This window comes from Ctenopharyngodon idella, chromosome 2, assembly GCF_019924925.1.
Source record: "Ctenopharyngodon idella isolate HZGC_01 chromosome 2, HZGC01, whole genome shotgun sequence".
NCBI classification, from domain to species: domain Eukaryota; kingdom Metazoa; phylum Chordata; class Actinopteri; order Cypriniformes; family Xenocyprididae; genus Ctenopharyngodon; species Ctenopharyngodon idella.
The window spans coordinates 11,393,588-11,515,356 of record NC_067221.1 but is presented as its reverse complement, the minus strand read 5'-3'; the positions used below and the strand labels follow the sequence as shown (position 1 = coordinate 11,515,356).

Here is a 121,769-nt window from a genome sequence, read left to right as displayed (position 1 = left end):
AGGCCAGACACTGTTCTATCTGTTTGCACACTGTCAGTCTCAAAAGCAAGTGGCCCTCTCCTTCTCCTTCTGGGCAAGTCCCTCCTGAGAGGCGGCCATTCCTGCCTGCTGGGATACTGACAGTTAACCTTTCGCTCAGAGATTTCTGGGAGCTCTGCCAGATTTCCCCACCCTGAATAGCTTTTTAAGAAAAAGCTGCAAACTTAACAGATCACACATCCCGAGCTGTGTACTACCTCTGCTACATTAGCTTACCTACAGAGCCTGTTATAAACCTCTGCTGGAGTGAACCAAACTGACGACCTCTCCGTGTGCAGTGTATTGTAGTTCTTTAAACTTCTAAATACCCCATGCAAGGTATTCCATATGTTTGAGGTCATCACAGTTGGCATTACTGGCAAATTAGAAACTAACAAGACTGTAACACACTATCCTGAAGCTCATACTTCCCCTTTCCTCCTCCACACAGCATCAGTACAATAGCGTTAGTATGTCAATGGACACATGAATGAATATCCTGTCATATATGGCATACATCTTAAGACATCTCTGAACTTTTGATCCCCTCCAAGTCTTGATAGATCCATTGTTGAACCCAAAGACCTTGTGAACAATGGTGTTTGACACAGGGAATCTGGGGTACAGTACGGGTGCCTCTCATCCAATCTGGTAATTAAGTGGGGTGAGAGCCAGGAGGGGCTCAGCGGGGGCGATGCCTGGATGGTAGGGGTGCTTAAGTCACTGCAGGGTATGTAGGAGATCACAGAGAGCCAGAGACAGACACCCCACCAGGAGACCAGGCTGCCTTTTGACATGCCAGGAGTGCGGAGGTGTCACCATGCTTGTGTGCAGATTTAGGATTGTGTCGCTAATTCATTGGGCTGAATGAAATGAGTTCCACCACAATATAATATAATATCATATCATATAATATTTATAATATGAGCTGTCAATTACACGAGATTAATCACACCTAACATTACATTTTTTTTATTGTAATAATTTCACATTCAATCTCCAAATTAATGTAGAAACAACATAGTGTATTTTAAATATTTGATCTAACAAGTATACGGAATATACATAAACTGAATAAAGTTATCAAACACTTCACAGTCTTCACTGCATAAATTATAAATTAAATATAGATTAATCCTTATTAAAACTATAAAAGTTATTCAGTCAAGAGCAGTGAGTGATTTTCTCTCTCTTTTGTTGTTTGATTAACATTAATGACAGACATCACAGCAGCAGGTTTATTAGGCTGCTGTCACTTTAACATCTGACGCACAGGAAGTTGATGTCCTTACAAAGCTTTATGGAAAAAGTCCCATTCAAGGAAAGTCTGTTCACTCTGCAGCCATATTTGCAAGACCTCTGGGCAGCTATTTCGGCCATCCAAGACCAAGTCCTAGCTATTTGAATGGGGGAATCCTGAAATCTCAAAAACTGCTTGCCGAATTCACAATTAAATAACATATTTCAAATCAGCAACAAAATTTGACATGATAAATGCCATAAATGTTGTCTTATGCTCAAATAGTCAATGCGCATGTGCAGTCCTAAGCGCTAGTCTAAGGTTTCTATGGGAACCCGAGCTTACCAATCAGTGATTTGCTCTTTTACTTAGAAGGCGGGACGTATTCTGCCATATTGCTCGTTGCAGTTTCTCCCATTCATAAGTAATAGGAGTGAACCGTCTTTCTATTTCTATAGGCCCTAGTCTTTGTTTATGGTCATTTAAGACTTTATTGACTTATTTAATACAAGGCTTACAGGATACTGGACATTTTGACATACTTTTGTGTGTTTTTTGTCCCTTCAAGCGCGAAAGGCAACTCTTTCTGTGCACGTGAGTCGTGTGTCTCTCTCACAAAGATGGATGATTCACAGATGCGCGCCAGCACAGTTTTAAGTTCTTTTTTGAAGAGTCTTATCTCGCTTGCGGTTTAATAGACCTTATGCGCCAGAGAAACAAGCGCGCCGCCATCTTTATAATATTGTCTTTGAACTTCCGTTTTCTCTGTATTTTTCTATGGCATAGCTGTCAAAGAATAATTAGCTGGTGAAGTGGATTTACTTGTTGTAGAGTTAATGAAAGTTATCGTGAGCATTGTAATGTTTAAAGCAGATGTCTTAACAAATGTCAGTCGACCGGGAAGATTTTAAAACGAGCAGTTCATTCATAAATACGTAAGTTCGCTGTGGAAATACAAACCGGAAGACAAAAGACAACGAGAGCAGCGCTGAAAAGGGGCGGGGCTTCAGCACTTGAATAAATGATAGCGCTAATGTAATGCTAGCTAAAGGATGACGAAAAAATGGATGCTACATTGATTGCGTTAAATATTTTTAACGCTTTAAAATGGAAAAATTAATGGCACGCGTTAACGCGTTAATTTTGACAGCTATAATATAATATAATATAATATAATAATGGGCCAAAGAGAGTGAGTTTGGCATTACCGTTGTAACATTCTCAAATTTTGTTATATATTGTTAGCTGAAAAGCTCTTCCATAGCAAAACATGATGATCTGAACTAATTACCAATGCTTGCAGAGTTGTTTTAACTTTCTCACAACACAGCTGTGAAAAAAAACATGAGCTACAAAATAATTAATTAAAATAAATTACAGAGATTACTATCCATAGCAATTATGAGCCATTAGGTCAGTTTAGCAATGTTGTCCTGAAATTCTCAGTCTGCCCTAATGATAACTAACAAACCATTAAATCCATTGTTCATAGGCCACTACAGACAATGTATAATTTATATTAAAAAAATACATTAATCATACAGAGCCTCTTTCTCTTTCTTTGTAAGACACTCCGTAACTTATAGTGCATAATGTAAGTTGCCACAGTACAAAGAGCTTATACAAATCTGATGGCATACTATACTCTTTTTTTATTAATCCTATTCCTGCACACACACACAAAACATTTAATCTCCCCTTGTATAAAATGAAAACGAATTTATCAGACATCATAAGGAAAATTTATACAGGGTTTTTAGGTTCAACAGTTTTTGAAAATTAAATTAAGGGCTTGCTCCCCAAAGAAATTGAGATCATATCATTAGGACTATTATACTTTAATAATATGACATTAATTGAAAACCAAAGAGTGACCTGCTGGAACACACTTTTTCTCAGCAGTGCCTCTTACAAAAATGCCCCTTGGGTTGATTTACAGTAGTACTTACATTGGGAGCTAATAAGTAGAGTTAAATGAAAAAACGGGGCAACGTTTTTAATTAGGGCAGTCATCCCTAAGAACAACATACTTCAAGTTGATGAGTGAGATTACCATACCCAGAGTGCAAGGTATTATGCTAGTTTTGACCTACAAAAATGACTCAATGTAAGGTCAAGGTCGAGAATCATCATGTCCTGCTGAGTGTCAAAATTAGAATGGTTTGGAAAAGCATCACACAGAAAAGGAAATCACTGTCACATCTGGAGCAAGTTGTCCTAATTTGATACACAATTACAATCAAAAGCTATTTAATCAATCTAAAACTATTTTAAACAGCATTTTGCTAATTATTATGCGTGTAAGCTTTAATTAGTTCATATTAATTGAGAGGCTATGGAATAGCTGTACTTGTAAAGATTCATTGACCACAATGAAGGATAATTTAAAATGAACAATTGAAAGAAAAAAAAGTGAGGAATGCATGGTAAAAGGACCTAAAATATAGATATACTTTCATTGACACGAATTTTAACTTAAAAAAAAAAAAAAAAAAAAAAAAATCAAACACAGTATACAAATACAACAGCCATTTCTACACTAAGATAATAAGAACAGCGGGCAACTTTTTGTCACTAAAACATTTGCAGAGGGCCATTACCCAAATCCTCAATTGAGAGGGTTCTTAAAGAGCTTAAGGGCCTTGAGTCTCATAAGAGAGCAGTCTAAAGAGCGCGTTCAGCTCCGCTGAGCCTTTAATAAGTAAGATACATCCCTGTCCCCATGTGCACCTCTTCTTAGCTCACATTTCAGTCATGACTTGCGCGGATGGCACTACTGAAAGTAGGGTGAAAAGGTCTCCTTTTCTTTGTACACTCATGAATTTTTGGTCAGTTCAGTTTTATTCCAAAATGGATAAATGTAGTTGCTCTACACACAACTGAGGTCACTGATCTCAAACGAGAAAGACGAATTCGAATATTAGAGTATTGTTTACGTTTAAACTTTACTTGGTTCAGAACATTCTAGTTCGTATTGACACTATAACTGAATGCAACTAATATAGCAGCATTTTATCAAAGTTTGACATGTTTTGACATCATCTAACAGGTGAAATTAATAGAAATTAGTCTTTATAATTTCACGAGGATTACAGGCAAAGAATTTACATTAATTGCCTATTAGTGCTCTCACAAGTTTCGTTTTTTTTTTTTTTTTTCCCGGACGGCAAAAACATTGACACGCACAAACTCGGATTCAGAACACGGCGTAATTTGAGATTTGGGGTTTACAGATGAGAACATCGACACATATGGTCGTGAACCACCAATGAACATGGCTACATCCCTAAATGCATAATGTCATTTTACAACAAAGGAAAATGAAGCCGACGCACCGCTGATGCGTTTCCCTGCAGCTGGCAAATATCATGCTCAAGTCACTGAAGTTACGGTGTCTAATCACGCTAATTAGGCTGAAAAGCAAACTTTAAAATCTTTCCTTTTTTGAAGCTAAATGAAACTTTAGATCAAAAGTTAAAATGTATAAACATTCAATAAAATGAATGAAAATGTGGAGTATCTAGCTATTGAAATATAGCTAACAAATGACTTACGGAAGAACAGAAGGAATGATGTGGATAAAGACTTTAGTTGAAGATTTTCATTTAACTTAGTGTTTTAAAAATAAAGATTAGCCTACAAATAGAACCAACAAAAAAAGAAGATGCTTTTAAAGTCTGATTCCATATGAGAACATTTTTATATGGAATAAAAAAGTTCTCTGCGAAATTTTAAAATATATTTATCAAACAAAAACATCCATTATGTTCTGGTTCTTTTAAGAACACGGAATTCGATAAGTTGATAGAAAGAAACGTAACATTAAGTAAGAACATTTTAAATCTCTGAAGGACCCGGAAAATCAAGAACTCAAAATAGTTCTTGGTTTGAATGGTTTCTTGAACACAAAGCGCAAGAAAAATCACTGAAAAACTTTACATAAAATAAAGTTTTGTTGATATAGTTAGACGATCTAACAGTTCACTAAAAAGAGAGAGAGAGGGGGAAAAAAAAGAAAGTCCGTTCCACAAGTAGGACATTCTCTTATAAATTTCCACCATAAAAACAAACATAACAGAGTGTAGCTGTCACCTTTTGGATGAATAAATCAGTGATGTGGAACTTTTGCTATACAATCCCTGTCATCAACATTGTTTTACAGGGTTATTTTACATCTGAGTGATAAGTTTAATTTATTCGCAAGCTTAATATCCAATTTAAATGCATATGGTATTACAAGTGACACCGTTTTGCATACAATTTAAACATTAGGTGTAATGAGGTTTGGTGATCTCGGAAAAATTGATAAAAGTTTAAATAAAGATTAATCGTGAAGGAAATGAAAATGTATTTTCTTGTAATTTTGGCACGTTGGCGACAGGTAATCAAACGGCTTCATATCTTTGAGGAATTATTTAAAGGAAAGATCAGAAGTAATTATAAAACTCAGCCAGAAAACAAATGACACAAATATTACAATTATTGCCGTGTGTTGCTCTTTGTTTTGCCTATTGCTGGTGTTTCCCAAGAGATGCCCAATGAGGAGATGTTTTTGTTTTTTTAATTAAAACTTAATTAAAACAGACTCAAAAAGACATAACTTAGGACAAGGCCAGCGTAATCTTAACGCAAAGTACAACCAGATAGCATATTTAAAATGATTTCATCCTCTACAGCTCTATCCTGACTACTTATGTTTGTTTGTTGGTTTGTTAGCCTCAGCTCAGACTTTTGTATTACTTCACTGGTAGCACAAGAGTCTTTTACAGTACAGCAGACATGCTTTATCTGTCAAAGTTTAAACTTTTCAGACTAAAACGGCTGAATAGAGCTCTTTCAGCCATGCAGCAGAGTTTTACGGAGACATGGTAGACCACTGGGATTACTTTAATGGTGGTTTGTGATGTCACAGTGCAACGTCCAATTAAAGGCTCGTCCCCAATGACATTCTGACAGTGTTTGGCACTTCCTTGCATCCTATACACTCAGGTAAATTAGGTGAAATGTGGATAATTTACCATTGTTAGGCTATTTTATTGTGTAAATGGGTTCATTGACGGTATAAATAATCATATAGGCCTCTTTATAGCCTACAACACATTATTTTGCTCGAAATGATTATTATGTGGGTTCTGTCAGCAACATTGCAAAGACGAGCAAAAGAGATTTATATTGATCATTATCAAAAAGGATTGAATAACTACCAAACTTGCATCAAAAGTTTAACAGATGAAAAGCCAGAGCAGGGAGCATTCTGCCACATCTGTTTAAATGGCGTTAGTTAATTTTGCTAACAGCAGAAGTATATTATTATCAAACATTTAGTGAAGAGATGTATCCTACTGAGAGAAGACATCATGAATAATGTAATCTATACAGTTCAAGTACTGAACCCTGCATGACCTATTTCTGTTCTCTAACAGTTTCTCTTGCTGTAATGACAGTTTAGTTCAGAAATTAGAAAACTTTTTTTCCCCCTTTTTATATGGGTTGTATAAATTTTTTTGTTTTGTTTTTTTCTAACAACCAAGTAAAAACATGAAAAATAGAATATAAAAACTTAGGAACTTACTCGGTTTGTTCCGGTGGTCTCAGATGAAATCGAAATGTTTGTCAGAGGCTTCGTGTCATAGAATGACACTGGTGTGATGTTGTATGAATGACATGACCATGTCATTTCCTCCCCATTGAGACTCGCTGAGTCCTTTCACCGATATTATTAGCATCTGGGTCAGTCATTATTGTAGTCTATACAGAACAAAACGAACGAGGGGGTGAAGGAGACAGAGCATTTCCTCTCCTTGTGAGCTTTTCTGAATATTGATCTGAAATACATTAATATAGATGTTCGAGTTGTTGGAGTCTATAGCATAAGATGCATCACGCTTGGCAGTCATGAGCAGTGGCTTTTATGAGATCAAATGACTGTCAAGAAGAAAAGTGAAAATCCGAAAAAGTCTGTAATAATAGAGCTTCATGTAAATGTCACATATTTTTATGACTTTAAACTTGGGTAATAGAGAACGTAACAAAAACACAGCTTTTGACTGGCTGGAACTTTCTATTTTATGTGCTCACAAAGCGTTACCGCTATTGTGCAGCAGTCGGTTATGCCTGACCTCAGATTCACAATGACAAACTTTTACAAAACAATAATGAGAAAGGATTTCGGGGCGCCCAGTTTTACTCTTACGGTCTTTTCACTCTGCCCTTTCTCTCCGTCGTGCTCTTTATTTCTCCAAAATACATGCACACGAGAAAAAAAATCGAAAAGATTTTGAGGGGAAACAAAGAGCAATACTTGCACGGATAATGGTGAAGTGGGGGAAAAACATTTCAGTTTCGAAAACAATATTATTTTACGTTTGTTACGTTTCGTTATCCCTTATTCGTTATTAAGTTTTAATAAATTCAAAGGGGTGCGCAAGTCTTTAAACTTTTAGGAAAAACTAAAATATTGATCACAAGATAGAATAAAAAAACTCATATATATATATATATATATATATATATATATATATAGGCAGGCTACACACACACACCCTGTGTAATATCCCATACAAAGCACTGCCATTGGACACAAAACATTGGACCGGAGGTCTATAAATTGTATTTATGTTTTTGTATTTTTGTAAACGTATTTTATTGCAGACCTACTTTTGACAAATGATTACAATTTATGGATGCTGTTAATTAAACGAAACCGTGCTAAAGAAGTTCGAAAAAAAAGTTAATTTTGAAATTATAATATTTTATTTTTTTCTTCAGCCTAATTTTCTTGACGTACATCTAATGTCATAAACCCCTATATGAAATTCTTTCTCTAAAAGAATTAATGTAAATCATTCTCAGCTGGTTTTAACTGACCTCTTGATGAACAATTTTCAAAAAATCTTTTAATTTCATCTGTGTTTGGCGACCCTGCAACAAACAGCATACTGAAGAGATTTTAGTTCATTTTCATGTCTATATTGCAAATGGTCCTACAGTTTCGGCCAACCTGAAATTGTGATTCTATAAAATCTCAAAATCTGGATCTTTAAGGCATGCAGATGTTCAGTTCTTTAGGCCACTTGAGGATGAGGAATAAATGTTATATATCATATTATAGATTATTAGGTTAAATTAGTTTGACATGGTGACAATATGATGTTTTTGTTTAGGCTATTTATTTCAAGCAAAGACAGTTTCTTTGCTAAAAATAAATAGCCTAAACCAAAACTTTATATTGAGAACTTTGCGCAAAGAGACCGTTTTCGACATTAGTGATGTAGAGTGAGATTTGGAGGACTGAATGAACAGCATCCGATGTACACCTGTTGCACAGACTAGTCGCTTATATCTGAGGATCCCTAACAGCTGTCCCTTTCCACTTCATCCCGCGAGGCTTAAAACATCTGAAGTTGGCCAGCTAACTGAGAATCGACTGTGGCTTACATTTGGGATTTGTTATTTAATGTGAGTTGCCTAAAGTGTTTTGTAAGTTATTTGTTTACCACAACGAATGTAGTCGCTTTTCATGAATGCAAACTTATCCCAAGGACCCGGAACAAGTGAAACAAACTAGTTCATTTGTTTGTTTGGACTGATTTATATCTGACAGGGCAGCTAACGAAACCACTTATAACGTCATATGGAACATCCTTCCATACTGGATGTGCTATTAATTAATCATCCACATTCTAGAAAACGCCAAGGATTCGGTAATACTTCAAAACACAAAGTTATTCACATGAAAATAACCAATCACTAGTTTGTAACTAGATTAATTTGATGAGCCACCTTTTGCTTTGAAATGGGGATTTTAGAACGTCTTTACCCAAAAAGTTACTGGTTTTAACCTGATTATTAAAACCAGCAGAAATACCGGAACACAATAAAATTATATGAATATATGTATCAGATCTCCACAGTATGAAACAGGAAATGGTCAGTAACCTTTATCTTCATCCTCTGAGTCCCTCAAGGTTTTTCCCCCTATTTCTTCAGTTTGTTTTCAAAAGGGCAACAGGAAGCTGGGGGATCCCGTGTGACCCCAGCATTGTTCTAGGCCCGATATCACATCCATTGACTGGGTCACATCTGTGCTGATCTGAGCTCTATGATCTGTGAGCTGGCAAAAGCCCTTGCACGCATTCACAAATCCCTCTTTGCTTCTGCGCGCGACCTTTTGTAATTGGGAAAACAGAAACTAGACTTGCGTAAATGTTTCGGAAACCCACAAACTGACCGCATTCTAAATAGATAACACTCATCAAAGCTAAAATTAAACCAAAGCTTACTATCTATTCTACTTGCTTTTCTACCTTAGAAAGTATACTAGAACATATTTGTTCGACTTTGAATAGGTCGAGGGCCATTATTAATTTAGATTACACTAAAGACACATAGGTAGCCTAGGTATAATGATAGTTCATGTTAAAGTCACGAGGACTCAAACCTTATCCTGAACTGGAGGCGTTTCATTTAATAGTCTACGCACAAGCTTTTGTTTTCCGTTTTATTAGGCTAAATGGTTGATTTTTAGCGGGCTATATACCACAAAGACAACGTGATTCAAGAGTGTTAATCCTCAAGGATTTCTCTAGGATAAAAAAGGTGCATCAAATTACTTAAGTCGCAATATGACAGCTTTTAAAAGTTTTGTGTTTCTGTTATGACTGGCCTGGGAAAGTGACAAATGTCACATGTCACATTTTAGGCTTATCATTTTACTTTAAAAATGGACTTAAAACCTCCTAATTTATTCTTAATTTATCATCTTTTCCCTGTCTTTAGAAAACAAACAGTTTTTTAAACGTTATAAACATCCTATTAAACTCGTATATTGTCAGTAAATAAAAAATAAAAAAAATAAAAACGTGGAAAACTACATTTTAATGCACATACAACCTAACGTAAATCACAAGTTAACAGGAAAGAAACCGAGATCATAAACTGTTCACCTTTATTGTTTTTCATATGGTTTTATATTACCTACTTTATATGCATGCCAAAATTTGAAAATATTTTGAAACAACATTGGAGGGGGTATTGCACTACTTGGAGAAGAAATTTGAGAAGGTGTTTGATTGCAATAACAGCTATTATTGCCATTTATAACACGCCTGCACATAACATGTATGATGTTATTATCATAACTGAAAAAAGCAACAAAAATAAAATATTTTATTCCAAACATGCCTTATAGGTAGAATATAGCCTATAGTCTGTGTGTACAGAAACAATGGCGAGATGACCTAATTTAAACAGAACATAGGTACTCAATGCACTTAGCCTATACAGCAAATACATGTTTTTGCAAGCGCCCTAACAGGTCTCTGCATAACTTAAAATAGGTTTAAAAAGTTGAATAAGATTAATCAAATACTTGACACTAATTGAAGATCCTGTTATAGACTGTATAGAATGGGCAAAGGAAAACTAGCGCAATATCAAGTTATTCATTCATCCCAGGTACACAGAAATTAAAGGCTATACACTTTGGCTCTTTAAGTGCATCAACTAGGCCTATATACAAAGTCACTATTATTCTAACCCCTGCTCTTTTGTGGCCAATGATGATCTTACAGATAATGCTCACCGTGATACACCTAACATTCAGACGTCACACCAACAAGTTCTTCTGATGCACAAACGATTCTAAACAATAAGTATTCTGTCAGTATTCCATTCAAAGACTGCGTGTTGCATAGCTGTTTTCATAAATGTATCTGTTATAAGCATAAGAATGACTGTGACCTGTAAACTGTCTATCTACATTAAACAGCGTAGACCTAGATTTGACATAGATTTATCTAAACTTACTGTCATTAAATGAGGGTCCGAGTGTCCCTCAGTAAAGTCGAAAAGGAAAAGCTTACTAGTCCACAATTTTCCAGGGACGAAAAGAATAAGTGAGCACGAGAGTGAATTACGTTAGCTCTGCTAATAGCCTACTCTCTAAATACCACAATACGGGCCATGCGTCCCCTTTTAGTAAGCCCATTTGATTTTCAACAAGGCCAACAAAACCGGTACTGGAACTTCCCAATAAGCTCACTTCTAATGTGGTCGTTTGTTTCATTTTGACGCTCCAGGACGTCACGTACGCTCCAAAGATCACTGTTGGTTTGCTTCGCTGGTTTCTTTTAAAGCGCCACAGCTACGTAATTTACTCCTATTTAAAACTACTGGAGTGAATTGCTATTCGTCGTTATGTTCCATGAAACAGATGAAATAAAGCGATTGGTTTAACGAAATATTTTGGATACGAATACCCTATTCATAAGAACATTAACAGACGACCTTATAAGCCAGACCACATCGCTAACATTTCAAATAATGGCGGTTTGTTTTAGGCTATAGCCTATTGATAACGAGAAACGTAAAGCATAATGTAAAACATTAAATCTGGCAAATTAAATGGACGGTAAATCAAAATAGTTGTTTTGAGTGTTGCTGCAGAGTGTTACCGTGCATAATTAGTTTTTCATTATCGTACGAGGGCCTAAAAACACTGTTATAAGCCTACTTATATAGACATAGGCTACTGACTTTACCGTAATAGCACAGCAATTCATACTGTAGAATAAGGTGTCTACGAAATTATGAAATTGGACCGATTGTGACCTACTACCGAATTGAGAGTAAAAATGAACACACCCCTCCCCCAGTGCGATTTATGAACGATAGTTTCACGAGACTGCTAAAAAGATAGCGATTCCACACACAGACAAATAAACAAATGTGTTTGTCAAATAATTCGTTTTTCATGAGTTAGTGATTTGAAAACGCAAAATATTGGAATGCTGATCACTTCTGAGCAATAGAGTAGCTACTATCGCTTTAAGTATTGAGAATAAGGCGAGGTTGGATGCTGTCATTTACTCCAGAGTCACTGGGTCATGTGATAAAATTTCGCTCCATTTATTGGCCAAAGGCACGTGTCTAGGATACCGGACTGCGACGTCACCCGGGGGACTCGTATTAAAAATAAGAACAAAAATCCGTAGTGAAAGTATTCTAGAGCCAGTTTGCGTTTCCTTGTTTACTAGAGCAGGTCTACTGCTTTGATACTGCATAGATTAAATTTGCCTGTATGTTTTATAAAGTAGATATAAAGACAATTGCAAGGGCACACTGTGGAATTAATTTTTAAAACTATGTTTTTTCTTTCTACGCACACAAGGCGGTTTCGTCGTATTTAACCGACAAAAGAATCAGAAAAAAGGATTTGTCCTTTTTTCCCTGTTTGTTTCTCTTTGCAGTGAGACTTAAAAAATAAGGAAAATATAGGCTACAACAAAAACTGGAACACAAACATACGTGTGTGTGCGCGCGCGAGAGAGAAAGGGGTTAAAAAGAACATTTGGAGAGTTTCACTATGGAAGAAAATGATCATAGCAACAGAGATGTGGAGCGTCAGGATTCAGGCGATGAGTCCAACAGGGCTATTTTACCCCTGTTGCAGGCTCCTGGAAACCTACTCCCTCACAGAATCACCAACTTTTACATCGACAACATTTTGAGACCAGACTTTGGGCGCAGGAAAGAAGGGACCAGACGCGACGAAATTAATATAGTTGAAAGAGAGAACCGCTGTCCATCGGCTCCCGGATCGGGACAGGTAGGAGCTCCAGTGTCAGGGGAAGGAACCTCGAGCCCTCACCCAGTAAGCGCGTCTAAAAAAACTGATATTACTGCAGACGCACCTCTGAAAGCCCGAGCAGAGACTGGAGATCAATGTTTAAGCTCAGATTCGGATTGCTCGCAAAGTAACGCTGCGCAGACGAACCAACAAATGCTTTGGCCTGCTTGGGTATATTGCACAAGATATTCAGACAGACCTTCATCAGGTAAGAATTTATTTATTTTTTGTTTACAGTTAGGCTATATTTATGTACACTACGTACTCACGAAAGGCGCACCTGTTTTGGCTTGAAATTGAACAAATAATAATAATAATAATAATAATAAAGTTTTATTTGTAAACTATTACAGAAATTGTCGATGAAAATGGGGCACGAAAACGAAGAGCAAATGTTCGTTATGTAGCCTATCTGAAACGGCCCGCCAAGAGTCAGGGAGTTCTCTTTTGTGGAGTCTATCCTCTTAAATTAACATGAATAACTACAATTTTTATCATGATTTGAAATCTAATATTTACAAACATTAAAATAGGCTAGATATAAAAAATAGGCTATTTGCTGCAGTAGGCTATATGCTTACAATTATTTTACTTTATTACTAATATTAGTAGCCTGTCCTATTATTTTCACCATAATTGGCCTACCATCAGAATTATAATGTTTATTAGGCTCTTTATTATTTTACGTGTGTAGTATTATGTAATCAGTTGAAAACCTTAAAAAACAACAATTAGTTTCATGGTGCAATATAGCTTTTCGTTTATGTTCGACTTCACATTTCTCAAGTTGTTAAATAAAAGAGAGAAATAATAAAATAATACAATTTTAGGATTGGTATAGCTATGGTAAATTTTTGCCTTTATTATTATTATTATTATTTTTAAAGTAACGGGTAGTTTTGCGCCATTGTTACTTCGAAGTCTTTGTTGATATTTAATTAGCATATTTTTGACAATGGAGTTGGACGCACCACGGAAGCTAAATGCTAAACCAGATCTCTTCAAAAATAGCTCCTGAAATAAAATTATTATTACCGCACTAACCGATATAAGACAACCAAATTTCGTACGATTTTAGACTATAATAAATTTTTAAACAATCGAATTATCAACCAATTTCAAATGAAGTTCAAATGGCGCACAACACGGCCTTCCGAAAAAGTGGCTATGCAAGTTTTTGTCACGTTGAAACTTCTCTGATTAATACGTTCTAGAATAATTTGGCAAATAATCGTAACCCCATTTCTAATATAAAGTCCGTGAAAACAATTTCACCAAAGTTTTTACACAATGAAACCGACTACACATACTTAGGCTACTAATGAATATTAGGACAGGTCACACTAACTTAAAAGGTGTAGTCGATAACCCCCTTGTCATGTTGCGAGTACGCTACGTGTAATGCTTAGGGTACTTAAATTGATTTTTCGATTATACGACATGAAAAGATTAATATTATATCATAAGAGTCGCTATAGAAACCAGCTTAAGCTAAATAAAAGGTGCAAAAATAGGGTGCGAGCGAGGGCTCATCTCATAGGCTGCAGATCAATCTATTGTCAGCATTCATGCCACGCGGAACCTTTGGGTGTATTGGAGTAGTAACCTATCTAAGAATGAACTAAAAATAGAATATGGAGTGGGAAAGCTATACTTCCATTAAACGACAGGTGCTACTCTTAGAGCAAGTTAAAAAAAACGTTATCTTATAAATGTAGTTCCTATGGTAACAGAGAGAGGGAAAAGCCTCTTTCACCCCTCCCTTTCTGGCAGTCACCCCACCCCCACCCCCACCCACACCACTACACCATGCTTCCATAGTAAAAACTAGAACAGACTCCTTGAAACATTCGATGTGAAAGAACAGGCTATACTTGCTCCAATTAGGCTAGAGTAACTTTAAAGAAACAACACTTTATTATTAGACGACATTGTTGTATTGTTATTATTACCAGGCAAATACTATTAATAATAGCTACTAAATACAACATTAATAGCCTATGTGCATTTTACGGCACGAGCAAAACGTAGGCCTAATCTCTTTCATTATATTCTGAAATGCAGGACCAAGATCCCGCAAACCAAAGAAGAAAAATCCAACCAAGGAAGACAAGCGGCCAAGAACAGCCTTCACAGCGGAGCAACTCCAGAGACTCAAGAATGAATTCCAGAATAACCGTTACCTGACGGAGCAAAGGAGGCAAGCTTTGGCCCAAGAACTCGGCCTCAACGAGTCTCAAATCAAAATCTGGTTTCAGAACAAAAGAGCGAAGATTAAAAAAGCTTCGGGGAGCAAAAACACACTTGCATTACACCTGATGGCACAGGGACTATACAATCACGCCACAACAACAAAGGACGACAAATCAGACAGTGATTAACGTGAAGGACAGGACATCTAAAATGCAATAATTTTAAAAAAGGGCCAGTGTACAAAATACCAGCATTAAACGGATGAAAACTATATGTATGAGATATGTTTCTGCAATATTATATGTATATATACTTTATGTGTACGGTGGTGTAAAACCTTTTCAATTAATATCACTGCTGTACACTGACTGAAACTTCAGATATAGTGCGCGAGGAAAAGGACGCTTCTTTATTTAAAAAGGGGGAGCGATTTGATTGACACTTGACGTTGAGCCACATGTGAACGTGTTTAATCCATGCTGAAGTCCAAAGATTTTTCCTGCTGCATTCAGGCAACTGTGATTTAAAATAAATGTTTTATCTGATCTAGATGGATGTTTGTTTCCATGCATAATTTTATTATTCCTACTGGAGAAATGTTTTACTTTATTGACTTGAGTTGTTAGAGACATGGTATTTAAAAAAAAAAAAAAAAAAAAAAAAAAAAAAAAAAAAAAAGGACAACATCGCATATCATGTTTAAAATAATTCAGTATATTGTATTTAAAAGATCTATGGTCTAAAATCAAATGTCCTCACATTTTCAGGAAGTAGATCAGACATCTGAATGCATATGAGTCAGCAAACCTCAAAACTTCTATTCCAAGTACTTGACTTAATTTACTGTCTGTTAATTTAGCTGGGAATGTACAATAAAAGTTTCCTCATATTCTTTTTCCAAATGGATATTCGGCAAGTTTTTACAAAAGCATTTCGTTTGATGTTTTTTTTTTTTTTTTTTTAGATTTTATTTTATGCTTCGCATGAAATCAATCTACTTGGCAGTCTAGGACATTTTCTTTTTTTCAGCCAAGTAAAATGGTTATTAGTTAAATATTACCATTTAAAATGTTGACAGCATTGTTGGCTATTTTAAGAAAGTCTGCAATGGTCGCGTTTTTTTTTTCTCTCATTTTCGTTCCTTTTACTTAAAGAAAAACTTAATTTACATATTGTGAAAACGAAGGAGCATCACCAGCATTGTCTGCCCCCACAATACTTTCTAATATCGTTTTGTAAATTAAACTCAGATTTAGAAAAAAAGTTACAAGATATGCCCAGAATAGTTGTAACACAATAAGTAAAAAAGAAAAAAAGTAGCTTATAAAGATCTGAACTTTAGCAAGACGAAAAATGTGAAGTCATATCTAAAGATAAATAATCTGCATGAAATGTAAACAGATCATTTAATTTCTCTTTTTACCCCCATTTTTATTTTATATCAGTTTCAATATTTAGTGTGGCATTAAACAGAGGTAGTTCAGCGTTTATTTGTGTAACAGTGTCAAAGAAGATCTGGGACGCACTAACATTTATTGTAGCCACTTTGAGAAGCTTATAAATAATGTTTTCAAACGGACAAAAATATCTGAAGCGAAGGCAAGTAGCACATTGCATTAATGACCAAAAAACTTAACTTTAAATGGTGATTTGTGCTTTTCACTAAATCAAACTCAGCTGCTAAAAGTAGGCGGGGCATAAAGAGCACGAGGTTCTTACGAGGATCTAAACATGTCTAAAGCAGACTTAAACTGGGATGCAACAATGATTATGCAGCCAAATAATAATAAATAAAATTCACTTTGGCACAACTTAACTGTGTAGCTACACACTGATGCTATCGGTACAACATTTGAGAAAAGGTACAACATTTGAGAAACCCATTGAAAACTTTTAGCAACTATAAAAAGTTCACAAAATTATAGTCTACAGAAAAACAAAAATGAAAAATTCGTATTATGGTACTAAAGTTTGCGTATGACTTCGAAAATAGACAAGGTACTGCTTAAGCCGCAAAACGTTAGATATTTTAGTGAAAAAGTTTAATAACTAGCTATAGATTATTATGGGACATGCTACCCATTTGGTTTCGTCTCAAGGTTTATTTGGCGTCAAAATGAACAAAATGAATAAACATCTGAACTATACTGTCTAAAGCCAACTTTAGACCAAATGTCAACACTTGGGGGAGTCCAAATTCTGCTAATAGATGTAGCCTAACTTCACTCATAAAACTCCGAGTATTAAAATAAATAAAAACGTCACTATTAAGACAGAAAAACACATACTCTTATAACAGTTTAACACTTTAAAACTTGTGACACGTTTTGGTTCAACAACGTCTAATTTACACCTAAGTAGGCTAGGCTAATAACTAGACATTCAATTAGCACCTCTTATGATAAAGTTACCTAAAGCGTCCAAAAAGTAAATCCATGCATAATTTTGTGCAAATAGCCTACTCAAAAGTAAAAATAATTGGGAATGCTATCGATATTGAGTTAATCTTTGTGAATCACGCTCTAGACGGGGTTTCGTTGGTATGGTTGAGGTTGTAAACCTTACCATAAACTTTACTTAAGTGTTGGGCTACCTGATGCCACGAAAACATGTCAAGAAAAGTCGTATTACTGAAAAGGTCCTACACAAAAGGCGAGCTATCTCTGAGAACCATTCCCAGCATTGACCTGTTCATCAATGCCAAAGAATCTCATCTGCATTTCTATTCTTGCCAAGCTTGTATGTGGAAGTAACGCCCAACGGTCACTGACTTGATGAGCTTCACTGGGAAGAAAAAGGCAGTTGCCGCTCAGACGCGCAGCGAGGCTCCTGAATAAAGTCTGTGGCCGGGAGACCCCGTTGAAGGTCAAAGCCTCCTGTCACAGCTGCAGGTGGCTCGTTTTAACTTCGCCTACATTTCATCACCTCTGAATTCAGCACGGATCTTAAAGGCATCGCATTAATTGGTTTCATTTCAAACACTAACAGAACGTTTCTACAGCCCAAGTTGAGATGAAATGACCCGAGGAGATTAGAACTCACATCCAGCTCTGCATCTGATGCAAAAAAAAAAAAAAAAAAAAAAAGTCTCAGGATCTCACTCTTCCTCAAGCTATATTGGCCAAAAAGTCAACTTTTGGCTTCGAAGGATAAAATATGAAGCTCAACACACCAGCTTGAAAGTTTGATATCTGCCCCAGTTCCCCATAGATAACACTATGGCTACCTCAGAGGACCTACTATGAATTCTTCAATGATTTATCTTTGATAACACTCACACAGATCATACTTTCCTCTCCCTAAACAGGTCTTTCCAAAGTCTTAATGGCTGGGGTTCCTGAGGCCAGTCACACTTAAAAAAAACCATACAAACAAACAAACAAACATCAGATCGGTGTTGATCTCCCTTGTCTGCGTATCACAGAAAGGCCTATCTTGTCCCCATTCCAAAGGAGTAATTTATCTATATAGTTTTTGAATGCATTCTAGTCAAACTTGAATATGCAATGAAGAGCTGGGCTTTGTGGCGGAAATATAATTAAGGCAGTGAAAGATGTAGAGGGTGAAGAATGGGGATGACATCAGGCCAATTTCACACTTGGCACTCGGATGGCCAAGCCAAAGCCAGGCTCTTGCCACGCAACACAGATCAAAGCACACTGCCAGTTCAGAAAAAGCAAAAAAGGATTTAAGTATGCTAATCTCCAGGACAAATATATTTTAATCTTGTTAGAATACAAGTTAACGCCACAGCTCAGCGGTTGAACTTTATAGCGAATTTAAGGGAGAGATCAAATTTCACTTACATTTTTTTCAATGTGTAGAACTTCTGGTCCATCCTGACTGACTTGGGTAATTTTACAAAATGGTTAATCATCCAGTTGATGTGATCAGCAAAAAAAGCATCACATTCAGTGAGGATGTCTCCACTCTAGGGCAGGAAAGTTACTCAAGCTAGCATGAAAGCATTTTGTATGCATGGGAAATTGATGTTTAGCTGTCCAGTTCCCTTTGTTTGGAGTCATAGCCCACTGCACCTTAGTAACACTTGATCTGTCAAACTTAAGCTCAAAGCACATACACAGAACTGGGTAAACACAATAGAAATAAGCTACTTTGTAAGGTCACAACCAACTTTTTAAACAGAAAGCAGTTTCCTGAAGGGAGACAGTTACATACACAACAAATTTAAGTTTAGCATGAAAAAAAGAAAAGCAAAACAAATTATCTGAAAACTTAAAATCTTCCAAGAGCGGCAAAATTCATCTGAAGGTTAACAGTCTTCAACCATTATAACTTTGAACTCATGATGGCGTTCTTCACATATTTCATTAGCTGATCTAGCATTTTTTGGGACCAAAAACCTTGCAAAGGCAGCCATTTAATCCCAAGGTTACTAGCAATAATAATAATAAAAAAAAAAATAAAAAAAATAAATAAAAAAAAACTGAAAGAAATATAAATTTATAAATTATATTCTTTGGTTTTCAAAATAAAAAGTTTTCAAAGTTCTTTTAAGATTATTAAATTTAGGCACAAACGGACTGATTTTGCAAAAAATTAAATAAATAATAAAATAAAAAAAAAACAGAATTACAGATTTGTTTTTAAATAAATACAATTATTACATTATTCATTTACATCAACTAATTAAAATACACAACGCCCAAGTATTATATTTCCCAAAAGAAACTGGGATCATTGTAGATTCCTAAATATAGCCTTGTGATATCTAACATTTTCCCACTGTGCACAGTCAGCAGACTTCTGTTAAACAATGCAATATTATTAGAGAAAGCAGTGAGTATTGTCATTTTCCCCCTCAGTGATTTGGCTGACACCCATATCCACACCAACTCGCAGAGCTAAGCAATCATGGCGTCTCTTGCTCCTTTACTCTCCCAAAACAGGACCTGCCCCTGTGCTGCTGCCACAGCGGCGCATGCGTAGTTCTGCATGGAGGGAGCTGTGAGGGAAGGGTGCGAAAGGCATGCCATCATGCTTACCCAGCGGCCATGTTCAAAAGCCCGACTTGGACAGACATGGGACATCAGAACGAAACAAGCAGACTGTGCTGTGAAACGATTTGGGACGACAAAGCCTATCTGTTTGTCGTCGCACCTAACCTGTCAGTTAACCGTTCTTCAAATTATTCTAAATTAGGAAAGATTTGCCAAGTATAAAAACAAATGACGCGTTTAACCACTATATTTGAAATATTTTATTTTCTTTTCATCAAGGGTGAACCCATCATAAATTACACCATAATACCATAGTTATTGCCATGTCAAGTTCACTGAAACTAAATAGAGGTTAAAAAGAATTGACAATGGAATTAAACATGTAAATTACATGCCACTGGAATGCAATCAATTTCTCATATATATCCCATGTTATAATTTTATATATATATATATATATATATATATATATATATAAAAAAATGTAATATGATAATTTCCAAGTAAAAATCAAAATGGAAGAGTGTGTCCACTACTCAGTAGTGGAAACTCATTCTTCTTTTTTTTTTTTTTTTTAAATACACTTTTCATTTCAGTATCCATTTGTAATACTATCATCAAATCATTTTAATCATCAGTTTGTATCATTTAGTTTGTAGTAACTTTAAAAAAAAAAAAAAAAAAACAGCATACTTTTGGAAAATATTTGATGTCTCCAATTTTGGTCCAGGTTTTTGGGTGTTCTTCAGCAGACACTGATGTGAAACTAAAGTTCACTGTGCTGAAAAACAGAGCTCTTACAGTGACCTGCATGTAAAGAAAACAACAAGGCATAAAATTACTGAAAATTACACATAAACACTACATAAAGCAAAGAAAAAAAAATCTTGTTAGAATATATATATATATATATATATATATTTATTTTTTTTTTTTTCTCATAGGATTTTTTTTTTTTTTTTTAGTAGTTACTTTTATTATCCCCTTGGGGAAATTTTGTTCAGATTTCATAAGTCTATTAAAAATGCCTATTTCAGAGTGACTTCTTATTCTTATAAAACTACTTGCATTACCAGATCATCATTACTCTCTAGGATTTAAATTGGCAGGTGCAAGGATGAAAAAAATCTTTGTAACAGCATCTAAAAAAAAATGTGCATAACATTTAAATTTACTAAGTGCATTGAAGAAAGAAATTAATAATAGATACATATTAGCCTAACTAAGAAAATGCAATTTCAGCATAACACTTAATAATTTAACATTCATTTCTGTACACTTTAGCCAGCAATAATAGTGATATTTCAGATAGTTACACACTTTAAAATCACTTTCTAAATTTAGCAAAATGTCTTTTTAACACTATTCCACTTAGATTCTCAGTGCTTGCAGATTTTAGTTTCATGAAACTAAAATGCAATGCTCAAAGTTTGTGAATTGCAGATTTTACAGGAAATAAGTGAATATTTTCTGAGGCATAATGTGAAAAGGGCTACATTTAGATCATATATCTCATAGGGTTAGAAGTCTACAATCTGATTTAAAAAGAAGAAAAAAACAAAAAACAAAAAAACCAATTGTTAAATAACCATTTAAACAAAAACAAAAAAAAGTCATGTTCAATGTCAAGCAAACTGAAAAAAAAAAAAAAAAACTTCATAAACTGCATTGATATTTGCATGTACTAAAAGTGTAAAGAAAAAAAAAAAATCTGGAACACAATGCAAATCAAATCAACACTATGGTTCAGGTTTTCTGCATCAACATGCTTACTTAATAGTGAATGAAAGATGGTATATCACATAATACGCAAATACCTGATACTTCACTGCACAACGTCTTAGCCACATGGTCTGTCTCACTGGCGAAGAGAGAGATGATATCATCTTCCAACTCTTCCACAATGCTTTCACACTGCAATATATACATTTTAAAAAATATTTAGTTAGCATTCTATAAGCATTTTGAAAAATAAGCAGAAATCATTCACAAAAGTAAAAATACATTTACACAGTAATGGGCAGCCATCTTTAGTGCTATAGTGTTAGCAAGTCTGCCATCTTGGATGGTTCACAAGGCAACTTGCAGGCAAATGGCATGAAGTCAATTTACTGTGGTCTATCATTATAGTCATCTTGTATATAAAAAAATTAAAATCCAAAATGAAACACTGAGTCCAATATGAAAGCTTATAGCATGTTCTAGAGACCTTAAACATTTGTATTTGTATTTAAAGAAAATAATTAACAGCAAGTATAACAAAAAATAAATAAATAAAATAATCATTTATTGTAGAGCCATGTCATTTTGTTTAGGAAAAAAAAAAGCACTGATTAACTATCGATTAACAGAGTTTAGGTTTCAAAGACTTTCGGAAAAAAAACCCTGTTTAGTAAAATATGATTTGTAGTGTATTATATTACACAACTGTCACACAGTATGATTAAAAAAAAAAAAAAAAAAAAAAAAAAAGGATATTAATGTAATTTTACTTAATTTAATTTTAATGTAATGTAATGGAAATTGGATGATGATCTGGGAGAATTATTTTTTTGTCATTATATCAAAATAAATACAAATCTATTCAATGACAAAGATATAAAATTGATACTCACAGCAAACTTCAAGGCACTGGAACTCTCTGGTCCATCAAACTTAAAATTTTTGAAATCCGGAAAATTCATTCCATCATTTCCTCTTGGTGCAAATCTCTTGTAGCTCTTTTCTTTGGTGTCCGGGTCCTCATAGAGCGCATAATCGCTCATGCTATTGCAAACTTCTTCCAGCAGTTCAGTTAAGTGAGTTTCGGACCTAGCAAGAGGAACCTATCGGAAAAAGAATTCAGAACAGAATTATAGAAAAACTAGTTGGAAAAAGTTATCAAATCTCCCCCTCTTCTTTTTAAAACAACACCAAAAAAATTATTTCTTAAAAAAAAAAAAAAAAAAAGCAGGACACTGAGGTCACGTAGATGACCTTTTCCTTCCGTTCCTATTTAAACGCTTCCCCTGTGCCACAACGCTGACTTTTAACCTGCATCTCCAAAGTTGCAAAAGTAGATCCCCTTGCCTTGGCAACAGAACAAAAACACACTGTGGTGTCTAGACAGGTCAAGGTGCACCCTACTCCCGCCCCTTTGGCCTCCCCCGGAAGGAGAAAGGGGAAAGGGTGACGGGGGGCGGAGAGAGTGAAAAGGCTGGAGAGCGGGGGGTAAGCAGTGGGGAGGGGAGTTGTCAACAGCAGCCAAGTGCAGGGTAAACAGTGGAGTCCCATCCTTTGGTTCTCTTGGGCAGCTCATCTCTTCCACCCTCCAATGATCAAAGCAGGAAGTCTTCCTTGTCAGGCCAGTCAAAGGCTAGCGGGGTTGGGGGTGAGGGGGTTATTGGAAAGAGGACAGGTTGCAGATGAGCTGGATTTTCTTGCGATGTAGATATATCCCTGACCCCATTGTCCCCTTTCAGACACAGTATGGACCCTTCCGGTCTCACTGATTACATTATGAGGGCGACTCTACCCCCTCCACTCTTGTGAGGCTCGGTGACATAAAGAGGCTTCCGTGGCTCGCTGCCATCTGGTCACAAATAAGATAAAAGGTCCCATGGAAGGACAGCAACCTATCCACACATCCCCCATCTTTTTAATTAAAAAGCTGAATGCGGATGGATGGACCGCAAGATAAGACAATTTATGAACATCTATGGGTGCGAAAACGAAAGAGCCGATCGCTTGACTATCGATGCGGGATCGTGATACAATTAAAAATTCTGCACCAGGACTTTTAACCTGAACAGTATTCAACAATGTGGGTGTATAATGTCATCCTCAGCATAAAAATTGATTATCATATTTGAGATCTACACCAATTACACTTTTAAATTCAACTCATTAAACTTTAGGACACTTTAGGCTAACCATCAGAGAACAGTAAGAGAGATTCTTTCATGCACAAAAGTCCAAAAGCAATAAAAATCTCGCCTTTGGATCTAGCAGAGGATGGCTTGTGTGCCGCATCCTCTGCCGAGTCCTTATCATGCAATCCTGAAAATGGTGGGGAATTAAATTCCTCCCCGTAACAGTCTGAAGGGTTTGAATAGAAGCTGTCAATAAAGAATTTCTGTAGGAATAAAGAGAAGGGGGGCTAGGCGGCCCAGGCAGAGAAAAGGCTTCTCAGGGATGCCATCCTTCACTGAATTCCCATTGGAGAGCCAGGCATCATTGTAGTGTTGGGACACTGGGTATTTAATTTTTGCTGCCTTAATTCCCTAAAAAATGGTTTAAAAGTCTGAAACATGCACACAAAAAAGCATATAGATTAGATACAGGACCCGATCAAAAGTTTTCGTTATTATTTATACATAAATTGACCTTTCAGCAAAAGCCGTTGAAGGTTATCTTTGGTGAATCTGCTAAAAACATGGGGGCGCATCGCAGGGGTTCACCTACAGCTTCTGGGCAAGTGAACCAAGCCAAGTATGAAAAGAGAAACAGGGAGGGATTTGGGGAGCTTTAATTAGCATTTATTTTTAAGTGAAGTCACTCTCAGGGAACAGCGAGTGAGTTCTGCTACACTGCTTCTGCTTTGCTTCCTTATTATTGAAGAGAGATGGGATACTCAGGAACCAAAGACCAAAGCAGTCAGATGGAAGAAGTCGACAAATGGATCGTGCTTCATTTTCCGGCACCACTCTTATGGTGCTTATGTGTGACAGAAGTAAATATGCTAGACGTATAACTTGGTGTGGACATGTAGAGTGCAAAACTGTTTCACTCTTTACATTCATATCACTTGTTTGCAGCGGCAGCTTTACTGTCGGCCACGGCTCTACAATCTCACTCTTAGCTTTCCACAGCCTGTAATCAAAGATAAAAACTTGATATTGACCAAAATCATGATGTTACAGCTCCCTGAGCCGCAATTTAAAGCATAATATGCAATTAAAACCCAAATTCCTGATTTCACCTCAATGAGCTGATAAATGACAAATTAAGAAAAAAGACAGATGCATGAAACAAAAAAATTAAGTACTTCATTAATCAACTGTTTCAACTGCAATGAAGCAAGACACACAAGATTTAACAGGTTTTCTTTCTCATCCCTAACAATACCTGTAATGTTAGTTTTTTTTGTTTTTACCCAGTAAGTGTGCAAAAATCAATATTAAAATTCAGGCTTAAGTCCCATCATCAATTAGGGCAGAGCATTACTCGCGTTACATTTCGCATCAAAGAGGCTGACAAACATATTTTACTCACAGTTGAAACAGCCTGAGAGGGGAGGGGAAAAGTCAGAACTGAACAAACACTTGTTATTAGGCAGCAGTTACAATCAAAAAGGGATTAACCCCTAATCAATAGTGGAGTCAGGGACCTAATGACAGTCCCTGGATACCAGGGGTCAGGGCTTAGAGTTCATTGGGTCTGACCTTTACACATTGACACCACTGTTGAGAAGGAAACAGTGAAAATGGCTCCCTTTACTCAAGTAAACAGAAGAGAACAAGCTCATAAACACCAGGAAATATTAAAGAGCTAAGAAAAGGCAACTAAGCACTAAATAAATACACAAATCTCAAAGGAAAATAAAACATTCAATATACAATTAAGTATTTATAAAAATATAAAAAGTAAAACTTTATAGGCATAGAAGCGTAGAATATTTTCTAACATTGATTCATCAGTGTCTTAGTAATTAAACTAATAGCTCATAATAAATGTAGCGATGGTGAAGACTGCAAAATTGGGGCACTAACAGGAAGGATACAAGCTCTATCCTAGCGACAGTTAAATCGTTATCACTAGTATCAATGTTGTGCTCTTGAACAAGACAAACCCCAGGTTGCCTGTCTTTATCACTCTGAACGAAGGGCAAACAAAGTTGGGGGTTAAAAAAAAAAAAAAAAAAAATTAAGCATTGCACTTCTGCAACTGATTCACTCTATTAAAAGTTGTTTTGTTGATAATTGTAACTTTTTTTGTTTGTTTTGGATTTAATCTAAACTTTATACTTGAGTTAAGAAAAATCTCATCGATTTTAAAATGTCTCCGGCATCATTATATTTACATACAGACAAGGTCGCCTTCTTAAATCTATTTGCATGCTGAATTACCACTGGCCTTGTCTCTTTAATTTGTGCCTTCATCCGGCACAGTGATTGATTCTTATGTGCAGAGCCTAACGCAAAACCCAAGTGTAAAACCTAAATGTTTCAACAACTTTAACACTTTTCTCTTGTTGCCTTGCAAGCATAGAAAATGCAAATCTAGTTTGCTTCGAAACTGCATGCAGCATTTAGCACCTTTGGGTACATTGCACCTAACTGGTTGCATTAACTGTAAATGCATTGGTAATGACAAACGAAGTGATTGTGGAGCAATTAACACTGACTGAATCATACCTTTTTGTCTGTAAGACTTCCGTCGGGTTTAAGTCTGAATCCACCAACATGAATCGTCTTTTTTGGATCAGTTTGACTGATTGAATAGTTTAGTTCCTCTGCAATCGCCACACAGGCTAGAAAGGAAAGAAAAAAAAATCGTTACAATCGATTTAATCATTTAAATATTCAATGGTAGGCAAAAAGATGCAGGCTTAATTTTTTTTATTAACACAACGGCTCGTCTAGTATCTTGGCAATATACTCAAATCAAGTCAAAATATTTCCAGCAGGAATGAACCTCAACTTCGTATAATAAAAACTTTGTACATGCGCTCAAAAAATACGGCTAAATCACATTTCCTATAAGCAGTATTTATAGCTGTAAATATAGCAACATTATTATTTTTTTTAAATGTTGGATGCTTACTTGTACAATTAATGAACAGGCTTAGTTTTTAACCATGGCTCGTATTCAAATCATCTGAACTAGAATCAAATTTGTATCAAGGTATACATTTTTTTTTACCTGCATGTACTTTTTTTAATGGAAAAAATGTCAATGCTAAAAAATGCACTAGCTATGGTATGCTTCTGGTAAAATCTTGAGTTTGCTGGTGCTTAGTCATGCTTGCTATATTTCCATGGCAACTGTCAAACCTGGGCGGAGCTTGAAGTAGGCTTTATCTGAGCCAAGCTTTGCACCCCTTGACTCTCCAAAAAAGCTTGGTCCTAGCACTAGTTTTACCAAGTTTTATTATTTCGCAATATGAGTAATATCATTTCATATTATAAACCAACAGGGCTTTTTTGAAAGAAGCTTAGTCCTGCAATGTGACCAGAATGGAATACACATCTAAATTGTACATTTACCATACAAATTAACTTCGGAATCCTCTGAAAGTAAGAAATGAAATCTATTCACATACAAGATAGTAGAAATAGATTGTTTCAGTGTTGGTTTAATGTTGGCCTTTCAAAAGAATTCTACATGACATTTATATTTATGATTCATCAGAAAAATTTGTCAACAAAATTAATAACCAATGAGACATATTTGCTTGACTAAATTTAGAATAACAGTTTAGGGTGGAAGATACATTTATAATTGGAGGCAAGGAAAAAAAAAAGAAAAAAAAAAAAAGTTTAATATACCCATATACATATTTCAAATTAATATATGGGAATTACAGTAAAAGAACATCCACTGACTAAAGAACTGTACTGAAGATAATACTCATACTTTCAAGTAATTGCTTTAAACAAACATCTGAAACTTGCACAAACTGTATTTGTACAAACTGCAATATAGCAGTTAAATATATGATGGCTCTTATGTGGAGTTTTATTGCTTTAAAAAACTGCAAGTAATTTGTAAACCATTTAATACAGTAAATGAAGTAAATAATGTTGTAAGTTATGATGTAATTAAAACATACATAAATTTTGTAATTAAAACATTTTCGAATAGTCCATACTTTGGACTTTTCCATAGCATGGACTATTCGAAAAGATTCGAAAAAAAAGAAAAAAAGAACTTGATCTGCTATGTCCAATTTAAAACAACATGAAAATATTAATATATTATTTAGAGCTCACTCCAAGTACTTTGATTATATCAAACTCAAGCTGACACTGCTCAAATTCACTGAAAGCATTAGACAATTTTAAACTTATTTTTCCAAGATAAGAGATAAAAGGAAATCAATAGTACTCTTAATTATAGTAACACACATAACTTCATGCAGCAGATATTATAAGCATTTAAACAAGTGGTCTAATGTAGGTTTTTGAATCCAAACTGCTCTGCTTACTAAACTTTTTAACTCAGCAGGCTTAACTACAATTCATCTCAAAATGGAGGCTATTTTTTTGCAGCAATTCTTTTTAAACAAGCGTAATCCGTTGGCATTGAGCATGTGGTTGTTCGCGGTTAAATATTTTTTTTAAATAAAAAACATACGTAAGGGATTTGGATTTTTTACAGGGCATTTTAGTCAGTGAAAAAAACGTAATCCTGAATGAAACAACATTGTTGTACATGTTGCAGTAGGAGAAATACAAAATAAAATCTCACCTTGTTCAAATTCAATCAGTTCAGTTTATGTCCTGACTCTGAAATTATTATTATTATTTTTAATCCCAGTAGAAAGATTTAGTAAATTTGGTATTTAGCAAGCCAATGTTTGTCTTTCCAAAAGGTCAAAGGTTTCACAGATAAATTAAGTGAAAAATTACTCAGTTAGAATCATGGGGGGTTAGACAGAACAGAACCATTTAGAAAAACAAAAAAAACAAATCCCTCAAAAGTGACTGCTACATATTGCTTAATAATTCTGAATATAATTATGTGAATTAAGTCATTATAAAAAAAATAAATAAAATAAAAAAACACTAAGAAAAAATAGATTGATATACAGCTAACCATTAAAGCTTGATAAAACTACTTCATGATTCTGAATAAATTAGCATTTATTGCGCATGCTCCCTTTTATCTGCTCTGATGTCACAAAATGCATAAAAACATGGTGGTGACAAGCTAAAAAGAGTAGAAATTAAATTTAAATTTAATAAAAGTCTAATAGAAAAATTAAACAACTAGGAAAGTGTGCTGTAGTGATCATCTCACTCATCACCTGATATAGCATTACAAGTCATCTCAGTGTGTGTGTGTGTGTGTGTGTGTGTGTGTGTGTGTGTGTGTGTGTGTGTGTGTGTATAGAAAGGCCACATAACATCAACTCACCTGAACAGTACAGTGCCTTATCTTTCTTTGATTCTGTTGTACTGGGCAACATGAACACTGCCACAAGAACAAGGCAAACCTGTTTAATCCATGGTGACATGGTGGTCTCCTAAATAAGGAAAACAGTTTATCACAACAGTCTTACAATAACCAATAGAAAAAGCCCACTGTGTAATTGTGAAAATATCTAACTTTTAAACGAACACTCAGCTATTATACAAATATATCCAAATTGGCTATCCAACGGTTTGAGTGTTATCAGCTTTGCATATATTAAAAAGAGTGTCTTAAGTTCAGATAGCCCAGTGTGGACAAAAATATGGGATATATTACATGGTGTAAAACATCAGTGGTGTACCAAGGATAACAAATCTATGAAACGCCACAATTAGAATGAGTACACATTTGGCATACCTTTTTAAACAAACAAGAAGCTTCTCTAACACAACAATGGGGGGTGTCAACATTACTAAATTTTTTGAATGGGAATAACAATGGTCTGAAAGAGTGTGGTATCTCGCTCAAGTGAGAATTCAAAAATACACAAGCCTTTTTAGTAACAGTTGGAATAGTGAAGACCGAGAAAACGTATAATGCTATAGGCTAACACACCTAACAGATATTATTTAAAATTTCAGGTTTTCAAGCTACAGCCTTAAAAAGTGGGTTTCTATTATTATATACAATCTGGGACTTTTTTTTGATTATTTTTAAAAAAAAAGTTCTGAATGAACTAGCGCCCCCAACTGATCTACGTAGTTTCCTTTCTAACACTATTGTGCTGCTAACCAAAACACTGACTCATCGCAATGTATGCACATCTGTCATTTAAAAGAGTTAGGATATCTTTTAAACCATTTACTAGTCTAAATGTATGTATGAGGTCGAGTGTCCCCTTAATAGTGCGCTCTGAATACTCTTGAGTAAAACTTGGTGCACACAGGTGTATGTGTTCTGCCAGCTGCACCTGTTTTATGTGCGTGAGTAAATGAGCAGCTCCTCCTAAACATCTAAAATAAAGAACTAATATAGCTTACATATTTAGGACTGGAGAGGGTAGTGGCCAACCTGTCGTTTTACATTCATTAAACTAAGACATCATGAACAGTCGATTAAGTGTTTACTGTCTTACCTGAGACGTTACGTGAAAACAACAAGAGGTGAGTGAGGCACGGGTAAAAGTTTTCGTTGCTACAAAAAAATTAAAAAATGAAACCGAGGCAAATTGCAAGTTCGATCCCAGGAAGCTTACACAGAAGCTCAACAATCCGTATGAAAATGAATTACAAATGCTCTTCCTATACAAAAAGCAAAGACTATCTACGTGCCGGTCTGTCGTGCTGCCACGACCAGCAACCTTGCTGGCCACACTGAGAATTGACAGCCGCGGCATCCAATGAAATCACAGAATTCTGACTTTTATCCAATGAGAGCAAAAAATGCCTAGACATCAAATACCCGGATGAGAAAGTTCCCAGACAGACGCCACTCGACCAGATATCTTTACAGTAAAGTGTCAATCAAGTATTGGTAGGAATCATCTGTTGTAGTACCTGCTGTTATGTGAATAATCATTCCATGAACGAAACACTTCAAAAATAATACTGGGTTTCCAGTGGAAAAAATGAATACATGAAAAAAATACTTTGTTTTTGTAACAGAACTACCTGTTAAGGCTTAAAAATACTTTGTCGCAGTTAATTAAAATTTGGAGCGTGCTAAAATAGTAACAGAAGATAATACTGTTTCTTACTAGGTAAACAGACAAGATCATGGTTTAGCTGTATGAGAGGACGTAAATAAGACAACAGATTTTACATTTTTATAAATTAATAAAGTATAAATATTGTTGTAACTTATACCTTTTATTTTGTGAAAACTACTATGAAAAGTTTGTTGTCTGTAAATTTGCATGGCCTAAATCCCTCTTTGGTATTGATGAACAAAGTCACAGAATAATTAAAGTACATCATGTAACGTCTTGGATCCTTATAAGATCATTTGCAGTTTCGAAATTTTATACTTTATACTTTTTTTTTTTTTTTTATTAATTATCAAATACGTGTAAGGGAAATTGGATAAAGAATATCAAATGTGTGCACGTAACAAAAGTTTGTAGTTTAATTTTTTTTTACCCACAATGCCTTGCAATTGCATATCTCCCTTTTTCATAACTGTCAGGCAGACTGTGTATCACCTATTATGGAAAACTACTATGGAAAATATTAAAGGTATGGGGTTCCTCGTCAAAAGTCACACTGTATTATTATTACCGTACAAGGTTTTTGCTTAAATAGCAGTACCTTTGTAGGAGGTTCACGGTGCTCCTTAGTCACGGAAGTGCTGAACATCGCTCTTCCATAACGTTAATTTTGTGTTTCTTGACACTTTCAACTGACACTTAAAAATATAAAGTGTAACGCTCTGAACATTAACTAGAACGAAAACGGGATTTACAAAACCTGTACGCTGTTCTCCATATAAGTAAGTTACTGCGCATGCGCAACGAGAGGTTTTCTTGTGACGCATGTATCATTTTACTGGTTTCAGAGCATTGCAATACAAGTTTATATTTTCTTAAGCACTTAGGGCTTATATCTTTCTGAAAGAGAAAGGCATTATTAGTTGGCATATTCCTGCAGTGCACTTTCTCTGGTATATTTTTATTGTATTAAAACAACCCTTGGTGTACCCTAAATGCAGCACGCACGTTAATTTGAATTCAAACACGTACAAACTGTAATTTATTCTCTTCACAGAGAACAATGAGGGTTATGACAAACCGGGTAAAGAGAGGACCTTCAGAGGGAAGTATCAAATTCAAGAAATGAACAGGTAATACTGCTATGAATTCATTTTGGGTTAAACGGGCCTTCCGAAGCTGTAATAAATAACATAATGACTATCCAGAAATAAAAATGTCTAGTATTTACCATCTATTTATATTCATTGCCATATAGACATGAGCATGGTAGAGTAAGCATGTACACATTTGATGTCTGTATAACGTTCAAAGTTTTAAATAAATCTCTTATTTCTGTGAATATGACTGGTGTTGCTAGCAAGTTTCTAAATGGCTCAGTGGTCTTGCTGTATCTTCTTTCCTTTTAAAGTAATTCAGAGGAAGACATTCTTGTGGATGACTGGCTGACATCCAAACAAGTGAGTGCTTGCGCTACATCCAGAACACTGCTTATATATTTGAATAAATTTAAGTCTGCTGTCTCACTAGATCTCTGAATCTTGTCTTGAAGATCATGTGAAGTGATTGCATTCTCAGTGCACAGTATGATATGCTGATAAACAGCAGTAAATATCTGTTAAGATGCCAGGTCTCAGGTGATGGTGTCACATTCTGCCTCAGGATTGTGACAGGTGGTTTCTTCACAGGGCCAGCTGTCCTATTTTTTGCAGCTAATGGTATATTATCTGCTAAATGTGTCCTACGGCACAAATACAAGGTGTTCTGCAGATAAAGGGACCTTACTACTAGAAATAGCCTTAACTTTGATAGGTTTGAGGTCTCTTGAGGATTGGCCAGATTTTAAGTGAAGGAAATTAAAGTCTTCACATTGCTTTAATAACTGAGAAGACTAGCTGAATTATAGCAAAAAGATTTTTTTTAGTCCAACTGAATCGATTATTTGGCATTTATCTTCTGTGCTAAGTTCTGAGCATGCTGTATTCAACAGATGCATGGTATATTTAATCAGACAACAGCAGTCTGAAGAAAAAAAGTCTTATTTAATATTTATAGATGTGAAATATTACCACAAAATTGAATGGTGAACCAATAAGATATCCATTAGTACAGAAGCATAGGTTCTTGTTCAAATTTCATTGTGTTGAAAAGTTCAAAAGCTTCTATTTTCAAATGAATGACTCATTAAGTGTTGGTTGGAACGTGCTTAAATCGAGGGTGTATTTCTCAGGATCTCTTGGACACATCAGATGAAGAGCTGAACGATGACCTTTTGCGTAGTGATGATGAGAACGAAACTATGAGGTAGGATGAACTTTTCCTCTTTCTGTAGCAGCCTGGTCTATAGGTGAACTGTTGGATAAAGGTTGATTTTTGATGCCCCCCAGAGCCTTTGTTTCGAGTAAGCTCTGCTCAGTCAGAGCAAACACTGCCGAAGCACATTGCACATAATGGGAATGTTGTTTCAGAATGCCCTTATCTTGCTCTTTATCCCATCTGGCAAATCTCCAAACAAGAATTATGATGCTGTGCTTGGAGACTACTGATTTCCTGTCATGGCCAGTAATTTTAGTACTACTTTAAAATGGACATGTATCAATCAGTTCCTCAGTTTTGCCTTTTTTTTGAACACTGTTGTATTTGCATTGTGGTACATTTGACAGGTTGTGTTTTTTTTTTTTTCAGATGTCAAGATGAAAGTGTTTCTAAACCAAAAGTTCAGGCGATTGCAAAGCCATACCTTGTGTGCAAAACTCCACACCTTGCTGAAGACCAAGCCAGATGTCCTAAAGAAGAGCAGACAGAGGTGGACCCTGGTGAAGTTTTAGACATCGAAATCAATGCTCCCTCTGGAGATGAATTTCAAGTGAGTTACCCCTTTATCTCTTTAGATAGCATTGGTTTTGTCGTTTTATTTTTTTTCCCTTCCCCTCCTTAAGCTCTTTCGGTGCTTTGGAATCGGCTCCCTTGAGGGAGGGAGTGACAGGGAGGTGAAATTAGATCTATTATCACTCTCTAGCAGTTTATTTGTCTGTGCCCTGACAAAGTTAGTGCTGACAGCTTGTTTGGTGGAAGGTAATGCCCCCCTGTTGTCTCCATGGCAGAACTGAGCTCTGACCTTGAGGCCCGCATCCCTGCGGAAAAGAACTCTTTGTGTTGTAGGAGAGACTCCCCGCCAATTATCAGCCTCAGATAATGCATAGGCTTCTATCAAGCCGTAAACCAAATCTGATAACGTCCTGTGTAGGTGAAAAGATTATTGACCCTTTAAAAGATATCTGTGTGACTTAAATATGGAGGATATAACTGATGCTCTTCTCTTGTTTTCCTGTCCACCAGAGAAAGAGATTATCCCTAATAATGGAGTGATATGTGTTGTGAAGTCAATGTATCATTATTTCAAGGACATCTAAGACATTGTTGAATGAAGGCTTGCCTTTCGTTGTACGATGAGACACAATCTTTTCATACGTGATTGAGAGCAATACAAAATAAGGTCAAGTAAGCTGTCACTGGACTGAGTAATTCAATGGTAATGCTATTGAATATGTTAATCAGATACAGGGACAGCTCTATCCAAATGTCAGCTGATTAGATGTTTAGATGATTAATCAATAAAACATAAAGCCTGTAATGAAACACTGTTATGTGTATTTAGCAGAAAGTTGGTGAATACAGTGACCATCAGCAGGCCAACATAAAGATGGAAGTTAAGGATGATATTAAGGTTTTGTCCAGTTTACACGCAGGAGTAAATAGTTATTTTATTTAATTGACTTGGTATTTCAAAAGAGAAGGTGCATTTAAAGTACGCAGGCCTACTGATTCCAAAATTGATAATTTGATGGAAGAAAAGAGATATGTATCCAAAGTTTGTGGTCTGGTCAGTAAGATTTAAAAAAAAAAAAAATAAATAAATTAAAGAAATTGTATTCAACAAGCATGCATTAATTTTATCAAAAGAGACAGTAAAGACTTTTACATTGTTACAAACGATTTCTTTTTAAAATAATAAATGCTGTTTTGAACTTTGTATTCATTAAAAAAATCTTGGAAAAAATGCATTGCAGTTTCCACAAAAAAATTAAGCAGCACAGCTGTTTTCAACATTGCTAATAATAAGAAATGTTTCTTGAGTGCCGAATCAGCGTATTTGAATGATTTCGGAAGGATCATGTGACACTGAAGACTGGAGTAATGATGCTGAAAATACAGTTTACCATCACAGGAATACATTAGATTTTAAAATATATTAAAATACAAACAGACAATTTAAATTATAATCTTATTTCACAATATTTACTAATTTTACTGTATTTTTTGTTCAAATGAATGCAGCATTGTTGACCTTGATGAGCCTTGAAAGAGGATTTAATAGATTTTCAGCAGTTCATTTATAGTGCTCAGCGTAAATGAGTACACCCCCTTTGAAAAGTAACATCTTAAACAATATCTCAATGAACACAAAAACAATTTCCAAAATGTTGACAAGACTAAGTTTTATATAACATCTGTTTAACTTATAACATGAAAGTAGGGTTAATAATATAACTTAGAGAACAAAATTTTCAGTTTTACTCAAATTCGGGTGATGCAAAAATGAGTACACCCCACTGAAAGTCTCTGGAGCAAAGCTAAATTTTAGACTACAAATTCAACCACAGGTGATTCTAATTATTCATTACACAGGTGTCCAGCAGACAGTTGACTATAAAAGGGTGTTAAAACCCCTTCCCATTTCATGCTGTCAGCAATGGCACCACATGGAAGAGAAATGTCACAAGACCTGAGAAAGAAAATCATTTCTTTACACCAGAAAGATGAAGGCTACAAGAAGATCCAAAAAGCTTTACTTATCAGTCAGAATACTGTAGCAAAAATGGTACAAAAATTTAAAAAAGATGGAACTGCAACCATCTCACAGAGACGTCCAGGTCGTCCACAGAAGTTAACACCTTGACAGGAGCGTCTTCTGATCAGAAGGGTTGAAGAAAATCGGCATGCAAGATCACTGCAGTTATCTAAAGTAGTAAAAGCCAAACTGGGGTGACTATTTCCCGTAACACAATACGGCATACACTGCAGAGGAATGGCATGCATGGGTGCCGTCCATGAAAGAAGCCTTTCCTAAAGCCCAGGCACAAAAAAGCCCACCTAGAGTTTGCCAGGGCCCATGCTACCAAAGATGAAGACTACTGGGACTCTAAACTCTGGAGTGATGAGACCAAGATAAATGTTTTTTGAACCGATGGCTTCAAATCTGTATGGCGTCGCAAAGGTGAGGAATACAAAGAAAAATGCATGGTGCCTACAGTGAAACATGGTGGTGGCGGTGTCCTTATGTGGGGCTGCATGAGTGCTGCTGGTGTCGGGGAGCTGCATTTCATTGATGGCATCATGAATTCACAGATGTACTGCTCTATACTGAAAGAGAAGATGCTACTATCACTCCGTGCCCTTGGTCGTCGTGCACTTTTCCAACATGACAATGATCCTAAACACACACCTAAGGCCACTGCTGGATTTCTGAAGAAGAACAGGGTGAAAGTGATTCAGTGGCTCCTGATCTGAACCCAATCGAACACCTATGGGGAATTCTGAAGAGACAAGTTCAGCATCACTCTCCATCCAGCATCCAGTCTCTAAAAGAGGTCATTCTTGAAGAACGGAAAAAGATAGATGTTGCAAAATGTCGCCAACTTGTTCATTCCATGCCTAGAAGACTTGGTGCTGTCATTAAAAATCATGGAGGCCATACAAAGTACTAGATGTAGTAGTTTTTGTTGTGGGGTGTACTCATTTTTGCATCACCCTAATTTGAGTAAAACTGAAAAATGTGTAATCTAAGTTATATTATTAACCTTACTTTCATGTTATAAGTTAAACAGATGTTATATTAAACTTAGTCTTGTCAACATTTTGGAAATTGTTTTTGTGTTCATTGAGATATTGTTTAAAATGTTACTTTTCAAAGGGGGTGTACTCATTTATGCTGAGCACTGTACACTTGAGATCAAAGTAATTTCTTCACATAATAAAGTTTAAACCTAATGAAATGAACCTACCTTGTGGTGGCCGCCATATTGAGCATCACATGACAAGCCACTGCTAACTTTATCTTTGTAGCCACATATTAGCTGACACTTTTATTAATAATGGGTGTCAAGTACACCTGTGGGTAAATAAGGTATTTCTGTTATGATATTGAGAACCAAAAACTCTTGTGCTTTTGCCAGTATAAAGTCCAAGTCCACTGTTGTAAGAAACCAAAAATGGTATCCTTGTCATCTGCCAGCCTAACTATATAGTTTGCTAAATAGATGCTTATATCTTAAATCTTCAGCTAATTGGATCCATCTGTCACCTTTGACCTACCTCTCTATGTAATAGCAAGAGGCTGTTAGCCTAGAATGTAAACATAAACATACACCTGCAGTACAGATGGTGTCTGCTGTTAGGTTTACAGTCTCTGTGCTCAGAGTGTTAGCCTCCAATTGTGGCACCGAGCCGCATTGTTTGTGTCAGGAGTAGAGACACAAAAGGGACGGGGGGCTTTTTTTTAAGTTAAGAAGGGGTGGTGCTTGTGGGGGCTGGGATTCCCATCGGCACTCTGGTCACTTCTCAGTTTTGATATGCAAGCTGACATAATTTCAGCTCTGGAGCCTATTCAGCAGTTTTTCTTTAATGCTTGGTCATGCAATATTCTAGATTTCTCCAAAGATAATCCAAAGGAATTGCTTCCTGTTAATTTTTGTTATTTCTCTGTTGGAGTGGAGTACTTTGTTGGCCAAAACTGTAAAAAACTAATGTTGAACACTAAAAACAGTGTTGTTGTTTGGGAAGTGACGAAGAGATCCTAACCATTACAACTTTCAGATTTAGGAAACAGAAAATGAGACAACCATTTCACTCACACCATTAGACTCTTGATCTAGTGCACACCATGCACTGTAAATTTCCAAGTATAAAAACCTTAGGAGCAGCTCTAGCAAAGCTCAATTGACATTTCAGTTTATGTTACAAATGTAATTTGCATTTTGTCAGAAGTTATGACCCTGTGCAGCACCCTATTTCCATTAAAGGGATGTGCTCCCTACCTACTGATTGGAGATGTCACCCGAAACCATTCTGTTACGCAGAGCAGTGAAATTGATTGTGACACATAGTGTGAAGGAAATAATTGCTGATTCATAGCCTGTTGAGAGGAAGACAGGTTAAAATGGAGGATTCGATATGATGCTTGATGTATAGATTTCACAACCGCCATTGCTTACCGTTAGTGTGGCAGTGGCTCAGGTTTTCAGTGCTGGTCAAGTTCTTCAGCAGTTTATGTAGTTTTGTCACTGTTTATTTTATTGCAGCATTTTTAAAGGATTAGTTCACTCCAGAATTACAATTTCCTGATCATTTACTCAACCCCATGTCATCCAAGTCTTGTCTTGTTCATGTCTTTCTCAAGTCGAAAAGAAATGAAGGGTTTTGAGGAAAACATTCCAGGATTTTTCTCCATATAGTGGACTTCAACGGTTACCAACGGGTTGAAGGTCCAAATTGCAGTTTCAATTCAACTTCAAAGGGCTCTACACGATCCCAGCTGAGGAATAAGGGTCTTATCTAGCGAAACAATCGGTCACTTTCTAAAAAAATAAAAATTTACATACTTTTTAACCACAAATGCTAGTCTTGCACTAGTGTCCACGACTTCACACATTTCATTGTCACATTGGAAAGGTCACGTGTGGAGAAAGTCCACTATGGAGAAAAATCCCGGAATGTTTCCCTCAAAAACCTAATTTCTTTTCGACTGAAGAAAGAAAGACATGAACATCTTGGATGACATGGGGGTGAGTAAATTATCAGGAAATTTTAATTCTGGATTGAACTAGTCCTTTAACAAAGGTGATTGTGGGCACATCAGGATGTTTTATATAGTTTCCTCTTTGTGTTTTGTGGAATTGAAGGACTTGAAGAAGGGCTGCTTTGGTAAACAGGGATCTTCTGCTTTGGAATGAAAGACCTTGGGGTTTATAGACAGACAAGAGTATAGGGGATTGATACAAACTCCATACTAACATAATCAACACATCCCCCAGCCCCAGCAGACCAGCACTCAGTGGGAATTTATGAATTTATTAAACGTAAAATGCTTATCCTGCCAACTATTTGCATGTATTAACTTTAGTACATGTAATTGTGCATTTTTCATTGGCAACTGCAAGAATGAGTGTGTGTATAGATTTAGAAAAGGTTTTTGTCCTTTTGTCATGTGAGTATGTGAGCTTGGTGAGTTTGCTTTACGAAATTATTTCAATTATCAAGGGTTATTGCTCCTCTTACTGTTGTTGACATTTGGATTATGCAAAATAACTTGGCAGTTTTCCACTTTGAGTCAATCATGCGAAATTAGCTTTGTGTTTTGCTTTGGATTTAGCATCTCTCATGTGGTAAAAAACATCTTTTGCATTGGACGATTACTGTAAAGCCCTAAATAATATTTAATTAATGCAAAAGACAGTGGTTGCACATCCTGATAGCGCTGCAGTATTGTTCTAAACGTGTCCCTCTGATTTGTTTAATTGATGATGAAGAGAACCCTCTCCCTCTTCCTCTTGACTCCATGACGAATGCTGAATGAAGCGTTGCTGGTGTAGTATTGGCTGAAACTGCTGATTTAACATGTCTGGAGCGAGTAGAGTGAGTGTAAATTATGCATAGCTCCACATTAGCATTATGTCATGTGCAAAAAGCTGACTGGAGTTGCAGATGTCTTCATTCGCTCTAACGTAAACTCCTCTATAGTATCTCAAAATGGCCTGATGAAAAGGCACACCTGATGCTGATGTTTGCCTTTTGAGATTGCCTCATAAATATTGCTACATTAACATCAAGCATATTAAATCGACAGATATTTATCTCTAAATTTCTTTCATGTAAAATGTAGTAGTACAATATCTTCAAATAAACATTCGTTTTTAATATTTTGTATTTGTTATTATTTTTCTTTGTTTGTTCATTTATACAATGTTAAAGGGATAGTTCACCCAAAAATGAAAATTATCCTATGATAAACTCATCTTAAGCCATCCTAGGTGTATATGCACAATTGGATATTTATGTAAAAATATCCTTGCTCCTCTAAGCTTTATAATGATTGTGAAGGGGGGGAAAACATTCATCCATCCATTATATAAAAAAAAGATCCATACTGCTCCAGGGGGTTAATAAAGGCCTTCTGAAGCGAAGCGATGTTAAAAAAAAAAAAAAAAAAAAAAAAGGTTTTTGTAAGAAAAATGTTCATATTTAAAACCTTATAAATTCAAATAACTAGCTTCCGGTGGACGACCTTATGCAGAATGCTCAAGTCGAATTGTGCCAAATGAGTAACCCCCTGACACGATGTATGACGGAGGATGTAGAAGTAGCATAAGCTTAGACACCTCTCGCGGTTTAAACAAATAGGGCTAGGCAACAAACTCAAGCTCCTCTTCTCCTATATCAAAATCCTCCGACATTTGTCTTTAAAAATTCTCATTTTAGACTTCTAATTTGCAACCGGTGTTTTGTTTTGCTCTATCCTCTGCACTTCCATGTTCGTCATTTCGCCATGCGTCAGGTCAGAGGTTACTCTTCCACCACAAATCGACGCGTACGGCCGTCTGCTGGAAGCTAGTTATTATAGTTAATAAAGCTTTAAATATGGATATTTTTCTTCCAAAACCCATCGCTTTGCTTCAGAAGGCCTTTATTAACCCCCTGGAGCCATATGGATTATATTTATGATGGATGAATGCATTTTTTTGGGCTTCAAAATGTGGCCTTCCCTTCACTACCATTATTAAGCTTGGAGGAGCATATTTTTAAATATATCTCCGATTGTGTTCGTCTGTAAGAAGATAGTCATATACACCTATGGCTTGAGGGTGAGTAAATTAGGGGATCATTTTTATTTTTGGGTCACAGAAAGTTATGAAATATAAAAAATATAATAAATAATATAAATATTAAAATGTATAAAATATGTCTTTCTAATTATGCCCTGTTCATTTTTTTTGGCTGTTGCTCTTTGAGCAGTTTCCCTCTGACACATTTGTATTTGAGCGTAAAAATGTGTCAGGTGGCTACTCACACCAGAGGAAATTGTTCAGTTTTAAGTGTTAATGACCTCTCTTTGTCTTTCCCTTTCTTTACCTTTCTGTCTCTCTTTCCATGTTCCTCTCAGCCCCTGTCTCTTTCTATCCTGAAGTCACGGTAATCTGTGATCATGGCATTAATAGGCACAGACAGGCGGAGGCGAGGTATCACAGCCCCTCCTTCCTCTCTCTGCAGCTCGAGTGGCAGCCCTATTGTCTGCTGGCGTCGTTGGAGTAAAGTGCTGAATTGCCCGGCTTTATTCAAATGATATCACATTTGATAAAGTCATCTCTCAATGAGGAGCATCATATAGTTCTGACCCTATTGTTGCAGATATACAGTATCATTAAACACTGCTTTTAGAAGATGTGATCAAACGTGGCCTTTTTGCTCCAGCTTGCACCCTTCGGGCAAGTACGTTCCACCCACAGAAACCCTCCAGAGTCCTGAGTAACACCGTAAGTCTCTCTCTCTTTCTGAGCACCCACAACACTTCAAGCCAATCTGCACCTTCCTCAGGACCAGAAGAGCCTTCTTTCGGCAAGGTCAGTCTCAGGCCTGCTGCAGCTTTTTTGCCTGAGGGCTTCGCAAATTTACTTTCATTTCATCAAGCTGTTATTGCTGTGAATGGAATAATGAGCTGATAAATATTGCTGTGGGTTTAGATTTTTGGTTTGCCATTTCATCTCAACATTTATTGAATTTTCTTAAATTAGGGGTATTAATAATGCAGTTTAATAAATTAATTGACATTATTATTATTAAGAATATAAATAAAATATAATGTATGTTGTAATTGTATTATCAATATTGATGATGATGATAATAATAATAATAATTCTATTTTTAATAATTTAAGTTTTTGTGATTTGTCAGCAATAATATTTCAGAATACATTATACTTTCATAATAATAATAATAATAATAATAATAATTATTATTATTTTTTATTTATTAATGTTGTTGTTTTTGTCAATAATACAATTTCCAGAATACATTAATAATAATAAGAATATTATTATTATTATTGTATTAAATTATTTATTACTTTTGTTATTATTGCCAATAATAACGCAATTCCAGATTACATTATATTTTAATATTAGTAATAATTATTATAATTGTTAGTAATTAATTTATTAAATTATAAATAAATAAATAAATTATAAATAATAATTTATTCTTAAACATTCTAGTCATTACAGTAAATAACTGATAAACTATTAAACTGCAAAGCTCTTTATTCATTGGAATGTTCTTTAATAGCTAAGGAATAGTTTCATTTCTTGTCTTGGAAATGGAAGTTAAGGTGTCTGTACCGAAGTAAGTGTCAAATAGGTGTTATCCTTTTCTATTGCAGTGCCCTTGATGTCTATACAAAGCCTGGCCCGGCCTGCTGTGGTTCCCTTGAGCATCCAAGAGAGTAGCAGCTGCTCGCTCAGTGTGTGTGTGTGTGTGTGTGTGTGTGTGTGTGTGTGTGTGTGTGTGTGCACTCACAGACAGTGCTGTGTGTATATGTTTTCTACTGCTATTAATCATGAGTGCCCTGGCTAAACACTGTTTGAGTTGAATCTGTAAACATTGATAGGCGTCCTTGTGCAACTGGAAAGGTTTGATATGGGCTTTAGGCACATGTTTATTTCATTTCTAGGGAGGAGGGGGACTTAATGCTCAATAGGATGTGAGGTCACGGGCTAGGTACATATGCCCCAACATCAACATTTCTATTCAGTCAGTCTAATTCATTATAAAATGTCAAAATATCATTCTTAAATATCTTTTCCTTAAATTAGTTCTGCTGTACACATGTGATGTCAAGAAATTCGTTTTTATCACGTAACCTGAACCTAAGGTCCAATCTGTTTTCTTTCCATGAAGTCAAAAACTCATCAGTCGTTGCCTCTTTTAAAATGGCTTCATAAATCTGTACATGCACATTTGACATGATTACACAGGCTGATTTTTTGGAAAAGGAGAAAATTATCGTCCGTTTCTAGCTGCAAGGTCTGGGTGTTTGACCAAGCACACTTCACAAATTGTTTTCCAAGCCGGTTATGTTCATGTGCTCTGGATGCCCATGATGTGATGTGTATTTTTCCACTCTCAAATGTGAATCTCAATCGACTGCCACACTTCAGAGAGCAACTCAGCCTAAACCAATCAGCAGTGTCTTCGGGCCAAGGCTTGGTATGATGCCGTTTAGAATGCAGGTGACAAAATGCCCCCCGGAAACTTCCATTTGCCAGTGGGCATCTGATTAATCACGATTATCATACCATTATCATACAATCACACCCTAATCGTACATGCAGGGTCCCATCTGTGGGGTGTGTGTGTGTGTGTGTGTGTGTGTGTGTGTGTGTGTGTGTGTGTGTGTGTGCATGAGTGTGTACGGAATATTTTCTATGAAGAAAGGTGCTTAAATATTAATCCTGTCTATCATTTTAAACTTCATTTTACAACTGCATTGAGTATTCCATTGAATTGAAATGGATGAATTGCCTCCAGTGAAAGATCTCATTAATTCCATTAATTGCAGCAGAGAATGGGTTGGCTGCTGTTTGTTTGCACTGGCTGAATGACAGCTCTGATAGTGAGTGAGGCAGATAAAGGCTCTTTGCTATGGATCAGTGGATTGCCCGCAAGTTTTTAATTCAGTGATGTCAGAAGTCACTTAAATGGCTGTTTGTGAAAAGAAAAATATCTAACCGCTGTCTTGTTAAAACCCATAACAAATAATCCAGGTCATTTGACTGATAGAGGTTCACTTTTCGAAAATTATGCACTTTATCTTCAGCTCCGTTTAGATTTTGGCTACAGATGTATATCTTTTTTGCACATTATAATATTTAGATGATTAAAAAGTTACCTATCCTGCAATAAATTATGTAGAAACCTCCGAAATTAATTTTAAGTGAATAATTTTGCCCTCATTTGACCTTCTTCAACGATAGCCCTACAGCACTTTTTAATTTAGAGTGCACTGAATATAAACATCCCTCTGATTCCACAACAGCATCTCTCCTTCAGGAAAGAGGCCCAGCGGCGTGAGCGTCTTCCCTCTCTATCGGTGCAGTTTCAATGGTAATTCTAATACTGAGAGTGGAAGACAACAGGCAGAGCATGATTCTAATGAAACATCCTCCCATTGTCCTCTAAATCATCTCCGTTATTGAATGCGTTGCAATCCACACCTGGCTCCAACCCTGGAGAGATTCGGCTGCCTCTATCTCTCCCTCTCCCTCCTGCTTCATTGCTCTCTCTTTCTCTTTCTCTCTCTCTCTCTCTGTAAATGCAGGATTAGCTATTGAAAGAGCATGCTTGGTTATCAAATTCATACAAACGGCTTTTGCTTTTGTGTAGTGCTTTTAATTAAATCCTACTGGGGGGCTGGAACTGACCTTTTGAGTGGAGAACTGATTAAGTGCACAATGGCCAGTTATTTCTGAACCACAGTCTGTTGCATAGAGCTGCTGATTAACTTTCTGTTTAGGATGACTTGGCTTGAATCTCATTCACACACAGGCCAAGGAGAGGAGAAAAAAAGGAGTAATCAATTCTGGTTAAGAATGTAGATTAGGAACGATAGCATCAGGTAATTAACAGGGGTAAGGGTGGCATTTTTGTATGTGAAGTACAGTGAAAAGGGGCTTATTTGAGAACCGAGATGGATATTTAAGAGGATAAAGGTGAAATCAGGGTGGTTAGCTTTTCTTTGAAAGGATTAGTGGATTGTTATCATATGCCCCCAAAAAGCTCAGTGCAATTATGTCAGATGTGCGTGATCATAATGGCAAGAGTGCCAGCAAAGTTTCCTCTAACATTTGAAATCTCTCCTTAAATGTGAGCATACTAAAGACAATCATTGTATGTTATTTTGCCTAAAAAGAAAGAAAGAAAGAAAAATTAATGTAAAAGGAATATTATTATTATTTCAGTCTTCAGTGTCACATGATGTTTCAGAAATCAGTCTAATATGCTGATTTGGTGCTAAAGAAACATTTCTTATCATTATGTTGAAAACTGTTATGCTGCTTAATATTTTTGTAGAAAGAGTGAATTTTTTTAGAATTCTTTGATAAATAGAAAGTTCAAAAGGACAGTGTTTATTTGAAATAGAAATATTTTGTAACATTATAAATGTCTTTACTGTCACTTTTCAACAATTTATTTAAAAAAAATCTTACTGATCCCAAACTTCAGTAGTGTACATATACTATTTAAAAAATAAATACATAACAATACTTATTAAAAATATTTTTCTACTTTTATTTTCTACCTTTTTCTCTTTTATTTATTTATATTTTAAAATATTTAATTTAAATATAAATTATTATTTTATCCTTTGCTTTCCTCCTCCTAAATTTGCTTCAGAGATTGAAAGTCTGCAGAATAATTTTGTTTTATTTTCTTAGTGTTTTAAAGTATTTTAAAAGAAGATGATGTATTTTTATGTATGTGATTTATTTATTTTTTTAATGAACTGCGGTCTACATATATTGTTTATTTGAATGTCAGCATAAGTGTTTTTTGGTGCTCATTTGTTGGTGTTTGTCTGTATTAGGTTGGATCTGAGTTGCGAGAGGGTCTCTCTCCTCAACCCTCTGGACGTCATCTCGTACACTCCTGCAAGGGACAGCCTGCCCCAGAGGAGACCCGCACCGGACCTTGCCGCAGTCCTGGTGAGACCACATATCCCAAATGCATACAGTGCTCCAGACGGTTGAGCAAACAAGGCTGCAAACACATCCGGTCTCGGAAGGTGTATGTTTAGTTGCACACACTCGTTTTTTTTTCTCTCTCTTTTCTTTTTTTCTAACCGAACCATCTGTTACCGTGATTCTCTTACAGTTAGGACACTTTAGAACCCTGTAACCTAAATATATACACTAACGTTAAAAGTTTGGATCTTTTTTTTTTTTTTTTTTATTAATTTATTTAGCAAGGGCACATTCAATTGATCAAAAGTAACAAAAAAGACATTTATAATATTACGAAAAGATTTCTATTTCAAATAAATGTTGTTCTTTTAAACTTACTATTAATCAAAGAATCTTAAAAAATAAAAATGTATCATGGTTTCTACAAAAATACTAAGCAGCACAGCTGTGTTCAACTTCGATAATAATAAGAAATGTTTCTTAAACAGCAAATTAGAATGATTTGTGAAAGATCATGTGGCTTGAGTAATGATGCTGAAAATTCAGCTTTGCCATCCCAGAAATAAATAAAATTTTAAAATGATTAAAATAGCAAACAGTTATTTTAAATTGTAATAATATTTTACAGTGTTGCTGTTTTATTGTATTTTTTTTCACATAAATGCATAAGAGACTTTTATAAAAATCATTAAAAATCTCGTTCCGATTTTAGTGTATATCATTCACAGAGTATGAATTTACAATGTTTTGAATTACACAGAAATGCCCATTTGCCTCTTTGACCTTTGCTCCATCCTCAACACCTGCTGTATGCAGAGACACCCAAGGTGGAAACAGAAGTAGAGATGTCACATTAGATCAGCGGAAATATGGCAATATGGCACCCGCATGTTCACTTCCCCTCTTTTTTTGTCTTTGTTTCACCCCTCCTTTAAAGAGCCAGTGTTCCCAGGACAGCATATGTTTGATCAACAACACTCTGCTTCAGTCTTGGACACTAATCCGCTCCTCGCTGGACCTGCTCCCATGGGCTCCATTCATCCTCCAGGATATGAGAGTGACCCCTTGAGGCCCAGTCCAGCTTTGCAGGGGCCCACTCATCTGTCAAAGCCTGGGTCTTCCCACCGTGGGCACTGCTCTCTCCAGAAAAATCCATCAGCTCAGTCTGGCTGTCCCTTCACAGCTCCCTCTAGACCACAGGCACAGGTAATATTAAAGGACGTAGCATAATGACCACTCCAATCTATGAGATGACTCTGGCAATTGTGATTTGATAGATTAATGTGCGCCTTATAGGGGCTATTAACCTCTTCTGATGCTCAAGGTATTTTGCCCCATAAATACTCTTCAGATCCTTTATTTTATCTCTAGGTGTAGTGTACTTCCCATACTTAAATACCAAGTGCGTATTTGCCCTGTTTATAAAATTTGTTGGAGTGCATGTATGCACTTCAAAGTATAAATTTGTATATAAATTTGAATAATGGTAGGCCTGTTTGTTCTCATGGACAGATGGAGCCATAGGCTACGCTGCCCTCTAGTGTTTATAGGCAGTTTTGGGCAATTACTCTGTTTCCAGTTTGGCTTCAGTTGGCTGGGGCTGAGCTGGATCATATATAATATTTTCTTTCTATGTGTTGATGCTCACATTGAGTCTCATAGCTAATTTTACTGATTTTATTTACATTTTTCCTAGCACATATTGTGTAATTAGCGATCAGTTTGCATTTTTATTTTAATCCTCAAAGTATGTCATATTTCAATTGAAATGTCATCAAACAACAGAGTCAGCTCTTAGATTGGACACACTATACCCTTTGAGTTAAACTTTACCTCTGCCTGTCAATCAAAGAGAAAAACATCCCCAGTGTGGCCAATCACAAAGCAAATCAATCTACTTTCATTAGGCAGGGAATTTTGTTGCGTAAAGCTGCAACTTATTTAGTTTAGGTTTTAGTTAGATGTATAACGCATTAAATAACTACCAATTTGAGATTTTTTAATGCAGAACTGTTAGAAAGAGATTCTGGAAAGGAATATAGTTTTTTTTTTATCTTTTTTGACACTACTGTTCAAAAGTTTGGGGTCGGTAAGGTTTTTCCTCTTGTTTTTGGTAGAAGGCTCACCAAGGCTGCATTTATTTGATCAAAAATACAGTAAAAACAGCAAAATTGTGAAATATTATTACAACTTAAAATAACCTTTTTGTAATTATATTTTAAAATGTAATCTATTCATGTGATAGCAAAGCACAGCAATTATTTCAGTCTTCTGAGTCACATGATCCTTCACAAATCATTTTAATATGCTGATTTGATGCAATGTTAAAATTATTTTTTACGGCTTAAGAAACATATCTTCTTATTATCAATGTTAAAAACATTTGTACTGCTTAATTTCTTTGTGGAAACAGTGATGTATTTTTTTCAGGATGCTTAGAACATTCAAAAGAACATTTATTTGAGATTATAAATGTCACTTTTGATCAGTTTAATACATTCTGACCCCAAACTTTTGAACGATAGTGTTGCCAGATTTTACACAATTTTTAGTAAAGGTCCTTTTCCCATTTCTTCACTCATCGTTTTACTACATGTAAAATGTTGATATAACTTTACTGATCCAGGAAGCCTCAGTGGCCTTTTAGTGTAGCTGATCTCTTATTACCAACTGCGGCACATATCCATCTTTAATAACAGCCTCCATCCCACTCAGAAACCTGCTGTGCTGGTAAGAGCTGTTGCCAGGACGGTGCAGAGTGCCAAGCCAATGGCTGTTGCCAGGGGGATGCCCATTCCTGCAAGGCAGCCAGCAAGTGCCAAGTCTAAGATATCTGCCAAAACTCCACCAGCACCACGGATGGTGGGAAGAAATGTGGGTCAGAGGGTCAAGGTGAAGCCCCATACTCCTCCAGCTACTCAAAAACTTCCTGCAAAGTCCCTAAACATGACAAACAACAAAGAGGTCAGTGTGATGTCTGTGACAGTCACAACTTTATTAAATGAAGTCTTAGATATTAGCTGTGTTGTACTGTTTAGTTTTTGAATCGCGTGTTTGAAGGCTTTTGAGTGTCTCTCGTTTTCTCTGGACGTTGATATAAAAGTGTGTGGTAATAGAGCCTTTCACCCCCATGCTCAAGGTCAGGCAATCTGTGTGAAAGCTGTTCATTAGACCAATTATTACCTCTAACAATGCAGTCAGGAGGAAATCAATAGCCACTGTCAGGGCTGTTTCAAAGCCTTGCTCTGAAAATCAATCAGTCCAGCTCCTATCTGCATTCTCCTCCTTCAGTCATGTTCAGACAGCAGACATTTGCCGATATCAGAAAGGATTTTTGTTTGAAAAAATGCTTTAATTATATTTAGCAGAATGTCTGTGCCTAAAGCAATAACAGAACACAAGAGTAGTTGCACCTTATAATGATTTTCTTTTTAATGAAGTGTTCATTAAAAAATGTACTAATAAATGTCCAAGCTTGCTGTGATTATAGCATTAAATTGTTTATTAGCATAACTGGTCTGTTTTGTTATCCTCAGCGTGAGGAGGAGGAGGAGGAGGTGATCTACAGGCAGAGGCTGCAGGAGCAGATGCGACTAAGGGAGCAGGTTATCAAACATAAGGAACGGATGCGATCTATGCGGACCGTAAACAAGAAGCATCTGCTTCTGGAGCGCTTCCAAACTGATAGCTCCACTGGACACTGGAACAACCAAAATCAACAGAAACAGCCGTGCATCCTGAGTTCTTGCCCTCAGAAGGTTACGCACCAGCAGCCCTTCAATAATCCCCCTCGTTGTCTCATTCTGGAGCGCCAGCCAGAATTCCATTCGCTGCCTCCACAGCAGCACCAATACCAGCTTTTAGTACCCACACTTCAGCCGCCATGGCAACGAGCTCCACTGGCTGGAGGAAATCCATCAGGCCTTGCAGCAGAGATGCAGCATAATCAGCCTCATCAGTGGGGCACAGACAGGGTGGTGTTACAGGGGATGGAGCAAATCCCAAACCAGATGAACCAACAGTACAGTAATGACAAGGCCCATGCAGCAGATCGGCAGGCAGTTCGGCAAGGAGGCAAGAGGATGTTAGAGCAGAGAACTTCTGAGGGGCCTGTTCCCAACAAAATGACAATGGTCAGACACTTCAGCCCAGGTGTAAGTACTGTACTTTCCCATGAATACCACCTATAATAGTTTTTGCCTTTATTATGATAGGACAGTAAGCAGATAGGAAGTGAAGTGGGAGAGAGAGAGGCGGATGGGATCAGGAAAGATCGGTGAGCCGGGACTCGAACTCAGGTTGCCCGAAGTGCAACGGCGCTATATGTCGGTGCGCTGCCCACGAGGCTACCGGCACCCACTATAACTGCTACTCTGGAATTCATTTGTCAAAATCTTAAATAACTCCCACAAGTGCTGTGACATGATTCAAGATTCATTGGTTTTATTATAGGCTGTTACAATACAGTTTATTTTGAAGTGTCTGATTACTGATTATTATTGTTTTTATACATTTTATTTATAGGCGCTTTACGTGACATTCAAGGACGCCTTACAAACATGATAAAACAATCAACATTAAAAAAACAGATGATCCTCATTATAGCCTGGACAGACCTGATACAAATACAATCACATAAAAGCTTGCCTAAAAAAGACAAGATTTAAAAACAAGAAGACTTTCACTATTTCGCACATCCAGTGGAAGCAAGTTCCATAAATAGGGAGCTGCATGAGTAAATGCTCGGGACCCCATAGAAGTTGTGCGAGTTCGAGGGAGAGCAAGAGTGAGTGCAGTACGGGTACAAGTAGGGGTGTAGATGTGAAGATGTTCAGATAAGTATGAAGAGGCAAGATTACTGAGTGCCTTGTAAGTAAGGAGTAGGATTTTAAAATCAATACAGTATTTAACTGGGAGCCTATGCAAGTGTTGTAATATATGAGTAATATGTTCAGTTACTGGAGTTCTGCAAATAATTCATGCAGCTGAATTTTGTACTAACTGAAGATTGTTTAGAAGCTTTGAAGGAAGGCCGTTGAAAAGAGCGTTACAATAATCAGTATGTGAAGTCACTAAAGGTTGCACAAGAATAGCAGTGCTCCTCACTGAGAGAGCAGGACGAAGTCGACTAATATTACGTATGTGAAAATATGCAGATCAAGTGACAATGTTTGTATGAACTTCAAATGATAAGAGGTAGAGGTAGAAGATAAATAACAAGTCATTGGAGATCTTAACTAATTCAGCCTCAACACTATGTTATGAATGGAAACCAGATTGAAATTGTTCATGTAAACTATTATCAGAAAGATGATCCTGGACCTGGGCTGCAACAATTCTATCCATTATTTTAGAAAGAAATGGTTGATTTGAAATGGGGCGAAAATGATCAGTTACTTGAATCGGTCCCCGGTTTCTTAAGTATAAGAGTTATCACAGCAGTTTTGAGTGAAGAAGAAACCGTACCAGAGACAAGAGTGAATAATATCAGTAAATAGAGAAGTTGAACAGGCTGTAACTAAGTACGTTGGAATAGGACAATTGCCAGATTTTAGATTACAGACTATTTCTTCTGTGTTTTGAAGTTTGAAAGTGGAAAGAAATTAGAGGTTGATCAGAACTAGAATTAAAAGGACGAGAGTCTAGATTTGATACAGACATTTGCTGATGAAGGTTTTCTATTTTTCTATTAAAAAAGGATATAAAAGCTTCACAAAGAGCAGTAGAGTACAGATGACAAGGAAAATAATCAGTTGGCTTTAAAGGGATGACCCAAAAATTTAAATTCTGTCATCATTTACTCACCCTCAGGTGGTTTCAAAACTGTGTACATTTCTTTGTTCTGTTGAACACAAAGGAAGATATTTTGAATTTAGAGATTTCCCTTTTATTATTCCTCATTACAAAACAATCCCCTTAATTCACCCCATAATATGAATTCCATCTTCTCAATGCAACATCACACAATGTTACACACAACACTCTTCCCTTTCTTTTCCATAACCCGTCCTAAGCGACGAGAGGCACGCGAGCTTTGCGGGCCGATGAAGATAACAGGGTGTCAGTCTTAATAGAGGTTGTGGTGGGGGGGATGTCTTTGCGGAGAAATGTCTGCAGACAGCTGAATCGATGAGGTTGCATTTGACAGAGTGGTGCGGGCCTGCTGAAAGACAGATCAGCAAGATGCTACCCAGGGACATTGTTTTGCTGTCAGTCTCATCCACGCTGACAATGTTATCTCTCTCCCTCTCTCCAGTATCAAGTATCTTTCAGGTGTTCAGAATTGGATGTCACCCCCTGAAGACGTTCAATTAATCTTTGGTGTGTGTTTGCAGGCAAAAAGTGTGTGTGTGTGTGGGCACGTTCTCTTAATACCTGTAAATAGAGAGTTGCTAGTATGGCGGATTTGGATTGAAGAGCTTAGCCACAGATAAGGGAAATTAATTTTTCATCAGGAATAATAGCAGGCGTGCCAACAGGGAACACAAAGCAGGAGTGAAGGCGAGCGGGGAATTTGTCAAGTGTTGTCACCCCGGGATAATACTGCTTAGTCTGTGATTGGTGTAATGGAGGGCTGTGATTTCTGTGGAGGGGATTAATCACTTTACACTGTGCTGAGAGCAGCGGAATACAGATAGCGCTGTTTCACTGCGTAAGGTTGTGCTGCTTTGATTCGGGATGTCCTTGGGACATGTTTATAGCATCAAATGGTCTAAAGTCGTATTCACACTCAATACATCAAAACGGGAGTATCTTCCAGAGTAGTAAACCCCTTTATAGAAGTATCAGTGAGTTTACTGGCTGGTAATGTCTAATTTCCCTGGTCCTTGTACATTCGTAATTTTACCTATTTTGGATTAAAACCTCCATACAATGGAACCTCTAACCATTTGCATTTCTCACCGATGTGCCACTCTGCTCTTCTCTATTGGTCAACTCAAATTGGGCCCTTAAACTTAAGCTTTAAACTTACAACTTTGTCAATGGCTAAAAGGGTTAGTTGTCAGTGGTTAAAGGGTTAGTTCACCCAAAAATTTAAATTCTGTCATTAATTACTCACCCTCATGTCGTTCCACACCCATAAGACCTTCGTTCATCTTCGGAACACAAATTAAGATATTTTTGATAAAATCCGATGGCTCAGTGAGGCCTCTATTGCCAGCAAGATAATTAACACTTTCAGATGTCCATAAAGGTACTAAAAACATATTTAAAACAGTTCATGTGACTTCAGTGGTTCAACCTTAATATTATAAAGTGACGAGAATACTTTTTGTGCATCAAAGAAACAAAATAACGACTTTTCAACAATATCTAGTGATGGCCGATTTCACACTTTATGAATCTTTTGTTTCGAAACAGCTTTATGAATCTTTTGTTTCGAATCAGTGGTTCGGATCACGTATCAAACTGCCAAAGTCACATAAACTATTGAAATTGCGAAACACTTATGACGTAACGAAGGTTCGTTTACTGAAATCATGTGTCTTTGGCGCTCCAAACCACTGATTCCAAACAAGAGATTCGTAAAGCTTTGAAGCTTCATAAAGCAGTGTTTTGAAATCGGCCATCACTAGATATTGTTGAAAAGTCGTTATTTTGTTTTTTTGTGCACAAAAAGTATTCTCGTCTTTATAATATTAAGGTTGAACCACTGTAGTCACATGAACTGTTTTAAATATGTTTTTAGTACCTTTTTGGACATCTGAAAGTGTTTATTATCTTGCTGTCAATGGAGGTCTCACTGAGCCATCGGATTTTATCAAAAATATCTTAATTTGTGTTCCGAAGATGAACGAAGGTCTTACGGGTGTGAAACGACATGAGGGTGTGTAATTAATGACATAATTTTCATTTTTGGGTGAACTAACCCTTTAATGTATCCCACCCAAATCAACTAAATAAATATAAAGCAAAGTTTTTTAATGGAAACTATGTGTTTGTATGGATTCACACGGGGGACGAAAATTCATACGGCAACAAGTTTTTCCTTTGGTTCATATGCAGCTGTTGGCATTTGGTGGCACTAACATGCTTAAACTGTTTTGCATTTAACACCATTGCATGAATAATTCTAATTGGTCGAACACATACACTACCGTTCAGGAGTTTGGGGTCAGTAAGAATTTTTTTTTAAAGAAATGAATACTTTTTTTTTCAGCAAAGATGCATTAAATTAATCAAAAGTGATGGTAAATACATTTCTTAATGTTACAAAAGAAATAAATGATGCTGAAAATTCAGTTTTGTCATCAGGAATAAATTATATCTTTAAATGTATTTTATTTTTATTTTTTTTGATCAATTAAATGCAGCCTTAGTGAGCATAACAGGCTTTCAAAAACACTAAAACTTTTTACTGACCCCAAACTTTTGAATGGTATTCTACTAATTTTTGTAATCAAATTAATTGCATGATATGCCGATTAATTAAATTTGCTATGGAAAAAAGATTCATCCCCAAATTAAATTAATTCAAAGACATTACATTATAGTGGCAGTAAAGTTAAAGTTAATAGTTCATAGTTAATTACTAGTACCTTGCATTTTGTCCCATTCTGTTGCACTCCATGTGTTTTTAAATGTGTCTTGTGTAGGCGGTTGTTTACACATTTTGTATTGACTGCTCTCAGTAGGTGTTGTTTGGCAGTAGTAGAAGCTGAAGAAGAAATTGAAGGCGGTTAATTGCTGTAATTATTTGCAATTTTTTTTTTGTTTTTTTTTTTGTATTTTTATTTTCTGTTCGTGTTTTTTAATTGCACTAAATGAATGCGTTGACAACCCTAATACATTGCCTGATAATACCACAGACCATGGACCATGTGGGAAAAATCAATTATGTCCATGTCTGTACTCCTGCAGGAAATGTTGTGATGCTGTCTAACATCATAACATAGTCTGTGGGAGTTCCATTGTTGTACATCACTGTAGGCCAGTTGTTTTGACTGTAGGCCTGGGGATGCCCACGGCTTTCACAGCAGTGTAGTGGTCAGGTGTGACATTGAGCCCCAGCAGCTGAGAGAGGTGTGGAACTTGAAGCAGAGAGAGTCGCAGGGACTCCTGATTTGTTTATGCTCATTAAGCTCTGAGGTGGGAGGTGGGACACTCGGCAGGGCGACAGGAAGGTGGATGTAGCATGGGAAGGTCAGGAAGACACATGGAAGTGGACTAAAAATACACTGAGAGTTCAGGTCCATCCTTAGGCCTGCATGCCAACATTTGTGAGGAAAAGAGGTTCATAAGAGAGAAAGAGATTAATATGTGCATTTATGTAATTGTTTATTTTAGAAATGTTGAATTTCCTCTTAAATGCGTTTTTAAATAGTTTTAGTCAAGTGGAATGTTCAGTTCACATGATGTAATTTGGTCTTTTTGTTGGGGGTTTTCTCTCTCACAATTGAACTTTGGATAAGAACAGAATGGGACAAGCATAATAATATTGGCATACATTATCATAAACTCGTTTTGTGTGAAATGTTAAAGACACTATTTTAAGAATATTTTATAGGTACAGATATGTTTGATTCATTTGATGCATGTGATCTTTTTTAACATTTCTATTTTTGTTGTTGTTGTTGTTTTTGCTACAGACTAGAAATGAGAGTACAAGCTCTGATCTCACGTCACAGATGAGTGAAGAAACCAAAGCAGTGACTGAAAGAAAGGCCAGAATTGTCACCTTCTCAATGCCTGATTCATCTACACCTTCTTTTCTACATCACAGTCTTAAGCTAAACTGTCCGAAACAGGAGAGAGGATCTGGCCCAAACCAGGCCCAGGAAAAGGTAAATCAGGAAAAGTCTTTGTTCTTATCCTGTTGTAAACGTTGGTGAGTGCTGCACTTTATTATTGGTCCTTATTACTTATTTTCCTTAATTCTCTTCAGTATGCCTGTGGAACTTGTTAATCATGTTAATCACTCTGGGAGTTTTAAAGGGGGGGTATAATGCTATTTCATGCATTCTGACTTATTTACACTGTGAAAGAGTTGCATTCTCATGCTAAACATGGCCAAAGTTTCAAAACACGAGTTGGACATACAGTATGACGGAGTATTTCTGTGCCAAATACACTACTTCTGGTTTCGGACCAAGTTTCATAGAGATTTTTTAGATTATGGCACTTTATCAAGTAATAATGGGTGGAATTCCTTGTATGGGCACTTCTCCCTGATAAGCGTGCACGCACACATCACCCAGAGCAAGAGCAAGAGCAAGAGCACGCCCATCAACGCGCTTTGTTCAGGATACGGAAGCCGAGAGATTTTTCAACAATGGCTGTGTCCCAATTCAGGGGCTGGACCCTTCGAAGGCTGCATACATCATCGAGGCAGTTTCATTTAAGAAAAATAACCATTAGATTGCAAAGTAAGAAAGAAATGACAGTATTTTACAACTCACAATGAATACCAGTAAATTTTATTATAGTTACTTTTCTTAAATATGACATCCGTGATGACGTATGCAGCCTTCAAATGCGACCTGCGGAGGACGCAGACTCTGAAATGAGACGCAGCTCCTGTCACCAAAGGAGTGTTTTTGGTTGTGAGGGAAAGATTACCTTTTTCAGCTTCCCAAAGAACCCAGCGTAAAGGGAACAGAGGATGAAGTTTGTTTTTCTGGGGCAGCAACGGAGTTGTGCATGTATGTTTGTTTGTTCCCGGGATTTCAGTGATGAATGCTTTGTAAACAAGTCCCAGTTCGGCGCTGGATGTGCTGATCGTGGGCAGTGAGTAACTGTATCAAATGTCTGTGTTTTGTTGGCAATCGGCGCGCAAGTGCATATAATGTAAACAACACGAAAGTTTTTGTTCCCTTTTTATTTATAATGATGTCACAGCTTGCAGACCATCTCTACGCAAAAGCTGCGTGCGCTCGTGACTCTTTAGCTTTGCCCACATCAGGCACACCTTCAGGAGCTCGGCTTAAGTACATGCTGTGACATTACTCCATGCAAACATCACGTATCTAAATATATTAGTAATATTATTATTATTATTATTATTGTTGTTATTATTATTACAATATAAATTTGAACATAGGTTTTTATTCTTATTTTACTCTGTATACATAGACTTTCATGTAACATTAGATCATGAATTTTTGCCTCAAAAGTCATGGAAATAAGTGGCAAAACTGTGTTTGAACCCTGTTTATATATTTCATGCCATTGTAAAAACACAGCCTCGTTTTCATCCTCATAAAATTCAATAAGGCGCCTACCCCGACTATGGTCTTTGATCACACTGTATGTCCGTCACCTAACAGCCTCAGTGTAAAATTAAATATGGCGTCTAACCTCACAAAGGTCTGTTCTTTTGTTAGTCAATAGAGTAAAAAAAACATTGAGGCATCTTGTCCGTATTGAAACATCAGCAGACGCCAGAAGGGCAAACTAAATTGGTCGTCTCGGCGTGCGCCTGGCGCTCGCTGCAGGTTGTTGTTCAGGGGCGAGGTAGAGTCGGAGAGGGCCAGATGGGCAGTGCCCACTTGGTGCCAGGCAAACAGACGAGCAGTAGAGCGGGAAGAGGGGGGAGAGGATGGGCAAGGCTGCAGACCTGGTGTCAGTTGAAGGGCTTTCTTCATCAACCGCTGGGGTCCATCTGAAAAACCTGCTGATGTCAGTAAGACCCATTCAGGTAGGTCAAATCCCCGCTCCCCTCCCAACTCCACCACTCACTGTCAGGCCCGTCTACTCACCCTGGAAAGCTGATACGATCAGTGCAATTTACTGTGAAACAGCTTAACCCCTTTGTGAAAGTTAGTGTGGTAATGACACGATGTCCTGGTGCAGACATTTCAAATAAAACGATCTTAAATTAACAGGCGGTATCATAAGATTGACACTGCTTTCTTCCACCTGCCCTTGGTGTTTGTCTTCTTGGAAACATCTTCTAGTTCTCATATTTTGAATTGTCTTCTAAAATCTTTCCAGTGATGTTGTCGCAAGTATGTCTGCTGGATATAAATGCTCTTTCATCTCTACCTTAATTTATGTAATTTGTTAAAACTTTAAGTTCAGTTTGTAATACATTAGGTATCATGCACTAACTATTTAATACAGCATTTAATAATCTTGGTTATTGTTGATCTCTGCATACTAAGTATATTAGTTATTATCAGTGTTGGGGGTAACTCGTTACAAGTAACTTGAGTTACATAATCAGATTTTCAAGTAACTAGTAAAGTAACTCATTACTTTTAAATTTACAGTAAAATATCTGAGTTACTTTTTCAAATAAGTAACGCAAGTTACTTTGTTTTCCCATGTATTGACTGACGCCTCTCCTGTCACCATGTTGAGAGAAATCGTGAATAAGTGCAGAGGCGTTGTGTGTAAACATGTCGGTTATTGTAGCACCAGACTAAATGTGAGCATTTACTCATCCCACTTGCACAAAAAGTCAGTATTCCTCAAGATGAATAAAAACAATGAAATGCAATCTCAGAATATTGCACAAACCTGCAATAATTAAATATATTAAATTAAACCAATATACTTTATGTATTTAATCTCACTTTGCCGCTGACTTTCGATGATCTAATTCTATCATACTAATAAGCAAAAATTGCTTTGTAATAAACATCACGTTTGTGATCAGCCTGAAGCTTATTCATTTCACTTTTGGTGTGAAAGGGCCTTTACATTTGCCAAAAATATAACTTTTTTTGTTGTTATTAAAAAACAGCTCAGCCCAGGTGAGAAAAGGTAATGCAAAAGTAACAAAGCACATTACTTTCCATAAAAAGTAACTAAGTAACGCAATTAGTTACTTTTTTTTGGAGTAGTTCAATATTGTAATGCATTACTTTTAAAAGTAGATTTCCCCAACACTAGTTATTATGTGATCAAACATGCATCAACAATGAACAATAGTACACCATCATTCAAAAGTATAGGGTCGGTAAGCTTATAATAATTTTTTTTTTTTTAATTCTCCAATGCAAATAATACAGTACAAACAGTACAATTGTGAAATATTATTACAATTTAAAATATTTCTATTTTAAAATGTCATTTATTCCTATGATGGCAAAGCTGTTTTTTCAGCATAGTGTCATGATCCTTCAGAAATTATTCTTATATGCGAATTATATATTGAGCATTTCCTATTATTATTAATGTTGAAAACAAGTGTACTGTTTTTGTGGAAACAGTTTTGTGGATTCTTTGATTAGAAAGTTCAAAAGAAAAACATTTATTCAAAATAAAAATCTTTTGCGACATTATGAACGTCTGATAATTTGATTAATTTCATGCATCCTTGCTGAATAACTATTCATTTGTAAAAACAAAAAAACAAAACAAACAAAAAAAAAAAACTTACAGGCCCCAAACTTTTGAATGGTGGTGTATATTTATACATTTTAATTACCCTTTATTAATAAATGCTGATATTATTGTTCATTGTTATTTCATGATGCCTAATGTATTAGCTAATGTTAACGAATTTAACCTTAATATAGTGTTACTGTTAAGTGTTTTTTGTCCATGCCTTAATTTAAAACCATCATTTAAATCATGAACTATTAAATTAATCATTATTACTTCCAATTATCATACAAGAAACCTAAATGAAGCAGTGAGTTACAGCAGGCGAGGAAAGACAGAGGTACTTTGAAGAGGCGGTCAATGTGGCCACACATCAGATTAACAGAAACTCGAAAGACGCAGCGACAGAAACAATGCCACTATCAGAAAGAAACAATAATACATTTTTAAAAAGAAAGTTAATTTGAAGAATGTCTGATAAAGTCTCTCGTTTGACCTAACAGTATGTGGTATCTTCTCTGTTGGTTCTCATTACTGACATCTACTTTATCTGCTTTGAGAGTAGAATATGTTTTTGGCTTTGATATGTAATTACTTGTAATGCACAAGCCCCTCAGATGACTGAGCAGGAAGTAGGAAGCTCTGAGGATGAAGTATTCCCCCATAGTTCCCATCCTTACTGCAGCCAATCACCTGCTGTTGCCTGGTCTGTTGATGTGCCTGTCTGCACAGTATGACTCTATCCCTGGTGTACGCGGATCTAAAGGCTTGACGGGGTTGAGAGGCGTTCGGCTGTCATGTCGTGCATTACTGCACAGAGAGTGAGAGGTGATTGTTCATTCGCTGACACAGAGGCATCATAGCACTGCCTTGAGCAACACTTGCATGGCAGTCATCTGAATCACGGCTTTTATGTGTTTTGCTCCGTGTGTATTTGAGTAGGTGTGTTTTCTTCTTACAGATTAAAATTTTTTTCCTTGTGGCTGTCACAATGCATTATATTTGGTTAGCTGATAAACTAATTGGCTGTTAATTTAATTCAATAAAAATATAATTATAAATTGAGGATTAAGAAATTAGTTTTGAATAAAAGTAGAAATTGCATGATCATTTATTATCGTGGTGTTATTACGTAAGATGTTAATCCTTTCATTACTAGGATTAGTGTTCATTGTGTTCTTTTTCACTTATCTTAACATTTTGTGATTGGAATAGTCTTGGTGAGATATGAAGGCATATTTTAAGCATCTTAAATCTGAATTCCTGAGGCTGCTCATCCTAGTTAATTTGATAATTTCATAAAAGTCCACTAGAGGGCAGTCTTAGTCGACTTGTTGAGCTTTAGGTAAGGCTCAGAAAGGTCAGGAGGGACAATTTGCTATGCTAGTTATACTTTTGAAATTTTATGGGTGTGGATATTTGATGGATTACTTTAAAACAATTATGTCCTTTTCATAAAGTCAGTTTTGAATCTGCTCAAAAAAGCAATGATTGTATTTTAAATTATTTGTTCATTGTAAAATGTTTAAGTGATTAAATCAATTTTAAAGATTTTTTTTACAGTGTTGGGCTCGTTACTCAAAAAAAAAAAAAGAATTTATTGTTACTAGTTGCTCCTTTCAAAAGTAATATATTACTTATTACTTTCTGGCGGCAGTAATTAGTTACACTACTAGTTATATTACTTTTCCTTCATGCCCCACAGAAGTTGTAATTGTGTATCTTCCCCATAAAATTCTTCTAAAATGTTACTAACAACATATTTATGCCTCATCATTTGACAACAATCCACACTGGATCGCAGTCAGAATTTATTACAAACCCTCAATGGTGATTGATAGTGACTCTTAAAGGATTAGTTCACTTTCAAATTAAAATTTCCTGATAAAGTGCTTTAAATGATACAAGATGAGGAATAAGAGTCTTATCTAGCAAAACGATCTGTCATTTTCTAAAAAAAAAAAAAAAAAAAAATGTATATGCTTTATAAACACACATGATCGCCTTGCAAGTGCTTCCGCCAGACCGCCTTCTGTATTCTTCAAAAAACGTATGCTGTATGTCCTACACCTTCCCTATTCTACTTACGGAACTAACACGGCACCAAATTCGTTTTTGCGTAATTTGAATACGGAAGGTGGTCTGGCGGAAGCTAGATATTTGACTTCATAACTTGTTTAAATATGGATTTTTTTTTTATTTTTTATACAAGCTTTAGAAGGCCTTTATTAACCCTCTGGAGCCGTGTGGAGTATGTTTATGATGGATGGATGTGGATGGAAGCTTTCTTCAGCTCATACTCATGGGTCCCATTCACTGCCATTATAAAGCACAGATGCGTCAGGATATTTATTAATATTTCTTCGATTATGTTCATCAGAAAGAAGAAAGTCATATACACCTAGGATGGCTTGAGGGTGAGAAAATCTTGGGCTAATTTTCATTTGAAAGTGAACTAACCCTTTAAGTAAAAGTGTTGTATTAATCTCATTAATTGTCATGTGAATGTTTGTAAGAAAATGTTTCATTTTCCAAAAACATTTTTAATTTTAGTAATATAATCTATATCAGGATCAGGGATATGAGTGGGCGAGCCATGTAATACCAGAAAAGTAATGCCACAATTTGCATGATGCCACAACTTACACAACGGTGTTCAGATCATCTTTTGTCCTGACAAAATATGAAATGGCAATATTTCCATACTCTGAATGTAAGCTTTTCCATATTCCAAGCTTGCCTGCTGCACTGGCGACTTAATGTGCCTGTGTGAGTCGTGAAAATTATGAAAATAAATCTAGGAATTATTGGATTGTTTGATTTCAAATCAGTAGGGGTCGAGGCATCAAACGTAACTAAGTAATGAGCTGTTTTATGGATGGTAACTGTAATATTATTACTGAAATCTTATTCGTTACACTACTAGTTACCGCAAAAAGTAATATTATTACTGTAACTAGTTACTTCCCAACACTGCTTACACACTATAGGAAAGCAAGCGACTGAAAATTTCAGAATGGCGATTTGAGCAAATGGTCAACTGTACTCCAATCAAAAGAGTAATATCCAATATAATAAATGTGATTTAAATTACCACACATATACAGTAGTAGAATTCATCATGCACAAAATTTTAGTGAAGAATTACTATCTTAGCCATTATTTTTGGTAAATGTACAGCAGCATATACACTATTCAAAGGTTTAAGGTCGGTAAGATGTTTTAAGTTTTTGAAGTAAGTCTTTTGTGTTCCAAGGCGGCATTTATTTGATCGAAATTACAGTAAAAACAGCATTACTGTGAAATATTAGTTTAAAAATAACTGTTTCTATTTTAATACATTTCTAATATGCTGATTTGGTGCTCAAGAAACATTTCTTATTATTATCAATGTTGAAAACAGTTGTGCTGCTTAATAATTTTGTGGAAAACATGATATATATTTTCATTCTTTGATGAATAGAAAGTTCAAAGAACAGCATTTATTTGAAATAGAAATCTTTCTACTGTGTCTTGATAAATTTAATCCTACCTTGCTGAAATTAAAGTATTAATTTCTTTTTACATTAATTCTTAGAGATTCTCAGATACTCTGTGCTTTGAGAGTTTGAGGTTTGGAGTAGCCTATGTATTTAGCATTCACTTGGTGTTGAATCCATTGTAGATGAGATCAATGAAACAATCCGTGCGTGATTCATTTAGCAACATCCGTGGTGACAGGATGGGATCTAGTCATTTCCAAGTATTTGCTAGATGTCAAGATCTATACCACCCACAGCGTTCTGCAGTGACCAAACAGCTACCTGGAATGTTAAAATGAGCGGCTATTACATGCAACATTGCTTCTCAGTGGCTTCTAATGAGCTGGCGGTTTTATGATGTCACGAGCATTACAACAACACCACTGACTCTGACAAGCAGCAGGCCCACTGTCACCCTATAAAAATGGACCGAGTACACTACTGGAACGTGATAATGGGCGCCAGCCCGACATCATTTCTTTTTAATGAGTGTCCCACAGGGGTCATACCTTTGATCTGACCTTTATAACCTTCTTTTGACACAGGTGGCTGTCAGGGGAAATGAACGCAGTGCTTTCATGTAAGTAGACTCCATAGTTTCCCAGCATGTTCTCGTTTCATTCATATTTGTTTATGTGGTATTAGGTACCATATACCATGATGCTCTTTTTTTTTTTTTTTTTTTTTTCTCCTTCTTTTGTCTTGGCTATTATAGACCCTTCAGTTCCGGTGTAAGAACAGAGTCTGTTTCTGCTCAAACCTGTGTCAACTTCATAGTAAGACTGAACCACTGAACCTTTCGGAGATCAACCCTGTCCAACAGCATGCTGAGTATAGAATATTTTCAGTGTTCTCACAGTTTTGCCAACATTTTTGTTAGAATGCAATATTTGCCTTTTTTGTGATTGTTGAAGACAGTGGTTTAACAGTTGTTTACAGTTTGCTCCTTGGTTTCCATTAAACGTACACTACTTGCATGGTCCTGGGTGGCTGTTCATGGCTGTTCATCTGATTTATCAGAAAATATAAGAAACACTTATATTAAGTCAGTTTTATGCACTCTTTTTAGTGCATTATTCCTCGTAAATGTTTTTAAATTTAGTGAAGCTGTGTGTCTGTGGAAATAGCACATAAAAATGAAAACAAAGGCGCAATCTGATGACGATAATGGCCTGTTGAAAACTGCCAGTAATTACAAAACAGCCCGACAATATTAGGCAAAGCATTGCATTTGAGACAAGCACACACATCCTTACTTTGAATATCCAATGTTTTCCCTGATCTTTCTGATTAAAGCCTGCCTGGGCCACATGGTTTTACTCATGCAGCTGTCTAGCCCCATCTAGCGGACAATTTGCTTGATCTTTTTTCAGTCTATTAATCAATTGTGTATTTCAAGATATTTTAAGCAGTTTAAAATGTGAAATTAAAGTTAAAATTTTGGTTATAACTTTTCTAAATATATTCAAGCAGGCCATTAATAATTAGTTTAGATTTTTTTTTAATGGTTATGTTTGATGGGCTTTATGCTCTGTACACTCTTAAAAAAAAAAAAAAAAAAATGCTGGGTTAAAAATAAACCAAGTTGGGTAAAATATGGACAAACCCAGCGGTTAAGTTAAATGTTTGACACCACCTGCTGGGTAGGTTTATTGAACTCAACTATTGTTTAAAATTTACTGTATTGCTCGCCTAAAATGAACCCAAATAGTTGAAAAATGAACATGTATTAATAAGATTAATAAATAATAATTAGATAATAAACATTTATTAAATTTCTTATTAATGTTCACATTTTGATTATTACTGTTGCCTCTAGTAATTAAGTGTCTGATTTTTAAATTCCGACCTATTTTGGGTTCATTTTAAGCCATATAGTAATTTTTAATCAACACTCTTTAAAAATAAAGGTTCCATAAGAGGGTTTTTGAAGTGATGCCATAGAAGAATTTTTGGTTTCCCAAAGAACCTTTTACTTAACAGTTCTTTAAAGAACCAGTGTGAAGAACATTTTATAATCTAAAGAACCTTTTGTCCAAAGGAAAAGTTCCATGGATGTTAAAGGTTCTTCATGGAACCATTGATGCCAATAAAGAACCTTTATTTTTAAGAGTGAATAGTTGAGTTAAATAAAACTACCCAGCAGGCTGGGAAATCATTTAACCCAACTGCTGGGTCAAAACAACCCAATTGCTGGGTTTGTCCATATTTACCCCAACTTGGGTTGTTTTTAACCCAGCATCTTTTAGAGTGTATCAATTTAAAATCATATATTATTTCTTAGGCGATTGTGGTTAATTTAAAAATGCACAGTTTTGAACAAATTCAAAGTTGTTTTCAAACACTGATGCAGCTGTTGATTTAACTTCACCAAAAAAACGAATACCTTCCATCTGAAATCACACAGACCACCGAAAGAATACGTGGTTCACTGCTTCTTAGATACAACAAGACCGCCTCATCTATTGTGCTCCGTCTTTTGCTTGCAACAGATGTTGCATTCTGAAATATTTTCCAAGACTCTAACGTCTTGTCTTAGGGAATGTCAACATTTGCAGAGAGTGGCCCTGCTCTAATCCGGCAGACTGTGGGATAGAGGGAGGATTAGGGGCTAGTTTGTTTTCCTGGTCCCCTGGAATGTTCCTTTAGCAGTGCTTTTGTACCTGGGCCGGGCCCAAGGTCATCCCTCTGTCTCCACGCAGCTCCTTTTGTGTCTTCCAGCAAGTCTCAACCACACAGAGTCAACACCGCTCCCTCCTCAAAAGCAGAATGTGAGTGGAATTTCAATCCTTGTCGCAACACTCTTTAAATGTTACTTACTTTTCTCATTAAGCAATTTGAGTCCCCCTCCCCACCACCACCACCAATGTTGTGTTTGACTAAAATGTTGAGGGGGAAAAAGATCAGCATACCAGTGTATCTCCCAGCCTGTCTGCATCATTCATCACAGGTTTTGTGCCTGGTGTCTGATTGAAGTCTGATGGATTAACTGACTCAGGTGGGCAGTGTTATTGAGCTAGTCACTGCTTGAACTTGTGCCAGAGTTGAGCTTCATTGCTTTCAATTATTTTGGAGCTTTACGTGAATGAGCCTTTCTACATCTCTACATAAGCTCTCATATAATGAGTTGAATGGCCTTTGAATCATCTCCATTTCCATCTATGTTATGCCTTGCATGTTATCAGTACTTTACCAATAAGTGCAGTTGAAACTCGTGTTTTTTCTTCACTTTTTGTGGCTGTTTTCTTGACTAAACATGTCCTCCTTGATATTTCTTCCAAGACTGTTCAGGAATATGTCTTGGTCATGTTGAACTTGATTTTACTACAGGGGAGCCTGCAAAGTTATTGATGGGGGAAGGCATATATTCAGTGCTGCCCTAACTTGCACTAACAATCATGTTTTTAATTTCAATTAACTGCTTTATTCTTGTAATGCACAAGTTTTTTTTCTCTCTTTCTTTTAGCTACAGATCTGCTGTATGAGTGTCAACACTCTTAAAAATAATGGTGTTTTATTGGCATTGATGGTTCCATGAAGAACCTTTAACATCCACTCAACCCTTCCGTTCCACAAAAGGTTCTATATAGTGGAGGTTATTTAGATTATAAAGGTTCTTTAGATTATTAAAATGTTTTTACACAGAGAAAAAAATAGTTCTTTTAGGAACTGTTCACTGTAAGGCTCTCAGAGAAACCAAAAATGTTTCTTCTGTGGCATCCCTGCGGAAACGCGCTTTTGGAACCTTTATTTTTAAGAGTGATAGTAGTAGGCTATGTGAGTATTATTATTAAAGGTCCACTTCATGTTTACAGGGTGGTGGATTTAAATATGAAAGATTCAAATACAGTGTCGCAAAATATTTCAAACCTAAGAATAAACTTACTCTGTTTAAGAAAAGATGCGCTGATGTTCTTGTCGTCAACCTGGAGCACACAGTGTGACAGAGCCGTAAAGACCCAGTAGATGTCGCACTAAATACGCCTTACACGCCATCAGCTGTCATTCTCTTACTGTGGACATTACAAGCGTCATAATCGTGCAAAATGCATATTTTGTTGGGATATCAAATTTATGTTATGGTGCAACGAAGTATTGGTTATCAGAATGGTGACACTAATGGTAACGCTTTGAAATTGGTAATCTGGGTTTTTACTTTATTAGCTAATATACATTATGAATAGACATTTAATGCGTCAAAAATTTGGTCAAAAGTCTTACTGAAACGTAAGCCAACATGTGAAACATCTTAAACGTGATTTCAAGGGTCGAAGCCAGATGCTCATGCTAACAAATATGCTATTTGTGAAATTAGTCTCGAGAAGTAGGCCTGTGCAGCAACCTTACAATAGGCCTAGATTTTATATAATTTTTTTTAAAAATGTGAGCCTAACACGTACTTAATGCTCTTGTTTATTGAACCGTTAAACCGATTCAGTCGGTGTAAAAAAACAAAACAAAACAAAAAACAGCCTAGGTCTAATCCAAATTCTGAAACGTCGTTTCAATTCCTAAAGCACTTGAAAAGGGAAAAATACGTTGTGGAGACGCTGGTGGAGGGAGGGGGTCTTATTATTATTTTTTTTACATACAAATAAACTGCGTTTTCAAGCGATTTAGTAAAGTGAGATTACAAGTAGACGGCAGCGAACAAAAGTCGCTTTACCCCCAGAGGTAACCATAGCAACAGAAGGCTGCTCGAGCGGTTTCCGTTATTACTTTTTTAAATATGTAGCCTACTTAGGCAATTTCAAGAAAATAACAACAATATTAGCATTTGTTTTAGTTGTTTTAGACGTCTTTAAAATAGTTGATGGAACGCTAACTGATGCGCAAAGACATTTTGAACCATAAATTAGGCAGAATTTCCTTTAAAAGTCAACTCCTGAAGGTCATCGAATAATTTGCACACTTCGTACCATGAATTTATTTTGAGTACTCTTGTCAACAAATGTACATTTAAACAAAAACTGTTGGTGTAGTGAATACACAAACGTTGAAACAGTGGTCAAAACAATGACACTTGACATACTCGACATAATGACATGAACAGTTCGTTGATACATCGCAACTGTTTAAATAAATTTACCACGCTTCCGTACATTTCACTATTTCAAATAACGAAATATGATTCTGTAAATACTTTTAGATCCGTCAAAAATCTAATATACAAATCTGTGTATAAAAATATAATTTTTGAGCGCCATCCTATGCTTATCCAATAAAATAGAACAGTCGGTTTCACTCTGTACAGCCCTGTAAGTTCAATCCTTTCTCTTATTTCCTATAATCTCTTGTAGGTTTCACAAAATGCGCAAAACAAAACAAAAAAACGGTCACATCATGCTTGAATCGGTGTGTAGGTATTCAGAAACAGATGATCCAATACAAATAAATTATTGAGTGAACACTTTAAGGCTTTTCTTACAGAAAATAAAGATACATTTGAGTCTGATGCCCACATAGTGATACAGTCTCAACTTAAGTGTGAAATCCCGAGTGGATGGAAAGAGTCTCTGTCCAGCAGCCAAGAGCCGATGTGAAACAGCACATTTGAGTACCAGTGGATGCCGTCCTCCTGAAAAGTGACGTTTGAATCACGAGCCGGAGAAAGCCACGTCATCAGCTTGTGACTTAACCTGACCGGTGCAAAAGCCCAGTGTGCCCATTTGTGGTTCTCAATAACCGCGTAGCACGAAGCCAGCACCTGATCCACTATTATGGTTCCGTGAGCTGTGACTGGCGCGTAAGAGCCCTCGTGCTCTTCAGTGTAAATCCTCTTCACTGTAACGCTCTTGAGGGTCTTGCCTGTGCCATCCGACACCAAAACCTTATCTCCAGGCTTCACGTTGCTGGCAAATGTTGCTGTTACACCTAAACCATCTGAAGCGTTTCCAATGAAGACTAGGTGCGCGGCTGTGAGGGTGAGCTTTGTTAAAGGCTCTGACGTCTCGATGACGATGAATTGCCTTCTCGTTTTCGGATCGTGGTCCATAAACATAATGAAGTCGCTTAATAAGACATTTCCTCTCTCGTCGGCAGCTAAAACCCGGTCGCCCACTTTAAGATCTCTGATACGTTTCCTCCTCCCGTCTGCAAGTGTCACTGTACCAGATCCAGGAAAGCATCCCCCTGATTTAGCTGCGACCGAATTTTCTGCGATAAAAGTAAAAATAGACATTTTAGGAATGTATTTATGAAGCACTTTACAAAAATCGATGCATTGACAAGGGTTTTGACATGGTGGCGCTGATATGGAAATAATCCAAACTCGTGTAGACTGTCAAGGAAGCAAGTGTTGAAAGGCTTGTCTGGCGATTCTGGCTTCTGAATTAACACAAAGTGATCAGACATTGTCATTTAAATTGAGCCTGCAGACTTTGCTTTTCCCTGATCCCTTTAGTTTTGTGTAACTGTTTGAACAGGTGCAGAAACCCCAACGTGCCAACTCGCGCACGTTTGTCATTAGATTTCAATGCTGGCTGCTTTTGGTTAGAAGACCTTTCATTTTTTTGTGTTAACGATAATTATTTTCCTCTTAGGATCTTTTTTTTTTTTTTCATATTCACAAATGATTACCCTTTAAAAATGAAAAGATTTATGAGGCACCATTTGGGGTTTTCGATAACCTATAAGATCTCAAAATAACCCAAAATAACTTGGAAATATCAAGTTCCTTAAGTACACAAGGATGTTTGAGGTGACAAATAGTGCCAAGAGGTTCTCCAATATGGCAAGCTGAAGAACCAACGCTATCTCACGAACAATTCGTACGTATTTTACGAGGTGGCTAATTCATACGATTTGTCTAAACCCGAGTGACGGGTAGGTTTAGGGGCGGGGTTAGGGTACGAATTCATACGAATTTGGCAACTCGTAAAATACGCACGATTTAGCAAAAAAAAAGTGACGTCGTACGAATTAGCCACCTCGTATACGCACGGAAGAACCCTAAATGACGCCTCAAGCCTTGGTTCTTGGATATGTTTCTCAGATTATGCACAGAAATGGAATTAAATATTTAAATTATGCATCTATATAGCATATAAGCCGTATCATGAATGCATATGCAGCTATAATAGTGCCATCGCTCACCTGCTTTGACGGAGCAGTGAATGTGGGCTTTAGACTCGTAATAGACCCAGTCGAATCCTGCCTCCACTGCAAGCCTAGATAGCATCCCATACTTGCTTTTATCCCTGTCTGAGGTAGTTATGTCCACCGCCCGTCCCTCGTAGTGCAAAGATTCGTCGGAATGGTGACCATCCTCATCCCAGCCTTCAGTGACGCGCAGTTTCACGCCCGGCCACTGGTTCATGACGGATATCGCCAATGAATTTAACTTGTCCTTACAGCGCTGAATGAGTGAGAGAGGCAGGTGGTCAATATTTACAATACATACCTTTTCAGAAGATTTAGGCTACTGAATGTTAAGAGGTTAAAAATAAAATAAATAATAAAAGTGCGCTCAAAAGGTCTTTCGGTTGTCTTCAAGTCATCTCTGCAACTTATCCAACAAAGATATGAGTTCTTTGTATGCACACAGCTACTGGAGTGACGTTTATGTTGTTTCTGTGTTTTTAAGTCAATTGATGTCATCATTTCAGAATTAGGTTGATTTTAAATATCTGCCGTATCGCAATATGACTACAGAGTGCAGTTAGAGTCACAGTTAACAGACATATACATCAGTAAGCACATTGTCGCTCTTAGTTTGTGCATAAAAAATGTGCGATGAGGAAATCGTTTATTGCCATAGGTCAAGAGCGCAGACTCCAGACCGACCGATCGATAACCGAGAGTAAATAGAGCTGAAAATTCAAGTTCTTTCTCTCAGACTGTGCAGCAGCAATCAATTACAGAGACGTTGCCACCAATGATTCGCTTAACTGCAGATGCTGCTTTAATTAAATGCCATGGCACTGTGGACATGCGTATTTTTGTACAGGGGCAAGTTGCTTACTTTGATGCGGGAGATTGTGCGAGAAAACGTTTTATAATTGGCATCAAATAATTACTCTAAAGTAAGAGAACGCAGTCGAGCAGCTGAGTGGAATGCAACAAAACGCGCTCACCACGGGAGCCGGTATTATCCAATACTAGACATCAGTGGCATAGATCACTTCTGACCCACATTTTCTATTAAGTAGACAACAAAAGCAGGTCATGAGATTAATTCATATACAGAAACGCAGAAGTGATCTGGAGGGAACGTATTAATTGATCGGGCAAACCAGAAAAAAATATTACGCAATGCTTACGATGTGTGGAGGCGGGGTGTTTCGTGTATTTAATTATGTTATTAACTGTCAGAAGCCTGTTTGGTGAGAGAGAAAAAAAACTTATGCTCAGCACATGCTTTCAACCACTAACACTTAATTATCCATCGGTGCATATTTTGCACCAATGTCAAAGATATTAGATCTTTCTAATTTCCAGGGCAACGAATGGTCATTTTGATTTAAATTATATTGAATAAATCAAAATACAACGCTCGCGCGTTCTATGTAAAGTCTTAAGTATGCATACGTTCATATTGAGAATATCACTTTAGCCCAACTACCTGATGTTATACACTGCTGTGCCGGATTGCCAACAGTTCAAGTTTTAGTTTTACCGCGCGCTGTCAAAGTGCCTGGAAACCTAAATAAAGGTTCTGTTACAGGTTTAACAGCCTAATGCAATATGAGTACTATTAGAGTTACACCAATAACTTTTTATTCTCTAGTTATGTAATAAAACATCCATGCTCTGTTCTGGTGCGTTAAAGAACACATAAACCAATGTACTGATCTAAAGAACCCATAATGCAACATCAGTGTTTTTTTTTTTTTTTTTTTTTTTTTTATAATCTCCAAAAAGCCATATCGGAAACTCAAAAAAAAAAAAATTTACAGCCAAAAATTGAGATCCATTATTTATGATAGTGTAAGTCTGGGCAATTACGCACGCATGAGTCCATACCTTGGTCATCAGTCTGTCAGCGTTTGTGTTTTCCTCGTCTTTAAAGATGATATCGGGATTATAATTCGGAATCAGCTCTTTATATCTCTCTGAATTCTTTGTGATTTTGCCTTCGTATTTGCCGCTGGCCCCAAGCGTTTTCTCGGCAACGTTGGGAATGAATTGCTTGTAAGCCAGCGGGGTTAATTTCTTTGGGTGTCTTCGGTTTCCATACCCTCTACCAGGACCACAGGCTAATCCACAAGGCGTCAAAAGCAGGCTGATAAAACACAGAAAAGCAGTTTGCTTCAGATGCAGCCTTACGTCCATGACGTTAAATGATCTCTTCGGATCTTTAAAGTTTAGTCACTCACAGGGTCTTGTCGCGCGTACCGGATGGATGCTACCCAACGACCACTACCGAAGCAGGTGCAATAACGACCGCTCTCGATAGCCACTGACTGAGCACATTGGAGGTTGGCTGTCACAGCTAAGTGGGAGACGAAAGAGCGACTTAGTTTGACGGGAGGTAGGGTCAGACGCTTATGAGTAGAGGCAGTCTACCCATATGAATTACAGAGCAAATCTATGGCAGGGGGAGGGAGTCTATTGACTCGACGGAGTGCCGTCCAACTATGATGCCATCCGAGCAAAGACCGTCTCCATACCTCCCTCATTTCTGCAGAAACGACACAAACGTATTCTCACGTTGCCATGGTAAAGTTTTACAGGGTTTAATGTGAACAAAGTTAGAAGCAGTTTCAAATGAGCAGAAATAACAAATGGTTATGAAAATGATATGTTAAAGAAACAAAAACACCATCAGAATTTCACTGTTTCAAATCAGCCCTTTAAAATACCTTTTCAAAACAACATGTGTCATAAATCAAGGTCAGATTGCATCCTGCTTCTTAACAGATTAATATTATTATTGTTTTATTATAGGTTAATGTGCAAAAATGGACTATACTTGGACATGGTTTACTTTTGAAGAAGATTTTAAGAAGATTTTTTTAGATCTGAAAAAAAAAAAAAAAAAAATCAGGGCATCCAAAGTCTAATCATTCATTCCTGTCCTAAAGTTTAGATCCTGCATGCATGACATCTGAGATTGTAGGCTAAATTACCTACTCCTCATATTTACTCTTTTGCCTTTATAAACTATGTCTGCCTCATAATGCTACACTGTAAACCCGAATAAGTTGGGCTAACACAAAACAATTGAGATAATCAGTTACATCAATTTTTTTGAGTTATGATGTTCCCAATTTTAAGTAAGCAGAACTATCAAGTTTTGAGTTTGTAGTACTCATGCATGTTAATTGCTCCTAACTTGAAGTACTGAGTTAGCTAACTCATACATTTTGATAGCAATTTACATAAAATATTTGGTAATTAACTTTTTTTATTTTGAGTTCTTGCAAATCAAATGAGTTATTTACTTCACTGTGAACCCTAGAAAAATACAAAAACTGCCAACTTGCTAATTTGCTAACATGTTAACAATAGCATGGTATAGCACTTACTGAATGAGTACAGCAACTTAAAATATGTAACTTAGCTGCTCTCATACCAAGCACATGCGCCACATGTCATGATGTTAGTAACTCTCCGAAAACACACATTAACAGAAACTCTTCTAAATTAGCATAAAAAAATATTAATCACTACTAAATCTCCCTTTCCATTTAATCTTGTGCAAAAAAAAACATCATATAACAATTTTAGCATTTACTCTCCCTTTCGAGTGCCATGGGCAAAGCATGCTGGGAAATAGAAATCCCAGTCCAGTTTCAGTTAAACTTAAGGTAGTCTAAATTAAAAGAAATGAGTTCATACAACTCAAAACAATGAAACAGTTCAGTTTACTTGAAATATGTCAGTGCTGTGAACTCAAAAGAAAAAGAAAGTTCTAAATACTCATAGTAGTTAATTTAACTGAACTAATTTGTTCAATTTATGTTTGTCCTACTCAAACCAATTAAGTATTTTGAGCATTAGGGTTTACAGTGTAATAGAAAGTCTCATTATAAAGTAAACGTTGGCATCATCAAGATGATCGTAAAGCACTTTTGACTGCTGAAAACTTTCTTGTGCGTTGAGTTTGTTGATTGTTAATGTGCGCTGTTGTTTGTGCTGCTTTAGTAAAAATATCAGCATCTTATCTGATTATCTGCCTTTTTTATACCCTCGTTGAAGGGCTTTTGTTTTATGGAGGGGGTTTGTTTTCTCTGTAAGTAAAAATGAATGGTGCACCTCTGAATTTATAACACCTACCTGGTTTGGTCTTTCAAGAGCTTCTGAAAATTGGCATGTGAGTGAGCAAAAACTCACCCTCTTGCCAGTCTGTGGTTTGACCCACAGATGACTCAGTTATGCTTATAAACACTAAACTGTCATTCGCTAATACAAATTTATGTATGTGATCTGAATATGTAGCTATACACAATTATTTTACATGCAAAATAAGGATTTGTTAACAAGATATCTCAGACTGAGATCAGTTCTGCAACAGGTGTCCCATGATAGATTAAAGGGACCATTTAATCTCTTCAATCAGACATCAAAATTATATTAAAGCTTTAGTAACTCATCTTAAAAGATAAGACAATATATTTGTTTAGTATCCAGTGTTACACAGCCAAACGCATTTGTACTCTTCATTAACCTCTTCACAAAATATATAGACCTGCAATCACTCTTAAAAGGATGAGGTGACCTTAACTCAAAAAAAGTTCAATTTGTGAGATGAAACCATTCTTGTTTTTGATTTAGATGGGATGATGGTGGAACAGGACGTCCTTGCATCATTTGGCTGTCCTGGCAAAAAGCGCTGTCAATCCTGAGAGCTCTGAGTGAGACATGCTTTAATGAACAGACACAACCGTTATACTTTTCAAAGTTAGGACTGAATTCTCAGCCCCCTCGAATAAAGACAAACTTTTTCACATGAAAGTAGGAACAGACATTCACATTAACATGTGATAAGTAGGCCAGTCCATTAAATATCGCAATATTTTGTTCCATGTGGCCAATTAACAGTAGTGTTAGTTCTGTTAGTTAGTCCCTTGTCAGAATTGAGTAAATATTGGATTAAATTGGATTAATTAAATTTCTCAATTTATATATATATATATATATATATATATATAAATATACACACACACACACACACACACACTGTCCGGCCAAAAAAAAAAAAAGTTGCTGTTTGGATTTTAATAGGCAAATACTTAAGAGTCTATGGATGGATCATTATTACAGTGATTATTATGTTTCTAGCATGTTATATGTTTGGCAACGGTTCTTTTAACCCTAAAAGATGGAGTTTGTAGCTTTTTATTGACAAGAGGTGAGCACTCTGTAAAGTCTCCTCCAGCACATCCCTAAGACCTACACTGAGGTTAAGGTCTGGACTCAGAGGTGCCAATTCATGTGCGAACATGATTCTTCATGCTTTTCTGAACAATTCTTTCACAATTTTAACCCTGATGAATATTGGCATTGTCAGCCTGTAATATGGCCATGATACATCTTCCGACATGGTTGTTTAAGAAATGAAAAGTTACACACTCCATCTGGTTTAAAAGAACTGTTGTCAAAAAAAAAAAAAAAAAACATGCTAGAAACATAATAATCACTGTAATAATGATCCATTCATAGATTCATATCCTATTAAAATCCAAAAAGTGACTTTTACATTATTTATATATATATATTATATATATATTCTGCCCTGCAGAATGTATTAAAGGGATAGTTCACCCAGAAATGAAAATTCTGTCATCATTTACTCACCCTCACCCAGTTGTTTCAGACCTGTATGTATATTTTTTTTTTACTGCTGAACACAAGAAGATATTTTGAAGAATGTCAGAAACCAAACAGTTGACTTCCATACTTTTCAATTTTTAGTTAATAGGGCCCATCAACTGTTTGGTTATATTCTTAAAAATATCTTTTTTTGTGTTCAGCGGAAAAAAAGAAATCCATACAGGTTTGAAACAACTTGAGCATGAGTAAATGACAGAATTTTCATTTTTGGATGAACTACCCCTTTAAGAGCCAGTGGGTGTAAACTATTTGAATTGGATGATCTGTGTAAATTGTACTTATTTTGTCTTTGGGTAAACATGTAAATATCTCATGTAGCTTCTAAAGGGCAGTGCTAAATGAAAAATTATGATCTTTAAACAAAATAAGAAAATTTACAACTCTTAATTACTTAATCCATCTTGAGCATCTGTGAATGTTTTTACCTTCAGCTAATAGTTGTCTACGAGTCCCTCAGTTGTCCTCAGTGTGAAAGGATGGATCTCAAAATCATACAGTCACTGTTGAAAATGGTTTAAATATGCAGAAGATGCTAGAAGAATGTTAGAAGAAACCAAAGAATGTGAGAAATTTTCTGAAATACAATGCTCAGTTTAACTGCTCAGGACGAATAAAGAAACTATCACAACACATAAAAACAGTCGTTGACCATCCAGTTAACAATACACAGTATGAAGATTTAAAGGGTATGCAAACTTTTGAGCTGGTTCATTTGTGTAAATTCTGTTATTTTGCCTTGTGGACTATATGTCAACTGTATCTGAAACCATATTGCATTGCACTGTATAGTATTGTACTTTTTACATCACAACATGCATACACATGATCGAGATTTAGCAGTTTGCTATAATAACTGTTGAAATCACTGTTACTCAGTATTCAACCCACTAGCCTTTGAAAGTGCAGGAATACAAAGGAAAACTTTAGCCGTGCCGCAGTTGTAGTTGTTTCATGCTTTATGTGAATTCTCAGTGCCGACCATCCATCTGGTCAGGTCTGAAAGGCATACTTGAACCATTCTTTTTAGTCCTTTAAAATACCTGTGGACAGATGGGTCACTGGACCAGTTAAGCTGTTTCAGATAGGTATGGTTTGTTCTAGTCAGCCACAAAGCCAAAAGGCCATTCGCATCCACAGGAAATACCTGGCTTTACTAATGGGAGGCCTCCTTTTTAAGTTTTGACGGACCCTTGTAAATGTTATGGCCTTCCAGTATCTGGTGGGGAGACTTGTAGTAGTTTCTGACAGTGGTTACAGAGTTATACAGGGACCTCTTGAATGTTGCAGAGCAATGCAACAAAGCAATGTCATTCTCATAGTAATGCTCTGAGATTTTCATCCTCATTTTCATCCAAAGTTGCATGCGTGATTTCGTCCCATGAATGATTTCTTCTTAAAGGGTTAGTTCACCCAAAAATGAAAATTCTGTCATTAATTACTCACCCTCATGTCGTTCCACACCCTTAAGACCTTCATTCATCTTCAGAACACAAATGATGATCTTTTTGATGAAACCTGAGAGCTTTCTGTCCCTCCATAGACAGCTACATAACTACCACTTTGATGCTTCAAAAGGTTCATAAAGAGATCGTAAAACTAATCCATATGAATTGAGTGGTTTAGTCCAAATTTCCTAAAGAGACTCAATCACTTTTATATGATGAACAGATTGAATTTAGTTTTTTATTTACTATGGAGGGACAGAAAGCTCTCAGATTTCATAATTGTAACTAATAATTTAATAATTTAATGTCTCTTAAATGTAATCTTTAGCAAATCTCAAAGTTAATATCCATATTTCATACCGTACAATAAAATTCTATATTATTTTGGTTAAATAAGTTAAAAGTGGTGCCTAAATTAACTTTTAGCATTCAAAATGATTTATTAATTATTTAGTTTTTAGTGTTTAGATGTTTGGAATCATCATAATAAGTTGGAAATAGTAAAAACTTTCAGTAATGATTTGCATTGTATGGCATTGTATTCCAGCAAAATGTGTATGAATGTCTGAAAGTTACATAAGTTATGTAAAAATCTGAATAACTGACATAACTAGCATAAAATTCCTTACTGTTGATTCCTACGAGTATAACTAGCTGTCTGAGATTAACTAATGAGTGATTTCCTCTAGAATGGCAGTATGTTTGTGAAATGAAAGCACTGAAGCTGAAGTTCTGTTGGTGAATCAGCATACATACAGTACAATATCAATTCATTTATTCACCTGGCACACAGGCTCGCTGTTCTCCCTGCCAAAGCGGGTCTCACCACTAATGAACGCTCTGATGCCAATAAAGCGCTCTAATTCACTCATCTTTCCACCAGCATTGCTCGGGTGACTCAGTAACATAAAGTATGGACAGAGATGCCCTGGAACTGCTGAATTATCCTGCCATTTGCTTAGTCCTAAATTAGATTTGCTTTGTCTCACTTTATTTGCATGTTTTCAAAAGAACACAAGAATGATGAGATACGAGTTACATTTTTGTACGTGTGCTTTTATATGATTGACACAATACTAAAAAAATGATAAGGTCGTCTTTATACGTCAGTATTTTTGCATAATATAATGTTTCTTCTTGAGGGAAAAAAAAACATATTCCACGCCTCCTCCTGTTTCTATCCTTTCATGGTTTATTAAATGAGGAATACAATCAAATACTAATAGGATTGAGGTGCTATCTGAGAATTTCCTCTCCCACCCCTCAGGCCTGAGCTTCCTGGAGTTGAGGTTTGTACAGGAAAGCAGTTACCATATTCACGTGTCTTAGTAATTGAGAACACTGCTTGGCAGCCCATAGTGGCCTTTTAGACAAATGTGTCCAATACTCCCTAATTAGTTGGTGAGACATTGGGCAGTCTATACTTAGAATGTGAACCGAATGAAACCATCAAGAAACAGTAGGCCTCTCTGCCGCAAATTTTGTCTTATTTTACGCTCAACAATGAATGAACAGAGGTTTTGTTCCACTGGATATGCTGTCGCTTCCTTCCTGCAATAATTATCAGGACCTTTTGATAAATAAACTTGACCACAGTGTCCTTCACATTCAGCGCTTGCTTTCAGACATTCCTTTGCTATATGAAATGGAGATGAGCTTGCTAGAATCGGTCTGTGGTAAAGTCAGAGAAGTTTCATTGAATCGACTTTTGCTTCCTTGTATTAAATTTGACAATCATCTTAATTTTGAGTGTTTTTACGACCTCGTCTTCCATGGTATTCTAATAATTCACAGAGCAGATAGGATGGATGGGCAAGTAAATACGGTTGTCGGTTTCATTTATAGAAGAGTAGACTTTCCATTAGCTGCAATTTTTATCAATCAGTACCTCGGGTGTGGAGTGGATCAATGGTCTGTCGCTATGGCAACCGGCACAAAGTAATGGGTAATTCCACAAGGTGAGGGGAAGGATCCTGTGAGGTGGCAAAGACAGACAGGATCGATAAGGCCCAAGATAATGAGTGTGAATGCTCAATCCTGCCAGACCTGAATCCTGTCTCTCTCAGGATAGCTGCTTCAAATTGTGACAGTAGACAAATAAACGCAAATTATCTAGCATTTTAGTATATTCTGATATTGATGATCCTTCAGAAATCATTCTAATATGCTGATTTGATGCTCAAGAATCATTATTATTATTAGCAATGTTGAAAACAGATGTGAATGTACCATTCTGTTCACAGTTTTTTGATGAATAGAAAGTTCAAAAGAGCAGTACTTATTTGAAATAGAATTGAGGTACAAAGTGTGTTGAATCCCAATTGCTAGAATTACAAGGATGCATGTTCATGTTTTTGGTTGAAAAATTTTTTTTTGTTGTACTCTTTTACTTTTGGCAAAGAAAATGAGCCACAGATCTCCTGACCTCTCCAGATTAATACTGTTTTCAGTCTAATTACAAGCAACTATGAAAGAAGATTACAACTGGAGGAGGAATGCTAGAAATTCTCTCGTTTGAGGTTAAACCAATGCGTTAAGCTTTTGCGGTGTGATGCTTTTTGCTTTTTTTACCCCAATAGTGAATTCAGTAGAGGTTTGCTACCAAAGATGTTTTGCTATATATGTTTCTATAGCCCTGTGCAGTTTGATTGAAAATGACCTGCCTCGTACTGTTACTGTATATCAAACTTAGTTTAAGTTTTTAACAAGTTAATACTGTAAATAAATCAACAGTCACAGAAACTTTCATTTAAAGATTTTAAGGCTCTCACATATAGTCATCCACCACAACTTGGAGCCATGTTGAGTCTTGCCTTTGTCTATCTGGGTCAGACGCCAGAATTGTAACCTTTTGAAATTACAATCAAACTATCTTAAGAAAGCAAGAGAGAAAGTTAAAAAGTCAAGGGACGTGGTTTTCTCCTCCATGATTGAATTTACTAGCTGTTGTGTTTGTTTGATTTATTTAATTATGATCATTTTATTGTTAAAAAATGATTATTATGCACGCTTGTGTATTTAAAGTAGTGTATTTTAAAATAAGCTTAATTTGTGTTCTCCACTTGTAACATTGGTTCTCAACATGAAATTTCTGTCATTAATTACTCACCCTCATGTCGTTCCAAACCCATAAGACCTTTGTACGTCTTTGGAACACAATTTAAGATATTTTTGATGAAATCCGAGTGCTTTCTAACCTCCCTAATGACAGCAAAGTCATAACCAATTTCAAGGCCCAGAAAGGTAGTAAAGACAATAAAATAGCCCATGCGACTACAGTGGTTCAACCTTGTTATGAAGCGACAAGAATACTTTTTGAGCACAAAAACAAAACAGTATTGGCCGACGCTGTACACGTGAGCACCACAATGCATGTGTGTGCTGCTGACGCAGGAGCTGGCCAATAATGAGCCGGCATTCTGACGTAGAACCTAGAAGCAGAGTCCTGCACGGGTCCTGTTTGATAAACCCGCACCCGCAGTTATTAACAGCACACCCGACCCGATATCCGACAGAAACACTAATTTTAGCCCGCACCCGACCCGACCCGTTTGACATAAAAACCGCGACCTGACCCGCACCCGCATTAAATCTTCTACATCAGGTAGACAAAACTATTTTTCTCATGTAGCCTAACACAAGCAATAAAACCAACATTAGGCATTATATGTCGCTGCATCTAATTAAACATTGCATTAAACAACACAAGTAAAATAATAGAACAAAGAATGTTTTAGTAGGGCTATTTAACTGTAAGCTTAAAACTAAGCAGTGTTTATCTGGCCACTGGTCCTCTTTGTGGCAGCATGAAAAAATTCTAAAACTTTTATTCAATTTGTAAATAGCCTATATTAAATACATAAAGCGAGCAAAGCGCGCTCCCTTTAATAATCACTAGCTTTCAATCAGTTGCAGCGCGATTGGCTACAATGCTCAGCGCTGCAAATCCTGCTGTAATTAGAAGCCTTTAAAGGTCTTCAGACAGCGCGTGAACACCAATAAGCACGGGACCATTTGAAAGCAGCTGTCAAATGCACCGAATTGAGTTGGAAATCTTGGCTATTGGACCTGCAGTCTACCCGTGCCTACCGCGCGTCCGACCCGCACCCGCACCGCACCCGACACGTAAATATCATTCCACCCGTTACATAATATTTGGCGGGTCACCCGTCGGGTACCCGCCCGCGTGCAGGACTTTGCCCAGAAGTGCTGCACTGTCTATACAACATAAACAGCGTAGGAGACTCACAGGGAAGAGAAGAAATTGTTAAATAAAGTCATTATTTTTGTTTTATTTATGCACACAAAAAGCATTCTTGTCGCTTCACAATGTTAAGATTGAACCACTGTAGTCACTTGGACTATTTTAACGATGTCTTTACTACTTTTCTGGGTCTTGAAATTGGTTATGACGTTGCTGTGTATTGAGAGGTCAGGCTCTCGGACTTCATCAAAAATATCTTAATTTGTGTTCCAAAGATGAAGGAAGGTCTTACGGGTTTTGGAACGAGTAATTAATGACAGAAATTTCATTTTTGGGTCAACTAACCCTTTAAGAGTATTTAAATTAATATATTATTATTAATATATTAAAATAACATTTAGTTTTCCCCCCACCTTCCTAACTTTTTGTTATAATGTTCTTATTGAGGGACATTTATTTGGACACAACAGCCTTGTCATGATTATAGCAAAAATATCTAATATATCCTATAATTTGGGTTGGTTGTGTTGGACAACGGGTGATCTTCAGGTCAAGAAGATTGAGAATCTGGCTTAAGAGGTTATGTAAGGTAGTAATATTTGCATAGTGAGATGTCTGCACAGAGATCGCTTTTCCTTGGAATAATTTCATGTGGTAGTGAGCTACTTACTGTTTTGCAGAGAGAAGCCAACAAAAACAACAGCAATGCAAAATTTGCAAAGTAAATGTAATTATTTTGTGGGTTCAGGAGGAAAACATAAGGGACTGTGCATGTTTAAAGATTTGTCAGCGATGTTTCATTCCAAAAAGCTCCCGGTAAACAGCTACACAGAGTGAAACATTTCCTTGATATATTGGATTGCGGTCTAAGTCATGTGCTGCCGCAGCGGATGCAATCCATGCTAATAATATGGAACAACTGTGAAAAATCATTTAGGACCAAACAATGTAGTTCCTAAAGGGTGTGTCTAATGTTTAGACTGCCGAACAAAATGTGTTACAGAAAGGATGTTTTCAATGTTCGAGAGGGAATCTCAGGTCATTGATGGTTGTGGTTTTCAGAGATGTGACCTCAGGGCTACAAAACATGAATGTAGTAAACGATAAAGAATGTAGGTAAAAGCTTCTGTCTTATAAGCTACATAAATGAGCCTGCCTCCAAAATGATTGCTGAATTAGTCAGAATCACGATCACGTCCCCTATTTATTGTTTCAATGCATGTCTTTATAAGGATGCCAAAGAGAAGTGATAAAGCAGCCTGAGCAACATGATTTACAACTGCACAATGAACAAAGTCAACATGAGTTGGATAGGACCTCATTGATGTTTTGTAATATTTGCATGATTTGTCTCAGCCTGTTAGAAAAGGGACTATGCATGACATTAAAACATGTTACAATGGCGAATTGTTAAAGGGAAATGCTTAGTTGGGATCACATTTTGCACAAAGCTACTTAAAACGTGATTAGACAAGAAGGCCTCATTCACAGACGCAGTTATAATTGCAACATGCTCACAATAGCTTGGCTAAAGTGGTGAGCCGTTCTTTAAATACATTGCGTTTTGAGCACACAATGGCTAATTAGCTCTGCTTTAGACTTTAAAATGACATTTTCAGCTGATCTTGATGTGACTTTTTGATCTTGTTATCGAAAATATATGCGATTATATGTCTACTCATTTTGATTTTTGTGGTTTTGACTGTGTGAAAACAGCTCAGTGAGGCTCAACGCTAAAATACGTGCTCTGACATCAGCAGGAATTTAAAGTCATTAAAATGACTTGTAAAAAAAGGAACGGTGCGAAGCCCATGAACTGAACAACTGACAAAAGAGGATTTTAAGGGAAATGTGTACAAGAATTAGTCCTAATTCTTGCTTACTGATCACTAATAAGATTTATTTCTATTTCATAATCTTTTTTGCCAGCCATATTTGCATGGATCAGAGTGCAGGACAAAATACTCTAAACTGGATGACCTCTCACCTCCACAGAGGAATGGATGTTAAGCGCTAACAGCTGAAGACCATCAGGTACACTACTAGTCTGACAGAATTTTCATTTTTGGGTGAACTAACCCTTTAAAATATCTGTGGAAACTGTGATAGTTTTTTCAGGATTGTTTGACAAAACTCTTTAGTAACATAAAAGTCTTTATTGTCACTTTTGATCAATTTAATTAATTTTTGTTGAATAAAAGTATCCTATTGACCCTAAACTTTTGAACGGTTGTGTATATTTAAAAATACAACTTTTTTCTTTTTTCACAATTATTGTACTGTTAAAGCATACTTACTTTGCTAAGACAACATCCGCTTCTTTCTTCAAGACTGTTGATTCTTTTAGGGAGTCAGTAGTCAAAATCAATAATTCTCTGTTGATAAGTAACTGAAAGTGTATTATCTCCTGCTTGTGATGTCAAAAGTACCGTCCTATAAAAAAGTTGTCATCTTGAGTGAGTTTAAGAGAGGGGTGTATAATATAGTCTCATGCAGTCTCAAAAGCTGCGGCCCATCGGTGCTAAACGACTGGCAACTTTGCCCAATCCTCACCACTGTCTCTGGGCACCAAAGCTACAGAAGGCCGTAAAATATTAATCAAAACTGTCCGATCAATAACTTCTCAAAGGCTAATAAGTGCTGTCATATTTTTGTGATATGTGGAGCCCTCCATCATTTAGAGCGTGCCGAGATTTATCGAAAATCCATTGTGAGGACGAGAGCATGAGGTAATGCAGCACTTAGTAAATGAAGTAAAACCAAAGTCTACTATTAAAATTTATGATTTGTATTTAATTCACAGAAGTCGCATCACGTCTGTTCATTTGAACTCTTTCAACCTGGTCTGCTTACCTCCGTACGGTCGCCGGCATCCATCTGATTTGAATTGCGCATGTTTTATTCACTTGCGGTGTATTTCACTCTCGGCCCTGTCATCATGAAACAAACTGTGAATGCAGTTATGTCATTTTCTGTCCATTAGTGTCATATACCATATCATATGGAACAGAAATGGAGGCCTAACTTTGGCTCAGAGCCTGGCCTCGCTGTCCATTATAAAGCTTATGAATATCACAAAAGCACTGATGCTAACTTCATAATATCTTATCAATATTAAATACAGTATAAAATTACATGTTTTAGAATTTGGACCAGTTTTTAAGCATTCCAGTTTAATCTGTTATTTTATTAGTCTTACCAGTTATTGTGGTATTTCACAAGAGAATGATACGTCAGTATTGATTTTATTTTACTCTGTTCTGAAGAATCATAGTGAACTTGATTAATATCTCCAGACAGATGTAATATTTAACTTTTTATGGATCTTGATAATTACCCACAATACCCTGCTCTAGTCTCTCAGTCACTCGACTTGATCCATCAGTCATTTGAAGTGCCTCATAACACTCGCTCATGGTTCATTTGCACCCGTATCACAGGGCCATTCAGGTGTCAGGCTTTTTTTGGGTCGCCTTGTGGATGGGAACCAATTCGGATCAGTAAAAGTAATAAAAAAAATAACAGCCTATAAAGGATAGGAGTTTTATAGCAAGGGTGGTGTTACCTTCAAAAGCAGTGGAAGCTGTGGAACACTACTGTTCGAAAGTTTGGGGTCAGTATGATGTTCTGTTTGTTTGTGTTTTGAAAGAAAGAGAGAAAATAATACTTTCATTCAGCAAGAACACATCAAATTGATCAAAATTGACGGTAAAAACTTTCCATATACGTAAGACATTTTTGATGAAATCCGAGAGGTTTTTTTTAATCCCCATAGAAAGCAATGTAATTACCACATTCAAGGTCCAGAAAAGTAGTAAAGAAATCGTTAAAATAGTCAACGTGACTACAGTGGTTCAACCTTAATGTTATTCTCGTGGCTTCATAATATTAAGGTCGAACCACTGTAGTCACATTGACTATTTTAACAATGTCTTTACTACCTTTCTGGGCCTTGAAATTTGTTACGACATTGCCGTGTATAGGGAGATCAGAAATCTCTTGGATTTCATCAAAAATATCTTAATTTGTGATCCGAAGATGAACAAAGGTCTTACGGGTTTGGAACGACAGAATTTTCATTTTTGGGTGAACTAACCATTTAATTTTAGGCAGATCTCTTATTTTAATCTCGTTAAGCAATTATTACAAGTTGTGATCATAATGTATGTAGCTTAGCTGCTGTACATAATGTTTCAAGCAAAAACTATTCATGTGCATTTGATCCGATATAAGATTGTTTAAATAAACATTTAAACAATCTTACCAACCCCAGGCTTTTGAATGACAGTGTAAACCTATTAATTTAGTCAGTATAAAACTTTAAATTATTTTTTTTTTAAATATTAATTGCATGTGTTCTTCTAGATTTTGATCTGCATAGTGTTTCTTTGACATACTTTGTGATTTTTATTAGTCTGGCAATGGTAATAAGAACAGACAGAAAAAAGAATGTAAGGATTAGGTGTCTCTCTCTTAGATCTGCTATCTGTCATCGCCAGGTTAACGTCTTTATGAATCAGTCTCCCTGGGCTGTTTTCAGAGCAGAGAGGAGTGCATGTATATTTAAGCTCGTACCGCTCTTTAAAGGAAACTTTTGCCGTGTTAACAAGGTCATTTTCATTACTTTGTATTTTTGGAATATCTAGCCAACAGAAACAACTTTGCAAATAGCAGGTGGCACAATGCGGCAGCCGTTGTTTTGTAAATGTTGGTTTTCAATGCTTCCGAATTCCCACCACTGGGAATGCTAGCATAGCATTGAGCATGACAGATTAATAAATATCTGACAATATGTTATTTTTTTCTCTGTCATGCCAATAACTATTTGTCATCAATGAGGCAGAAGAAACCAGGTCACAAGCAGTAGTAAAGATGATTTATGACTAAGTAACAGTCAGTCCTGTTTTAATGGTTCCTTGGCCTCATGCAAGACAAGAAAGCATTGATCTGGCTTTTACGACAAGTTAACCTCTCAGGAATGAGTGTTAATAGATTTTGAAACAACTATTAATAGCAAATAAAACATTTATGGCCACAGTATTTTACGCAGAGAGCAAAAATCAATAGATCTTTAATGAAATAAGCTTGTGCAACTATTAACGGCAGTTTCAGAGATGGATTATTGTGGATTTGCCTGAGTGATTACTGACTCATATGTAAAAAAAAAAAAAAAAAAAAGGTTGCAATGCCGTTTAGGAAAATTAATGGTGTAAGAAACAAAAATTACCCTGGTATAAGAGAGAAAGAGGGAGCAAGAGAACTGAGAATAGTCAGTAGCAGATTCTTGTATCTTGTGTTTGCCTCTCTTGTGTGTCTGTCACTAAAATGCCAGTCCTCACGGTTGCTATGCCGCTGTATCAAAGTGGAGGATGGCGCATGGGAAGGATTGTGGGAATGTAAAGCTGCACAGCAAACAGAGGGTCACCCAGCCGGATTCAAACAAACTCGTCTAGCACTCCTATTCAGTCAAAAGTTCAATCAGTCACCATGGAAACTTTCTCTTCTAATGAGTTACAAATGTTTCAGTTGATGTTGACTGAATTGTTTTACCAGCCAAAGATGTTTATTGGAGTCACCGGGGATTTGAACTGACTGTGATGGATCAGCTTTTTCCATTGTTGTTGGGCTTTTAGCATATGTAATATTAGAGAATTTGCAGTGTAATTCGTTAAAGCTTTCTTTCTTTCTTTCTTTACAGAAAGATCCTAGTTTAAACAATGCATTTTGTTAATCAAAATAAGAACATAATCAAAAGAATAAACACGTCAAATAAATTGATCATATGTGCTGTACTTTTTCAAGTGGTGCATTAAAAGTACACTGTAAAATTTTATTTTAATTTGGAGTATACGTTTTACAAGAAAATAGTATTTCAGTCTTTCTAAATGCCACACTGTAACTGATTTCTGTAATTTGAACAGTATTTTACTGTAATATGTATAGTAAGATTCTGTAAAATGTGTATACAGTATGTTATTGTAAACAGCAAAGGATTGTGGGAAAATATATGGTCACTATTGTAATTCTTATCTACTGTAAATCCATTTACAGTAGTGAACTTGTCTGCGAAAAACTGACCAATGGCATTTTTTTGTTGTTTTTTTTTTTAACTGTATGGTGGAAGTGGTGGTAAATGGACAAAAGATGTACCTGTAACTCACCAAAATGGTTAGTATATTATTTATACTTTATGTAAAACAAACATTTTCAAATGTTTTAACAGCAAACTAACATGATTCATCAAGTCGTTTTTCATGTTGGAAGAGTTTTTTCTGTCGGCCCGATCGGTGTCATACCGGTGATAACATTAACTGGTGAGTAAGTTAAGTTCACCTATATTAGCCGAAATTATGTTTAGTTTTAGTAGGAGTATATTTTACAAGAAAATACTCTTTCAGTCTTTCTAAATGCCTTGTTTCATTTAGTGTACTACTTGCTTCTTTGTAATTATTTGTGAAATTTAAGTGATTTCTGAGAAAACGATTTTTGTTTTTTCAAGTAAATCCTGTTTTTAGTGTGTTTGAAATGTGTATGTTGTTTAAGCTCATATCTTGACAAATAAGGCATGTGAAACCCCATTTAAGGACTTCCAGTTTGTGTTGACATCTACGTTTTGGTTCCATCTTGGTTCACCTTCAAACCTTTCTGTTATCGAACATTTTGTCAGATTTAGCCCTGTCAAAAACTGTTAAAAAATCACTCTGCTCATTTAACCTAGAATTCCTTCCTTGGTGGCTTGTCTGTCACCAATTATATCTCTCTGTTTATCCTTTGACAAGTTAATTCACATGCATGTGGACCAACGGTGAAGGCTTGTGGATCTTTCCCATCACACTTAAAACGCAGCCGACCACCCTCTCCTCTCTCAAGTAGGCTTTTCACAGAGGCTTTAGGAAACTGTTTAAGGTATTTGCCCTTTTTTCATCTATTCAACTGCAGCAGGCAAATCCTGGGAGGCAGAACCTGTTGATATCCCATAAGGGGCTTATATGACTCATCGTAGCCTAGATGCAACATGCTTGTTATTTGAACAGCTGCATCTCCACTCCACACTTTTATCATGCCCATTGTGGTCCTGCCATCCTGCGCTTTTCCTCCTTGTTCGGAAAGCTCTTGACAAATCAACCAAAAATTGGTCATAGAACAGACATCTAGACAGTTTTTTGGGTGGAGGCTTGGTACAGTTGATTGCGGTTCTCCAGCTTTCAGAGATGGTCTGTATGAGCTGGTGTAGGTGGTCTTCATTCAGCATTATTCCACTGAAAATCACTTTCCCTAAGCTATTATTAAAGACAATGGTGTAGTGTTTTTACATAAACATTTCAGATGTGTACATTTGAAAATTATAATGTTGAATTTCCCACAAAGAACAGCCTTTTTCCCTCTTTTTCTTTTCACAGGGGCAGCTTGATGGATGGAGCGCACACATAAGCGCACACACGTACCTCCTCACACCTCATCTGGCCGAATGCATTCCTCATGCAATTAGTCCTTCTGAAGTTGCTTATTAGTTGGATCTCTTCTTTGTGGATAAATCCTTTCACTGAACTGTCACAGCTCCTGGACAAGCCTCTCCAATCCACAGCCATTTACAAATGAATGGGGCACCATGCAAACCAAACAGAGCACATCCTTTTCCTGCTCTTTCACATCTTTGGTGAAAAGGAGGGGGGAAAAACTCAATTTGTATTTGCGCAGACCATAAACAAACATCGGTCAGATCAAATGAGGCATTCAGAGCCTGAAGAAAGGTCAGAGTGAAAGGGGAGGGAGAGATAGAGGAGGGATTGAAGGAGGTACAGAATGGAGCACTAGCAGTGCCAATTCACAAGCTCAGGGCTTTTATGAGGGTGTCAGTTCTGTTGTCAGACTGACGATGTGGAGAAACAAGTCAATGTGAGGGTGGAGGACAGCACACCTTCCACAGGTACATGCAATGTGACTATAAACTAACCAACACCTTTAGTGACAGCCGAGGCCACAGCGAAATCACCTTTCCCATGAAACCATGAGTGGCAATGATACTGGAAAGCTTTTTATGACAAACAGAAAGTTTCTTCAAAGAGAAGCCAATAAAAGTCCTTCAGATAACCTGAAGTTCTTCAAACGATCATTAAATGTTCAGAAGTGACTATGGATGTATAAAATTTAGTACAATTTAAAGTTTGGGAAAAAATAAAAATAAAAAAATCATGCTTGGGGAAGTCTTTATTATGAGATAAAAAGTCTTAAAGGTGCAGTAGGTGATCTGGGAAACACTAACGTTAGCACTGAAAGCATACAATCCCTGCAAATCGGCGTCCAAAGCCACGCCTCTTCCAAAACACATGAACGCCCACAAACACACAACTGTTCTCGGCAAAGCGTCACAAGAGACTGCGTTAAACTACCTCATGTCTCACAGCACATAACATTGCAATAATAATGAACATAAACAACTTAGATAGCTTGTACCTGACTGCTGCAGATTCATTACGATGTTGATACTGTTGACATGGTTACGAGTCTGAGGACGTGAGCCGCTCCGGTTAGAACATCACAGGTTGCCATCTCTTAATTACGGTAGTAATGGCTTGAACACAGCATAATCTTGTTGTTTTTATTCGGTAGGAACTGTAAAAGGTGGCTGATGTTTGTTTGCGGTGCTCTGTGACTGACGTCTGTCTACTCATAAACTCTGCATAGCATGAAATGCGCTGTTGGCGTATGATGTCTGCGTGAACGGTGCGCGAGGGTATGTAAAAACATAGGTTTACAGGCAGATAGGACATCGTATTATTTAATTCGGACCGATTATAATAATTGGATGAACATTTTATGGTCCTATGCCTTCCACAGACAATATATAAAAATACATTTAGACTGTTTAACATAGTGATTGCCATCAGGAAATGAGGAGACTTTCAACCAGTATAACAAAAAATGTTTATGTAGAATCACCTATTGCACATTTAATGACGTTGAAATTATGACGTAAAAAGTCTAAATTGAGATAATTATGAGATCTAGTCTAAATTATTATTTAAAAAGTTATGACACAAAAAGTCAATTATTACAAAAGAATTTGTATACATTTTCTATCTATCTATCTCTGTCTCTTGCTGTCATCTATTATTTTATATATCCATATCTATATATTCGTATAGAACATTTTGATTATATAAATGTTAATAAAGAACATTTTTGGTTTTAATATTTATTAAATTATTAATATATCTAAAATGAAAGATATATTAATCTCTTTTTCTATCTGTAGCTTTTTTTGGTTTGACTTTCATTTTAAATGCAGGATCATTTTATTTTTGGCTTCAGATCAATAGTAATTTCATGGCCGACTAAAAACTACTTTTCCCAAAACTCTCAGCAGTGCGTTGCTTGGATGACATCACTCTGTGTGTTTGTCTAAGTGCTTCGGTTGAAGCAGTCAGTCCAGCAGCCGATGGCTGTCACAGTCTCCTGCCAAACACACTCCATATTCACAATGCAGTTTAATTAATGACATCACTAAAAGGTTTGGTGCAATGAAGTTTGCATAGTTCAATTTCCTAAGTGCCTCTGTATCCCTCTCTAAGCAACTGCAACACAGAGTGAGACAGAGCCATCAATAATGCACCTCCAAAATAAGAGGCCTGCTACAGTGAGCGGCACCAGGTCCACCAAGTCCAGAGAGAAGATTGTCAAAGTTTGGAGATCCCTAATTGTGTACAGGATCCAGGTAACTGTTTGCACTTTTGATGATTTTACAGGCAACATATATTTTTACACACAAATAAAACCTTTTTACAGATTCGCATTGAAATCACTTCATAGATCACTTGATTTTTGACTCCAAATGACTAATGGAGAACTGTGAGCTGAGTCTTGTAAGGTCTCTGCAAGGAACATGCTTGTAGTGACTTGTCAAGTGAAGATAAAAGGGGATTCCTGTGGAACACCACAAGATCTTGTGTATAGTTGATTAATCCATTTCATTCAGTCACAGCTGCAGCCTTTTCATGAATTCTATCTCATTCTGTGTGCAAAGTTCATACGTTAGTATGTTGATGTATAGCCGCAGTGTAATTAACCGATAAAATACACATAAAGATATGGTTTGTGCACATAAACTGTATTATCCTTGTCCTACTTGGTAAAATGTTGAGTTGGGGCACAAATCAGAACAAATCTCGGCTATTTGTTTGTGTGAACCTGAAAAGTAAAGATATGTTTTGATGAACATGACTAAATTAACAAAACTGAATCCAATTCCTTCCGTTTCCTCGCTGGAATAAAAAGCAACCACTAGTCCTCATTAGTCCTTCGCAGGTCAGAGTTTGATTGGGACTCTCAGAGATGCGAGTCCCATAAATGTGAATGTGACTACAGTTAATTTAATGCATGTATCTGAGGCTGTCTATTAACAGCAAGACTTACAGTCTTCTCTTATCATTTCCTCCTTCAGCTCGACTGCTTCAGACTGAGTGTATGAGCACAAAATCATGAATAAGGACAAAGAGAATCATTGATAAAGCAAGTTCATGTTAATACAGGCTTAGCGTACAATTTGGATTGTCAACACTTTGAATTAAAAGAATATTTTTGAACTCTCGTTCAGATGTTTGGGTTCAGTAACATTTTTTTTTTAAGGAAATTAATACTTTTTTTATTCAGCAAGGATGCATTAAATTGATCAAAAGTGATGGTAAAACATTTATAATGTTACAAAATGTTTCTACTTTAAATAAATGCAGTTATTTAAACTTTCCATTCATCAAAGAATTCTGATGTTTGCACAAATATTAAGCAGCACAACTATTTTCAACATCGATAATAAATGTTTCTTGAACAGTAAATCAGCATATTAAAATCATTTCTGAGGGATCATGTGACACTGAAGACTGAAATAATGGCTGCTGAAAATTCAGCTTTGCCCTCAGAAATAAATTATATTTTAAAATATATTCAAATAGAAAACAGTTATTTTAAATTGTAATAATATTTCACAATATTGCTGTTTTTACTGTATTTCTGATCAAATAAATGCAGCCTTGGTAAGATACCTCTTTAAACGTTCAACTTATTAACCCCAAACTTTGGAACAGTTAGTGTAAATGCATCTGAAACTTACAGATTACTGACAAGTGAAGACAAAGATATCGGTAGCACTTTATTTTAGTCTTGTTTCCCATGCACATAATATTTGCTTATTGTAGTTATTACAATAACTGGGTAAAAACTAGGTACCAACCCTGAACCCACTAACCATAACCCGTTATATTAACCAGTACTTTCTTAGTATGCTGTAAGTGCACGTACTGTAAAATAAAGTGCAACCAAGATGCCAATCATCATCCATTTAATTTGTTCAGATTGCCACTTGATTTTCAAGGGCATTTTTACTTTTATATGGGCTTTTTTTTTTACTAACAGTATAAAAAAATATAATCTTTTTATGTCAACATTTATCAACTTGTAACAATTATGAATCCACAGATGCGTAATCCTCTCTGGTGATATTGTACATCAGAATGTGCTGGAAAAGGAGACCAGCCAAGCTTGGGTGTGCAGTGATTTATAACCATGATTGTTGTCTGCCAAACTGATGTCTGAGGTGTTGTGAAGCCCTCAAGTGGTGAGGTGAAGTAGTGTAGGTGTTAAGTTGCAAATTACTTTAAAGCCAGTGAACCTCACCACTCACCTCTGCCATGCAATAAACACTTAAGATTAAATAGACTTCGCTTCTTTAGAGCCACTGAATCTATGTGTGATGATATTCTTTCAAATAATCTTTAATGTAAATATATCTCTCATCAATCAACAAATTTGACTTATGACCCTTATCTCTTGAAGGCACTGAACCTTGTTCGCAGCGAAGTCTTTTTCACAGGCCTCTCCATCCCTCTGATGAGGCACTTAGCCCACTTCTATTTATAGCGGCAAGAGTGGCACGATCGATTATTCAACCTGACTCTGATTCTGCCTTCTCATGAACTGTTATTCAATAACCATGGATAAAATTAGACATCACCATCCTGAAGGGACAAATGGGACAGAGAGAGAAGGGAGAGAGAGAGATGGAAGTATGGCTGTGATTTAGCAGGTCAAGGTTTCTTCCTAGGGTTGTCTCAACAGGCTGAACTTCACAAACTTAAAGCTTCTTCATATTGCACAGCAGGGCACCATCATTTACCTCAGTGCCTGAATGTGTAGCTAACATGAAGCAGCACTTCCTTTTTTCACCCCCTCATTGCAGAAACAGCTACAAGAACAGAAGAAGAAAAAAAAAAAAGTTAAGCTTCCCCTGCTGCACCCATGTATAATCATACTGAAATATCAGCATCAAGTCTATAAAATAAATTCTCATTGTCAAAATGACAACTGCATTGTCACCTAGCCAGTTTGGCTTAAAGGAAAACATCAATGCAATAAATTATATTCAAACACTGAATGGGATGATTAACTACCAAAGTATTTTCGGAAAGTATTCTAATAGTAGGCCTATCTCTCTGGCACCGGATTAATGCCAAGAGGAACATCATCTGTATTTGAAGTGGCATTGCTACTGACATGCAAGCTACATCTGGACTCTAATTGATGGGTCTGGTCAAGGCACTTGCTGTTGAACTACGACCAGGCTTAGCTTAATGAGAAACAGATGAATGTCAGTGAAAAGGTTTAAGACCAGCACCTGCTTCTATCAAAGTTATCCCTCATGCTACAAACTACAAATCTAATTTTTTAATCTGGCACAAATAATCTTCAACTTATGTTTTATTTACACATTTATGTTTGTCTTATTCTTATCATCATTACGACTTTGTTGTTATTATTGACACTGTGAAGTAGCCTATCATTAGCCTATATCTCATCAAAATCTGAAACATTTGGACATTTTGCAATAAAATATTTGTATTTTATATTTTAAAATAATTTTATTTTAGGAAATATTAATATTTTTTATTATTTATTTTATTGTCTCTTGATGTCTATAGAGTACCTCAGAGATGACTTGTTTTTGTGCGCAAAACCCGGAAGCGAGTTAGCATTTTAGAACTTCCGGTTCCATCGCCCTAAAGTCTATGGGTTTTTTGAATGGGTTTTTGCTAAATCACCTGAAATAAGGTCTGTGGTTAACAAAGCCTCTAAATATTTTCACGTTTTGATCTATGACATAAAACACACCAGTTATAACCCGCTTGTGATTTTTTTAAACCTTTATTGTGTCTTAAAAACGGCGGTTGCTAACAAGTTGCTAAAAGGGACTACTTCCAGACGTCATCATGACAAACAGGACATTTGGACAGCATTTCTCATGAAAAAGTGGATAAGTATTCATACACAGCGCAGATCATAATCAGCGAGCATGTTTTTAAATATAGTTGTTTTCTAAATAAAGTTTGAGGAAGCTTGGTGGTGGTGACATTGATCCGCGATCATGGTGTGCTGTAGTCCGTTTATAGCCTACTGTTAGCTTTTTATATCTGACGACTTTATTTAGGCTTCAAAATGTATAAATGTTGTGTTAACTTGTAAAGATTATCTTGATAGAAAAAAAGTGTAAGTGTCATAACCCTTTGTTAAACACAGAACTTATTTTTTGCGATTTTCCAAAAGTCTATGGGAAAAATGCATAGGCTTTCAATCGAGGGAACCCGTGTGCCGCTAACTTCCGGGTTGGCCTACAAAAACACATAATCTCTGAGGTACTCTATTGTCTCTTAAAGGCACAATATGTAAATTTCGCTGCTAGAGGTCACTTAGGGTGTGTTTCAATCAGCTCCCGAGCTAGTGAATCAGTATATCGTGTACATGAATTCAGGCACTGGTAAGGACGGTAAAGGAGTTGGTTCACTACACATTGGGACACTTATGACTCTATTTCCGGCGACGTGACAACGTCCTCATTGTACAACATCACTACTGGTATTTATGAACAACAGCAGAGCTGATATTTTCTGATATTGTAATGTTATTTAAAGTACTTTATGATAAATTATTTGCTTGTTACATAAACGTGCAACATTTCAGCCCTAAATAAATTATAAATGTTAGCTAGATTATGTTCATTACCTGTCTAGCGATGTATGTTTATGCTGAAATATAATAAAAATAATGGTTTGTATTTTTTTTTAAAAACTATCGTGCGTCGTTATGTGGAAACGTTGGCTCACGTGATTCTAGTTTCGCGCTTCAGAACTTCCGTTAAGGGAGCATAGTGAGAATCGATGCTCCCTGGTTTTCACAGTGCATTGTGGGACTTTTTAGGGAGCGAACCTTTCAGTGCCCTGGAAGGATTCTGCGATTGAGACAGCCCTTAAAATGGCCGACTCCATGATCAGTGCCCTGACTACTGAACTAGGGAGCTGATTGAGACACACCCTTATTCAAAACAAAGGCACAGCTTGATGACACCTTGATTTTGTGGAATCATGGGAGGTGTTGTCTTCACGCCTACAGCCGGTGGAAAAGAATCCGACGGGGCTAGGGCAGAAATCATATTCATGGATGAGCGAATGTATTAAACAGTTATTAACATTACTGTAATATGAAGCAGGGTGTGGCTAAAAGCCGTTGGAGCGGAACTGAGCCGCTGGAGCGATTTCCAACCAGCGCGACATGTGGCTCGAGAGCAGTGGAGCTTTTATTATGCCGCAGACGAGCGTTTCCGCTTCTTCCAGTCATGCCTATGTGGAGTAACGCAGCGCTGTTTTATCATATTAGATATATTTGTGTGTTGAAAGTTGTTAAAATGCTACTCTGTGCATTCACTCTGCGGCTACTATGAGACACTTGTTGCACACTGCAGTAAGCTAGATCGATATTATTAGTCATGGTAAAACATGGTAGCGGAAAATCAAGAAATCGAGATTTAAACAAAAAGACTTGATGTTTTGAGCTATATAACAATTCTTCATTTTCTGTCGATGAATTTAGCCTATCTAAACAGCTGCTCACCTGTCTAATAAATCACATAATATATTAAAGCGTCTTTAGTGTTTCCATGGTTTCTACAAAATAAAACCAGAAATCGAGGGTAATGCGCGTATGATGCTTATTTCTCTGGAAACATTTGGGATAATGCAAGTACACAAGTCAAGAAAATATATAGCCCTAAATTGTTCTGGTGGTTTTTGGATATTTCAATCCAAAAATCGTACATATTGTGCCTTTAATTGAACTGCGAAGCTCAAAGCAATAATCCAGAGGGACCCAGTAAACCGCCAAGGAATCGCTGGATTAAAATAATAATAATAATAATAATAATATATATATTTTAAATTAAAGAAATATGTGTTTGAGTTGTCATCAAAAGCATTTTATATCAGCTCTCCATGAGTTCAAGTAGGCTAATTTATCGTTTATGGGTGTGTAGCCACTCTCTGGTTTGTTGTTTGCGGAAATTGCTTGTTAAATCCACTTTTTTAATGTTATAGTAGTTTCAGACATACAGTAATTTGTAGTGTATTTTCATTATGTGTATTTCTGTGTGTGTTTATTACAGAATGTTGCGGAACAACTCTACGATAGAATATGAAATACAGCAACAATAATCACCAGTATTTTTCATACAGCGGACGAAAAAGAAAAAGCCATCTTCCGCTATATGACTTACCTATTTGTGTTTCGTTTTCCTCCGAAAAGCTGGAAGCCAAAAGCGCGAATGCTTTGAATATCTCAAACAGGACGTGACGTCAAATCCTCGCAAAAAAACCAGAAGATTCGTGTTGTTTCCGGATGCTTCGTTGCTTGTCACATCAGCTCGATACAGCGTCCCACAGGCTGAGGTTAGTCGACCAAAAACAGAGCAGCTGCCTCTGGCAGTTAAAACACAAGGTAGGTTAAGCGTTCAATGTGTTTTCCAGGCTTACGTGAGAGCTTTTCTTTATGAGATAAATATGAATATTTACTGCTCGCGAGCTCGTAGCATTGTTGCTAGCTGGCTAGCTCATCTAAAAGATGACAAGGTTGCCAAGTCGAAATATGAATAACAGCAAGATATATCGTTGTTCAGACGTTTTGTTCTGCTGAAAGTGTGGGTAAAAAAACACAGTAACCTTTAAATTAGTCATAAAGAGAGCATTAATAGGATGTATTAATAGTATTGTCCGTTGTTGGCTAGCTTGTTGACATAGCGTAGCTTTAAAGAGATAGTTCACACAAACATGAACAGTCTTTTTTAAAAAAAATTTTATTTACTCACTTTCATTTTGTTCCGAACCTGGATGATGTTCTTTCATATGTGAAACATAAAAGAAGATACTTTTCAGAATGACAGCCTCAGTCATTGTTCACTTGCATTGCATCTTTTGTCCATGAAATGAAATTGAATGATCATCTTTTGTGTTCCACATAAGAAAGTAAGTCGTACAGTGTTGGAACAATATGAAGGCGAGTAAATTTTTATTTATATACTCAAGGTGAACTATCCCTCTACTGCATTTATTCCATGCATTTTAGTGGCTATTTGCACCGCACCAAAATACATTGCTTATTTTCATAAATGTATGTTTTATAATTTTGTTAGCAGCTCTCTCTTACTTTGCATCCTTACCAACACCCAAAACAGTTTCCATGTTGGTTTAGTTGTGAGAAAACAAACCCATCTAACATGCCCCAAGGTGTTTGTCATACATGAATGAGTCCTGAGTTTGATTCTGGGTCATTGAGGGACAAATAGAGGCATCACATGCTGCTGTCTGGGATTTGCAATGAAAACAGCCTGGTAGTATCAGGCGCTGCTGCTGCTGCTGTGAGGAAATGTGACCGGCCTACAGGGTGATTTCAATTAGGCGCACATCAAAATCAGTTTGAGTACTACTTTATTATTAGCATAGACTCATGCAGACACCAGATTTGTTCACCAAGTATAAATTCAGTTATTTTTTAATGTTTTTTTTTATATATTACTAAGAGATAAAATAATAATAATAATTTAGCATTATAGAAATCTATTGTAACAGGCAGGTTGTCAAATTGCAGTTAACATTCAAAACCTATAATACAATGTAATACAATGCAACACATTCTTATAATTATGGTAAATTGCCAAAAAAAGTACATAAAGTGCTAATTCATACAAGGGCTTGACATTTTTTGCTCACCAGCCACTGTGGCTAGTGGTTTTCCAAAGTTACCTAGCCACTCAGCATTTTCACTGGCCACAGTTTTGACATCAGTACCATGGGGGAAAAACTGCCATAAAGATATTTTTAATATTATCTCATAATTTGGCAGCAGGTATATTAGGTCACTGCTGTCGCTTTAAGACCTGACGGACGGATCCATTATACTGTTACACTTTGCGTTTTCTTTCTCAACTGTTTGTTTACTTAAAACATAACTGACTGTGTTTATGTGAATACTCGCCAAGACCAGCATTTCAACATTATTTTGTGTGTATTTGACTCTTAAGCGCGATAAGCAGTGAAAAAGAACTAATTTAGTAGTGAGAGGCGGCTTTATGTGTGCGCACTTTGGGTGTGAACACAAAATTAGTAAAATTATGCACAATACGTGCAATCCCACGCCGAAATGCAAGCCCTGTAACACCAACAATATTCATTCGTAGCAAATGAAATGAGTGAGTGAGGGGAGGCGGTTTTGTGTGTCAACTCGATGTCGGAGAGATGAGAGGGCGAGAAAGCACAGCTGGCGTCCTGTACTATCTGTTCTGCAGAAAATAAGTATTGGAAGCATTTCAGATATTTCAGTATCAATACGTATTGAAAAATCTATATTTTTGACAACACCACATTGCACTTAGTTTATTATTACAGATGCATTTTTAAAAGAATTCAATTGAAAAATGTATATATTATAAATGAATGGGTGTTATTGTCAAGCCCTGGTTCATACTAAAACTGAGCTGTCAGTCAGATGGCAAAAGGCATGTGGAAGATCATGTTTTTTAGCAAAGTTTTAATCTTGGTGATAATTTAGGGGCTGTTGAAATGCATCAAATATGATACAATCATTAAATTGCCTGCAGGTATGTGCTAATTATTCTTATTTTGTTGTTGTTTATCCCCCATTTGTTTGCCAGCCATTGTAGTTTGTGGCCATGGATGATGACTATTACCAGGTTCTAGGAGTGCAGAAAAATGCATCTCCAGATGACATCAAAAAAGCGTAAGCTTCATCTTTGGTTTCATTTACTCCTCTTTACATCCTTAACAATGCATGTTATTCAAAATTAAAGAGTAATTCAGCTGTAGAAAATAGTAGCACTAATTTTTTTTTCCAGTGGTGTTGAATATGATCATTTGCCTGTCGAGGCTCATCTGTCATGCTGTGTTTCCCTTCCAGTTACAGGAAACTAGCTCTGAGGTGGCACCCAGATAAGAACCCAGATAATAAGGAGGAGGCAGAGAAGAAGTTTAAGGAGCTTTCAGAGGCGTATGAAGTCCTGTCTGATGGTAAGTCTTAACATTCACCAGACTAAAATATGGTTCAACAGGGCACATGTGAGAGAGGTCCAGGCTAGTCGACGACCATAACTGACGCATCTACTTATAATGTTGACAAACAGTGACATGCAATACAGTGGCCAAAGACAGTTTACACTGTCCATCGTAGATCAAAAGTTAAAAATAACACGGGAATGCATCCTGTGTGCACACCCCCTTCAAACTTTGCTGTTCTCGTAAAACTCAGCATCTTGTTTTCTGTATAAATGACATGCTTTTATGAAATTATCCTTTAGGGTATTAAGTTAAAACTGTATAACATTACAGACAGGTGGGTTAAATTGGGATTGCTACTAAAGGCTGCAGAAAACTGGCCCTCCAAGACTGGGGTCGAAGAGCCCTGGGGTCCAGTCTTCTTACGTGGATTACTCAATTAGCTGGATTACATTGTCGATGATTTGACATGATCCAGGATTGTTAGGTTCTTCAAAGCTCATCCCAAAAGCTCATTAGATTAGATTTAATAATAATGATTTAAAAATAAGCAGTAATAGTAAGCTGGGATTTTTTTGTTTGTTTTTTAAGCCAAATGCGACGGCTGATTACACAAATTGTCGAAAATCGCATGCTAAACAAACATATGTCAGACATTCCCTGTGCCATTATGGACCTCCCAGCCTTATCAGCTTTGCACAGACTCTGCACTTTTGAGACACTCCTTCAGAAGGAGGGGCTGTGTTCAGAGGTTAGCGCTGCCACTCTTTATGGCGTTCTTTCCTCAAATTCTAAAAAATGAATAATGACTCATGATACGGCACCCGCTGTGCAGTGCAGCACTTTGTGTCTTTGGTGCTTTCCAGGTGTGATTCAGGTCTGGTGCATGAGTAATGTAATTACTAAATTATGGAAAACTGCTGTGCAATAAATATGTTTGGTCTCTTACATTTTATGTTGGTATTTTCTTCTTTACTATGAGTCAGTGAACAAAACATAGTTGCTTAACTCTTGGTTTACTCTCCTTCAGCAAACAAGAGGAACTTATACGATCGATATGGAAAAGAAGGCTTAACACCAGGTGGAGGTAAATTACATCCTACAGTGATGTTTGGTCAGATTCTTAATTTGGATTAAATAAATGTATATAAATAATATGCCAATATGATGTCAGTGAACTATGTTTAAACCTTTTACTTTTTTATCATTTGGACAGGAGGAGGAAGAGGGCACTTTAATGGCGACCACTTTGGATTCACATTCCGCAATCCAGAGGATGTCTTCAGGGAATTCTTTGGTGGACAAGATCCATTTGCAGACTTCTTTGGTGAGTTTGTATTTACCTTGCTTTTTTGTGATAATTTAGTGGCAGAGCAGTTTTTTAGGCAGTTCTTTAAATGATACATGCAAATTATCTTTTTTTTAATTTATTTATTTATTTATTTTACTTTTTTAGGTGGAGATCCATTTGGCAATGACTTCTTTGGTGGCAGTCGGCGGCACCACCACCACCACCACCAGCACCAGCGGGGCATGAGCAGGAGCCGGACAGGAGGGTCCTTCTTTGGGGGCTTTGGAGGATTCCCACCTTTTGGGGCAGGGTTTTCATCTTTTGATGCAGGTCAGATGATGCAAATGTGTCCGTTCTTCATTTCAAAATCTTTTCAATTGATGTAAAAGTGGAAACACAAACAAAACTGCTGTAAATTAAAACCAAAGCCAGGCTAAAACTTCTGAAGCTTGTATTAAAATTCAAACATCATTGTGAATGATATCTTTCATAGGCTTTAGAACTTATATATTTACATCCATTTGCATCAAAACAGCTCGCCAACAATTAGAAAGCTTTTGAAATTGTATTTTTGGTGCCATTAAACACATTTCCAAAGTATTTGCGCAGATGTTTTGCTGACTAACATGAACAGTATGAATAAATAGATATATATTTTTAACTGTAGGTTTCACGCCTTTTGGGCATATGGGAGTAGGAGGTGGCTTTACTTCCTTCTCTTCAACTTCATTTGGTGGAGGTGGAGGTGGAGGCGGGGGCGGAGGTGGAGGTGGAGGCGGAGGCATGGGCAGCTTCCGCTCTGTGTCAACCTCCACTAAATTCATCAATGGGAGGAAAATAACTACAAAAAGGTAGGCACCTTTCTAAAGCTGTATTTTATACGTTTGAGATATAAAAACAACATCAAACCAATTACATAAGCAACATAGCCTGAAACAACCTTTCAAATGATTCGGCAATATACTGCTGCCGTCTGTCATTAACCCCTGTTCGACCTTAAGGACATTTTTGTATTTTTCAGGTTTGTTTTTTTTGATAATTTTGCCTGTGTTAATGCCAACTGCATAAATTTTGGCACAGGTGTGTATTTTTTTATTGGAATTTTACTATTTCACCCCCATTTCCTTGAAGAAAAAAAAAAAAACTATTTTGCACTAGGTACACAAAATAGTTCCTCTCAGGACCTTTTGGACAAAAATGTCCCCATTGAAACCCTTTAATTTTTAATCCCAGGGCCATTTAACTATAAAATGATGCAATTTCTGTAGGCTTCTTTTATTGGCTTTCATTCTGTTGGCAAGGCTTCAAAATTTAAATTTCTGTTACTTTTTACCAGATGGTGCCATTTTCTCATGTTTGACCTATAAAGCAAATACTCTCTTTATTCTTGATTTCTGCTTATGCATATTATAAAGCCATTTGGATAAATTATGCAGCTATAATTGTGTGGGTGTGTTGGTATGGATGTCAGAGTGTAGTGAAAATCTCTACTGCAAATCACAAATCCAACCACTGTGTATGCCAGTTTTGCTGGCATTTAATGGGGAAAATTTGGTACTGGGCCCAACAAAATCTTATTGAACATCAACATCAGACATTAACCTCAAATTTGGAACACAACTTGTTTAGATTTATGGCTTTGATAGCAGTTTTAGAGTTCAACATGTTTCATAAAATATATATTTTATTTGAAATAATGTTCACAAATAATTTTCATAAAATTAAACCTCTATAACTTTTTTTGGTTTCACTTTTTAAACTTTTTTTTTTTTTTTTTTTTTACTTCAACAAGATTCTGCCAAGGGTCTTCTTTAAAATGAGACCAAACTTAAATCTGTGCTCCGAAGCTTCAATTTTTTATTACTTTTTTTTGACACGGACATTTTTGTCCTCTATGGACCTAAGTGTAACTTTTTTAATTGACGCACAAGGGTTAATGTTAATTAAAGAACATAAGGAAAAGAGGAAAAAAAGCACTCACTGATCTTGACTAAATAACTTTTGTAACTTTATTAAGGATTAATCTATATATGATTTATAAAGTGAAGACTGTGCAGTGTTATTTCACATTTGATTTCATTTGATTTCTATTTCTGTACCTGAATACTAGACCTACCTAAAAAAAAACATTAATTTGTTGAGTTTTTGTTTGTGCAATATTGCAACAAAATGTTTAGCAAAAACACAGAATAAATAAGTAAAAATTTAAAAAATACTTTTACCTTATTGAAATCAAAATTGGGAATTGATGATTGGAATTAAAATTCAGACGAAACTCAACCCTACAGATGATTCTCTCCTGTAATTCATAGATGTTAGGGGTGGGGGAAAAAATCGATTCACATATGAATCGTGATTCTAGCTCCTACCGATTTGCATCGATTCACAAATTTCATAAATCAATTATCTAAAGTGTTACATTTCTTTAACTTAACAGTGCTACTTAATGTTATTGACACCTTAGAGTGTTAATAATCACAATAAGCCATGAAAAAGGACTCAATGCGGCGCTCGAGCTGATGGACACACAACCGAAGCATGAGCACAGATGCATGTGATCCTGAATTAAGTTCTCTTTCACAGCTTGTGCTTGCAAGGTCAAATATACACAATTATGTGAAAATGCACTAGTGTTGTCAAAAGTACCGGTACTTCGGTACCAAGTCGGTACTGAAATTTTGAAAATGTGACTATACCCGCATTTCTGTAGTACCGGTAGTACCGAGAATCCGGGTATATTCGGTACCCACTGATAGGACTGTGCCAGTATTTACGTGAATATGACACGAGTGAAGCACAAAGCTTTGTTTACAAAAGAAATAATACGTTAGCAATTAAATGTGACACAATTTCTATTTAACACAGTTTGTGCTTGTTATTAGGTGCTTGTTATAAGGCGCGTCAAGTTTATTTGTATAGCCTATAGCGCGTTTTACACATGCTGGTGATTTTTACTTTCGCTTTCTCTGGCAGCGCTAAATCAAACATAGCCTGAATGTCTGAAGATAAAACTCGCTCTTCAGACTTTTTACAACAAGTGTCAGTTGCTTGTAACATCAGGAGATAACATAAATATATTATTAAAGAGAAATGGTCTCTTTCCTGCTCGTGTCCAACAATCCTCTCAAAGCGCAGAGCGGTAGGCTATATGACGCATTTTGTGTGGAAATAAAAAAACGAATGTTTTTGAATAATATTTAACTTTCTTATTATTTAGGTTACCATTATTTACCGATATTTATTTCATAGTTTTACAGGCTGTAGTGTGTCGTTTCACTGAAGGAATAGCTAAAATAAACATGCACGTCTGTTACAAAATGGATGTTTGAGCTTTTTTTTTTTTTTTTTTTTTTATATTTCAAAATTTATTTCATTGAGGTATATATACACACACAAACATACACACACGCTCCAAATATGTATATGTATGATTTACCATGTTTAATGTTTTTAAAATGGGCTATATAAAATAGTAAAATAGTTCCTACAGATTTTGCTGTGGTACCGAAATTGGTACCAAGAACCGTAAAATTTATGGTATTGGTACCGACTACTGGAATTTTGGTACCGTGACAACACTAAAATGCACATTGTGTGGAGTATTCATGTAAACACAGTCTGTTATGTGAATGTAAACAGTTAGCAGAAAATCGGATGTGTAACAGTATATTAGATCCGTGCATTCATTCTATAAGGGACAGCAGACTCATAAACTGTTGTCATCTGTTTCATTAATGTTAATAAAAAAATAAAATCACGTACTGCTCTTGACTGAATCACTTTTGTATCTTTAATATGAATCAATTTATATTTAATTCATACAGTGAAGACTATATAGTGTTTTATTTTTACATTTGATTATTCAATTTCTGTAGTATTTCTTACATGTTAAATAAACCTAAGCTACTGTACCTGAAAAACTTAGTTTATTTAATTTGTATATATTTTTTTCTGTTGTATTTGTCCTACTGTTCGTAATTTGCTTCTTTGTTCCTATTTTTAGTATCTAAAATAAAATGAAATTGCCTGCCTTGCTTTATTACAGAAGACTGCCAGTCATGTGTAATGATTGCAGTCAGCTTAAATGACATTTGTTTTATAATTTTGGGATTTAAATGGGAAGAAAAAAATAAACTTCAAGGTTCACATTTATTTCAGTGGGATCTTCGAGACCTACTAAACTGTCAACCTCAGTCAAATAGGAAAAAGTAACACAAAACAGGAAACTAGAACCAAATCTATGCATGTATTGAAATGAAATTTGATTTAAAATTTTCAGGAATTGAATCGTGAGGTACCAAAAGATTCCCACCCCTAATAGATGTGCTATTTATTTGTTTCTGTAGAATCGTCGAGAATGGACAGGAACGGGTAGAAGTGGAAGAAGATGGACAGTTAAAATCTCTAACCATAAATGGTAAGGAACAGCTCCTGCGATTGGAACACAAGTAAGATAATGGAGCCCTTTCAGCACAAACTTGAGCTCAAACAATGTTAGTACTGTCGTTCAGATGTCTGTACATTGCGTTTTTTTTGCTTGTTTGTTGTGTTTTTTTCCTCCTTTTATCATTTTTAGACTCTTCTGAACAATTTTTTGGTTTATATATTTATAAATGGGGACTGTCAGTATTTTGCGCAGGATGCGTGTAATTTTAATTTTATTTGGGACCATAATGTGAGATTAGTTTTTGTTTCTGCTAGCACTTTGTGTTGCAGTGTCCTCATGATTGCACATTGCCTTTTGAATAGTGCTTTGGGCTAAAAGGAAAAGAGAATTGTGCTTTGTGCATGACTTGACCAACTGAGTGTGGATTTGGAGTATGTAACTTACTGTTCAAACCTTATGGCAACTTGTCTAATTCGTTTGTTAAACATTTGTAAATGCTGGTAGAGTGCTAGATCCATTGTACTGATATGCAATTTTTATTATTTTTAATTAATGAAAATGTTTTTTTTTCCCTCATTGTTGCATGTAAGAACAAATGTTGTTTATAGTTGTAATGTTATTACTTAATAACCTGATGAGTACCGGAATTAATAATACAACTGATTTATGACCATTCAAGGAACTTTGTGTACTTTGTAAAATAATTTGAACCTAAATAAATGAGTTTCATCCTTTTTGGGGATGTGGCAGCTCTGCAGTCTATGTGTAGTTTTGCTTTAACTGAGAGTGATCTTTGATTTTCTTCCAAATCCAATCATTAAGGGAGCGTGTTGCAGCTTGTTTGCCTAAACTAACAGTTTTCTACTCTTTTATAACAAAATATGTTTTGATTCTTCAGCATTTTCCGGAGTTTAGAGTGCGTAATATTGTTTACATCAACTCAGCTATGAGACTTAAATTTAGGATTATTGATATTGTAAGCAGATCATTATCGAACAAGTATATTCCAACATAAACAATGCAGAGTTGCGGACAGTGGGCAATTTATCTGAAAATAGTAACTTCCTTATGCCATTAACAAATATTACATGATGGTACAGAGTAAGGTAATGTACATTCCGAGATGAAAATGTATGAAAGAAAAACTTTCAAACTATTTGAATGTACATTAATAAACTGCGTTATAATGCAACGCTCATAAAGGATTAGTTCACTTCAGAATTAAAATTTCCTGATAATTTACTCATCCCCATGTCATCCAAGATGTTTTTCTTTCTTCAGTCGAAAAGAAATTAAGGTTTTTGTGGAAAACATTCTAGGATTTTTCTCCATATAGTGGACTCCAACGGCTACCAACGGGTTGAAGGTCTAAATTGCAGTTTAAATGCAGCTTCAAAGGGCTCTACGTGATCCCAGACAAGGAAGGGTCTTATCTAGCGAAACAATGTTTATTATTTTTTTTAGAAAATGACATTTATATACTTTTTAACCACAAATGCTCGTCTTGCACTAGCTCTGCGCCACGCATTACGTAATCACATTGGAAAGGTCACGTGTGACGTAGGCGGAAGTACCGAGCAAATGTTTACAAAGCGAACGTGCAAAGACTAAGTCAAACGCCCTTTACAAAAAAAGGTACAACAACTATGTCGGGCAATTTTGAAGTTGGAGGTGAAAATGAGATGGAGTTTTTCGCCCTACCGCAGTACTTTTCCTACGTCACACGTGACCTTTCCAACGTGATTACGTAATGCGTGGCACATCGCAGAGCAGTGCAAGACAAGCATTTGTGGGTAAAAAAAAATATATAATTTTTATTTTTTTTAGAAAATGAAATTGTTTCACAAGATAAGACCCTTATTCCTCACCTAGGATCGTGTAGAGCCCTTTGAAGCTGCATTAAAACTGCAATTTGGACCTTCAAACCATTGGTAGCTGTTGAAGTCCACTATATGGAGACAAATCCTGAAATGTTTTTCTCAAAACCCTTCATTTCTTTTCGACTGAAGAAAGAAAGACATAAACATCTTGGATGACATGGGGGTGAGTAAATTATCAGGAAATTTTAATTCTGAAGTGAACTAATCCTTTAATATTATTAATCAAAGATATTAAAAATGATCAGTGGAAGTATAATTTCTTAAAACAAAAAAAGAAAAATTTAATGTTGTAAAGAGAAGGGTTTGATAACTTGTTTTTTTTACATAACTATTTTGAGAATGTCTCAAACAGTTTGGTTAAATTAGGGATAGTTATCAATTAAAGCTATCTTAAGTTCTCTATTATGTAGAACAACATTTCTTAGCTGTTGCCTTTTACTGCCTTTCGCCTGCCAAATGAAGCTGGCTGCAGTGCTACCAGAATGCATGGCTAACAAAACTAACAAGCTTTGTGATTTTGTTTTATGCTCTCTAAATGCATCTCTACCTCGGGAAGTCAGAATTATTATAGACATAATGCAGAATTACCATCATCAAAACAGTTTGGGGAAAACTGCCTGGTAATAGAAAGTGTAACTGGTCTGCAAAACATCTTTTTATATTAGAGGCAGATATTATTACACTTATTAAATTAGTTTCTAAACTAAACCGCACCCCTCTCTCTAGGAAGAGCCCAGGAGATAGGCATGCTGGAGGGTCACAGACAGAGGAAGGAGCTCCCTGACTCCTCTTCCTCCTCCTCCTCACACTCTGCAAGGCAGTCAGCTCAGAGAGAGGAGCAAAATAAAACTGCAGGCAAAGGTCAGAAGCCCCTTTCATGTTACGTGTTAGATTCCTGGAGCTCGAGCATGATGCTTGTGATACTTAAAATTATGTATCCCAACAGAGCAAACTGGATTCAAGAGGAAGAGAATGACGGTGAAGGGAGAGACCAAAAAGGCCAAAGAGTCCTAAATTTGTCGCTGCATCTGAACTCGTAGTACTGATAGTCTGACATATACTGTAGCTGTGGATATTCTGTGTTGAGGTTGGAAAAACACACTAGCGTTTTCTTGTTTGTTTTTTATTATTTTATTTTTTTTGGATGCAAAGTTACAATTTATAATTTTTTTTAAATTTTCTTTTCTGCCACAACTAATCAAGTTATTACAAACAGTAAATGATCACTGCTCTGAAGAACTGTGACTGACACCTAAATAAAAAAGGATGAATAGTTTTAATGCAAATATGTGCAAGTGAGCATTTCTTATTTGCATGATCCACACAATTTATTAATGAATGAACAACCAATTTGCATTGCTTTTTCAGTAATAAAAACAGGTTTTACCTTTGGTTGAATTTATAGTAATAATGACCCAATGGAGACACAATACTAGATGCTTGGTATCTGGTTTTAGCCTTGATTGTTGTACAGAAGCAAGGTATTAATAGGAAATATTAGCCATGTCATCACAGTTTATGAGTAAATACAACAATTCCGTTGAAACATGACGTTCATGACGTTTTTACAAAATTGCAGAGTCCCTTCTTTCTGGCGGTCACTGCCCTGAGCAGCGGACCCCATTTGCTCCTGGTGAGGAGTTTCTCTTTCAGCTCCTGAAAGACTGGGGGTCCGTCATGTTCTTCGGCCTCTGAGCTGATCTCCATCTTCTGCACTATGAGCTTTAGCAGGCTGTGTTGCTTTTCCACAGTGTCCGATATCTCCTTCAGCCTGAGAGATTACACAGCACATGGTCTGACATGAAGGGCTATTGGGTTTAATTCAGGACTTTGAATTGAATCACTTAAAGGGTTAGTTCACCCAAAAATGAAAATTATCCCATGATTTACAGCCATCCTAGGTGGTGTTCTTTCAGACGAACACAATCGGAGATATTTTTAAAAATATCCTGGCTTCGCCAAGTGGGGGCACATTTTGAAGCCAAAAAAAGAGCATCCATCCATCATTAAAGTAATCCACATGGCTCCAGGGGGTTAATAAAGGCCTTCTGAAGCGATGTGTGTTTGCAAGAAAAATATCCACATTTAAAACTTTATTAACTGTAACAACTAGCTTCCAGCAGACGGCCATACGCATCAATTTATGGTGAAAGAGTAACCCCTGACCCGACGCATGACGCAATGACGAACGCGGAAGTGCAGAGGAGAGAGCAAAACAAAACACCGGTCATGGATTAGAAGCCTAAAATGATCATTTTTAAAGAGAAATGTTGAAGGATTTCGATATAAGAGAAGAGGAGCTCGAGTTTGTTGCACAGCCCTATTTGTTTAAACCACGAGAGGCATCTACTGTAAGCTTACGATACTCCTACATCCTATGTCGTACACGCGCCAGGGGGTTACTCATTTGGTATAAATCAACTTGCGTAGTTTGGTCGTCCACCTACGTATATAAAGTTTTAAATATGGATATTTTTCTTACAAAAACGCATCGCTTTGCTTCAAAAGGCCTTTATTAACCCCATGGAGCCGTATGGATTATTTTTTATAATGGATAGATGAATTTTTTGGGGCTTCAAAATCTGCCCCCCCCCCCTTCACTACCTAGGAACACCACCTAGGATGGCTGTAAATCATTGGATAATTTTCATTTTTGGGTGAACTATCCCTTTAAGTTTGTCTAATTAAGTTCAGTTAAACATTGTTTATTATTTGTCAGATTGGTGTTACCTGTATTTCTGTTTGGTTAGCTCCCGTTCCAGTGGAGTTAACTGGTGGATGGTGGGACTAAGACGGGTCCTGGACTTCCTCACCTCATTCCCACCGAAAAACCATCTTTTCTGTTCACAAGCACATTAAATCAGCTCTAATAACTGTTGGAAATTGCATTCACCAAGGTTGAACTATAATGTTTTTTTAACCAAAAATATTAAGCATTTTTACAGAGAATGCTTTATGGAGCTGTTCAAAAAGCCCTAATTTGTATTCGAATTCAAAATTACTCAACTGCACTGTGTTTGTAAACTAGAGAAACATGTTGGAGTTTGCTACCATTCCAAGGCATTTATTGGTTTACAATCTACTGCACAATTATCAGAGTTGCTTTGCCCTTTGAAAGATCAATATAATCTTATCAATATCATGTTAGGCTGTCAGACCTTTCCACTGAAGCATCTGTTTGGGAATTCTTTGATGGAGACCTGGTCCACCCGCTTCATAAACCAATAGGGAAGCCTCTCCTCCAGATGAGTGTGAAGTTCAATCTGTGGAGTAGATTGACAGTAAACCATTGTTTATAGGGAGAAATATTTTATTCTTTTTATTAGGACACAATATTAAGAGTTGTGCGGAATCACCTGCATTGCAATCCTCTTTAAACATGCGTTTGTCTGAACCTCTGCTATGTCACCAACAGCCAAACCGATCTAAACTCAAAATACATTGTTTGATTGGAATCTGACATACTGGATTGTAGTTTTATTTTTAATTCAGACTGTTTTCTTTTGGACTTACCAGAAGGTTCATGAGAAGAATAGGCACGAGTAAGACAAACCAAATAAAGATGGCCAATGTCAAGTTAGGAAAAGGAAGGTCTCCTTGCAGGTAGGGTTTCAAGAAATTGTCCTGGTAGTTGATTTCTCCAACCATCATGACAAAGGTTTGCAGCAGTGACAGGAACATCCTTCCAAAATGTTGCTGTAAAATAAATTCATATTTTAAATGGAGCTTTAAAGCATTAAAGCTAGTTTTCCTAAATCTATGTTAGTCATATTAATCATTTTACGTTTAACAACACTCATATACTCACCTGTTCGATCATCAAGGCATAGAAGGACAAAGCAAATCCCAATATCAAGTAGAAGAACAACACGATAATGCTCAGCAGTGTCCGTGAGATCTCCCGAAACATTACCACATATATACCAATCCGTTCAAACCTACAACCATGAGAGATTACAGATGATAAGTCCTTAAAAGGCTTCTGTTACATAATTCTGTTCTATGGATGTATTGTCATTCAGTCCAATACCGTTGAAGATAGAGGAGGAGATTTATCCAGGAGGCCAGAGCTGCCAGTGCTCCAGCTTGCCAGTGCCAGGAACTCTTCGCATTCATCAGCAACGGCACCACGAACACCAGAGAACAGATCGCAGCGGCCCAGTCCATGTAGTTAGAAAAATCTCGCAAATAATTCACCCGCTTCCAAAGGCAAGCCACAGTTAAAATGATTAGGCATACTTGAACTTTCAAGATCAAAATCTTTTGAAATGGATAGAATGGAGAGATTTAAGTCCAGCGGTCAGAGGAGTCAAGGGAAGATGAGCCTCCTCTGCTCTGTTTATCATATTAGATACATTTGAGTGTGTTGAAAATGATGTTATAAAGTTACTCTGTGTGTTCGCTCGGTGGCTGCTGTGAGACACTGTTGCACACTGCAGTAAGCTAGATCGATTTTAGAATATCATATTAAATGCTGGATGGCTTGTGTTGATAAATGGCATGCAATTCATTTTAAAACGTATTGTATGATGAAGAAAATTCTGTATTACTGTTACTAAAAACAAAGCTGCATCTGATTATGCTATGTTAGCTACTTCACAAAATAGTGTTTTTTTCTGAGGCATGGTAAAGTATGATACTCACAAAAAATCAAGAAAATTAGATTTAAACAATAAGACTAAACGTGTTGAGCTATATAACAATGATTAATTTTCTGTCTATAAATATATCAAAACAGTTGTTCCCTTGCCTATTAAACATGTAAATATTAAAGCGTCTTTGGTGTTTCCTTGGTTTCTACAAAATAAAACCGGAAAACGAGGGTAACGCGGATATGACGCAATTGACAGGCGACTCCTCACACGTCCCGGAGCCTTGGTTAAAACTGCAATTTTCTCATGATTTACAAATAGTTGCAAACATTTGGGATATTGTAAGTACTCAAGTGAACAAAATATATAACACTGGTCTAGTGGTTTTTGGATATTTTACTGCAAAATTCTTACATATTGCACCTTTAATACAGGTAAGGTTGGCAATATTAAGTGCAGCGTAAAACAAACCTGTTGAAACATTTGCAGGATCTCTTTCCCAACTGCATACATGTTCATAGTAAGAACCAGCAGCATGCATGCTGTTGTTATATAGGACTGCTGTGTAAAGCAAAGAGAATTTGCATCATTTTTTTTTCTTGATCCATACAGTATCATAACATACTATACCTCAATTTTTTGATGAATTCCCTTAGTATATTGTACCTTGTACAAGGACGTGCAGACCATGTTGACTGATGTGACATTTCTTGCAGTGACCAATGTGGGCTTCAGGTTCACAATGAGATAAGTTAAAGGAAACACCCCCAGCGCATACACAGTCATATTGAGCAGATGTGCTTTGATCCCATAGGCATTCCTGTAGAAAAAAAAGGGTTACAAAAGCTCAGGATGTTTGTTGAGACATCAAACATGCCAAATTCAGGTTTTAGCAATAGGTAACTCACCATTTCATCTCCAAATATTTCTTGCAGACTGGATGGGTCAGCAAGCTGACACGATTAAAATTCGCCATAGACTGTAGGGGAGACGTTTTTTGAACATGCCCATTCACAATGAACTATATATATATATATATATATATATATATATAAATTCTGAACAAAATTGTTTCTTTAAACAAAAATCAGTATTTAGTGTGACCATGTCTCCTGGACTTCCATTTTCTCAAAGAAGGAAACTCTGAGAAACTTCTCATCATATTTTGAAAGTTTTCTTGGCCTTCCAATCCTTTTCTATTCAATTTAGGTTTAAGCGAGCCCGGTTTCTGCTATTGCTCAAGTGTAAGGGGAGGTCACTAAATACTTACCACTTTAGCCTATAAAAGCTGTTTTTTTGTGTGTGTGATTTTTTTTTTTTTGTTTGTTTTTTAATATTGCATTCAAATGTACTATATTTACTGGTTATGTTCTAATAAAGAGACTGATAAATAATTATATATGTTCATTATATCATTGCTAAAACAACATCTAATGGTGTCCTAAGACTTTTGCACAATACTGTATATATGTACCTACATTTAGTGCACTGAGAGGTTTGTAGGTGTTGTCTTTTTCCATGCCATCTTTTTTAAGATTTTGCAGTGGATGCTGAAGCCACCTGAAGTTGTACTCAATCTGGTGAACATACAAGGTGTTAGTTGAAGAGGATCAATGTTACTTTAAACATTCAGTACGAAAGGAAACTTACATAGTAATTGGTGCTGTTCACATCTTCCTCTGATTCCCTTATGCAAGTGTCTAGAAGATGCTGGGGAAATTGCATTGCTTTGCTGGTTAGAGTGTTAACCCTTAAATTTAAATGTCAGGCTTAAGCAACAGTAACAACTCTCACTTTAAAGGACTCTGGAAGAAACTCAATCATGTCCATGACAATGCAGCGTTTTGTTGAGTTTGGTTTGTACGATGTCATCGCTTCTTCACATCTGTATTCAACAAAGATAAGATAAATTAAGAAACTGGAAAAGACATTTCTAACATTTATAAAAATGGTCAAGCTGACCTGTCACTCTCAATCACAGTGTTGGTGACCTCCTTCCTCCCATTATGTACAGCCTCGTGCAAGAAAGAGGCATCATTCTTATTGAGGATGATCTTGGCCCCTCTGCATAACAGAAGTCTTACGGCTGCCACATGACCTGCTCTAGCAGCCAGATGCAGTGCTGTGTTCTAAAAGAGATTCAGAGCAACATGATTAATAATATATTCAATGTAAGTGTTCCCAAAATCGTTATGTTAAAAATGTTTTTGAAAGAAGTCAATTATGCTCCCCATTCTGATAAAAAAAATACAGAAAAACAGTAATATTGTGAAATATTATTACAATTTAAAATAATTGTTTTCTATTTGAATATATTTTAAAATGTCATTTGGAATGTCAAAATGGAAAGGTCACGCGTGACGTAGGCAGAAGTACTGAGCAAGCGTTTACAAGTTTTACGATTTTGAAGTTGGAGGAGAAAATGAGTTTTTCGCCCTACCGCGGTACTTCCACCTATGTCACGCGTGACCTTTCCAACGTGATTACGTAATGCGTGGCGCATCGCAGAGCAGTGCAAGACAAGCATTTGTGGTTAAAAAGTATATAATTTTTCTTTTTTTCTTTTTTTTTTAGAAAATAGGCGATCATTTCGCTGGATAAGACCTTTATTCCTCGGCTGAGATTGTGTAGAGCCTTCTGAAGCTACACTGAAACTGCAATTTGGACCTTTATTGGTAGCCATTGAAGTCCAATATATGGAGAAAAATCCTGGAATGTTTTCCTCAAAAACCATAATTTCTTTTTGACTGTAGAAAGACATAAACATCTTGGATGACATGGGGGTGAGCAAATTATTATGAAATTTTAATTCTGAAGTGAACTAATCCTTTAAAGGTAATGGTCTCAGACTTTTGGACCCCAGTGAATTTAAAAAAAAAAAAAAAATCAGTAGCTATGACCAAGTTGTGTCATAATAGTTTTAGCAAATTAGACAGACTACCCCATCTCCATCAGTTTTGTTTAGAAGTTTGATGTTAGATGTCAGCAAAGTGTCCATGGTCTGAGTGTATCCTTCAGATGCAGCATGATGCAGACAAGACCATCCTCTATAGTCACTAAACAAAAATATACATGAAAATAGTATAGTTTTACGTTGCTCATTAGGATCATGTTGAAACTGTGTAAAGCAGGGTTGTTGTTGAATTCGATTTTACTCTGGACAAAAAGTGAATTGTGCAATCACTTGTACCTGTGAAACAGCGCCCCCTTGCGTAGGAGAAGCTCAACTACTTTAACGTGACCTCCACGAGAGGCCATATGCAGAGGTGTCAGTCCTTTCTCATCCCCCTCATTCAGCAGTCTGGTGTCTGTCACCATCTCCAGAAGCCTGTGGCACGTGTTGATCCTCCCAAATCTCAAAAGATACAGAAAACGATGCACATAACTACAAGTATTATACTGTATGTAAATGCAGCTTTACTTCAGTTTGTTGAGAAGATTGGCAAATGCAAATGCTCTTTACTGTTTTCTTATTGCCATTCTGAATCTCACAATGACAACAGACTTACTCGGCCGCAAAATGAAGTGCAGATTTCTTCTGTTTAGACTTTTGGTCCAGCGAAACCTCTAATCCCAGCATGTTCTTCACAGACTCTGGTATTCCCAGTCTACAGGCGTAATGGAGGGGAGTACAGCCCTCAATATCCTCATCATTGAGGAGCTCTCTCACACTCTCATGCTGTGGATAAACCAAAAGAGCCTTTCGGTGAACTTCACAGTCTTCAAACTTTTTTTAGTGACACTAACAGTAGAGGGCAGCAGTGACTTTTCCTTTAGGATCCCTATAAGGAAGCTGTGGGAATGAGAACTACAGTGACAGATGGGTACAGTCTCTTAAAGCCCTGTACGTTTTACCTGCAGTACCTCTGTAGGCAGGTTTTTCAGACCCCTGGGCTGCAGGATGGCCAGATGCAGGAAGTTGCATCCAGATTTGTCTTTTTTCTTCAGATCAGCCCCTAAAAACAAACAGATTCCTCAGTTAGTAAGCATTATTCTTATTTAGACTATTATAATAAATAATATTGTTAGACAGTAGTTCTAAACCTGGGGCCTCGGACTATTTTCAGCTTATGAATGAAAACTTTGTAGCGTGCCTGCGATCCAATTAATCGCAATAAGCTTTGTGCTTTGTTACTTTTGATATGAAACAAAGTCTCGGATTTCAAATTCTGTCTATTTTGTTACAAAATTCAAACAATAAATACTGTTTTGGCGCTCTTTAATGTGGTGTGACAGATCGCTGTAGTGCCTTAGTTCAAGCAAAGCAGCAGCACGGAGCACACATGAGCGGATCATCTCTGCTGCTTTACTACTAGTTACAGCACGAAATAAACATGAATAAACATCGGAAAGTATGCTGAAAGATACAGTACAACTTACCAAAATCCGTATCACGTCTCATGTAGTCGCTCAATCAGTGTTTCAACCGCAAATAAATTTTATTTTATTCTGTTTTATTTAATTGAAGTTTTACTTAACCTGTTCTTCAATATTTAATGTTTAAATAAATATGTAATGTTTTTATGACAACCACTATTTAAATGTTTATATTTCAAAAAACAAGTAGAAACATAAATATGTCATTTAAAAAGTTATTACTATAATGTTGGTAATATAAGAAACTAAGGAGCCTATACTAATTAGTTAATTTTAAGCTTTAATTTTATAGTAAAGTACCAACTGGGGTTTCCTGTATAGTTTACAGCATTAATTGAGAGATTTTTTTTTCTTGAGAAAATTTGCCATGTACTATATTGATACATACTCCAATTAATCAATACTGAATTGAAATCTGAACTAATTCGAACTTGTGAATTGAAATTTGTGTCAATACCCAGCTCTTATTATTGTTATTATTATTTTTATTATTTATAAATAATAATGAAATACTGTATTATTAATATTCATTTATTAAGGTTACCATGGGAGAGGAGCAGACTGACAGTTCTCCATGCTCCGCAACTTGTTGCCAGAAGGAGTGGAGAATGGCCTTTGCAGTCAACAAAGTCAATGTCAGCACCCTGAAACAATAATGACTGGGTTTACAGTAACTGTCAGGATATCAAGTATAAGCATAGTTTATTCGTTTAACAACTGCGCTTGCCATACCTGTGATATAAGGTACTCGGAGAGTTCAAAGTGATCAAAAATCGCTGCTCTGCAAATGAAAAATAAACAAGAGGAGGTCAGTTATGTTAGTTTGTTTAGTCTTGTTTAGACTTGTTTAGTCTGTAAAGCTGTCTGTGAAGATGAAGTACTTATGTAGAGGTGTCTGGTTGGCCCCATCAGTGATGTTGATAAGGTCACACACTTTATGGTAAGCTGAGAGCATGACTTTAACAACCTCAATGGCACCTTGACTACATGCAAAGTGGAGAGCAGTGGATTTATCACACTGTAAAGAGAAAAAGATATGTTACAAATGAAAATATGCAATTAGAATTAATTCTTTGTTGGTATTCATGACAAGATTATCTTTTTACCTGCTGCTGATCAATTTTTGCTCCATATGCAATGCAGAGTTTAATGATGTCAAGATTCCCTCCACGTACAGCCAGGTGGAGTGGACTGCTGCAAGATTTATCCACGTAGTTTACATGGTTGTCAATGGACAGACCGACTTCTTCTCCTGTGAAAAATGAGAAATACAAGACACTCGATTTTTAGGCTCAAAGTACTAATATAATGTTTCAGGTTCAGTGATACAACATCTCACCTTTCAGAAGAATGACCTCCATGGATTTCTTAGCTCCAGCAAAAGCAGCAGCATGAATTGGAAAATGTCCAAGTTTGTTCTGACGACAGAACTTTGCACCATGTTTGTACTGAAGAGAGGGGTTACAATGATTATTATTATTAAATTACATTAAAAAACAATGATGGGTGGGATTTTAAATCAAAATCAACTTACCAATATGACCAGAGCCTCATGGTTATCCAAAGAAGCAGCTAAAATAACAGGGGTGTTTCCCATGTCTCCTTCCAGGTTCACATCAGTTTGTTTATGTGAGACAAGTTGCTGTGTAAACCCAAAAGAATAATCATGTTATTTACATGGAGAGAATACATAATAGGCTATGTTTCTTCCAATGACTAGGAGCATTTGTGTTTGAAGATCCTATGTGCAGAATGACCCACTTCTACCACAAAATTTTTGCCCAGGCTGACTGCCATATGTAGCGGTGCCTGCTGGCTGTTATTTAGGATGTTAGGATCTGCTCCCAGAGTCAGCAGCACAGAGCAGCTCCCTGGCTGGTCCTTCTGCACGGCCCAGTGAAGAGGTGTATTCCCCTCCTCATCTCTGGCATTGAGCTCTGCAGTGTCAAAAATGTTTTTTTATTTTTGTTTTATTTACAGCAACAGATATTTTATTTTTTATTTTCATTAATTCAAGCTAAAATAAATGACTGAAGGTGGTTCTGTTACCTTGTTGTCCAGTGACCTGCACAATAAGTCTGATTATGCGAAAGTATCCCTTGGATGAGGCGTAGTGCAGTGGGCTGGCACCGATGTGGTCACGTATGTCCAAGTACTTGGAGTGCTTCTCCAGAGCAACTGCGTTTCCTTGCTTTGCCCACTGAAACCAACAGAGTTTAAAATTCAGCCATGAGGAACATTAAACCACCTGCACAAGCTGTCATCTCACAATATCAGACAGGGGAAACTAAACCCAACTCAAATGCATGGCACAGAATTTTCTCTTTCTGAAAAGTTATAAAATATTTTGTTACATTTTATGTACGCACTATCTTATGGAAGCTTGTTTCCACCACTAAATAAAAACCTGACCTTTTTCTCACAATTTCGAGTTTACAACTTGCAATTCTGACTTTTTTCAGAATTGTGAGGTAAACTCACAATGGCGAGTTATAAAGTACAATTCTGAGGGGGAAAAGTCTGATTTTTTTTCTCAAAACAATTCTGACTTTATATCACGCAATTCTGACTTTATAACTCGCAATTCTGACTTCATAACACGCAACTGCGACTTTATTTTTCAACGCGGAAGTAAGGTGTTTTCTGTGAATGTGCGAGACTTCCGATTTATTAGCCGCTATAGGGAAATAACGAGAAGAATATCAAAGTGCAGTAAACTGTAAAGACTGTTTGCTCTACAAACCAGCGTGTTAATAATTAAGACAATACATTAAAATAATATGGTAAGAAATACCAGTTTGCAATATCAAGCAGCATAACGAGCCCTTTTGTACAGCTAAAAATAACTGGAAGCGAGACCGGAAGCCGGGCACATTAAAATTACAAATGGCCGCGCCCGCTCTTACCTGAAAAATAATGTGGATACCATTTAAAAGTTTGAGGTCAGTATGTTTTTTTTTAAGAAATGAATACTTTTGTTCACATTAAATTGCAAAAACGTTTTCCACAAAAATGTTATGCAGCACAGAACTGTGATTTGTAATAATAAGAAATGTTTCTTGAGCTGCATGAATATTTCTGAATGACACTGAAGTCTGAAGTATTGGCTGCTGAATATTCCACTTTGCCAACACAGAAATAAATTACATTACATTTTAAAATATATTAAAATAGACGAGTTTAAATTGTAATAATATTTCACAATTTTACTGTATTTTTGATCAAATAATTGCAGCCTTGTTGAGCAAAATTAGAGCAGAGTACCTCAAACACATTTGCAGATATCTGGTTGTTCTCGTCCCCATCCATGACACTGTCGAATGACTGCTGTCTAGATTTTGACTCCGTTTCGGAGATGTGTGTCATTTCTACACCTTTTTTAATCATCCTCCAAGTGGACCATGGAAAGCAAGAGGAAAATTTGTCCTTTATTCTTATAATGTTAGCCTTTAAAAAAAACAAAAAAAACCAATATTGCCTGATTGCCTTTCAAACACACAACTTTGAACTAAACAGATATAAACAACACAGAAAGAAGATGACATTGAAGAGGCTTTTGATGAGGCCCATTCTTACCCATTTGGATTCTCCTCTATATTGGCTTGGTTGTGGATTCTTTGCTATTAGTGAGAGGGTTTTTATAGTGTGGTTAGATGTGTCCTGATTATCAGATTACACTGTTTCACTGAGAGAGAGAGGGATAGAGCCTTTACTATTTTTCTGATGCAACCAGCCGGTTCCTAATGAGACTTACTGGGCACTTAGAAAAAGGCAAATATGTATGTTTATGGATGCTGAGAATCAAGTTCCACTAGATACATTACATTATGAAGTTTTATGTATTAGATGATATAATTGTGATTCTGTATAATACATATTATAATTATATTTTATTTACATCAACCTTCTTTTTTACAGCTAATTCAATAAATGAAGCATTACTTGTGAAATTTTGTAATATCAATCAAGGATTTAGGAGTTAAAAGGTTACATATTAGCATCAGAGTGGTCCGTTTCATGTCTAAGATCATTTCCTGTGGGGACTACAGAGGCATAAACCCCCTGATTGTGTTCATGGGCCATTACTGCTCATGAAGCATTATTTGTAAGCAGTGGGACTTACTGGAGCATCACTAGCTACACAATATAATAGTGTCTCCAAATAAAATATGCCAAAAACTTGTTTTATTCAAACATTTCGTTTGGAGCAGAACCAAATCAAATGAGGATTATTTTTGTTATTACCATGTCTAATCTAATTACGAGCCTATGACATATAGTAACATGTAGATGTTTGCTTTACAGGGTTAGTTCACCTAAAAATGAAAATTTTGTCATTAATTACACACCCTCATGTCGTTCCAGACCTGTTCATCTTCGGAACACAAATATTGATATTTTTAGTTAAATCTGAGAGCTTTCTGTCCCTCCATAGACAGCTACGCAATTGCAACTTTGACGCTTCAAAAAGTTTATAAAGAGATCGGAAAACTAATCCATATGAATTGAGTGGTTTAGTCCAAATTTTCTGAAGAGACTCGAATGCTCTTTGTGATAAACAGATTTAATTTAGGCTTTTACTCGCACATATAAACATTGATCAGCGAACATAAGCAGAAGCTCAACCGAACCTGAATGACATGCAAGAACAAACCTCTTCCAGAAGCTCTTGAGACTATCTGCTCTAAGCTTTCATCAAAAAGATCTTCATTTGCATTCCAAAGATGAACAAAAGTCTTGCGGGTTTGGAATGACATGAGGGTGAGTAATTAATGACAGAATTTTCATTTTTGGGTGAACTAATCCTTTAACTAGAGACACTAAGTCATAAAATGTTTTTGAATTTTAAAACCATATTGGAGGTTTCTGATATCTGTAATGATTTGAAGATACATTTTAAACATAATAAACATTTAAGCAACAGACATATTGTAATTTCCATCTCATGACTGCACATTTCTATCTACCATAGTTCCTTTAGTTCCTACTATACTCAAGATTTAAAAGTATTGTAAAACCTTTTACTAAAAATTCAAAGTTGATGTGTTAGAAGCAGGAAAAAGGGCAAACTTAATGATTTGAACGAGTTTGACAAGGGCCAAATTGTGATGGCTAGACGACTGGGTCAGAGCATCTCCAAAGCTGCAGCTCTTGTGGGGTGTTCCCGGTCTGCAGTGGTCAGTATCTATCAAAAGTGGTCCAAGGAAGGAACAGTGGTGAACCGGCGACAGGGTCATGGGCGGCCAAGGCTCATTGATGCACAAGGGGAGCAAAGGCTGGCCCGTGTGGTCCGATCCAACAGACAGGCTACTGTAGCTCAAATTGCTCAAGAAGTTAATGCTGGTTCTGATAAAAAGATATCAGAATACACAGTGCATCGCAGTTTGTTGTGTATGGGGCTGCACAGCCGCAGACCAGTCAGGATGCCCATGCTGACCCCTGTCCACCGCCGAAAGCACCAACAGTGGGCATGTGAGCATCAGAACTGGACCATGGAGCAATGGAAGAAGGTGGCCTGGTCTGATAAATCACGTTTTCTTTTACATCACATGGATGGCTGGGTGCGTGTGCGTTGCTTACCTGGGGAACACATGGCACCAGGATGCACTATGGGAAGAAGGCAAGCCGGCGGAGGCAGTGTGATGCTTTGGGCAATCTTCTGCTGGGAAACCTTGGGTCCTGCCATCCATGTGGATGTTACTTTGACACGTACCACCTACAAGCATTGTTGCAGACCATGTACACCTTTTCATGGAAATGTTATTTCCTGGTGGCTGTGGCCTCTTTCAGCAGGATAATGCGCCCTGCCACAAAGCAAAATGGTTCAGGAATAGTTTGAGGAGCACAACAAAGAGTTTGAGGTGTTGACTTGGCCTCCAAATTCCCCAGATCTCAATCCAATTGAGCATCTGTGGGATGTGCTGAACAAACATTTCCTTCAAAAATATATTACATTTCCAAGAATGAAAGGCATATTTGTGTTATATT

At 36.5% G+C, this 121,769-nt stretch overlaps 6 protein-coding genes across 9 annotated transcripts; 3 read left to right on the top strand and 3 right to left on the bottom strand.

Annotated features, from left to right (window-relative positions):
* Nucleotides 1-12,252: 12,252 nt before the first annotated feature.
* Nucleotides 12,253-15,982, top strand: en2b (engrailed homeobox 2b). Its single transcript, XM_051881583.1, has 2 exons — nt 12,253-13,095; nt 14,952-15,982. Exons 1-2 carry the CDS (start codon nt 12,624-12,626, stop codon nt 15,266-15,268), a joined length of 789 nt encoding a protein of 262 aa, XP_051737543.1. The 5' UTR covers nt 12,253-12,623; the 3' UTR covers nt 15,269-15,982.
* Nucleotides 15,983-20,286: 4,304 nt separating this feature from the next.
* Nucleotides 20,287-30,535, bottom strand: cnpy1 (canopy FGF signaling regulator 1). The gene is made up of 6 exons (XM_051875343.1): nt 30,294-30,535; nt 29,162-29,270; nt 26,437-26,552; nt 22,657-22,866; nt 21,859-21,955; nt 20,287-20,848 (listed from the first exon to the last, which is right to left on the bottom strand). The coding sequence occupies exons 2-6, from the start codon at nt 29,259-29,261 to the stop codon at nt 20,808-20,810; spliced, it is 564 nt and encodes a 187-aa protein (XP_051731303.1). The 5' UTR covers nt 29,262-29,270; nt 30,294-30,535; the 3' UTR covers nt 20,287-20,807.
* rbm33b (RNA binding motif protein 33b) lies at nt 26,981-63,430 on the top strand. Of its 2 annotated transcripts, none has more exons than XM_051875333.1 (12): nt 26,981-27,318; nt 31,921-31,996; nt 32,275-32,323; nt 33,094-33,167; nt 33,549-33,729; nt 45,559-45,676; nt 46,593-46,861; nt 48,371-48,619; nt 49,192-49,809; nt 55,246-55,440; nt 62,994-63,028; nt 63,164-63,430. In XM_051875333.1, the coding sequence occupies exons 2-12, from the start codon at nt 31,989-31,991 to the stop codon at nt 63,240-63,242; spliced, it is 1,875 nt and encodes a 624-aa protein (XP_051731293.1). In that variant the 5' UTR covers nt 26,981-27,318; nt 31,921-31,988; the 3' UTR covers nt 63,243-63,430. The 2 variants fall into 2 exon arrangements, with proteins under 2 accessions (XP_051731293.1, XP_051731287.1); XM_051875327.1 differs by lacking the exon at nt 26,981-27,318 and adding an exon at nt 31,664-31,816.
* Nucleotides 63,431-67,348: 3,918 nt separating this feature from the next.
* Nucleotides 67,349-73,879, bottom strand: shhb (sonic hedgehog signaling molecule b). Its single transcript, XM_051881251.1, has 3 exons — nt 71,413-73,879; nt 69,544-69,805; nt 67,349-68,604 (listed from the first exon to the last, which is right to left on the bottom strand). Exons 1-3 carry the CDS (start codon nt 71,719-71,721, stop codon nt 67,925-67,927), a joined length of 1,251 nt encoding a protein of 416 aa, XP_051737211.1. The 5' UTR covers nt 71,722-73,879; the 3' UTR covers nt 67,349-67,924.
* Nucleotides 73,880-96,521: 22,642 nt separating this feature from the next.
* On the top strand, nt 96,522-108,098 carry dnajb6a (DnaJ heat shock protein family (Hsp40) member B6a). 3 transcript variants are annotated; one of them, XM_051865381.1, is made up of 10 exons: nt 96,522-96,638; nt 98,897-98,982; nt 99,160-99,269; nt 100,285-100,341; nt 100,471-100,581; nt 100,711-100,875; nt 101,213-101,396; nt 104,892-104,962; nt 107,539-107,673; nt 107,759-108,098. In XM_051865381.1, the coding sequence occupies exons 2-10, from the start codon at nt 98,915-98,917 to the stop codon at nt 107,824-107,826; spliced, it is 969 nt and encodes a 322-aa protein (XP_051721341.1). In that variant the 5' UTR covers nt 96,522-96,638; nt 98,897-98,914; the 3' UTR covers nt 107,827-108,098. The 3 variants fall into 3 exon arrangements, with proteins under 3 accessions (XP_051721341.1, XP_051721332.1, XP_051721349.1); XM_051865372.1 differs by having other exon boundaries at nt 96,534-96,687; XM_051865389.1 differs by lacking the exons at nt 107,539-107,673; nt 107,759-108,098 and having other exon boundaries at nt 96,534-96,687; nt 104,892-105,681.
* A 188-nt stretch (nt 108,099-108,286) lies between these two features.
* Nucleotides 108,287-117,506, bottom strand: trpa1a (transient receptor potential cation channel, subfamily A, member 1a). Its single transcript, XM_051865356.1, has 24 exons — nt 117,316-117,506; nt 117,121-117,229; nt 116,888-117,033; nt 116,663-116,799; nt 116,514-116,562; nt 116,326-116,425; nt 115,260-115,360; nt 114,914-115,083; nt 114,595-114,759; nt 114,346-114,460; nt 113,367-113,533; nt 113,199-113,289; nt 113,055-113,114; nt 112,883-112,981; nt 112,313-112,383; nt 112,071-112,224; nt 111,876-111,965; nt 110,843-111,012; nt 110,621-110,750; nt 110,326-110,508; nt 110,169-110,237; nt 109,971-110,075; nt 109,543-109,652; nt 108,287-108,583 (listed from the first exon to the last, which is right to left on the bottom strand). Exons 1-24 carry the CDS (start codon nt 117,376-117,378, stop codon nt 108,367-108,369), a joined length of 2,871 nt encoding a protein of 956 aa, XP_051721316.1. The 5' UTR covers nt 117,379-117,506; the 3' UTR covers nt 108,287-108,366.
* Between the last annotated feature and the right edge of the window lie 4,263 nt (nt 117,507-121,769).

Bases quoted from the DNA above. Each gene is read 5' to 3' on its own strand.
- rbm33b (XM_051875333.1), top strand. The intron at 33,730-45,558 runs GTGAGTTACCCC...TGTCTGTATTAG, and splicing joins CCTCTGGAGATGAATTTCAA to GTTGGATCTGAGTTGCGAGA. The intron at 48,620-49,191 runs GTCAGTGTGATG...TGTTATCCTCAG, and splicing joins ACATGACAAACAACAAAGAG to CGTGAGGAGGAGGAGGAGGA.
- trpa1a (XM_051865356.1), bottom strand. From the start codon at position 117,378: ATGGGAAACACCCCTGTTATTTTAGCTGCTTCTTTGGATAACCATGAG. The intron at 116,426-116,513 runs GTATGGCAAGCG...TTATTGTTTCAG, and splicing joins CCGAGTACCTTATATCACAG to GGTGCTGACATTGACTTTGT. The intron at 115,084-115,259 runs GTAAAACGTACA...GTTTATCCACAG, and splicing joins TGCCTACAGAGGTACTGCAG to CATGAGAGTGTGAGAGAGCT.
- dnajb6a (XM_051865381.1), top strand. From the start codon at position 98,915: ATGGATGATGACTATTACCAGGTTCTAGGAGTGCAGAAAAATGCATCT. The intron at 100,582-100,710 runs GTGAGTTTGTAT...TTACTTTTTTAG, and splicing joins TCCATTTGCAGACTTCTTTG to GTGGAGATCCATTTGGCAAT. The intron at 104,963-107,538 runs GTAAGGAACAGC...CCCTCTCTCTAG, and splicing joins AAAATCTCTAACCATAAATG to GAAGAGCCCAGGAGATAGGC.
- shhb (XM_051881251.1), bottom strand. From the start codon at position 71,721: ATGGACGTAAGGCTGCATCTGAAGCAAACTGCTTTTCTGTGTTTTATC. The intron at 69,806-71,412 runs GTATGGACTCAT...TCACTCATTCAG, and splicing joins CTGACAGACTGATGACCAAG to CGCTGTAAGGACAAGTTAAA. The intron at 68,605-69,543 runs GTGAGCGATGGC...CTTTTATCGCAG, and splicing joins TCACTGCTCCGTCAAAGCAG to AAAATTCGGTCGCAGCTAAA.
- en2b (XM_051881583.1), top strand. From the start codon at position 12,624: ATGGAAGAAAATGATCATAGCAACAGAGATGTGGAGCGTCAGGATTCA. The intron at 13,096-14,951 runs GTAAGAATTTAT...TCTGAAATGCAG, and splicing joins TTCAGACAGACCTTCATCAG to GACCAAGATCCCGCAAACCA.
- cnpy1 (XM_051875343.1), bottom strand. From the start codon at position 29,261: ATGTCACCATGGATTAAACAGGTTTGCCTTGTTCTTGTGGCAGTGTTC. The intron at 26,553-29,161 runs GTGAGTTGATGT...TTTCCTTTCTAG, and splicing joins TAAGGCACTGTACTGTTCAG to CCTGTGTGGCGATTGCAGAG. The intron at 21,956-22,656 runs GTGAGTATCAAT...TATATATTGCAG, and splicing joins CCAGTGCCTTGAAGTTTGCT to TGTGAAAGCATTGTGGAAGA.